Genomic DNA, 126,640 nt, shown 5'->3' with positions numbered 1-126,640 from the left:
CTTCTGTGGAACACAAAATAAAATATTTTAATGAATGTTTCATCAGTTTTTTATCCGCACAAAGAAAGTCAAAGGCACCAAATGTTGATTCAAATGTCTGGACAAAAAACACTGAGAAATTTTTTTTAAGTATTTCTGTCTATGTGGGGAAATGTTTACTCAGAAATAAAACAGTACGGGAAAAAAGAGTAAATTAGTTGTTTTTTGTTCTAGAAATGAAAGAGAGAAATGTTAATGACACAGCAACAACTTCCACAACACCTCTATTAACTTTTATTTTTCACAGTTCTTTATGCATGTATTACTTCTTCTTTTATAAATTTTAGTCAAACCTGCAAACATTTTCATAGAAATTCTGAGTTTATCTGATTTACTCACCTGTTGAACAAATAGTTATAAGCTATACGTTCAGACTGCTGGCAAATCAGATCTTTTCAGGCAGACTGTCCACACTATAAATCACAAGTGATCAAATAAGATTTGTGTGTCCTCCAGACATAAGCTAACCAACCTATATGCATGGGTTGATTTGGCAACAATAGGAACACCCATGTGACAAGGCTTTCAAAATGGATGCAGGGAAAATGGTAGTGCATCATATTGCTCTCCAAATAAACGCCCTGTCGAGTCGCACAACAAAAACTCAGCGATAGAAGAGAAACTGGTATATATGTTATCATTGTGTGTGGCATTAAGAGTGACGCAAAAGGCAAATTTGAAATCCGATTTGAGCAGGCAGAGTGTCCAGACTGAGACGTTTTTGTAAAAATCTGATTGGAATCAAATTTCTAACCACCTCCAAATGGGTTTTGAATCAAATTTGAAAAAAATATGATTTCATGAGGATGTTTTTTTTGCTGTGCAGACATTCAAAAACCAATATGGATAGAATCTAGAATAGAAGGAAAGAATCTGAGATCAAGTGCTAATATGTACCCACCAATGTAGATCCAATAGAAACCTTGTTTGCTTCAACTGGGAATAGGTTTCCTTTGGGAAATAAAATGACAGAATGGTGAATCAATCGACTAAATGAAAAAGTAGATGTGGCACAGACTGGAGCAGCTACACGTTTGTGACTTATCCATCACTCAGCCTAAAGAAAAAAACAAAGCCAACTACTCCTTAAGGCAATGCACGAAATCAAAGTTAAGTCGAACTGAAAACGGCAAGGTTTTTTTTGTTGTAGGTGGAACAGGGAATATTCAGAACAATTGTATGTGACAAAAACATAACATGTGAATTTTTAAAAATCTGCATGTACATAAAAAGTGTCTAAAATCGTCAAATCACTTGAAACTTTTGAGATCTTTTTGTTTGGTCATGTCTTATCTCGCCTAAGGCACTAAGAGGACCATGACTGTTGCCCCCCAGAAGAGAAAAAATAAAAATAAATAGGTGCATGACTACATGGGAAAGTTTCAACACTTTTCTTGGAACCAGCTGGTTTGACATATGGTAGCTGAAATTGTATGCATAAAATTAATTTAATGCATATTTTCCTCCATGCAGTCTGCTAATTAAAAAAAAAAAAAAGTGAACATGATATTGCATTTGAAGCATTTTTAAGCATAACACTCTGTCATTCATGCAGCATGAAATTTTGTTTTCTCACTCCATCTGAGCTTGTCATGTTTAATGAAATATTCATCAATAGATGTTTATTTTGGTCTTTCTTGAATTGTCACATCAGGAAATCTTCCCAAGACTCACACCTGAAATGTCTGACCTAGGTTTGAACCCACAGCACAACAGAAATAGGCTTGTGTTCCACTTTGAAAACATGAACTGGGACTGTGTGTACAGTAAAAGGACAGAGGGAATGCTCTGAGGGAGCAAGAATGTTGTGCTCCACCCTCAGATGTCCATGTTCCCAGGTCTGATTAATTATTTACATAAGCACAAAAAAAAAAAAAACCCCAGCTGCTGTGGAGACTTAATTGATTGATCGCTGGCCATATACATATGCACTCAGATTAATAGAATTCCTGTCAAGTGCAATGTTTGTGTACTGCTCGAGTCAATAACCCCCCTAATAATAAGCATTTGACTCAATTTTGAATTGATTTTGGATGTCGGTAGAATTAGCTATGTCAGATATTATTTCCACCTTTCGCTTATTCCAGATATATAGTTTCCAGATTCAGGGTAGAAAAAGAAATGTTTTAGCTGACCTTGTTTGAGGGTAGAAGCAGGACAACGACTGAACTCATCCCAAGGCGTCATATACTGACGCTTTTGACATTTCGTCTACATCGATCGCACATGGCACCCTTTAGCGTCAATATGAGACGCAGATAGATATGGGCCAGAAGGCGCCTCCTAGCGGTCTAACCTAACCCTACCCCAGACCTAAACCTACCCATAACCGAACAAAGCTCTGTGCGTGTCATATTGACGCTAAAGGGTGCCATGTGCGTTCGATGTAGACGAAATGTCAAAAGCGTCAGTATATGACGCCCTAGGATGAGAATGCGTTGACAAACCTCTAGTACAAGACTATTTCAAATGCATAACTGAAATACCATCCTTGCTGCTAAACTACTGCACCTGCCTGAAAAAAAGTGAATGCCTACTACAGTGGAGCTTTAATTGGTGCCATAAGTGTCCCGTAACCAAATACTAAAAATATTTATAACAAATGATATTATATTATATCATTAATTATATTATTATGATAAATAAATATATAATGAAGAATATTGGGCCATGTTCCAATTTAATTTCTTTTATACAATTTCTGGAGAAACACATCTCACTTGCAACTACACCCTGAAAAGGCAAGCTCTGCCATGCAACCAAAGCGAGTAATTGAGCATGTTCTATGTTAGGAAGAGACTGATTCAAACTGACCTTTGAAGTTGTGACAATAGTTGACGTAACATGGTTGCCAAGAAACTGTTTTGCTAGGTAAGCTGCCGTTAGAAAGCTGTTGGAGTCCCATTACTAGAGCACAAAATGTCTAAAGACAGTGACTCTGGTAAGCAATGAGAGATTACGAAAAACCCTGCAGTGGAACATCTCAGGTCAGCATTTTAAAATCTAGACCTTGGAATATATGCAGCTTCAAACAGATTTTTTTACTTGAGGACTGTTTTTTTTTTTTAAAGAAAAAATGTTAGGTAAAATTTTGTTTTAAATTAATAATCTTTTTCAAAACCAAACACATTTACTGCATTCCAAGATCAACTCATAAATCCCACAGGCACCTCAGAGCTTCATTAAACTGTTTTCGTGCACCATCACAAGCTGATAATGAGGATTTGGAGAGGGGCAGAGGTCACTTCATTAGATTTGACCTGATACAGCAGCTGACCTGAAACATCCCTCGAGCATTTGATAGCAGAAGGCAACATGATAAAACGTTTAAAGGAGCCTGATGCTAATAAACTAGAACTGTCACAGAAAACATGTCAATGTGGTATGATTTGGCTAGCCTGGGCTCTCATCTGTCAATGCAAATTTGATCAATATGTCATTAATGAAGAATATAAAAATTGTGTTTAATCAAAATTAATAAATTACACTAAAAAACGGTGTGAAAATGAGTGAGAACATTCAGCCTGTCAATCAAAAGATAACTGACCACTATACACTCACCTAAAGGATTATTAGGAACACCATACTAATACTGTGTTTGACCCCCTTTCGCCTTCAGAACTGCCTTAATTCTACGTGGCATTGATTCAACAAGGTGCTGAAAGCATTCTTTAGACATGTTGGCCCATATTGATAGGATAGCATCTTGCAGTTGATGGAGATTTGTGGGATGCACATCCAGGGCACGAAGCTCCCGTTCCACCACATCCCAAAGATGCTCTATTGGGTTGAGATCTGGTGACTGTGGGGACTGTGTGAGCTCGTGCAAATTGTAGCCTCTTTTTCCTATTTGTAGTGGAGATGAGTGGTACCCGGTGGGGTCTTCTGCTGTTGTAGCCCATCCGCATCAAGGTTGTGCGTGTTGTGGCTTCACAAATGCTTTGCTGCATACCTCGGTTGTAACGAGTGGTTATTTCAGTCAAAGTTGCTCTTCTATCAGCTTGAATCAGTCGGCCCATTCTCCTCTGACCTCTAGCATCAACAAGGCATTTTCGCCCACAGGACTGCCGCATACTAGATGTTTTTCCCTTTTCACACCATTCTTTGTAAACCCTAGAAATGGTTGTGCGTGAAAATCCCAGTAACTGAGCAGATTGTGAAATACTCAGAACGGCCCGTCTGGCACCAACAACATGCTCAAAATTACTTAAATCACCTTTCTTTCCCATTCTGACATTCAGTTTGGAGTTCAGGAGATTGTCTTGACCAGGACCACACCCCTAAATGCATTGAAGCAACTGCCATGTGATTGGTTGATTAGATAATTGCATTAATGAGAAATTGAACAGGTGTTCCTAATAATACTTTAGGTGAGTGTATATCACACTAAAAAAGGTATCATTTCAAAAACAAAAACAGGGGCTAGTGGTAAACTGTAACATTTTAGTAAATATACATATCTCTGGGTAAATCAGTAAAAGTCAAATTATTTAATTTTTGGTTTAAAAAAAACACACATATTTTCACAATATTCACCAGGGGAATGCAAGTTTGCATTTCAACACACTTTTTTTTTGTCATAGTGGGGCATGTTGTCACAGTGGCAATCTGGCATATTCTATTATTAAAGAAATTGAAAAATTGAAATAGAAATTTGTAAAACAACAATTCACAAATAATCAAAAATATAAAAAGCATTGTTTTGGTCAACAGATATTTAGATATAGTCATAAATAAAAATACTTTTTTTTTTTTTAATAATTGTATTTACAATGTCAAAAAATTACAACTTACATTATTATGACAATTATGAAAAAAATACCTTTGTCCTAATTTTGTCCTATACAATCCCTCTTTACACTTTCCTGAGCGTATGCCAGTGTGGTTTAAAAAAATTATATTCACTTGTTTTACTAACTGCTGTTTTTTTTGTTTTTTTTTAAATGGTATTGAAAATTTCAAAAACATGTATACACATGTATGCTGTATACACTGCTTAGACTTAGCCATCTAATATATTTCATACTGGTTATAACTTTTTATGTCACTTACATTAACAAAGTAGATTGGTATAATTTGAATCAGAAAAGTAAGACTGATTACCCCTTGATTAACTGCCAGTTGATCAGACTAAAACACAGTCTCAAAAATGGCTACGTTTATGCAACTAGAAAATAATACCAATTTGAACCAGCACACAAAACCACTGCTAGAGAAACAAGCATTTGTGTAACTGATTTTTTTACTCAAAAGACAATTTAGCTATTCACTATTGAACCATCCAGAGCACCGCATCACAGGGATCACCACTGTCTGTGCTGCGTAAAAGCGCACGCCATCCAATCCATTGACACTAGGCTCTATAAAAACGCAGCGAGCTGTCAGTGCGCGTGAAGCTACGAACAGACAACATAATTGTCCGATAAACATCTCTAAAATGCGGTTAAATGCCCCCATATTTACATCGATTTTAGATCCCCATGGTCTTAAATATCACCGCTGCAATGAGTGCGCAAAGACGTTGTCTACGGAAAACCATAAGACAGTGGAGAGAGGAGAAGTTGGAATGGTAAGATTCAGGGATCAGTAACTCGAACAGGATGGAAAAAGTACACTAAACAACAGCAATGCAGAAAACTCCCGAGATGCAAGACGAGCGCACAGAGTACGCGTCTGGAAGTCTCCCGTTAAGTGAATACAACGCGAGCTTCGTGGTCAACAGGACTAATCTTTCGTGGAGTGACTTTCAGGATCTCACCGATTTGGATAAACCCGACTATATGGGAGATGGATCTGCGGTCCTTAGAATAATGATCTCTGTCATTTACTCGGTTGTGTGCGCACTGGGTTTAATCGGAAACATCCTTGTCCTCTATCTCATGAAATCAAAACAAGCATGGAAGAAGTCCTGCATCAACCTCTTTGTGACCAGTTTGGCGGTCACTGACTTTCAGTTTGTTTTGACGCTTCCCTTTTGGGCTGTGGAGAACGCCATGGATTTCACATGGCTGTTTGGGAAGGCTATGTGTAAGATAGTGTCTTATGTCACGGCTACGAACATGTACGCCAGCGTGTTTTTCCTCACGGCTATGAGCGTCGCGAGATACTGCTCCGTGGCTTCGGCGTTAAAAAGTAGGAGGCGTCGGTTGCGTTTCTCCGCGCAATGGATGACTATCATCATCTGGATAGCAGCGGTCGGTGCCGCTCTGCCAAACGCGATATTTTCAACGACCGCCACGGTATCCAACGAGGAACTGTGTCTGGTGAAATTTCCCGACAGGAGCGGAGACGCGCAATTTTGGCTAGGTTTATACCACGCGCAAAAAGTACTTCTGGGGTTCCTCATTCCGCTCGGAATAATCACTATCTGTTACCTGCTCCTCTTGCGCTTCATAACTAACAAAAATGTGAACACCTCCAGCGCTAAGAGGCGATCCAAAGTGACCAAATCTGTGACTATTGTCGTTTTGTCTTTTTTCCTGTGCTGGCTGCCGAATCAGGCGTTAACCGCGTGGGGTATCTTAATAAAACTCAATGTAGTGCACTTCAGTTACGAGTATTACACCACACAGGTGTATATCTTTCCAGTCACAGTCTGTTTGGCACATTCAAACAGCTGTCTCAATCCTATTCTGTACTGTTTGATGAGAAGGGAATTCAGAAAGGCGTTGAAAAAGCTGTTTTGGCAAATTACATCGCCTTCAGTGACGAACATGAGACCGTTTACCGCCACCACAAAGCCCGAGCAGGACGAACACGGTCCCGCGCTGGTTCCTCGCAGTCCCGCGGAGCCAGCTCTTATTTTCTATCCCCCAGGAACGGCCATCTATAACGGCAGAAACGACCTTCTGCCTAACAGCACATAAGGAGAAATTACTCGGATTGGATTTAGAGCCTGTAATTAAGGACCATTTTAAATTACAGGACCTGTAATTAAGGACCTGAATGGTCCTTAATCCGAGTTTTATTTCACACTCCCCTCTCACTATTAAGAGAAGAGAAAACCTTTCCTTTCCTTTTCAACTTCCTCTAAGCACTGCTTACAGATTTATTCTGGAACTGTGAAAACAATCAAATTAGAGAGCAAAAGTGTTGTAAAAAAGAATTAGTCTATCTACAGAGCACACTATGTGAATCCATATACTTTAATAATGTATCAGTTGGTTTACAAAGAAATATGAATTTGCATTGTTTTTCACCATGAATGTGTCAACAATTTCCGATTTATATTTACCTAACAGTATGGCACAATATGTACTTTTGGACAACAAACAAACCATTACCCTGCTGATAATCATCTTAATGTGTTGAGTTTGGTAAGAAAAAAAATCCTCTGAACAAACATCCATAACCAGCCAATATACCAGCCTGACCAGGTTAGAAGACTGCTGAGACCAGCTAACTATCTTAGGCTGGTTGATGTTTTTTAGCAGAGTAAAGATCCAGTGAATGCTGTGTTATCATTATAACTGTGACTGTAAATCTGGTCAGTTATTTGCATTTGATTTTATTGATTTGTCCAACTTTGTCATCAGATTAAAAATGACACCACATGCATAAAGATGTTTGTCCTAATTAAATCTATATAAAAAGGCATACATAAAATAATTACAATCTGAAACAGCTCAACTCTCTGCCAACAGTAAATTGATTATCACAGAAATAAAGTCAATTGATAATCTAAAATGTTAGCATTTCTTAAACCAGTTATTGTTTTGCATAAAACGTGAATATTTATTGGGGTTTGACAATGGACATGATAATGCTCATTGGTTTTTTAAGGTGAAAACATTTCACCTTAAACGAATAATGAAATTGCATAAGACATCAAAATCTTCCAATTTTGTCAACTCTTATTCAAGTACATCTAAACTTTCTTTCAACTTCACTGATGAAGGCTGTTATTTGAGAGTGTGGCATGTAAATTGGAGTGCAAAGAGAAAGACTTGACTTGAGTCTGGCTCAGTTCCCAGTATCCTGCTCGTTCTCAGTGATTAAAGGAGACGGACCATGACATAGAGAAAGGTTATTTATTTGAGGCTTATACATCACATAAAGAGCGCAATAAAGAGGCAGCCAATTAGGGATACCGTTGAGGCAGAGATCACCACCACAATCACACTGCCTGCTAGATTGACCAGGGCTCCCAGTCCAGCTCCCACTATGACCTGAGCCAGCTGCACCATGCAGGTAAGAGCTGCGCAGTCCATGCCAGTCCCACGGCTCTCAAGAGCTGGTTCATCACTGATCAATTTTCTTCGCTCCTATGACAAGAGAGAGGCTTTGCATGAGAGAAGGGCTATTGTTAACGAAATATTACACACAGACATTAAAGATCAGAAAAAGTCTATACAGCATTCCAAAAAGGATGAAGATCATAAAGATCTGAAGTCATTTATGAGCAGAACACTGTGGATCTACAGATCATGTAGCCTTGCAGAGAGCATTGTGTTTGCTTTATGACGGTTCTAAGAAAGCATGTTCATATGCACAATTCCGAGCTCTGTGAACAAACACAGAACAATTCAAGTGGAAGAAACATCCAAGAAACAAAATCAAAGTTGCATTTTAGCAGGGTTTAATCATTATCTTGATTATAATTCAGTCTGAGTTCCAGGAAGGGATTTGATTTTCCTTGTGACTTCATTAATGCTTCAGACATCTCAGGGATTTTAGATAGAGGCTAAACAAATCCATATTTGGAAAGTGAAAATCAATGTTTTAAACTAAGAACTCGATCTTGAATTTAGAAATGTTTTTAGATACAAAACAGTTTGGTGTGTGCTAGTGACAGATAAAGTCTGCCTTACGTTAACATTTACTGAACAATGTATTGATTCTTATTGGTCAAATCGCAGCATCTGTTCTAGGGCACGGCTGTGTATAGTAACTGACTGCTCATCTTATGTTTAATCTAATAAAATAATTTCAATTTGAGTCAATATTTATCAATATCAATTAAGTCATTACAGTTTTATGTATTTACTTGTTTGTAGCCATGTAATAAGGAGAATAATGTCCAGTAAGATGGTTTTTAATCACAAAATAAAGCACTGGAGGATAATAAATTACCCACCCTCTTCACATAAGTGTCCTGATTACAATCAGGTTTATTTTGTGATAATGACTGTCTGAGTTTACACTAGCCCTTACTGACAGGCCTTTACAAGTCTTTGCATTAGATGGAATTACAAAAAAAAAAGAAAAAAAAAAGACACAACCACAAATGTATTACAATGTAAAATAACTATTGTCTATTTAAATATATTTTAAACTGTACAGTAATGTATCCCTGTAATAGCTTTTCAGCAGCCATTACTCCATTCTTCAGTGTCACATTTGATCCTTATTCTGCTGATATGAAAAATTGGGTACATTTAGCAATATAGCAGGTGAATTATGTATATAATGTACACACACCTAAAGGATTATTAGGAACACCAGTTCAATTTCTCATTAATGCAATTATCTAATCAACCAATCACATGGCAGTTGCTTCAATGCATTTAGGGGTGTGGTCCTGGTCAAGACAATCTCCTGAACTCCAAACTGAATGTCAGAATGGGAAAGAAAGGTGATTTAAGCAATTTTGAGTGTGGCATGGTTGTTGGTGCCAGACGGGCCGGTCTGAGTATTTCACAATCTGCTCAGTTACTGGGATTTTCACGCACAACCATTTCTAGGGTTTACAAAGAATAGTGTGAAAAGGGAAAAACATCCAGTATGCGGCAGTCCTGTGGGCGAAAATGCCTTGTTGATGTTAGAGGTCAGAGGAGAATGGGCCGACTGATTCAAGCTGATAGAAGAGCAACTTTGACTGAAATAACCACTCGTTACAACCGAGGTATGCAGCAAAGCATTTGTGAAGCCACAACACGCACAACCTTGATGCGGATGGGCTACAACAGCAGAAGACCCCACTGGGTACCACTCATCTCCACTACAAATAGGAAAAAGAGGCTACAATTTGCACAAGCTCACCAAAATTGGACAGTTGAAGACTAGGGGTGCACGATTCAGAAAATGTCACGATTCGATTCGATATCGATTTTTAGGCTCAAGATTCGATTCAAAATCGATTTTCGATTCAAAAACGATTCTCGATTCAAAAAAACGATTCACAGTATAAATGTTAGGGGTGGGAATCTTTAGTCACCTCACGATCCAATCCAATTCCAGAATGATTCTTTTTTTACTTTATCAAAGACTGCGAGAGATCTATTAAGCTGCATTCACGCACGGATCTCTTTTGAAATATAAGAAGTAAAGTGGTTTGTCCTGTCCGTTTAATCCATAACTGGCTGTGTTTACGTTAATTTTGCACAAGTATATTAAACCACTTCAAGGAGTCGCACAGCCGCATGCGCGAGCAGTCTACACAAACAAAGCGCGCGTCAGCATTTGAAATTGAAAGCAGCCTTCTGTTAGTGAGGTTCATATTTTAAATATACAAGTCCACTGCATTCCAAACCACATAAATGATGACTTCGTAGAGCATTTGTAAGGAAAATACCGAAAGGCGAGACAGCACGCTTCAAGCGCGCGTCTCTCACAGCGCATCCTGTGCAATGAGGCCTGTGAATGTCCTAGTAATTCGCTTCAACCTTTCCGAACTTATGAAAGATTATTTTACGGAAAGTTTGATTGGTGTATGTATGTGTGTGAGGAATTGTAAGAAAGCAGATTACGGGTGTTTCTAAAGCAAACTCAGCGTCATCGCATATCTGGTTAAAAACTAGAGAATCGCGATGCATCGATGGATCGATTTTTTCTCCCACCCCTATTGAAGACTGGAAAAATGTTGCCTGGTCTGATGAGTCTTGATTTCTGTTGAGTCATTCAGATGGTAGAGTCAGAATTTGGCGTAAACAGAATGAGAACATGGATCCATCATGCCTTGTTACCACTGTGCAGGCTGGTGGTGGTGGTGTAATGGTGTGGGGGATGTTTTCTTGGCACACTTTAGGCCCCTTAGTGCCAATTGGGCATCGTTTAAATGCCACGGCCTACCTGAGCATTGTTTCTGACCATGTCCATCCCTTTATGACCACCATGTACCCATCCTCTGATGGCTACTTCCAGCAGGATAATGCACCATGTCACAAAGCTCGAATCATTTCAAATTGGTTTCTTGAACATGACAATGAGTTCACTGTACTAAAATGGCCCCCACAGTCACCAGATCTCAACCCAATAGAGCATCTTTGGGATGTGGTGGAACGGGAGCTTCGTGCCCTGGATGTGCATCCCACAAATCTCCATCAACTGCAAGATGCTATCCTATCAATATGGGTCAACATGTCTAAAGAATGCTTTCAGCACCTTGTTGAATCAATGCCACGTAGAATTAAGGCAGTTCTGAAGGCGAAAGGGGGTCAAACACAGTATTAGTATGGTGTTCCTAATAATCCTTTAGGTGAGTGTATATTACAATGTTATGACGGAGAATATGACTTTCTTGTTCTAAGCTGTTCAAAGCGTTTCTAAAGATACTGATTTTTATAAGGCAGCTGTACAACTCTGAGGTGGCGAACGGGAACATGGTTTGTGTAACATTAGCAACACGTTAGCTTTTTGATTACATAGTCAAGCAAAAGGCTAATAATATCAATTACTGTCAGACAGAGAGCAAAACATAAAACTCATTAACATTCCGATACATCGACTTGTAGACAAACCTGTATAATTCACTCTAATATGAACTAATATGCATATTCATGGATGCGCGTATACTAAATAAAGCATGAAAAATTATTTTCACAGTATTTTTCTTTTTAAATATATGTTATTTTAGTGATCAAAGATGTGTTTAAAATGATAAAATCTTTGACTACAAGGGAAACATTAATTGTCTTAACCACAAATTATTGGTCAGAAAACTAACAAAAATTTAAGCAAATGCAATACTTAAAAAGCCATTGCGGTCTCAGAAAAACGTCAAATACAGAATGAAGTAGAAAGAATATGAAAAGTTGTGTGTGGAGTGATGAATCACAATAAAACACAAGTTGCATGGTGATGCTCCAGAGCGGTGAGCTCATGAGTGGGATTTCTAGTGAGAAATATAATAATAAATACATCTCTACCACAGTGAAGTCTTTTTAGACAGCTTGAGAACAAGTCCATCAGGCTCATGTTTTGATAGTCAGAGTCCAGATTTGAACCCTAAAGTGAATATTTGGTCTCACATTAAACACAAACGAACTGGGAGACATTTTTCAACTACTCATGAATTGTTTGAAGCCATTAACATTGAGTGGAACAACACTGACTCTTAACAAAGTTACTTTATCTACAGCATTTGAGCAATTCTTGCTGACTTCTTGACCCATGCTCGGTTAAGACCATTAAAAGACCACCAAATATTTTGGGATTTGGGCCCATTTTGTTTTCCCCCGGAGTGAATATTTTCTTGTTTATGAATTTATAAAACTGCTGATTTGTTCGTTTTTGACCTGATGTAACACTCTGAAACTGACCTCTTCCGCCTTGTGGTACTCTGAGATGAGGTTGAATGGGATGGTGTAGAGAGTGCTGGACATTACTCCAAACACACTACACAGCGTCAGCGTGGCTACAATGTTTGGAAATAGGCCGATCAAACCAGTTCCCAAACCAAACACAAAGTAGCCTAGGAAGTACAGTCCCTTCAGGCCAATATATGGCAGGAGCAGCCGCTGCACATCTGGATGGACACATATGGAAATCATTTAAAAAAGGCTGCAACAATGGCCTTTAATATAGAACAAATGGTGAATCGGATGAATAGCAAAAACAGATTAACTGACCAGACTCTTTCATATCACTGATAAATTGTCTTAACTGATAAATCCCTCTGAAATGGCCTTTTCAATAGCATGACTTCCAGCACTAATTAGAATGACCGGATGTTGAAAGAGACTGTGATTCTCTCATCAAATATTCTCTCATACACTCTGAAAAAGTGTATTGTACAATTTCAATCCCAGACTGACTTGGTAGGGCCATGTATTATTTGAATGTAATTGAACAGTCTTCTTTTGTCTGGATGCATTAAGAGACTGCAGGTCTAATAAAGTCAAGAAGAATGAACAGTTGAGATATGGTTTAATATTACTCACATGAATAGAGTGCAGAGGAGACAGCGTTGATGCACAGGCCCCAGCAGCCCACTTCAACCCCTCTCTCATACGTCGCATAAGAGGTGGAATTGTGTTCGGCATATGGGTTCCCCTTATATACAATCTAAAGATGGATACACAGATCCCAGGGATGTTACATAAGATAAAGCATGTGACACCATCACATCTTAAGCGATCCATCAGCCATTGGTCAAATGCAAAAACACTTAAATCCAGAGCTAGAGAACCTTTCCAAAGGTGTCTCTTTTTTCATAATGATACCTAAGTGAACAAGCACACCACAAGGCTTTTTCCATTTAGACATGACATGGCAAATAAAAGGGACTCAATAAAAAAGCATCATCCTCTGCTCTGCTGTGATCTGTGTGGGTTAGTTAATGCTACTGAAAGAGTTCTACTGCTCACCTTAAAATTTTCTTTCAAACTCATTCATTCATGTGATAGATTTCATCTAGTTCCTTAAATTACCATAACCTCTCAAAGATAGAGGCAATTAATCCATTTTATCAAGCTTTGTGTTAACGCTATTGCCCTGAACATTATCCACTTTGTCAAGGTCAACAGCTTTCTGGACACTTCAGCCGCCTACAAGGAGATTTACTCATTTATCTCAATTCAACACTGATAAAGCTACAGTAGCTGTGCGAGGGAAAATAAGAAAAATAAACTGCTACCTTTTAACTACAATTCAAAGCATCATTGATCTATTTTTTAGTGTGGGGGCGCTACTCTTCCAGGAGTGCTAAACTGAAATCTAATGGCTTGGTAAATAAATAAAGATGAATGTTAGAGACATGGCCGTAGAATACTTTTTTCGGGAAAATATGTTCACATGGGCCAATGTGAATAAATCTAGGTGGTTTAAATTCAAAGAGACAAGATAGTTTATGCATGACCTGAAGTTTTATTCTTATCCAAAAGGTGATGTGAACATTATGGAGCGTTAAATGCTCTCATGTAATATTTTTGATTCAAACTTAAAGCCGGATATAGCCCTCGCACAGAAAGTCCAAGATGGACTCATAGCGGTATTTATACTCATAGCAGACACGTTTTGACTGATGAAACGTGAAGACAATAAACACAAAGTTTATTACGTTACAGAAACTATAAAATATATTTTCTGCCTTATTCCACGATAAAAATAAATTATTTTACTTAAAATCCATGATGACTTAATGCATAAGTGTTTGTAGTACACAAACCAATCATAAAATTGTCATTAGGACAATATAGGAAAAATAAAATAAAAAAATAAATATATATATTATAGAATAAAAGATATTGGTTATTGTTCAGCCGTGTATTTGATTTCTTATCCAGTTAAAAGTAAGAGATAAGAAAAAATAAAACCTGTCAATTAGACAAAGGTCAAACTGGTATTATACTTGACATTTCTGTCCCCCTCACACCTGAAATGATGGCTATGCACTTGGTTAGAGATTTGATGATAACGCTCAGGAAATATGAGATTTTTGTTGTTGTTGTTGTTTTTTTTTTTGCTAAGCTATACTTTTGACAACCTACTTAGCTACTTAATTTTAGTAGCATTTAATATAGTCCTATTCGCCAAAACAATTTAAAAGAACCAATATCTATTAATAAAATAACTGTCAGATTATTTCCAGCATTTCTTTTCATAAACTGAATAATTTTAGTGAATTAATTCATTCGGACACACATTCCAACACACTTTTGGTTATTCCTCAGCACACTCAGCTATAAAACATTACAAAAGATTTCTATTTCAAATTAATGCCGTTCTTTTATCTATTTCACAAAGAATCCTGAAGAAAAATGTATCATGGTTTCCACAAACATTTGAAACAACAGTTTTCAACATTGATAATTATTAGAAATATGTCTTGAGTGGCAGATCAGTGTATTAAAATGATTTCTGAATAATCATGTGACACTGAAGACTGGAGAAATGATGCTGAAAATTCAGCTTTGTCTAACACGTCATGAATACATTACATAACTAAAGTTATTAAGTTGTAATAATATTTCACAATATTACTGTTTTTACTGTACTTTTACTCAAATAAATGCAGCCTGGGTGAACATAAGATATTTCTTTTAAAAACATTACAAACATCTTACCAATCCCAAACCATTGAACTAGTATAATGTAGCTACTCTTTAAATTGTGAAAACAAACAAAAAATTCAAGAATATCAGTGATTTTAAAACAAAATCAAAATAACTTTACATCCAAGAATGTATCAAGCGGTGGTAGTTTTACCAGAGCCAATGATTTTGACTGAGCTATGAATCTACTTTTGTTTTTTAAATAATACAATTCATATTTTCTCATTTGTCATTATTATTTTAGCGTAGAATGAGTAAAGCTGTTTGTTTTTAGGATGACAATTTTTTTCTCTTTTGTTTTTATACAATTTTTAGGCTGAGTACATTTTAGGCTGCTCTACCTCAGTAGTCTAACAGCACTCGTCAATGTCAAAATCGAGATCGAGATGGCCAATCAAATCAAAGAAGGCGGGCCTTACTGTCACAACGCAATGAGTGTTCGTGGAAAGATGTAAGTGGATGCAAGTAGTAAACAACTGTTTTATGATAGAAATATCAAGCGGCCTACAGTAATAGTGATGCAAACTACTCAACTTTATATGAAATGTTGCTGTTTTTTAATTGAAAATATGCATGTAATTCATAAATAAATGTGACAAGACAAGAAACGTTTGCGTTTTCGACATATTAGACATAGCCTACGGATAAAAGTGAATGTGTGCACATTTTAAAATAAAATATTATTTGCAAATAGATTAAATTGATTATTTCATAACCACAATTAGACAAAGAACTTCTTTAACCATTCTTATTTATTCCCAATCCCCCCTCCCCCTCCCCCTCTGCCGGTAGGTGCCTGTGTGTCTAGCAGTTTTATGCTTGACTGCATTCAGTAGGTCAGGGATTTCATTGGAGTGTTAACATTAGGAGTGTCAGCATATGTATTTTATGGCTGTTCTGATTCCTCTCTTTAAAGATAGGGATGTGCAAAATTAAAGTCAAATTCCATCAAAAAAAAAGAAAAGAAAAGAAGAAAAAAAAGCCTTATTCCCTCACCTGCCCCATAAAGTCAGTGAAGAAAAGCATATTGCACAGGAAGGCTGTCCATCCCAACAGATGAGTCACACATAAACAGCGGTAATGGCTGGGCATGCTGATCATAGCTGACAGCAGAGATTTCAGGCTCAACCTCTTCTGTCCCTGAAACACAGTTATGCACAAAGGTCAATAATGTCTTCTGAAAGGTTCAAAAGCTCAAAGCCATGAACACTTACCAGACAACATTTAAGAAACATATCAACTTTATGCAGTACGGAGATCTTATATTCATTTCTGCACATTATACTGGGATAAGAATGTACTTTAATACTAAAAGAATTAAATTGACACACTTTGAAAGATAATCTAACCAATTATTTGACAACATGGGCTGAAGAAACCATTATATCAATGTGACTTGCTCAAGACAATGTTATTAAGAATGTAGTAAAGATTTCCATTACCACAAAGGGTTGCTCATTAATGTGATATCTCTAGTCATGACATATTCCTTTTGATGGAAAAATATATTGGTTGGGCAATGGGGTGAAACAACTAAATGATTCCTCATATGAATAGAGTTGTTGATTTGGTCTATAATGAATATGAAGACTGAGGGGCTAAAATCAGCTAAAATCAGCAACTCATCACTATTCACATGCATGGAATACATTATTATTATTATTATGAACACACACACACACACACACACACACACACACACACACACACACACACACACACACACACACACGTGTATATTTTAACATTTAAATTACAGGACATTTTTAGGCATGGACATTATGTGAGGTTTGTAGCAGGTTAATGATTGCAAGACTCTGAGTTGGAGTCTAGAATAACAGGATTAGTGAGATTTACAGCTCCTTTTACCTTAGTGTCATTAATAATTTGATATGAACATTAACCCTATAGGGTCTGAGGTGTTTTAAAAGTAAAGTAAAGAGCTTTGCTGTTATGGGAATAAAACTACAACACACAATGTAAATATTTTTTACTCTATTCTGATTATACAGACATATACCATTAGTAAAGCATAAATTTGGGTGGTAAAGTGCATAGTAGAAATCTGGGGAAGCATTTTACAGATGTAAAAATTAGCTGCATTAAAGCATCACTTGGTGTTAGTGTGACTCACTGGCATGACAAATTTCAGTCTAGGTTAAGTTTCACATGCGGAGGTTGTACAAAGAGCATGCCCAATTTTTATGATTCAGAATGAGCATTCTAATGATGATCTGAAACAGGATTTAAGATGATCATCCAAAATCTGTGGTCCAAAAGCCTGAGACCAAACAAAAAATATGTGGTTTACCATCCATAACTAAAGTTTACGGATAAAAATAAATGTAAAGAGACAAGCGTCATTAGATAAAATAAACAAGAAATATTTAAGATTCTGCACTATTTTAGATGATTAAACATTTTGCTGAAATTATTATGCTCAAAATATATTTTTACTAATACAAATGCAAAAAAGAAGCATCATCTTTTACTTGTATTAGCATTGTGTACTAGCTTGTACTAGTGGTCTCATGATTTTGGACCTCATCGTATAATGAGACTCAGATGTTTAAAATCCCTGCTATATTATGTAACTATTTTAAATGGTAAACCTGAGACTGGTTTAACACTTAATGAACTAATAAAATGTAGTGAGAACTTTGAAAAGTGTGTACATTTTTGGAACAATTTTTGGCCTTCACAATCAAGTCACACATATGGCCATAATGAATACAAAACATCAACACAAAGACCTCTGAATAAGCCATTATTAGTTGTATTTTTAATAAACTAAAAAAAGCATGTGCTGATTTTCATTATCAACTAAACGAGGAACTGTTTCTGTGAGGCGCATGAACAATACCCAACCTAATTACAGCTCACATAGGCTGTTGCTCCGAGGTCTGAAACAGGTCATTAAAATGTGATGGGAAATTGGGTGCAGACTAAGCCAAGAATAAAAAGCCACATGAAAAGGATTCAAAGTAAAACAAATCACCAACCTCACTGTTAGGCTGCTTGGCACTGGGCGTGACTGCATTGGCTTCACTCAGGGCAGAGAACGAGCGCTGCCTCATTTCAGGCAGAGGTGGCAGTTCTTTGGAGACTGCGCCATAGCCATTATGACGCGGGCCTTCCAGGACTAGTGAGGTGGTTGGACAAGAGTCCGAACTGTGATCTTTAATCAATGGTTTCTCTGGGATGCTGAAAAGGTGCATGGTGAGAAAAATGCCCCAGGTTAGAGATGAGAAAAAATAGATAACTTGGTACTCTGAACCCAGCGCAAATCCAAGAGCAGAGTGACCCCAGTCCATGGCTCCAATCAGGTATCCAAAGGCTCCACCTAGACCTGCAAGGAAGCAGAGCATATTGCATTGGAAAAAAAAACAATAATAAAAAAAAAATAAAAAAAAATCACATTTGATTTTCTGAGCAACTAAGCAACTAAAAGCTTTGTTTTCAATCAACAGGGAATCTGACCATGTTTCTAAAATAACCATTTGCACAAACAAGAGCCATTGTGTTGTTCTGGTGGGGCTGCTAGAAGCATCTATGGGGTGACAGGGTTGATATGAGACGTTGTTTAGCAGGTGAAACATGCAAGGAAAACCATCACAATAAAGACTGACTTTGAAATGCCCTTATTTTAGAAATATCTGATGATACTAACAAAAAAATACACAGATGTAAATCGTTTAAAGTATGTTTATTTTTCAAAATTAACCTCTTCCTTGTGCCAGGACATAGCAGTAATTTTCTTTTAAAAGATACACTACCAAACGTTACACTGGCTACTCAAATTTTGGGGGTCTTTTATGCTCACCATGGCTGCATTTATTTGATCAAAAATACAGTAAAAACAGTAATATTGTGCAATACTTTTACAGTTTAATGCATATGATGGCAAAGCTTAATTTTTAGCATCGTTACTCCAATCTTCAGTCACATGATCCTTCAGAGATCATTCTAATTTGCTGCTCAAGACACATTTCTATTATCAATGTAAAAAATGATTGTGCTGCTTGATGTTTTTGAGGAAAGCATGACATTTTTTTGAGGATTCTCTGATGAATAGAAAGTTCAAAAGGACACATTTACGGTATTTGGATTTTTATGTACTATATAACTGTGAAGGGTGTCTGAGACTGGGATTGAACTCTGGTCTTTAAGTCAACTGAACTGCTTCTTTACCACTGAGATATTGTGGATGACAAACAGCAGATGGACCCAAGGGCAGAAGAATAACTTGCAGATTTAGATGACTGAACAAAAGGTGTTTTTACTGAAGAGTGCAAGTTTAAAAGTACAACAAAAAGGATGCCGTGCTTCCAGAGAAAAAAAATCAAAAGGTGAGCAAAAGGCAAATCCAAAAATTGGCTTTCTTGGCAAGGAAAATACAAGCATAGTAGGCTCAAGACCGAACACAACTGAAAGAAAGAGGCATGCTTAAAAACACAGACATAATAAATACATAGACGCCCTATTGGGCGCTTTGGAACATTGCTGCGTTACGTCAACGCGTCCGCCATATTGCTGAGGGCAAGACTGCGCTGTAAATAAATGCAAGTAAACAGGTGAGCTGTGGTTTTTCTAGATAAAAACAAAAAAAAACCTTTACATTTATCAACCGATTTCAGTGGTTTGTACGTGGTGTACAAAAAGTTCCATCTCTAGTTATTTAAAATCTTGATAGTTAGACTTATATATATATATTTTTTTTTAATAAGGAATTGTCAAAGCTCATGCTTGTCATGTATTTGGCTTTTTATTCTTGGATAAGAATTGTGAAGACCCCCATACTGAGATATAATTTAATTTTCACATAAAATGAAATGTGAATGAAATGTTCTCCCAAGTAGAACACGAAGCAGGCATTTTTCTCAATTCCCGTTATGAAAGTTATGGGTAAGTTGCCCTCCGCAATATGGCGGCGCCGTTGACGTACAATACAGCGGCCAATAGGGCGTCTATGTATTTATTATGTCTATGCTTAAACAGGCCAGCACAAACAAGCTAATGAACCCCTCAGGTGGGAGAAATCAAATACTAATGAGTGGTAACAATGAATTTTACAGAAGTTGGGGCCACCTAGTGGCTGGGAGAGTCATTGCAGCTCAGCGCCAACTAGAGGCAGGGAGAGTCATTACAAGCTGGAGCCTTACAATAACAAAATATGAATAGATATAATAGATAATTCAACTTAACATAAATCTCTGATGAATAGTGTGGAAGAAATTTAATGTTCTATTATGTTTGCACTTAATTATATTCATAGAATCTTAGAAATATGATGGTAATTAGATTAATGTGGTGTCGATACATATTCTTATTAATATATGTATGTGTATGTCCTTGTATATGACCGGACAAAAGTTAATGTGACTGAATGTATGACCGAGACAGAGAGTCTCCATTTAAGGGTGTAATATGATTAAGTAAACAATATGTTAGTTATGCCTAAGATGTATCTTGATGTAGCCTCGGGAAAACAACCTTGGGGGAGGAACAACTATAAAGAATGAAGGATACCCCCCACTCGTTGTCACACTCTGCAGGCACTTTGTAATGACTGTATGACTGCTGACCTTTCCTTGCAAGGGAATAAATAATTGTTAAACACAATTGATCCATGTTTGTCTCTTATTCAGTATTAGAAAATTGTTTGCCACCACAATTTGGCGTTGTCGGCAGGATTAATTGGATGTGCCTCTTGGACCCGAGAGCGGACAGTGACTGATCATCGTGGACTGCAGGTCTAGCCCTACCTCGCAAACTTGAGAGAGAGGGGTCGACCGCAGGGGCCCAAGAGGGACACCACTGGAATCAAAAGAACTGAAGTGGCGTAAACTGAGACTGGTAAGAGACAGAGTACCTCTTTGTCTCTTATTCAGTATTAGAAAATTGTTTGCCACCACAATAGAAAGTTCAAAAGGACAGCATTTACAGTATTTGGACGTGAAGTATTGAGTTATAGACTGAAGGCAGGTGGTTTTAGTGGTAATTAGTGATAATGAAATGACACAATTTTGGTAAAATACAGAGAAAAGCAAATTAAGTATTGCATTTAAAAGAGCATTCTAGTGATTTAAAACAAATAGCAAAGTTCCATTTTGTAATCAAAGTCATGTTACATTGCAGGTCATATTTTGTGCCATTTTGTCTCCAAAATCAGTAAAAGCAGACCACAAAGAAAGAAAGAAAAAAAAAAAAAACACCCAGGGTTATGCGCAATTACACACAAACACCCAAGCCCAAGAAACGACCCAGTCATGTGGCTCTGAAGCTCTCAGCTCCATCCCATGATCTGAGCACATGACTGAGCCTGTTTGGATTAGGCTACCCTGAGTGCGCACAGACCCCTCGGAGCCTGACCGACACAACCAGGCTTTACTATAACTGGATAACAGACCTCATGACGTCTGAGCATTTGATTTATTTTTGCAGTGCAATTTTTCTGTGATGGTTTAGTGTATAAGAACACATAAAATCGATTATATAGACAACAGCATCTGGGTAATTAAATAACTTTGTGTGATTCATTATTTAGTGTGCACTAAATTCCACACTTCCTAAACAAATCAGTGAGTGAAAATATCTTTTGTCTTGTAGATGTACTCCACACAAGACTGAAAGCACACGTGTCTCTAGTAGCCTGACTAATATGTTGTTTTCCTTTTTTTTTTTCTGAAGAGATTTGTAGTGTTATCTAAGAAGGCTTTTTCCTTTTCAGATTTTACTGAGAGTTTAGAAGACACATACAGCGTTTTCTTACGTGTTTACTGCTGCCATACAGTAAACAAGTTGTCTAGTTATATCAGTAATGCGGCACCAAAGCACCCAATCGACCATGTTGAAGATGATGAAAGAGGAAACAGGCTGTTGCCATATAGTGCTAGCCAATTTCACACAAGTACCTACTTGGAAAAGCACGCACATCTTAATTTCTCATCAAGAAAATAATGTTTTTCTTGAACTGACAGGATCAAAATGGTATAGAGCAAAAATATGTTTCAGATGCACAGTGGCCATAGCCTAGAAATCTAGATGCACCCTAGCGGCAGCAAAATGTATTTTGCAGCCAGGGTAGTCTAGCAACTCTCCATAGAGCTGGTAAGTCCCGCCCCTTCCGCTAACCCCACTGGACCTCTAGGTTGAAAAATGGTCAATGCAAGTGAATGGGAGAAAATAATTATTTTCTGGTCCCGTTTGAATTGTGCCATGAATGTGAACATATGTTGTCTGTGAATTTTTAATATAATTTTTCGTGTAAAGAATGCTACAATTTAGCGGGTAGAAGTTTGATACAGTTAGACTTTGTGCGAGAGCACTTTGTGGACTACAACTCTTCACTGCTTTCGACGCGTTTGAAACGTCACCACCACTCACTCACGGATCCCGCTAAACATGGCTGTGTCTTTGGTGCACTTCACCGCCTTCTTTCAGGGAGAGGACAAAATCGTTGAGGTTGGCGAAAACCATGGGTAAGTCAACTTTATGGGGTGACGTCACATAGGCGACATGTAGTCTTTCTCGTTATGTCTTTTCCACAACTGCTAGCCGAAGAATCATACCATATTCTGTCAAACTCGTAACATGAAAAATTATATAAAAAATTCACAGACAACATATGTTAACATTCATGGCACAATTCAAACGGGACCAGAAAATAATAATTTTCTCCCATTCACTTGCATTGACGATTTTTCAAAATCCCTCTGCAACCGTTTATCCCGCCCCTCGGATTGAGCCCTGTCTATGGAGAGTTGCCAGACCTAACATCTTGATGTAGGTCTGGCTTGCCAGGCTACAGCGGCCATAAAAAGTACTTGGAAATGTATGTATGAGCACACTTAAAAATGTATGAATGCCATTGCAGTGGATGACACCATATTACTGCAATCTATATGAAAATAACCATGGCACCAAGGGAAGTCACAAATGAAAGTCAACCTACAAATAAACGCAGTAGTCCTTCACAACAGCACTCGCTTAATTAAAAAAAGTGCTATAGTACTTCAAACTGGCATAATGTCATGATTCATAATGCTTCAGAACATCTCAACAGAAGAGTAAGGTATATTGCAATGTTTTTTTATGGAATTGTTATAACTAGACAACCAGCTTTTAATGAGACAAATATATTTTTCTTGTGCAAAAAAAACACAAAAAAACTCATGCTAATTCATTGCACCTATCAATTAAGTTTAAGATATATTTTTATCATACAAAGCAAGGCCAAGCAAACCATTTATTGTCACTCTTTACCTGTGAGTAAAGCATGATAATGAAGACCTCGCTCCTTATCCCGATGAGAACACACATCAAACAAATAGGCTTTAATGGGTCCGTCAATGAAGTCCGCAGCAAAGTCAAACATCACCACACCAAACATAACCACCACGATGGCCCATGTCCTTTTAACATTTCTATCAAGTACAGCTGGAGGAGAGAAAAAAACATCAAGCTTAGTTTTATCAAAAGCTCGTTAAACATTCAATGGTAATGAATTGAATATGACTTATACATTTTGAAACTTAAGGTCAGGACATAGATCAGAAGGTAAAAACGAGTTAACGTATTATTAAAAAATGATGACGCTTAAGAAATCAATAAAAAAAGAGCTGATTTTTTCCAGTCATGTTCCTATTCTTTTAGTCTTTTGCAGTGCATGAATAAATAAAATAAATAAATAAAAAGTGTGAATCTGTTTTATTTTTTTTCATACAGCTAAAGGACACCTAATTGCAGTAATGAAAACGGGTGTTTTCTTCATAATTTTAAATGTGTGTGCTTGGTAAATTAAACAAGTGCACTTTACTGCAAATGATTAGAACTCTAGATTTGTATTATTTAATAGGTGAAAACAGGCTCCCTGAACGCTGTACTAAATTTCCATGCAATGTCCAGCTGTGTTATTTTCTTGCATCTAATTTCTGGATGGACTAATTTTGAGTCACATTTAAAAAAAAAAAAAAGCATTTCCTATATCTGCTTCTCTTCTGTCCTTGTTCATTCTCATCTTTTTAAATCCCAACCTAACAACATATTCAACGGTCAAGCGAAAACAGATAAACTTTGCTTACCGTTTTTAAAATTACATAGCCACTTTGTATAATATTACAGCAAATTGTAACTACCAGCCTAGACACAAGTAGCTCCCAATTTGATAATCTAGACAGATCCATCACGTTTACTTCAGTAACACCTACCTGATGTAACAGCATCTCCATTTAGAAATAAAGTCAGACCCACTAACATCATAATCCCCAGTAAGAGTATGTAAGGTCGCCTTCGGCCCCATGGGGACCTACAGTAGTCGCTTGCCGAGCCAATGACAGGCTGTAGGATAAAACCCAAAATAGGGCTGATGAACCACACCAGGCTGTACAAGCGTTTGGGAAGTCCAACGCTCAGCAACACTGGCGTGACAAACGCCGCCTCAACAGCGTAACAGAATTCCCTTCCGAACATGACCATGCCATGCATGATAAGCCTTCCTCTTGAGCGCCTCGGAGGCTCCACCGCTCCAAACACAGCCGGTTCCATACTGTCCAAATAGTCCTCTTTCTGTCCCGAGTCCACCGGGTAGTGCTCCATTGATGTGGACGGGCTTTCTGGTGCAGAGAACCGGCAAGGCTGGTCCTCGGTTAGGAGAGTCATGGTTCTCTGTGTTGAAAATCTTAATTCCTACTGCATAGCTGAGCGATAAAGCTCAAGACTAGTATTCACAACGTGAGCTGAGCTGAGAAGAAAAGAAGGTGGTGGTTTGTTGGGATGAAGGAAGTATGGCTTGCTTTTTTTCCCCCAGTCTCTGTAGCCAAAGGCCACTGGTGGAGTCGGTTGTAAGCACGAAAGTTGAAGTCGGTTGTGGTGCAAGACAGAACCAACAAAACATAGTTAACGTAATAGCAAATCAGATAAAGGGAACATTAGAGTGTTTGTGGAAATATTAAGGTTATGAAAAATATAGTTTTAACAATAATTTTTGTGGTCTTGCATGCTGAGATTGCCCAGTAGGTAAATCAAGTGACATACCATGTGATTGCTCTGCAGACGGCTTCAATGGGGTTGGAAAAAGAAGGCAGTGTATTTATAGTCAACGAGCTTACCACCCTATGCAATGTTCCCTCTCCATTCACACGACTAACCTCTGTTGCTGACTCAAATCTGTCATGAGACATTCACAGAGTCTGTTCAACAATCATGTGAGCTTCTCACGGAATATCCTCCATTCTCTCTTGGACTTAATCTATAGAGGTCGAGCTGTGGATCACAAGCAACCGGTCAGATGGTGCCACATGCAGTAAAATGCCACATTCCACACATATCTCGATGTGAATGAGAATCGATTTCAGGCTAGAGTAGTTAGGAAAGATTTTTATGTAACTCATTCCTCTGGTTTACTAATAGGATTTGCCTCGAGAAAAGATGATGCAGAATGTTATCAAGAGAATATGCTTTGTTTGAAGCCAGACACTGTTTTAAAGTTTTAATGGGAGACATTTCAGCCAAAAACAGTTTTTTTCATGCATCTGTTAATTTTGAGATTTTGGGCTTTTTGGCTTCTCGGAAAGTGTTTTTTCAGACTAGTGGACAGAAAACATCCAAAATACACTTTTAACTATATATTTTAGAGCACTTTATCTATTTGCATCTGTAGATTTCAATTAAAGTGGCCGTTTTCTCAAAATGAGTTTTTCCTCCTACATTGAGCCATTAATCTCCACTTCAGTAACATTTACATACACCAAACTTTACAGTTTTATTCTTATCTATATTTTGAAGGTTTTTACAAAGGGGTTTGTTCATATATAATTTTCCTAATTTTATACATTTTATTCCTAAAAAAATTGCGAAAATTTGGCTGTTGACTAGCCTGGTTAAAACCAGACCATTCTCAGTAGTAACTGAGTTATGGTCTGGCAAAGCTCCATAGACAAATCATTTCTAAAGGGGCGTCACCAACGGACATCGCTCAAATGCCTCTGGGCGCAGTTGGATAGACCTAAAACCAATCAGAGCGATCGTCATCGCGTAAAGCCATATGCTGCGTCCCAATTAGCCTAAGTTACACTACGCCATAAAAGTATGTACTCTTTTTGTGAAGAAAAGGTATTTACTTTTGAATGTGTAGCAAAAAAGTAGGCAAGCTTTGGGACATACTACTTCGTCATCTTTATCGGACGGATCTGTCGCGTGCATCCTGTCACGTAAACTGTCAATCATCTTGTCACAGTTAAAATCCTCTATTAAATCTAATTTAATTTCCTACCGTTTCGGAGAGAAATGTAGTAGCACGTTCATCTGCCAGTGGGTCTTTCATGGAGACTGTCCTCATGTGTTTGCAATTTGAATATAATAATGCATTTAAAAGTTGAACGGACGTCGCTCAAATGCCTCTGGGCGCAATTGGATAGACCTAAAACCAATCAGAGCGATCGGCATCGTGTAAAGCCCGCCTCAACGTTTCTGATTGGTGCCGCGATTTCTAGGCCATGGAAATGGGCTTGAATGAGCTCTTTGCCAGACTACTTCTCGAGCAAATCTGAATTTGCCGGAAGTTGTCTGGGTTTTCCCAGGCTAGCTGTTGACAGTATTTTCTGATTTGTGATAAATAGAGATATCCAAAATCCCCTCTGTAAAAACCTTTGGCTCTAATATATCAAATAAATGAAACAATATTTTTTAACTTCATCCATTGTTCAGATTTTTGTTCTAGAAATGTATGCAAATTAGTGCATATTTAATTAGACAACGCCTCTTTAGCATATTTAAACATTAAATTTCAGAAAACTTGTAATACAACAAATGTTTGCTATTATTAATGTAACCAATCAACTGGTGAAGTATGGTGATATTTATTAGTTGTTGTTTTTTACCCTATTCACCGGGGGTGTCTCGCCTTAATAATTGTTTTACACATTGTAGACGGTCAATTTTCACAAAATCAGAACCCCGAAGGCATTTTGTGATTATTTATATTATACAACATTTCTAGGGGTATTAAGGGGTGCTGAATCCAAATCTGCTGTATATGAAGCAACTATTTTTGCAATATCTAAGCAGTTTCTTCACATTACATCTCAAATCTGAATATGGCATTGAATTGCCCATGTAGGAAAATGTACACAAGCACATTTATTTCATGTTTGTACCTTGTTTAGTCAAAAAGATATACTGAAAAATAGATTTCAGCCTGGCGGTGGCGGCCATTTTGAATTTCTCAATTTTGAGGCATTTTGGGACATTTTTGAGCTTCATATACAGCAGATTTGGATTCAGCACCCCTTAATACCCCTAGAAATGTTGTATAATATAAATTATCACAAAATGCCTCCAGCACTTTAAATAAGCACATTTTCAGAAATTCTGCCTAGACTATTGATTATGATTTAATTAATCTTCAAGCATAAGAAAACATTCCTTAATCTGTAAGATTTATGTTTCTGGTTTTGAAAATACACAACCATTCAAAAGTTTGGGGTCAGGAAGATTTTTTTTTAAAAGAAATCAATACTTTTATTCAGCAAGGATGCATTAAATGGATCGAAAGTGAGAGTAAAGACTTTTATAATTGTACAAAAGACTGCTATATCAAATAAATGCTGTTGTTTTGAACTTTCTATTCATCAAAGAATCCTGAAAAAAAATGCATCATGGTTTCCACAAAAACATTAAGCAGCACAATTGTTTTCAGCATTGATAATAATCAGAAATGTTTCTGGAACACCAAAATCATCATATCAGAATAATTTCTGAAAAATCATGTGACACTGAAGACTGGAGTAATGTTGCTGAAAATTCAACTTTACCATCACAGAAATAAATTACATTGTAAAATGTTCTACAATAGAATACGGTTCACAATATTATTGTTTTTACAGTCTTGCAGCCTTGGTGAACAAAAATATTTATTTCAAAAACATTTTAAATATCTATCCCAAATTTTTATACAAGTAACGTAATAGTAGTAATGTAATAATGACAACAGATACTTTTCATCTTAAACCAAGTCATTCATTGTTTTTTTCTCAATACCATTATCTTAGGTCACCAACAATGCCTAACATTTTGATAACGGAAGATTCAAAGGCAAATATTTCAGTCAGTTAAGTAGTCTATGAAACACTCAGCTATTCTTACTAAAGGCACTTATTAGTCAAGGATTTCAATTACCAAAAGTGGTACACTTTAAATCAACTACAACTAAAATGCCCTCACCAATACTTGAGTTAATATTTCAAAACAGTCTTAAAAAAATAAGTCTTTAATGCAATAGACATTAATTAAATCCCACTTGACTTTCCCTGCAGCAATTACAAATGAGAGTTGAATGTCTTGGACATATCAACTTAAAAGCCTTGTGATTCACAAGGGAGAGGGTAATTTTTTTCTGAAAAGCCCCCCACACTCACTCAATAAGACAGAAATGGAGTTCAAGTGCTCAGATTCCCGCGCTGCATCATTGGCCACAAAGTTTAATGATTCTCCAGTCAGACTCTTTGGTTTATAGGCGTGCTTTAGCTTCGTTACACTCTATGATACCGCCAGACAGGAGCTGTTCTATTTGCGCTTGCTCAAACCCGTACTCCTTCAGCACAGTGCGAGTGTGCTCTCCGATAAAGGGGTCACGGGTGCGGCAGGCCTCCGCAGGGGAGCGGGACAGAAAGGGTGCAGGTCGGGGACTAATTTCCCCCTGAGAGTCCTTGAAGAACGATCCCCTTGCTTGGTTGTGGGGGTGAGAGAGTACCTCATCCAGTGACAGCACAGGGGTGACACAGGCATCTGTCCCATCGAAGATCCGACCCCACTCAGCCTGCGTTTTGGTGGCAAACACCTGGGTGAACGTCTGCCTGAGCTGCGGCCAATCAGATACACTCATTTGTGAGGGCAGGTCAGCATCGTCCAAGCCCAAACCTGTAGTGAAAGAGAATTAAGGAGATAAAAAGGAGATTAAAAAAGAGGAAAGAAATCAATAAAGGAGTTTAGAGGACAAGGACCAAAGACATCATGAAGGACTATGAATCCAGAATCCATTAAAAACAACACTGGCCACAGTAGGTGACTTATAAAGAAATGTTCTTCTTTTGAGGGTCAACATGAATAGCAATAGAATCATTGTGGTTTCAAAGCAAGATTGAGTACGCTGCATTTGCACTTGGGTCATCAGGATGTAGGGTGAATCCCTGTGCACATACTAATAAAGCATCCTGTGGCTTCTCCCTAATCTTTGTATGCCTGGGCAAAATTGACAACAACGTAGCCAGACCAATGTGACCCTGGGAATCTTGTGGTTAAACATGTGTCAATTGTACTCAGACATCCTTCAGGTTACAGATTTATTTCAGGTGAATTGAAAGCAGCTAGAGGAAAAAAAAAGAAAAAGAAAAAAAAGAAAATGATCAAATGCAAAAAATTAAGAACAGAAATAGGAAAAAAGAATTTATACAAATTAAAAAATGCATTAAAATGCATAAAATGCAATAGAGATATACAGAGATAATAGAAATAATAAGACCATAAAATGCAAAAATAACAGAATATTTCTAATTGAAAATAAAATGCAAAAACAAGATAAAATAATATAAGTATTAAATGAAAATAGAATAAATAAAATTGAAAAGAATATGAAATAAAATCTAACATAATAATAATTTATAACATTAAAAATAATTAATAAAAATAAGTAGAATAAGTAGTAACAAAAATAAATAAAAATGCTAAACTAATGCCTGGGGAAAATATCTTAATTAGATCTATTTGCACATAATTATTATGATGAACATAATTTGTTTACTGTAAATTAAATATAGTTTAATCTTTGTTAAAGCTGTATTTTATTGTTTTATTTATATCAATGACACAGAAAACAGTATATATATACTATATACAGTAGCCTATATAATATTAAGTGTGTGCTGTCACTTTAAAACCGACTGCACGGACCAAAAAAAAACTGACAAACATCCGTTTCTTTCTCAGCTGTTCACAAACGAGAGAATACTTGTCCATACGGTCATTTAGTCAATTGTGTGTTTATGTGTCTGTTCAACGGCAAGGAAACGTGAAAGAGGAATCAATTCTGCCGATCTGCCTGTCTGACAGGCGCGCCTCTCTCTCTCTCTCCCTCTCTCTCTCTCTGCGCTTAGAGTGTGTGTGGCTGGGGGCTGTGCACAGCGAGTCGAGGTTTTCGGCTCTTCTTCCGCGATTAAAATGGTTTGAATGTGTAAATTGGCAAGACAATATTATGGCAGTAAAATAATTTCAAATGTTTTTGAAATAAAAAAGCCTGTTGAATTGCACTACTACTTGAAAAAAAGAGGCATTGCATTAACCATGCTTGCATTTTAATGCATTGTATTTTTAGGGCTTGCATTTTTATGGGCTGAAATTCAACATGGTTGAATATTTAAGCTATGAATATTTCAATCAAAAACATTTCAAACACATTTTCATTATTAAAAATTCAATAATCCATATTCACCTTTCATATTTCACTTCCAAAATATTCAAACTGTTTAAAAATACAACCTAGAATATTCAACAGTCAATTTTCGGTCCATTTTATTTCGCTTTGCAAATTCGCTTCCACAAATTCAGTGGTTCAAATTCGACAGTAAATTCAACATTGACATCCAGGAACTGCAGGAAAAGCAATAGATTGCCGAGCATACTCTCCATCTGCTGTTAGTCAACCTCACCAGCAGGGGGTGCAAAAGCGCGTGTTGTTGACGAAGACCAGCAACAGTTAGATGATAAACACAAAAAAGCTGTGTTTATGTTTCATTCAATAACTTCATTGTTACTTTCCCTGTGTAGCCTACATGTTATCAGCTTTCTCTATGATCGGTTTCCCTCAATACCTCATACTCAAGGATTCCCCTTCCGTTGGGACAAAACGCTTAACGTAGCTTAATGGACTAATACAGTGATATAATAGACCAAACTCGCAACTTATTTGGGAAGTAGGCTGTAGGCTACAGGCAAGCAGATGGACTCAGAATATGAACTTAACGCACAAAGTTTCATGCTGAGCATTTCGTGATATACTGGCATAAAATCAACACTTGATCAATTAATACTAACACTTTTTCTTCTATTCTATTCTATTTTCTCTCTCTCTCTCTCTCTCTCTCTCTCTCTCTCTCTCTATATATATATATATAGTATGCCTACGTGTATTGCATTAGCTTAAACTGGGAAGAGTCATAGCACTTGCATATAGTTGTCCTCCTATTGTTAGTTTAATTGTAAATCGCTTTGGATAAAAGTGTCTGCTAAATGACTAAATGTAAAATTGGCTTGACATTGGACATTCGCACATTTAGGGACCGTCTTTAAAGCTGCATAAAACATTTTCATACACGTTTCTAACTTCAATAGCAAACTTAAAATTTATTTGAATAAATTTCAAAAATCCAAAGGGTGCGCATTATGCCTGACACTACATGAACACTTTACAGTTGGTTTTATGACTGTAAGTCGTTCTATTCAAATGCTATCGAAGTTAGAAACGTGTATACCAAAGTCGTATACACTTTAGAGACGGTCCCTAAATGTGCGAATGTCCAACGTCAAGCCAACTTTATGCCAGTCGGAAACGCTCAGCATTAAGCTTTGCGCGTTATTCTGAGTCCATCTGCTTGCCTGCGAGTTTGGTCTTTTATATCACTGTAATTAGTCCATTAAGCTACGTTAAGCGTTTTATATGTTCAGCAGGGGAATCCTTAAGTATTGAGGGAAACCCTAATAGCCTGCATGCAGCACATCACCACAATATAAAGTTAAGGCAACTAAACAACCAAGAGAAATATATGTCAACCTCAAAAATGTAACATTGGAAGATGCATGTAGGCTACACAAGAAAAGTAACCGCGAAGACACTGAATTTAACATAAAAACGCCGTCATAATAATCACAAATACACTTACATTGCTATAAATGAGTTTTATGAATGAATGGCTTGCTCTGTTACTGGTCTTCAACAACACGCGCTTTTGCACCCCCTGCTGGTGAGGTTGACTAACAGTAGATGGAGATTATGCTCGGCAATCTACTGCTTTTCCTGCAGTTCCTAGATGTCAATGTTGAATTTACTGTCGAATTTGAACCACTGAATTTATGGAAGCGAATTTGCAAAGTGAAATAAAATGGACCGAAAATTGCCTGTTGAATATTATAGGTTGTATTTTTAAACAGTTTGAATATTTTGGAAGTGAAATATGAAAGGTGAATATGGATTATTGAATTTTTAATAATGAAAATGTGTTTGAAATGTTTTTAATTGAAATATTCACAGCTTAAATATTCAACCATGTTGAATTTCAGCCCATAAAAATACAATGCATTAAAATGCAAGCATGGTTAATGCAATGCCTCTTTTTTTCAAGTAGTGCAATTCAACAGGCTTTTTTATTTCAAAAACATTTGACATTATTTTACTTCCATACAATATACACGTCCAAATTATAAACTTTCACTCTATGATGGTTAAATTTAGCAGTTAATCCGCGAATCACATGCGTGCCGAACCGAATCTAGAGCGATCCGTTCCACCCCAGCTTCTTATCTCGTTGAATATCATTGGCAGAATCGTAGAAATGCAGGATTAAGATCGCGTGGGTGGTTGAATCGAGATCGCGATCTTTTAACGATTAATCGTGCAGCTCTTTTTTTTTTTTACAGTCAATGGCTCTACCCAAAAGACATTTCTGAATGAAAAAAAGAGTGCTAGATTATTTAGCAAGTTTAGATGCCAGCAGTCTTACATGGTTAATCCTTAGTTTTTTTTCAATGAACAAAACTACTAAAATTACATTCTGAATTAGACAGCATGCATTTACATCGCATTTCAGAGCATGAGAACATCAATCATATCCAGAAAATGACAGTAGGCCTATAGGACCATACTGAGAGGAAATATAAGACACTAACCCAGAATAAGCTGTTCATAGAACTGAGGCTCAATCGCCCCCACTGCCACGAACTTTCCGTCAGAAGTACGGTACGTATCATAGAACGGAGCGCCACTATCCAGCATGTTTTCCCCACGAGGACGATTCCACAGGCCAAGGCTACGGGACTTCCACATGAAGGAGCCGACATAAGCTGCACCTTCCACCTGCACATAATCCCAGAGAGGTGTTTTCATAATTATTTGCCATAATTCTTTCATATTGAACAGAATGTTTGGCATTAAGCAAATAGGTCCTTGAGAAGGACACATTACAAAGGGCTACAGAATGCTGAGATGCAGGAGTTATTCATATTCATAAGGTTGCGTAATTTAGTTTACAATAAATTGATATGCAGAAATCTGTGTAGATAATCACATATTTACATCCATGAATGCAAGATGGAAATATGATTCGACAGGGGAAGATTTAAACAGCTTGGTAACAAGCATGCCACAGTGAAGGCCTACCATTCTATAGAGGTTTTCAGTAGTTTGAGTTCCACATTATTGCACAGCAGGAGTCTAAAGGGGCCATATCATCAGTAATAAAATGGTATTTGACCTTTTATGCATAATAAAGCTTGACGTCCAATTAAAACAATGTAACATTCAGATATTTCCCTCTCAGTCCAAAAATAGCATTTACAAAAATGTAGTTAATTTTGTGACACTATACAGAATTCATCAAACACGACTATCAACGATTAGGGAAAAAAAAAAGATTATTTTTAACAAGGTCCCTGAGCTTTTCAGTCTGATTTAAAGAGTTAGTGTGGCACATTTCAGCACTGAATTTGTGAGGCAGTTACAATGCAGTACAGTCTTCACAAAGGCTGTTATTAAAGGATGGAGCAGGTAAACATATATCTGACACAACAATAAACAAAAAAGGGTTGTGCGAACAATGGCAAAGAAAGAAAATCAAGCTGTTAATAATTTCACATGCAATGGCCTTTCTCATAGGGGCAGCAGTAAAAAAAAGCAGGCTGTTTACTTCAAGAGAAAGGGTGAAAATGGCCATGAAAAACTAGAATATGGCTGTCTGACAAATAATAATAAGTTAAATATGTATGATATGACCCCTTTAAAGAATTTTAGCACTCAGATCTTAAAATAAATTACTTCTGATCGACAAAGTTGGCATCCAGGCTGAAGTTAAAGGGTGTGTAGCAAGTATTCTAAAAAAAAAAAACACTTTTACAGATGAAAAGGAACGTTTTTATAGGTCAAATCCTCCCAATTGATGCATAAAATATACATTCATGCATTTCAAAGACTGTGACCTTGCAAGATTGACTTCAATATGGATATACTTCATATATTTCCCAGTGAACCCAGCCTTCAAAGAGATGTTGACAATCTGGGTTTCTATTTGAGCACATTATTGGCCTGACCAGCAAAAAGTCACACTCCCAGAAGATCACTGCCGCATGGCCTAGTACTGATGTTATGACTCAAAAAGCGATTTCTTCACACCTCTTCCTTTCATATAGTTCAGAGAAATATTAATGTGGAATATGTAGCTCTGGTTTTGTAAAACAATAATGAGTTAATGTGTTCTCATTCTTCGACTCACTTGTTTACTGGATGTCAATGAAAAGATTATAGTGGTCAAACACTTTTTGGGATACACCGTACAGTTCATAGCCCCAACCCAAATGCATACCACAATTCTGAAGTGCTAATGAAACACACAGGCTGCCTCTTAAATTTCCAATAAGTATTTAAATAAAAAAACGTTGAAAGTTTGCAGGGTATAATACATCCAAACTGGCAAGTAAGTCTCTAAGAAACACTATTTGCTTGCCTTACAGGTTAATAACACTAACGTGGCCAAAAGCTGCTGTCAGTATCAAACGGCAGGTCTTATCAAAGAGTGGCAAGGTGACACTCACGGAAGCATGAGATATCTTTACTGCCTAACAGGCAAACATCTAATCATCATTACCACAGCTCCCCCATTGACATGCACGCCGCACACACGGCTAACCATGAGAACCTCTTCACTAGCTCTGCAGCTTTGCTCCAGGTCTGAATGTCTAATGCGAAATGTTCTTTAATATTGGATTGTTAGATATTAAGCTTTATATTTACACTGTTTATTTCCTTAAGGGCTTAAAGTGGCAGAGATCAGACTGTCAGAGCAAATTACATAACCTCAGACGAATCAGAGCCCCATTGTCTAGTTGAGGTCTTCTAATGCATAAAAATGTACTCAGGGCTAAGTGAAATGTCATATTTAATTAACGAGAAGAGTAGCAGTTGCTAATTGTCATTATCTTCCAGCAGAGAAAACCTAGTACAGCGTGAACAAAATGGGACACTTTAATGAACAATGTGCCAACAAACCTTAAAATATTTTTGGTCCAACTGCTCCAACAAACACCAACTGGTCCAAACTAGACTATTCAACACGAAAAACCAAGACAGGTGATAATATGAGAACACACCTTTATTATTATTATTAATATATTATTGTTATAGAGTAACTATTAATAAATATTAATAAAATATTGTAGTATTACAGCCCTTCTGATTAAACAGTAGAGCATGGCGGTAGCAACACCAAGTTCATGGGTTTGATAAAATTGATACAATTGTATACCTTGAATGCAATAAGTCACTTTGGAAAATGTCTGCTAATAAAATGTAAATGTAAAGTGGAATGTAATAAATATTACAATACTCCTTTATTATTTTGCTTGCGAAGTGATTCTGCAAAGGATTCAGAACCAACTTTGGATTGACAAACAAAACAGTCTTATATTGTAATATTATCCTTATATTGTAGTCATAAGAGCACAATTTGTAATTGCTGCCGAACACATTCATTGTGTCTGCTAAACTGATACATGACATTAACTAACCACATAACTTTATATTGACCCAATAAATGTTTTTTAGCATTATCAGTGAATAAGTACCTAGAAAATTATATTTATTTACAGTACACAGATTTGGAGGAACATTTAGGCTCTCAAGCACCTAATGGAGAATGGGTAAGTCCACGATATCCTTACTTACTGGGTCCTTACTTGGAAAATAACCACTCTTAAGGTGATGATACACAGGGCAACTTTTTGAGCAATGTTGCTGGGCAATGTTGCCATCAATGGGCAACCAGATGAGACACAGGGCCCACGACCAATCTAAATTATCCAGATAGAAATGTATTGCCCATTTTCAATGGGAAAGTGCCCAAGCAACAATCGCTCAGCAAGATTGCCCAGCAACATTGCTCGAAAAGTTACCCTGTGTTTACAGTATTCACACATAGCTGTGTTAATGAAAACAGATAGTGCCAGTATAAGCAACTTGAAAAGAAAACCAAGCAATTATTGGAAATTCCAGATTGCAGAAAACTATTGACAGGCTGGTCAGAAAATGGGTTGATCGTGCTAAGATAAGCAAGGTTTAGAAATGGCCTCATTCCATGTAGTGATTGGTCAAAACAGGTAGAGGAAAATGTAAAGGAAAAAACAATACACGACTGAAATGAAAGCAAGCCAGCACAAGTGCTTCTTTTTCCAATAGTTAGTTAGCTTTAAAATGAGTAGCACACATCTTATTTAGCCGGCCCTGGAAACAATCACATTCAAAAGAGATTGTAGGAAACAGGAAATTATTCTACTGTTTTTTTTTTAAGAGAAGTTAATTTAAAAAAAAAATCAGTAGAAACCAATTTTAAGATGAGGTGCAGTATCTCACCATGCTGGCATCAATGATCTGGCCTTGTCCCGACCGGCTCCTCTCCAGGAGAGCCAGCACAATCCCAAATGCACAAATGAGACCTCCTCCAGCAAAGTCTGCGACTAAATTCAATGGAGCGTATGGTTTCTCTGAGCTACGGCCCAGCATGGACAGTAACCCTATTACAGAGAGAGAAGGACAGAGACATGCTGAGAATAGAAGAATGGCTAAATAATTACTGTAAAAGTTATTTTTAAATCACAGTTGAAGGTCAGCTAAAAATATCACCAATTAAGCCTCTTGCATCACAAGAAAGCATTTGTTTCAGCCCCCTGAGCTTTCAAACTAGATTCATTATTTAAGCCTGTATAGTGTTGTTAAGAAAATTGTTATATAATAAAAGAACATTAGGCATTATTGTTCTTTAGGCATTAAGTGATAGCATGTTTTTAACACGCATACAATTACCGAAGGCCAGTCTCCAAGAAAAGCATTGTTACAGATAGCTTACAAATGTGTATTGTACTGTCTGTTAGCATAGTTAAGGTCACAGCACATAGACAGCCAAGGCCTGTAAAAATGCAATCAAGCATGTGCATTATGAAGTAAATAGGTCTTTGTGCTATACATCCGTCAATTGCATCATTCTCAACTTTCACAACCTATTAACAGCACCTCAATGAAAAGAACACAGCTGTGCCATGGCAATGTACAATGTTTGGTGTTGATAAAAAATGTGTTTCTAATTACTGTGTGGCAATGCTCAGATGTAAAAAAAAAATTTGCTGTTTGATCATCAATGGTTCAACACACCATCTAAATCTGGCACTGTTGTTTTGCATGAAAAAGACGCAACATTGAAATGCAGCTGCCAGGATGATATTACATTAATGCTTTAATGTAACATTTTATGCATTTGGCAGACACTTTGATACAAAGTGACTTGAATTAAATTCAATTAAATTTTATCAGTTCATGCATTCCCTGTGAAACAAATCCATGCCTTTGGTGTTGCTAGCGCCAAGCTCTAGTCTACAGTAATAATATACCAATTCAAGTGTCAAGAAAGATAGCATGAACAATTCACAAGAAATAAGTCCTGTAATAACGGGTTGGGGCGGGGGGGAGGAGGTTGGCATGAGGGAAGGACAACCGGTCACTCACATCAGAGCACATCAATAACAAACAACAACAACAAGAATCTAACCATCCAATCAATTCCAGATAGACAAAATCAAGTCCTGCCCTACATTTATCTTGTTCGAGAAGCCGTTTCTTCAGAAGGGAAAAAAAGAATATTGCTACTTCCGTTTCATGCCGACTTTAAATTCTAATGTCTTATTTAAATGTTAAAAGATTAAAAGCTGTGAATAGGTAAAAATCATAAATAAAATAATATAAAATATAAACATTTATATAAAATATTACTTTTTAAAATAATGAGTAAATCGTAAAATATTGAAAGGGAGAATTCATATAAAAAAAAAATCTTTAAAGATTCTTTTGACAATGACCCAAACCCTATGGTCTTCACTGGCCTTCCGCGGTCATCGTCTAATTTTTTGACCCGCCCTCAAACACTGTAAATCATTCACAACAGACTGGATCATCTGACCAATCAGAGTAGAGTAGGCTCGCGAAAGGGAGGGTTTTACAGAGACTAAATCTTCAAATGAACCATTTTAGACTCTTTGAGAAATTAGGTGATGTGACATGTACATTATTAGAAAAGATTAAAGCGTTTTTTGAACTTTAACTCATGAAAATCCATTGTAGGAAACCTCCAAAACCAAATTAGGAACCTTTAAAATAGCATAATTGGGGCACTTCAATGTAACAATAAGAGGGAGTGATTTCTTTTGAAAGGAAGTTGCCCCTTTTGACACCTGTGTGTTGCTGTAAGCCATTTCATCAAACCCTATTCAAGATGGACTTTGCTATAAAACCCCAATCATGAAATAGTTTCGAATTGGATCGCTAATGGGCCATTGGTGCTTAGACCCAGATAATTGCCGCTTGTGGCTACATTTTTCCTAATGTTTACTTGTCTTCAATAATTGTTTGAGGACTTTATTAGCCTAGTACAAGTTTTTGTTATGGTATTGAAATTGGTAATAAAAAAATTACATAAGATTTTGATCATATCACCCACTCCTAATTGTGTTAACAAGTACAATAGTACAAAAACAATTGTGATTATGATTTTTTCCATAGTATAGCAGCTCTACCCAAACTGTTCCATGGCTTCAGTCTGCAACCAGACAAGTGCTGGTTTGCAGCCATTCCTCAATGTGGAGGAAACAAAAGTTAAACTCTTCTTGTACAAGTTTCCAACTCAGACATTTTGGACTACACAAAGCTCCATCTCTCTAATCTCCTCAACTTCAAAACCACTGTGCCTAGGGCATTCTGGAAATGCTTATTAGCCAGACTCCTTTGCACCTGTTAAACAGTGATCTTTACCTGACAAGGCCAGGTAGTTGATATCATGCCCAGCAGCCTTGGCGTAGGATCCGCTCTGACCATAGCCGGTGAGTCGAGCGTAGATCAGGCGCGGATTCTCTTTAAGCAAGTCTTCAGGACCTAATCCCATCTTCTCCATAACTCCTTAATTATACCAAAGAGATTTAATAATGAGGCACGGAAGGAAAAAACACTGAAGATGTGGATTTAGAGAGCAAACTATTCTAGTTTGGATTTAAAATCAGGAAAGAAATGGCAATCACACACTTAAATCAAGAACATATTTTTTCAACAATGCTTTCTTTAAAACAGCTGAAATTATTTAGACAAAGTTTATTTTTTGGATTTATTTTTAGATGTGTTTAAACATTATTGTTAAGTTTATTTTTGTAATTACAGTTTATCAGAGCTGTCATAATAATTTAGATTACAAAATTTACAAAAAATTAAAAGCTGCTAAATTATTTTTTAAAAAAGAAGAAAACTAAATAAATAAAAATATGCCTATTTTTTTAATAGTTTTTAATTTGTTATATTACATTATAGGAACATAGGTAAAGACATGCTCTATGCTATACATGCTCTCTATGCTATTATACATCTAGTTGTGTCAGGATCAGGAAGATACTACATTCAAGAAATAAAATACACACTACCAAACTGTCAAAGCGTCAAGAAATGTGGAACCATGTTTGCTTCTTTTAATTAAGGCACTGACCTTTACGGTAAGGCTCCAGAACCACATCTGACTGGACACACAGTCTTTTCAAAACAGCGACAGCTTTCGGACTCTTCAGATTCAAGGCTACTGATTGTTTGCCTCGTGCTTGAGTATCTACAGTCATTGACACCTTTGTCCGATCTACCCGGATCACCCTTGCGCCGAAGTCCGCAAGTATCATCCCGCAAAAGGGTGCAGGGGCTAGTCCTGCCAGCTCAATTACACGCAGTCCTGTCAGAGCCATAATGGATCCTGTTTATATATAAATAATATTAATAATAATAATGTTACTCGTGAAATAAATATATTCACATAATTATGCAGCCTGGGAGTGGTTGAAACACTCTATATGTACAATGTAATGCACAATATACCATGTACGAAAAAATAAATCATATCAAAAAGCACCGTGCAAATGACAGTTGTTATTTGGGTCACAGTTCACTCCAGTTGTCTATTCCCAACTTATCAAACTGCTAAACTGGCAATAGCGCTAAATAACAACATTTCATTATGTGTGTTTTCTGTCCAAACCACCTTTTCGTAAAAAGCATCAGACAAAACACTAGTAATTATAACTTTGAAATAAACTGTAGACAACATACCGTTTAAAATGTTCACTTGCTTCGAACCAAACTGCCCGGCGCGTCTTTATGACGAGTGCGTGCGCATAGGATTATGTACGTTGTAGTTGTTGAAGTCTCTCAATTTCAAAGGAGCTTTATTAGCATGACTGTGTATCACAATCTCTCTCTCTCTCTCTCTCTCTCTCTCTCTCTCTCTCTCTCTCTCTCTCTCTCTCTCTCTCTCTCTCTCTCTCTCTCTCTCTCTCTCTCTCTCTCTCTCTCTCTCTCTCTCTCTCTCTCTCTCTCTCTCTCTCTCTCTCTCTCTCTCTCTCTCTCTCTCTCTCTCTCTCTCTCTCTCTCTCTCTCTCTCAAATATAAAGCATAAGGGATGGCGTTATATAGGCTACTGATAAATATAGGTTCAAAATAAATCATTCAATACAATTTAAAAAAAAAATTCCATTGTGAAATTTGGTTAGGCTATATACTAGAGGAATATTATGAGGCATGTTCATCAGTGTTAAAATTATACCATTTACAGAGTCAGATAACCCACACATACATCCATACATCCATGTATACATACACACATGCTCAAACATTTGGCTTGCGCTGCGCATCGTGGCACCTTAAGCAACAGCCTCATTCCATCATTATATGCATTGAGTTTCTGCATGCTGCTTTTTCTGTAGCGACGCTACAATTGGGCAGTATACAGGGGTACAGAATGCTTTAATTTGACTCTGAAAATGATGGATTGGATCCCTCAAAAATATGTAATAATTGTGCCTTCCCAAATATTCTATAGTGCAGTCAAGGATGAATAATTCAAATTGGCTAAATATGTAACAAATGGGATCAGATTGAAGACACATTCAATATTTTATATATAAATGATACTTGTAAGACAGAAAAATGTTTGGAGATATCACTGCAAATTTGTGTCTCAACACTGCTACATTTATGCATTCAATATCAATTCAAGTATGTAGGAAATCAGGAACACATTCAGCACATATGTGACCCTGGATCACAAAACCAGTCACAAGTAGCACGTGTATATTTGTGGCAATAGCCAACAAAACATTGTATGGGTCAAAATGATTGATTTTTCTTTTATGTCAAAAATCATTAGGATATTAAGTAAAGATCATGTTCCATGAAGATATTTAGTAAATTTCCTGTATTTCCAATATTATTGAATAATAAGCTTTAGTTCAAGGATTACAATTGTAAAGATGTGACCGCTGTATTGTGGGTAAACATGCACTCAGCAGCAAGGTCAGTCTCAATTGACACGCTCAGTGGCACTTTCCTCAATGTTCATTTAGAAGACCTTGAGATACATAAATCCCTTTGACTTAGTTTAGGACTGCTTTCATTTTATTTTCCTTATAGTTATCAATTAGAGAGTCAATCGGCAGCATACAGTGAAATGCCACATTCAGACAACTCTGTAACGCTAGTTGGAAAACATTTGGAAAATGTTATTGGTCTAACATATTAAATAGATTTACAGGGCTTATTCTGTGATTAAAAGCCCTGTACAAAACCTACAAACATGAAAACACTTGGCTTTGTCTCTCAGCTAAACAGTCCAAATGTAGTCATGACACTTTCATAATAGTGATATGGCATATTGGCATTTAGTGTGTTTGCAATATCAAATTAGAGATGTTATTTGGATCATCCTGTCTGAAGTGTTTCTGCACTTTAATGATATCATCATGATTCAGAAAGCATTGTCTCAATTAACACCTCCCGTCTTCATGCATAAAGTTTCAAATCAACACAGCCAAAGCAACATGATAGTAACTTTGCAGAGTCATTTTGAATTCATTGTCAGACTCCCAACAGTGTCAAGGCAATTAAAATCTTCTTCTCACTGAGAAGTCTATAGTTTTGCTTATAATTTCTTGCCGGTTCATGAAAGAAATTTGATTGCTCTTCAGATGAAAGGGAGCTGACATGACTTGACGCTGCCTAATCATCTGATGAAAGCGAGAAGTGCCCTCTCTTTGAGGACAGAAGAGACTCCAGCAGTCATTTTACAGATGCAAGTCTTATTTGAGTTGGTAAATTCAATGACTTCGGCTTGGCGCCAAATGCATCTGTTTATGTTTGACATTTCTGATGTTTCATGGATAGAATGAATCCCGGCAAGCAATTTTGTGTTTAAAAGATGTCTAGCCATCCAAACACAGCCCTGACGTCTAGGCTAAAACAAGGAAAAATGTGGGCTGTCAGTGAAAATGTAATAGTCATCTAAACCATAGCCCAAAAAATAGACTAGTCATCATTTAGATAACATGTCAAAGAAATGAATCCAAACACCTTGTAATCACTGTTGACTTTGCTTACATGGTGGAATATAATACATCTCGCAAGTTATTTTGGCAAAAACGACATGTAACCAAATTCAAGGTTATTTTGGCTAGAAGAGGGTTACTCAACCGGACTATATCGAGTCTATAGTTAACCGAAACGATGAAATGACAGCTATTGCTTGCTGGGTTGCTTTACAAAGTATCTCATTCATTCGCTGAATGTTTTGGCTTTTTATCTTAATTCTCATAATGAAATCAGACATCTCAAATGCTCTCTTAATTTTCATATTCTTTGAGCAGTTGAGCTTAGAAACAGTTAGATTACCACAAAGATATAAAGCTTTATATTCAGTACAAGGCATTAATTCTTCCTCTATCATTGTAGACACTGTAGCAAATTAGCTTAAAATAAATAATAATAATTAATCAACTTGTTATAATTAATTATGAATATTTGGATCAGTTAATAGAATTAACTTAATGTAGTCAAATTAATATTACAGTCAATTTACCTGTTTGGCCCGTGAACACTAAGGGCCCTATCTTGCACCCAGCGCAATTGACTTTGTACACCGACGCATGTATCATTCCTATTTTGCACCCGCGCACAGCGGACTTTTCCCTCCACAGACGCACGTCGATTAACTAAGAAATACACTTGCGCTCCCCGGGGCGGTTCAGCGCAAAGAGGAGGCGTGTTCCGGCGCAAACGTTCCCTCATGCTATTTTGCAGGTTTAGAAAACAATTCCGCCACTGACCGAAAAAAAATAGTTTAAAGTCAGTGGCGCGTTGCGCATGTTATTCACATGCTATTTTAAGGGCCATGCTTGGCCATGAACAATGTAGAGTGTGCACAACACGCATACACTTTGATTCTCTCATCTACACAGAAGCAGCGGTTTTCATTTTTGCAAATCATACATTATTACGATAGATAGATAGATAGATAGATAGATAGATAGATAGATAGATAGATAGATAGATAGATAGATAGATAGATAGATAGATAGATAGATAGATAGATAGATAGATAGATAGATAGATAGATAGATAGATAGATAGACAGTTTATTATAAAAGCATACATCTAGCTTACACATTTACCCAAATTATCATACAACACCTGTTTAACCAAAGTTAATTTGGGTGTGTTTCTCCATCCCCAACTTCCCTGACGAGAACGTCGGTCTCCTCGGCTGTGAACTGCTCCTCGCGTGTGCCTGGCAAATCCGCCGTTGTAATAGGAATCCGCCATAGAACAAGCGCGCCTGCTCTTAACCGTATGCAAGTCTGAGACATTAATCCAAAAGAGTTTAAAAGAGAGAATGAATACATGAAAACCCCATAAAAGAAAATCATGGGAGGGGAAATATGGATTATCTCTGCAACTCCCTTTTGGGTCGTAAAAGTCTCATCATTCTTAATGTGTCCTGTAACAGGACACCTTAGCTTCATTTGGGATGTTAGTTGCTGTTTTAGGGGGAAGTTTCATAGACCTTTGTTGGGAGAGTGAGTTTGCTGGATTATTCATTAAATATAATGAATAATGTGTGTGTCTGATTTGTCCATAAGCTACAACACTAAGGTTTCCTTTTGAAATTAGCTGTTCCAAAACCTTGTGAGCTGCCTTGCTAGTAACTGCCTATAGATATCATCCTAATAATCATGTAACCTAATTTGGTATCCTCTAATGGTAGCAACTCCACAAGCAAGTCACACAAATCTTACAGCCTTCACATCAATTATGATGCCTTCCCATGCTGCCTCAGTTCTTACTCCATGTCAGGTATGAAAGCGAGGCTGAGAGGGATAGAATTACCATGTTTTCAAGGGTATACACTGTAAAAAGCTGTATAAAGCTCCTAGATCACTTATAATTTTCCACGGCTCATATTGTTTGGGTTTTTTTTGTTTACTGAAATTTCTTGGAAAGATATTTTTGCAGTCTTTCATCAGCAGACCAACCCAAAAAACATTAAATAACAGTATAACCTATTGAAGAGATGCATGTCTATTCACAGCCTCGCTTTCAATCATAAAAGATGGCACTGCTGTGAATTAGGTTTATAGTTTTTTTTTTGGAACAAAGCACTTGGTCACCTAATACAGCAAGGACAAAGAAAAACAATAAAAAGTGTTCTTTTCCACAATAAGGTGTGACATTTTCAATGTAATCCACTAAGATTCAAATACTGCATCGCCCCATCTTCAGTTTATTAAGTTTGACATTTAAATCTATAGCCTAGGTAGGCTATGTTTTCTCTGAATCCAGCTTCGCGTCACATATTCTGTCCAATTTAATGCACTCTAGAATCTGAAGCGTTCCGCCCCCTTTGCTATTTACCACCTGGCCAAGGCGACCCTGGCTGTATCTGACTGTAGCCTACGTTCGGCAGTAAAACACATGCTGCTCGTGCTCATCAGTTCCATCAGTTAACTGTCGAGATATTATTTCGAGTCGGAGTGACTGTCAGGCACGTCCGAAAGCGAGTAGGCTAACTTCAGAAAACTAGATCAGCGCTGATTCTGTTTTGAACGATTCAGTTCGATTTGGTGAACTGGTTCGACCGGTTCACAAAAAAATAACCGGTTCAATAGAACGATTTGTTCACGGACATCACTACCGTTGTCACTAAACTTGTCACGTCACGGCCCAATGGGTTGGAGATGTGTGTTCGGTTGCTCAAACGCTTGAGTTTTATTCCGTTTTCAGAATGAAATGGCTAGAATTTATTCACACCTCAAACGTTACTATTGAATCCAACGTATCAGCGCTCGGATTCGTTTCCATGGTGCTGTCAAGTACGACTCGTAAGGCTTGTTCGACTTGAACCGGCGCTGCACAGACCGATCGGTGAATGACATCAAAGTACCGCAAGAGCGAATAGAAAGTAGCCTACTCCTTATGCTTTTGTATTGCTCTCGCGGTACTTTGATGTCATAAACCGATCGGTCAGCGCCGGTTCAAGTCGAACAAGCCTGTAGTCTGTGAGGTAAACTAAACGCTATTGGTTATTTGAAAAGGCGGAGGAGCCATTCAATATGTCCTGCCTTAGCGTTCTGTTTCAGTAGAAATTACGTCAACGCATCATACAAAGCTAGGCTACATGTTAGGGCTAGGCACTTCAGTGGGCCTTTAAAGCTACACTGTAACTTTTTAAGTTGATTCTTCTTTCTTAGCAAAAAACACTTTGTTCTATCAAAAGTATATGTGCTCATTCATGTGTAATTACTTCCACCAACTAATAAAGTATTCTCATAAGCGTAAAATCTGCCTTTTATAATAGATACGAGTCGCTTGAATGGTGGCAGCCATGTTGCGCCTCCATCTTGAAAATACATTCGCCAAAGAGGGACATACCTGGAAATTCAAGCTTCGCCTTTCGCGTTTTACACTCAGTGACACCGTGATCCGTGACGAATGCGAGGGGGAGATTACTCGCGACTGCCGGCAGATATGAAATAATACGGCCACCGTAGGAGTTAAAACGCCCTCGGAATCGAAAGGAACAGAAACTAATAGTCACTGGGTAGTCATATTGTCAGGATACAGGCACGGAGACAGAGGTAAGTGAATCCAAACACAGCTTTATTCAAGTTGACAAGAGTGCAAGGTGAGTATTCAGTGAGTTCAAGTGCAGATTCAATGACGATCACTTCTCTTTCAGATGCAGTCGATAGCAAGCAAGCAAGCTCGGAGGAAACACGGGAATCTCGAGAGGAAGCAGGATCACAGGTAACAGGGAACAGAACAGGATTTCTGGAGACAGCAGAACAATGATACAGAGGTTAGTGTTTCACAGGTGAGTATACATTACTTCTTGGACTCTTGATGCATCAGCGACTCAGGAGACAATGGATCATGGTCTGTTCCTGTTGGAAGCTTGACAATGAACTGGGGCTATGGTGAGTGTTTTATAGTGCTTGATGACGAGGTTGCTGATGGTGAACAGGTGCAGGTGATTAGTAATCTGGAGAGAGTGAATTCAGGTGTGCCAAAGAGGATCCTGGGTAATGTAGTGCAGAGACAGACGGTGAACGTGACACATATACAATTTCAACGCTAGATAGGGGAAAATATCACACAGTGTAGCTTTAAGGTTGGATCAATTACAGTTTGACCACCTATAGCCTGGAAATTTACTGTTGCATATTTACAGTCGTTTACAGTTAAAATTACAATATGAACACACTTGAAATAAGAATATTTTGCAATCATCTGGAGATCGGCATCTGCCAGTGTTGTAATTCAGAAACAGTGTATAGCTGACATTAATAAATTCAGTCTGGTTGTCTTGAGTTAATGTGGAATCGGTAAAGCAGACGCTCCAGAAGACCTGTGAGGAGGGGTAGGCTATACTTTCATAAACCGTAACCATTCCCTGATGGAATCGGAACATTTTTATTGAGCTGTTTAATTTACTCAAAAGAAACTTTATTTGAGCAGAGGGCCCTTGAGGCTTTATGTTCGTTTTATCTTCCCAGATCATGCTCAAATATCAGAGAGCTTTTAGCTGAAAATATGCTGCATAATAGAACTTCCTCCCAGCAGCAGCAGGATTTCAGCAACTATTCTGGAAGTCTGCTGTATAAATAACCTCTGGCCTTTCTCATTTATGTATTTTCCTTCAAAAGTTGCACAGTTCCTTCGACTGATTTTAAAGTTGCAGGAGATGCATGAGTTTGAGCTTACTTTGCATGAGCTTACTTTGCATGAGTTGCGTTAATTATATGAAAGAAATTTACATTAGTGGCTTAAGAGAAAATGCCACAGAATATTATTTAGGCTTTGATGAATTAATTCACTCACGTTGTGCACCTGCCGTTTGATGTGTAATACTGTACTGACTTTATAAAGAATAAAGTGGAAGCATTCACATACTGGTAGCATATTGAGACAATGAGTCACTATTACATTTCATAACTACTGAACAGCAAAATCCACATGATGCCTTAAAATGGACAAATCTGCATTTTATTCACACCAAATTTGTCCATTTTAATCCACATGATGCCTTAAAATGGACAAATTTGGTGTGAAAAAAATGCAAATTTAATGGATATGCTGTAATATATGAAAATATGTTTTCAAATATTTGACATTATTTTTCTATATTTTTTCTAGGCGGATCATCAAGACTATTGGTCCTCCTAGTCCTAAGTGTCAATCGTTCTGGTGATATGTTTACGTAAGGCCGTCGTACGTGCTTGTGCACACGATTCACACGATGGCGTGCGCTCAAAACACAGGTTGGGCTTCCCACTGATGCCTCAGTCGCGAAGTTTCTACTTGACAGGTAAAGTTTGGCATGCTATTTGGAGAAATCCATTTAAAATCACTGCTAGTAAAAGTTAATGTAAGCTATGATTAGCTCGTGCACACGTTTAATAGGCGTTCCCTCTCGGGAGCAGGTAGAGTGTTGCGCATGTGCATTTTTTCAAAAAGTGGAGAGGGCGGTTCTTTTCTAAAATTCGGGAAATTCCTCCGCTATACCTTTAAGTATACACTCATGCTGTTTTTATCAATTTGCATATGAAGATAGGATGGTGTTTTATGCATAGCTTAATTTGAGATTGACCCGCCTGTCATTACATTCTCCCCAGGTTCAAAGAGATGCCAACATCAATATCATTCTTTCTTCCGGATGTAAGGCAAATGTTCAAGTGAGTTTGGTATTTGTGATGTTTCATGCAGTCCACTGTTCAGAAATTATGCAAGAGTGTTTAATATTCTTCAAGATCTTGTCTGTACAGTTAACAAGACATTACGCAGGGATCAAAGATTGTGCCAATTCACAGTCCCGCTCTTGATTTCAATTTATTTCAGTCCTTTATTTCAAGTGTTTCTATAGAATTTGCTTTGATTATGTTTTTCTAATTAAGAAAGTTTTTGAAAAGGGGGGTAGAAACTGTAAATGTGGTTCATAAATTTGTATAAATAATGTAAATTCACTATCTTTTAAAGATTTTTGTTATCATTGGAGAAAAATTCAGTCTGTTTTGACACTATACCCCAGTAAACACCAAAACACAATACAATAGTGTTTACTGGTGTCTGTTGGGTCGGTGCTTATGTGACCCAGCCAACAAAGGACAGTTCAATGGGTCAGTGTAGACCACTGAAGACATTTTAAACAGCACCTGATTACTTTAAATGCTTGTCACATTACAAGAAAAAAAAATGTTGTTTTAAAAAATAAAAAACTTAAAATTCAGATCACACTGCCTCTGTCTTACTGAACACATTTTGGCTTTAGTGATACTGCTGCATAATGTTCTATCTGTGCATCGTCTGGCGTGAGCAGTGCATATAAAAGCAACATAAAATCAAATAATCACATGAAAGAACCTGGACAAATGCAGTGCAGTATTTAAAAAAAAAATATTATTTCATGTATTTGTCTGGGCTGGGTTTAAATTCGTAATGATGATTCTGGTTGGAAAAGAAAGCTTGTTAAAAATGAAAGACAACAATAAAAATGACTATTGAGAGTCTTATAGAGAATTTTGGAGCAGGTCTTGTTAGGGAACATCTTCCCTACTGTTATTTACATCCAGGTGAGCTGCAGGTTCAGGATGGTGAATAAACCACTGCCTTTGATCTGTAGGGAAGAATACATAATCCATTCTGGACAAAAAGACAAAGAAGTCAAAAAACAAATGTGTCTGAAATAGGTTAGAATGAAGAAAAGAAACAAAATCCATGTAACTTAGAGACACACAACCCCCCCACACATCCATAATGAAAAGAAAGATCCTACCTTTTCCGTCAACAGGATAATTAGTATTTGCACCTACAGAGCTGAGATCAAAGCATTTGTGAGGATGCTGGAGAGAATGTTCATTTGCTGGTGAGGTTTTTTTTTTTTTTTTTTTTTTTTTTTTTTTTGCAATAATGCGTGATAGATGTGGGTTGTTGGGTCAGTGAGTGCTTAGTGGCCCATGGTGACCACAGCACATGGCTTTCTTCTACTTGCTCTATGTGATTTTATATCTATCTTTGCCCATCCTTGGGCACTGAGTGGGCTTTCAATGTGTGTGTGGTTCAGGTATAGGCCTGACAAAATGTCCCTACAAAGATGGTAACCCTCACAAAAATAAAAAAGAAGTTTATTCAAGTGTGCTATTAGTATACTTCTTTTAAACTAAAAATAAGAAAGTATTTTCAGTCTACTTTTTATACTTCTCAGAAATATAGGCCTTAAAATCGCACTTAAAGTAGGTTAGTTCACCCAAAAATTACAATTTCTGTCATTGATTACTCACCTTCATGTAAATCCAAACCCATGAGACCTTTGTTCATCTTCGGAACACAAATTAAGATATTTTTGTTAAAATCAGAGAGCTTTCTGACCCCCCTATAGACCGCAATGTCATAACCACTTTCAAGGCCCAGAAAGATAGTAAAGACATTGATAAAATAGTCCATGTGCAGTGGTTCAACCGTAATGTTATGAAACGACGAGAATGCTTTTTGTGAGCAAAAAACTAACAAAAACAACAACTTTATTTAACAATTTTTTTCTCTTCCATGTCAGTCTCTGACGCTGTTAACCTTGTAAACACAGTGCAGCGCTTCCTGGTTCTACGTCAAAACGGCAGCTCAGTATTGGCCGGCTCATGCGTCAGCATCACACGCATTCGCTTCAGAAGGCCTTTATTAACCCCCTGGAGCCATATGGATTACTTTTATGATGGATGGATGTGCTTTTTTGGGCTTCTAAATCTCAGGTACTATTCACTCCCATTATAAAGCTTGGAAGAGCCAGGATATTTTTTTAAATAACTCATATTGTGTTTGGATGAAAGAAGAAAGTCATATACACCTAGGATGGCTTGAAGGTGAGTAAATTATGGGATCTTTTTTTTTTTTTGGAAGAAAACTTACTGTCGAATTTGAACCATTGAATTTGTGGAAGCGAATTTGCAAAGCAAAATAAAATGGACCGAAAATTGCCTGTTGAATATTATAGGTTGTATTTTTAAACAGTTTGAATATTTTGGAAGTGAAATATGAAAGGTGAATATGGATTATTGAATTTTTAATAATGAAAATGTGTTTGAAGTGTTTTTAATTGAAATATTCACAGCTTAAATATTCAACCATGTTGAATTTCAGCCCATAAAAATACAAGCCCTAAAAATACAATGCATTAAAATGCAAGCAATGCAATGGCTATTTTTTTTCAAGTAGTGCAATTCAACAGGCTTTTTGTTTCAAAAACATTTGACATTATTTTACTTCCATACGTAAGCTAGATTTATGCCTATTTTTTCACATCTTCATGGACACAACAATGATTTCCCTCGTGTGTTAATATTTTTCCTTGTAATAATGTATGGTTTTCTAAAAATGAGAACTGCGTCTGTGTGTAGATGAGATAAGCAAAGTGCATGCGCGTCATTGATTATGGCCAAGCATACGCCCTTAAAATAGCATATTTAACATGCGCAACGCACCACTGACTTTAGACTAGGTGGAATTGTTTTCTAAACCTGCAAAATAGCACCAGGGAACATTTGCGCCGGAACTCTTTTTGTGCTGAACCGCCCCCGGGAGCGCAAGTTCATTTCCTAATTTACCGACGTGCGTCTGTGGAGGGAAAGTCCGCTGTGCGCGCGGGTGCAAAATAGGAATGATATACGTCGGTTTACAAAGTCAATTGCGCTGGGTGCAAGATAGGGCACTATGCCTCAAGGCAAACAACCATGTAATCTCATATATTTCAGCATACAACATTTACACACTGAGAAAAATAAATGGTGTAAGTTTAAGATAACAGACTATTGACATTTAAACTAAAGAGGGGCAATAAATTTCTACGTCTTCATACAGGCCAACTGTGACATGTAAGAAATCTCACTCAGATGCCAATTGCTCCTCCTCACGCTGTGTCAGCATGATATCTGAGCCAATTAAGAATAATGAGCAACACCTATCTCACATTGCACCACATGATGCCTGTGTTCGTTAAATACAACACAATGCAATATTAGCACAACACTCTTTCCTCAAAAAATTGAAATGCTACTTTATTCGAGCAGTCAATGTTTGGACATAGCAGATGTCTTCTTGTTGTTTTTTTCTAATATTAAATTGTGCTTGATCCCTTGTTGCTCCACAAGTTCTGTTCACCTTCCATTGTACAGTTCACCAGCAAAAAATGTGAATCAGATTTTGGTATTACTATATAAGTTAGTTGTAGTTATACAAGTTATAAATTGACTACGTGAATTTCAGACCAAAGAGAACATTCAGTCCCAGTGCTTTCAGCAAACAAGTCATCTCAAAATAACCAAATTAAAGCAACAATGAATCTCACCCTGGATGAAGTAAGTATAGCTTGATGTGAATTGTGAATGCTTGCAAAGTGTCAGTGTGACAAAGTTCCCATGTGAATATGAGGGCTATAAAGGCTTTTATGAGAAGCAAACTAAATACATCCCCATCTGTTCCGATACAAAGTCAACTCTGCAGCTGACATCCTTGTAATTAAGTGATAGTGTGACGGATGTGTTTGAAAATGCACTCTGATGGTTCACTACACAAAACATATTCCCCTTGTTCCCTGTGCTTAGCAATTTTCAGAATGAATGACCCTGCTAGTGATTACTGTCCTTTGACAAGTCAAACATAAACAGATCTATAAAAAACAACTAAATTGTATGCATGTATATAACAATTGCTTGTGATTTGCAAATTACTTCTAATGAATCAGAATAGATTATTATTTTTATCATATTAAACAAGCCACATGTAACTCAATTATTTTTATTATTTACAAGTTATTTGTGAAGTTATCAAAGAACTGGTAAATATTAAATCTCTAAAATTGTTTTTCCAAACTTTTGTAATACTAGATCAATCAATTAAAATAATTATACCAAATATGGTGTAACCAGAAGGTTCAAAAACTGCATGTTTTTAATTAAAATAAGTAATATGGTATCTACATTTTGTACACTTCGATGTTTATCTATTTGAATTACATTCAATTATTGTAATATTTTAATAATTCAATATTTAAGTCATCTTTTGGCCCTCTTTGGATGGCCCAGACCACTGGTTGAGAAACATTGCTTTAAATCTCCCCTTTTTCTCAGGTTTCCGACTAAAAAATTACAATTACTAATTGTGAACGAACAGGATATTTAGTCTGTCTCTGAGACAAACAGCATTTCTGACTGTGTTCATTCTGTGCAGGATAACATTTAGCTGTTGCCATGACAATTTAAAGAGGCAGTAGTGCTGTAGACCTCAAAACTATTTATAACTGTGCATCTATATGAGCTCACAATATTTAACCTACAAGAAGAGCTAAAAATGATATGTATTTTAAATGCTTATTTATTTATTTATAAGACAGCATCATCACTTGATGGATCCTGATTAAATTATTTCTCATTTATCTTTTTTCAATATTAAATCATCCTTAAACACACTCAATTGGTTCACATCATTGCCTAAAAATAACAACAATTTCAAATAACCTTAACATCCACTGACTTTTTTTATTTAACCCTCCATTACCGTATTGATCACTTGTTATTGTAGAAGGGCAGTCACCTCTTGAAGGTCTATCTTTGCCCTTTATATAAAATGTGTAAGTCATGCTGACAATCCCATGTATAATTTTACACGCTAGAAGGAATGAAACATCATTCACTTTTAAGACCATGTCAAGATCAGTTCAAAAGACCTTGAGAATAATATAAAGAACCAGGTTTAAACCACACAATTTAGAGTCTGCCAAATGGACCAAATCTCTATTCACTGGGTCAAAGCATGGTCAATTACTCAAAGCCACCTGCTACAAGAGCAATCTTGAGTTCTGGTCAAGCTCTTCTCACCTCTCTGACATAAAGCAAATGGACTTCCAGCTGTCCCACGATTATGCTGTCCATTGGCTAGCGATGCACAATAACTTCTCATGTCGTCCTGTAGGTGGCAGTGTATCTTTTTTTTTAAATGATAAGGCTGCCTCCAAAATCGCATACTTCCCTATACTATATAGTAGGCAAAAACCAGTATGTGACGAAAGAAGTATGTCCGAATTCACGGTACCCGTAAATGAGTAGGCAGAAGTACCCGGATGACCTACTACGTCCAGAGAGATTCTGAAGTGTGCATGCGATGGACACTTTACTATCCCATGATGCCACGGGAGAGGATTTGAACTGATTCTGGTAGGTCATCTGATAATGACAGCATAGTGAATGTAGTACGTCCAGATTACATTCATACTACACACATTCATATAGAACATACTTTTTTAGTGGCAATGAAGTAATTAGTTATTCAAAATAAGTACCTAATCAAGAGAGTATGCGATTTAGGACACAGCCAAGTTTTAACATTTAAAGCAATGGTTCACCCAAAAATTTAAATTCGGTCATTTTTTTCATTTTCTTTTTACCTTCATGCCATTCCAAACCTTTATGACTATTTCTTCTGTGGAACACAAAAGGCGAATTTCCAGCAGTCTGTCTAATAGAGTGCTGCAGTGTATAAGTCAGCCTGGAAGTTAATATCACCATGGCTCCTTTGACAAAAAACCCAATATAATGTTCCACTGGCTTTTGGATTATTGCAGAAAATAAGCTCTGTGAAAAAGATTATGTAAGTAAAAAGATTACTTTTCTCCAACAAAAGACATTTTATTAATCAATAATCACAAATGAACACAACTTTTATGAATTTTGAAGCCTAAATACAATCGGCAGAAGTAACAAGCTAAACGAACACCACGGTCGCATGACTTAAACATTTTACCCAAAAGTTTGAGGAATAATTTGGAAAAGCGTGATCATGAACACAATGCGGTAATTGGACTAGTGAGTATGAGGTGACCTGTTCGGTGTAATGACATTTATGTTCCTGATAACCTCTGTAGTCGTAGACTGGGTAAACCCAGCCCGATCTGCCGGCGATTTGATTTCGCCCTGCAGCTCAGGCTGGAAACCTGTACATTCTTCTATCCTATCCTATTCTTCCTTTGTATTCCGTTACAAATTTGCGGGGACCAATCACAAACTGGCTTAGCCACCGGGAGTGCTTTTGGCGGGTTTAATCCAATCCAATTCCAAAGTACGTCACCTGGATTGTTGGTCTGATTGGTTGAAGGACTATCCAATTGCGTATAGTGTAATTTGAACTATGCCCATTGATCACACCTCTTGTGCAGTAGAAAATACAGAGCAGACTCTCTAGACTAATGCTCAATCTTAAAAGATTGAGCTTGGTCTGGTGATAGCCAGACTACTGTAGTCCCATTTAGCCACTTGTTAGCAAACGCCCTTTTCAACACTAGCAAAAGCTTTAAAAAAAAAAAAAAAATCACAAGGGGGTATTACTTGTCAGGATTTTGTTTTGTCTTTGTTTTCATTGTGTTAACTTTCTGTTTGCTAGTTTTCCATTGACCCAGTTTTCCCAAGTGTTTCATTGATTCATCTCATTCACCTGTTCCTTGTTAATTAACCCGTTAGCTCCTCTGTACTTAAGATCTCAGTTTCAGTCGGTTCCTTGTCCTGGATTGTTTTATGTCTATGTTGAAGTGGTTGTTCTATTCTGTGTCTTCAAGTTTATCTCCAGTGTGTTTCCATTTACAATTAAAAGACTATTTAATTTACTACATTGTCATGCACCTTCATTACAGCCACCCACCGTGACAGAATCCAGGACCCGACAAATACCTTATTCGGACAGGACTAGTTTTTTAAAGGACGTTTGAGTTACAATTATCACTCGACGTCTGTGACATTTCATGTACTGATTCAGGCAGGACTAACATCTCCGTGTTTATTACAGAGGTGAATGTTTTCTCTATATATGGGTGTTACAGAAGGTCATCTGCTGTGCTTGTGTGAATATGACGTATATGTCTTTTCATTTATTATTTGTTCATATAACATTTCTCTGAAAATAATTGCATGTGTGTCAACCAATCCAATTCAAGCATTCAACTGCTCCTTTGTATAGGCCTATTTAAGTCAATTTCACGAGTTCATAGAAGTGGCTGTTTATAATAAACCCACATAAGCAAGCAGAGAAATCTAGACAAGTATCTTACTCTTACCTGACACTAATATTAAAATGGGTAGTCTTTGCAGTTTCCACGATTTGACTCTAGTTATTAATTTTATAATGTTTTTTTTTTTTTTTTTCATCTGATAGCATCCATATTGAAACTAAATGAAAGCATGCTAAAGATTGGTGCACAAACAGTAGGTCAAAAACGCATGAGGAGAAGCGTTAGAATAATACAACATCAGCAATCACAGACATTCGCTTTCAGACAGGATTAGATTTCTCAGAGGACCGTTGAGTTTGCCAAAAAACAGTAGGTAATTTGCTCTGGAATTTTTACAGAGGTTGTGTGAGGAAAAACACAGAGTTGGCAGATTCAGGTGGGATTAAAATCGCAAAGTACATCTGTGAAACATGAATTTCTCTAACAACCCCCTGGAAAACAAGTCCTGTCTGAATAGGGCTAAAAACTCAAGCATGGATCTTACTGAGGCTAGAAAGAGGGCTGAGGACCATCTCCTGTACACCATCTGCCAGAACGGTCAGCCTCTAGAGCGGTATGTGGAGGACTTTTTGGAGTATTCCCATCTGGTGAGCTGGAGCAATTCTACGCTCAAGGCTTGCTTTCGGATGGGACTGGATGATTTATTTCAGTTTCTTGCTCCAGCTAAATGTTATCTACCCTTAGTTAATTATATTAACTACATCCTTGGGCAAAATGGTTCTGATTTCGTGATTAAGTTAAAGATGACACTACACACGCTCAATGCAGTCCCATCCTGACAGCATACAAATTAATAAATAATAAATTCCTGAGTCCGTTCCAGTGAGTGAAATCTCAGAGATGGTTTCAATGAAGGAAATCCCTGAGTCCGTTCCAGAAACTGAAAGTCCAGAGCCTGCTCCAGAGTCCGCTCTGGTTCACAACCCCATAGATCCTCCCAAGAAAATTTTGGAGGGCGCGCCCCTCTGGCTCCTTGAGCTACCGGCACCTCTCTGGCTCCTGTATCGCCGGTATCACCCTGGAGGCTTCCTAGCCTGCCGGAACAAACCTGGACACCTGCCTGTTACCTTCCATCACTCCAGGGTGCCCGTCCTTCCTCCCCAGTTTTACTCTTTTTGGCGTGGGAAAAAAACTATATTTTAAGTCTTCTGAAGCAACTGAATTGCTTAATTTAAGTAATTATTCACAAAAAAATCTAGTTCTTCTAAAAACTATTTTAATTGTTTTTTGAGTTTGTCTTGTCAATGAATCAGTTGATTCAGTTCACAAAAGCAGTCTGAGTGATTCTCACAAATCTGACTGATTCTCGAGTTCAACTTACTGTCTCACTGATGAAGATATCATATAGCTTTAAGAAGAGAATTTTTTTTTTGAGAAAAAAGGTGAGTGATCTCTTTACTCTTTCAGAAAGAGTGTTGTATCGGTTACCCATTTCATTCACTTTGAGACACGCCTTACATTTTCGTTTCCTGCTGCTTTAGTTCAGGGGAAATTCAGTCGAATGAGACATTCAACACAGGTCATTGCTACAGGTGGAACAAAAGTTTAAATGGGCCTTAGATCATATGATCTATCACAGGCTTTACATCTTGCAACAAAAAATACTTTTGAAAATATCAAAAACTCAGGCTTGAAATCAGTGCATACTGTTGTCTGGTTAAGTGATGTTCTGTTACATTTGACACAGCTCTGATAAATATCATGGAAAAACTTCTGCCTCACAAGGCCTCACCAACTAAGGTGCTGGATTCCTGTCCTTCTCCAATCACTGACATCAAGCCAAGAAGAGCTATTTATGGCTGTGTTGAAACACGAGGTCTGCCCGTGCTGGTCACACCAGCCAGTTTCTATTGGCATCAGCACAGACCGAAGCTTCAAAAACTTATGAGTAATAAAAGTTCTTACGACTTCTTCAAAGCTTTATCTATAATGATAACGGTTAAATAATCCCACAGACTGGATGTTTGAGGGCAGTTGAAACTAGGGCAAAAAACAATTAAGCAGATGGAACATTTCTTGGAAGCAGGGTTGGATGACAGTTTATTCTAACCAAGCATCTTTGCACATTCCATGGACATTTTCCACCTTGGCGTGAAGAAATGATCAGTTTATGTGCCACATTCACCTTGTTTACAGAAAATAATGCAAGCATTTACATTTTACAAAAAAAAAAAAAAAACTCCATCTCTTAAAACCACTGGAGCACCCACTGAAAATCAGACTTTCTTGTGTAACAATACTCACATGAATTACTTTATAACGACATTTTATGGTATGAAGTAAATATATCTTTGCATTTAAAGAAAATCTCAAATGTTTAGTGCTTTCAATAGAAATCTGAAACATACATCTAACTTTACATCACCAGCAAATAACATATTTCCAAACTGTACTGTATCTAACAGAACACAAATATATACAATTATTCTTTTTCATTAAAAAAGTTTATCACTAAATATTTTTGAACAAATTGCAAATATTTTTATTATACTTTTCTGTCAAAAAGCTCAATAAAGAAAACAAAAATACTTTGTCACATATATACATGGCAATTTTCCTCCACAATTTACTTAATATATTCTTTTAAAATCAAACAAAGCAAAACGATTTGTATTTACATGTTAATAAATAAATCAAAGTTAATAGAAGATTTTGGTCCGTTACTGTCAGGAGAACTACTTCCAGAAACTGTTTAAACTGTTATAATTTAATTTTCAATTTAACATTATATGGAAACTTCTTTCAATATTCTGTGCTTCGTATGTAATAGAAATAGGGTGATATCTAAACCAACATGGATAGGCTTTGTTTGCATTCAGTATATTGAACGGCACCACTTTGTCATTACAGCCACTCTGAAGGCATATTTGTTCAGTTCATCGACACTTTGTTTCTGACAAGTATACAAATCTTTTGTGGCATGAAAAATGAGGTAAACAGTAGCACACAAAATGGCAAAGGTTGCCTGACACATCATATCTCCCAAATTCATTTAAAGTCCACTCAGGATTATACTGTAAAGCACTGCATTCATCACTTGGCAGGACAAGTCCACATTTCCAGGCCATTCCCAACCCTGGCAGGATCACTTCACTATTTTTACTGAAACAAAAAAGATAATTAGACCCAATTTGAACTAAAATTTGACCTGACTTCCTAGAAACCAAGGTCTGAACAGCGTCACAATATATCCACACGTCAAACAAGCATTTCGGTTATTGTGTCCATACTTTCCTTTACAGAGCTGTGCCACATCTAAAATGCTTTTGGCATGAACTAAGTGAGTATGACTAGTCAAGGTCCTTGTATGGTATGGAAAAATGGTCATGCAGTTTTATAGAGCTTGGTACAGAATACAGATCAATTTCTGATTAGAGCAAATATTTAATGTTATAATAAGATGGACATTTTGTTTAATAAGAATCAGAGAACAAGTGGTTATGATAGTGGATCAAGCAGTAAAAAAACAAAACAAAAAAAAAATACATAAAAATATATATTCTGTAATTAAAAGGAGAAAACTGGTGTCAACACTTGTGCATCCAAATAAAATGCTCAAACTCATCGTTTTGGACTGACATAAGGGAGACTAAATGATTATAGAATTAAAAATGTTTTGGGTGCACTATCCCTTAATAAAGGCTAGACAAATTCATCAGATGCCAATATAGACATCCTAAGGGACCATTTACACGACACCATTTTCAACTGAAAATGGGACACTTTTTATGCGTTTTGGCTGTTAATTTATACAACGATGTTTTGGTGGCCTGAAATCTGAAAACTTTTGAAATCGTGATGCGATTTTGAGAAACAGGTGATGTCATGCGCATGCGTATTATCTGTGCAGTCTATAGGCATGTAGTGTTTCTTTACAAAGTGACATCGCCAACTACTGGCCTAGCATGCAGAATACAGCGTTTTTAGCCATTTTTGCGGATCCTTGTGAACGGTGATCGTTTTGACAACGTTTTCGTCTGTACGCAAAAAAGCAAAGGAAAAACTTTTCTGTTTTTAGTACATCGTTGTCGTATAAACATACCCTATAAAAAAATGTAACAAAACTATGTCAGATAAAATAAAATATGACACCGATTTCATTAAATACAGTGTAGGAGCCATTTGTTGGATGGTAAAGTTTTTGTCCACTGGGTAGTGCTGTGTATAATTAGAGCACCTGAGCAACAAGTGTGTGCGTTGGTAATTGGGAAGCACACAGTTTTTTGTCCACAGGACAGAGTAGCTTGCAAGGTGGATTTTTAGTTTTATGCTGTCTATAAGGAATGGCTTTCTCTGCATCGCAAGTTATAACAGATAATCAAAGGAAAGGATGGAGAAATCAACAAATATTCCACACAGCTCAACAATCTGATTTCCATTATTCTGCTCAAGTGCAACAAGGCAATACGGGAGTCGATCAAATGCCACATGTTCTTCCTCCTCATGGTGATCCCCTGCTTGAAGTCTTAAAAAGATAAGATCTTATCTTATTTAACAGCATGGAAATCCTCGTATCTTACCAAAAAGAGAGATCCCAGTCTTTGATGGTGACCCATTGCAGTATATTGCATTTATCAGAGTGTTTGAACATGGCATTGAAGAGAAAACTAGTAATGAAAAGGATTGTTTGTATTTTCTCAAGCAGTTTACTAGGGGGCAGCCTAAAGACCTAGTCTGAAGTTGCCAACATATGGCCCCAGACAGAGGCTATGCATTGGCCAAAAGATTATTAAAAGAAAATTTTGGTAATGAATTCAAGGTAACTACTGCCTATCTGGAGAAAGCCTTGGGCTGGCCCGCTTTAAAGGCTGAGGATGTGCAGGGATTACAGGCTTATGCTTTGTTTTTGCGTACATGTTGCAATACCATCGATGAACTTTCATACATGCAAGAACTTAACATGCCTAGCAACATGAAGATTGTTGTAACAAAGTTACCTTACAAGCTGAGAGAGCAATGGAGTGCTCAGGCTTGTGAGATTATGGAGTCCAGTCAAGGCAGAGCAAAGTTCTCACACATCGTTGAGTTTGTTGAAAAACAGGTTAAGGTGGCATCTGATCCTGTGTTTGGAGATATCCAGGACAAACAAGGCACAGGTAAATTCAAAATCCAAGTGCGCAAGACATTTAGAGGGAATAGTTTCGCCACTGATGTTGCTGTTTCAGTTCCATCTAAGAAAACTGACATTGTGTCATCACAGCAAGAATACGGCTCTGTATCTAAGTCTAATGGAAACCGTTTGTTCTGTGCAAATCAACATCCATTGGAAAGATGTTTTGCTTTGAAGAAGACTCAACGAGACAAGATTGAATTCTTGAAAGCCAAGGGAATTTGTTTTGGTTGTCTAAAGACAGGACATACGAGTTAGGAATGTGACAATCGTTTGTGTTTGTGGAGAAGCACATCCGATTAACCTGCACATATATCGCAAGGAGGTAACTGAATGAGTTAGAGGAAAGGCGTAAAGTAGTGTCTGCTCAAACTTGTGGTCATACAGGGGCTGGTAACGAGAGGAGTTTAATGCCAATCATACTGGTTCAAGTGAAAGCTATTACAGGTAACAACCTGATGCAGACCTATGCTTTTCTGGACCCGGGAAGCTCAGCTACTTTTTGTTCAGAACATCTAATAAACGAGCTGAATCTGAGGGTCAACATTCTTCTTTGTACCATGGGTCAGGAACAATCAGTGTCTGCAACGTTATTGATGGACTGGAAATCAGTGGGCATTCTGCGGTTACTGTTAACAGAATTTCTGTTGTTAAATAGAAGGAGCTGCTCAACAATTATTTCAATCATGATTTCAGCGAAAGGACTGCTGATGAAAGAGAAATGTCAAGGGAAGATCTTCGGTTTGTGGACATAATGACCCGTACAGTCATGCTCCAAGATGGACATTATAGCCTAAAACTGCCATTCAAGACAGATAATGTCATGTTACCTGACCACTTCTGTGTTGCTAGGCAACGATTAAATGGCCTGAAAAGGAAACTGGAAACAAACAAAGGGTTTCATGAGAAGTACTCTCATTTTCTTGCTGATGTTGTACTTAAAGGTTATGCAGAGAAGGTACCATCTCACCAACTAGATCGTTTGAATGGCAAAGTTTGGTACATTGCTCATCACGGGGTGTTTCATCCTAAGAGCTTAGAGTTGTGTTCGACTGTGGAGCAACATATAAAGGAACATCACTTAATAGTCAATTGTTGCAAGGCCCTAACCTTAACAATTCTTTGGTAGGTGTGCTGATGAGATTCAGGCAAGAACCAGTAGCCTTCATGGCTGACATTGAAGCAATGTTCTATCAAGTTAAAGTGGCTGAAGAAGAGGTTGATTTTCTTAGGTTCTTGTGGTGGCCTGATGGAGAATTGACAAGAGAGCCCATTACATTTAGGATGACAGTTCATCTTTTCGGAGCTGTGTCTTCTCCAAGGCGCTTGTTATGCCTTGAAACAGACCGCAAAGGACAATCAAGCAGACTTTCCAGCTGAGGTAATTGAAACCATCAACAATAACTTGTATGTAGATGACTGTCTGAAGAGCGTCTCTTCTGAGGAAGTGGCCATCTCTATGGTTAAAAATCTCACTGTTCTCTGTCAAAAAGGAGGTGAGATGATGCCATACCATCGATCCTCCAGAAGAAATGGAACCATTGGATTTTTGAATTGGACAGAATTGCAGAATTCCAGGTGAACATGTTTTAAACCCATGGAATTTGAACTACCCTCTCATGCTTTTTTACATCACTTTGTTGATGCTTGCAAAGATGGATAAGGCACGGTTTCCTATATTGAGATGCAGAACAGTACAAACAAGGTACATGCGGCTTTCTTGCTAGGCAAGGCTAGAGTAACACCACTGAAACCAGTGACCATACCTCGTTTGGAACTTAAAGCGGCTGTCCTGGCTGTCAAGGTTGACATCATGCTAAAGAGGGAGCTGCAACTTTCATTGGAAGATTCTGTCTTTTGGACTGACAAGCATGACTGTCCTTAATTACATCAAGAATGAGGACAAACAGTTTCATACATTCGTCGCTAATAGAGTGTCTAACATAAGAGACAACACAACCTCAACAGTGGAGATACGTGCTCACTAAAGAAAATCCAGCAGATGATGCATCTCGTGGATTGAAAGCGAAAGATTTTCTGAGCAATAAGCGATGGATTGATGGTCCCAGCTTTCTCTGGAAGCCGAGTGAGACACAGTTTCCAACAAGTGATCTGATATTGACTGATGACCCAGAGATTAAAAAGTTGAAAGTCAATGCTGTGGTCTTACAGAATGGACAGAATGCCACAAGTCAACTTATTAATTTCTTCTCATAATGGAAACGTCTGAAAGTTGCAGTTGCTAGGTATTTGAAACTGCAGAAACTTCTGATGGAGCTGAGTCGTAAACGAAAGGAGCTATCTTTGGAGCAGATTGACAGTGTTGCTGTAAATTTAAAATTACAGGAATTTAGAGAGAGCATCTCTGGGCAGACAAAGTTTGACTGAAAGATCTGTCTATGGCTGAGAATGGCATAATAATAATGGCATGTAAACTAAAACAGAAGATGGCAGACCTTCCAGTGGAAAGGATCACCCCTGACCTGCCACCTTTTATTAACGTTGGAGTGGATTTTTTTGGGCCCGTTGAAGTGAAAAGGGGACGAAGTAAAGTGAAATGCTATGGAATGATTTTTTACTTGTATGGCAAGTAGAGCTGTTCATTTGGAAATGGCATGCAGACTCCTGCATTAATGCCTTACGCAGATTTGTCTGTTGTCGTGGACAGGTCATTCACATGAGGTCTGATAACGGGACGAACTTCATCAGAGCTGAGCGGGAGTAAAAGGAGGCTCTCAATGCATTAAACAATGAAAGGGTTCAAAGGGCCTTACTGCAGAAGGGAGTTCAGTGGAGCTTCAATCCTCCTACAGGCTCTCATTTCGGTGGAGTATGGGAGTGCATAGTTCGAATGGTGAGAAATTCTTTGTGCAGTCCTTCGACAACAAACATTGGATGACGAAGCCCTGCAGACTGTTTTGTGTGAAGCAGAAGCTATTTTGAACGATCGACCTCTCTCTAAACTATCCAATGATCCTAATGATTTGGAAGCCCTCATACCAAATCACATTCTGCTTATGAGAGAAAATCCTGCATTGCCGCCTGGGTTGTTTGAAAGATCTGATCTGTATGCCAATAAGAGATGGAGACAGGTGCAATATATTTCCAATCTCTTTTGGAAACGATGGGTACAGGAATACTTACCCTTGTTGCAAAAGCGACAAAAGTGGAACAAAGAACGAAGACCCCCAGAGACATCATGATTATTGCTGATTCTACAGCACCACGTGGTTCATGGCTACTTGGAAGAGTCGTGGAGACCTACCCTGACAACAAGGGTTTGGTACGTTTAGCAAAAGTTCAAACTAAAAGTAACATCTTAGAACATCCAATTAGCAAGCTTTGCCTTTTATTAGAAGCAGACTAAAATAGGGCATTCAACAGTGTTTAAGTGTTTGAATTTACTGTCCCCTACATTGTACAAAACTTGAATTGGTATCTATGGCTCCATTTTGTATGTATTTGTAATTATGTCAATATGTCAATCAATTAAGGGGCCAGTGTGTAGGAGCCATTCGTTGGATGGTAAAGTTTTTGTCCACTGGGTGGTGCTGTAGCTGTGTATAATTAGAGCACCTGAGCAACAAGTGTGTGTGTTGGTAATTGGGAAGCACACAGTTTTAGCTCAGAGTAGCTCGCAAGTTGGATTTTTAGTTTTATGCTGTCTATAAGTAATGGCTTTGTGTGTACGTGTGAACAAGGAAAGGCCACAAGAAGTTTTGAGATCATGTTTAATGGAGCACAAGTAATAAAGAAAGACATTTGTTTGTATCTACATCCGTCTGCATGGACTCTGTTTGTACGAGTTCTAAACTTGCTTACTCCTATTATCAACGGCAACTGCATTGGAAAGCCATTACAAACAGGTTCATTTAAAAACAAAGATAAATGTGGTTTGTACTGAGAGTGGGATTCAGAGGGTACCTCACGATAGGATACGATACACGATACACGGCTCACGATACCGATATCACGATACAGCAATTCTGCGATAATCAATATATTGCTAGACAATCCTATAATGATACATTACCATATCTGTCCAACTATGAAAACAAAATGCTTGTGTGAAAAGGTTAAGTGCAGGTTTTCTCTCTTTATTCAAGTCCAAACTGTTAGAAAACAACAAAAAGTTTTTCAGTCTGTAAATTAAATTAAACGTTTTAAGTAAATTAAACATTTTCGATGAGATCAGGGTAATGGAGTTGCAAGTGGCTTTGCATGTTCATGGTATTACCAGTGCACTTTACTTTTACCAGGCAGTTCTTGTTTATTGCGTACTCTGTTGATTTTGTTTGTCCCATCAATGGTGTAAAAGCCAAAGTGCGTCCAGACTTTGAACTTAAACGTGGCTGAGGCATCTATTATTTTACTCACACTGCCGTCTGCCATCCCGTTAAAAACCTCTTTTTCTTAGGCTAGTTAATTTATGTTCACGCTTCATTCATTTATGTGTTGAGCGCCACCTTGAGGAGCCATAAAGTAGTGATTCTAGGAGCAGGGAAATCTATTTAGAGCACCTTATTTTATTAATATTAATATTGATATTATATTAATATTAATATTAATATTTGATATTTGATATTAATATTGATATTTGGCGCCAGTGTAATGATTCTCGTATCACACGGAGAAGGACAACGATATATCGCCCTGTCAATATTTTGTCCCACCCCTAGTTTTTGTACTGAACACAATGTGTTTTATGCAGTGAAATATTAGTTGCAAACAGCATGAAGAGACATTCAGAAACCAACAATAAATCAATTAATTAAAATATTTTGTTTTGTATGATAAACAATTTTGGTATTGCATTGGGTTGTCACTTGATATGCGATTTAAAATCAGATTCCTAAACTATAAGAACCACTGTTTTACATGATCTGAACAGAGAGTGGCCCTAATGCAATACTCGGTTAATGCAAAATGAATGAGGCAAGAGAAGAATAAATACTCACTTCATACAGCATTAGTGTCACATGTGTCGACTGGAGCAGCTAAAGCTTCATGTGTGTTTAGTGAATTGAGCTTCTCATCTTCATCATTTGTTTCCTTTTTTCTCTTCTTCTTTCTACATGGTTTATATCGTTTACTGTGAAACAAAGTAGGAAGACGGTAAAAAGAACAACATTAAATATTAAATAAACACTGAAGACCGACGACACTTGAAGTGCTCTTAATAGTGTAATGCTCTTAACACTGCTCTTAATAGTGACAATGCTCTTAATAGTGTAACACGTCACTCACTGTGTACAGACGCATATGAAGACGATGAGCAAAATCAGAAAGACCAATCCTGCGACCACACATGCGATGACTATTTTTCTTCGTTCTCCCACATGGTAATTAAGATCAAAATATTCGCACCTAGAGCCAATATATCCCATTTCACATCTGTGCAAAAGTATAAAAAAAATTATACAACTTTTACTTGAGCTCTGATTGGTTGAGTGATAGACAGGTCAAAGTCTCACCTGCATGAAGGAGTGTTCTGCTCCTCCACAAAACGGCAAACACCATGGATACAGTAATGCTTATATTCCTTTGGACACACAGAGAAGTGACCACTCCATTTGTGGTCATCTTTTGAATCTGTATAGATTTAAAGCAGGGATACATATCACCATCAAACATGTAAACTAATATTCAAAAGCGCAAGATCAATCATTTCTTGATGTTTTTGAAATCTGTCTGTCTATGCTCAACAAGACTGCATTTATTTGTTCAAAATACAGAAATACTGTTAAATTTGATTACAATTTAAAACAACTGTTTTCTATTTTCATTTTCTATAAGCTGAATTGTCAGCATCATTACTCTCCAGTGTCAGATGAACCTTCAGAAATCATTCTAATATGATTTCTATCAGTGTTGACAACAGTTGTGCTGCTTAATGTTTTGTGGAAACTTATACTTTTTTCTGGATTCTTTGATCAATAGAAAGTTCGAAAGAACAGCATTTATTTGAAACAGAAATTTAAAAAAAGCAATTAAAAGTAGTGTAATAGAAACAAAAATTCTGTCCAATAATTATTTTCATGTCATTATGGCAGATATTAAAATGTTATACTATTTAGCTTGATTAAATTAAAAATTAACACCAAAAACTAAAATCAATCAAGTGAATTTAGGGATTCATGAAAAAAACATTTGTTAAAGATTACATTTAACATAGTTATTTGTGTTTTTAAAGGTAAACTTTACATAAGAGTTAGCTAATGGCAAAGGTAATCTAAATGTAAAAATAATCAATCAATAACAAACAATCTCAATGTAAGGCTTGTGCTTGGTTGGGCTCTTTGTTGTCACGATTCCCAGTTTCTCTTGTGTTCATCCCATGTGCTTTTGTTTTAATTTGTTACGTTTTCATTTGTTACGTTTTCATTGCGTTCAGGTGTTTATTATTTGCTCATCGGTAGTCTATGTATTTATATGTGTTTTAGTCTAGCCTTGTCATCATTTGATGCTGTAGTCCACTGCTGTGAGTTTCATGTCCATGCCATACTTAGTCAAGTTAATGTTTAAGCTATGTTTATTTTCAAGTTATTGCTTTGTTTGTGCACTTTTTGAATTATGGAATAAACTGCATTTGGGCTCAGAAAACTGACTCGACTTCAGTGGATCCGTTACAGTCTATATATTGTGCATCCTTAAAATACAGAGTAATGTAATTAAGGTTGTCCGTTTACTCATTTACAGTATTTTGTGTGCGTCGTTATACAAGGCACTGTAAAAGCCAAACTCAGTTCAAAGGACTGAGCTAGAAAAGAGACCGCTCTACAGAAACTGAAACTTGAGCTCTGACTTCAGAATGAACTAAAAGTTGAATGGGAAAGGGTCTAATTACAACCTCTGGCCACATGTAACATGATCTGATGATTACCTGCTATACAGAGAAGCTAAACTTGAGCTTGAGAGTATTATCAATTCTTAAATAAAATTACAAGGTTTGAAGGGGACTAAGAAGATGAATTATTATTATTATAACAGTCCAATTGTCCTCAGTGAACAGATTATAATATCATTCATGATAAGCAAATGCTTTGATAGAATTTTGTGATCAAATAACACCAGCTTTTTCATGCTATAAAAATATATTTTAATCTAATACCCTATTTATCTCCTCAGCTGGTGGTCAAGCTATCAAGACTTTTATGTCGAACCCCAGCACAGCTTCAAAATACGCTTTCTGCATGAGGTGGAATCTTGAAAGCGGAGCAAATGGAAAATCTCTCAAACTTGGCTAACCCATTATTTGAGAAGAACAGGTTGGGGTGCCATTGATATTTACCAGTGCAGTTGCTGCTGTTGTCATGGGGATTGCAGGACACAGTCCCATTCGCCTGTGCATTTGTGATATTCCATTCAGCCTGGGAGTATTTGCATAGGACAACAGCTGAGGGCAGACAACAAACAAATCACAGGTGGCTCCATGCATGGCTCCAGAACTGTGGCATTAGATTGCTTTGCAGGATTCCAGGCAAATGTTACACTGGGTTATATAGGCCTCTTAATCGTGGTTAAACTTTAAAATCCCTCCCTCTATGATTAACCAATAGAAGGTCTTCTAATGTGATAAACTGGATTCCAGTGCTAAAAATAGAAACTGGCATAACAGTGTTAAATAAGTTAGACCCTCAACTCTTGATGTCACGAGCACATTAATAAATACAAGTAAATAAAGAGCTATTTAAAGAAGGAAAAGTTGGCAAACGGGTACTTCTACAATCTATAGCTGCTTTGTAGACAAACAGAGCACAGTTAAAGGCGTTGAATACAAAGCAACAATGGTGAATCGTACCTGTGATTATTCCCCAAATCAACATGCGCGTCCTGTCCATTTGTATTTCGCGTTGCGCGTCAAACTGAAGACTTCGATCCCCGTGTTGCTTCAGATTCAGTTGTCATGTCGTTCATTTTAGAGCGATTATTTTATTGAGTCGCTAATAACTTTTCAGCAGTCTTCCCAAAGTTTCCTTTCGGGTTTCCTCAAGCTTCGAGGAGAGACTAGATTGACTAGCGATTATTAAGGCGTGCGTGGGAGGTGCTAGTGAGTTTTCCCCGCCTTTATGTGTGTGAATGACTTTGGGATTTTATTATTATTATATGCCTTTTATTAGGCAAAGGATTCATATTGATATTGCATAAAATTGAGCATTCCCTATAATGACATACAGATACCATATATCAATACTGTGTTATGATGCTTACATTGCAATTTGTAATTGCTAAGATTACAAATAAGGCTACATGTTTTCTTTTACTTTTTTTTTTTTTTTTTACACAAGAAAAATAGTTTGATATAATAAAAAATTGACATCCCTTACAGTAGACCAAAACCCCTGGTCACAAAAAGTATAGCCATAGGCAAAGAATGGCAGCAAGGTTTAGAGAGAGAGAGGCCAAACACACATTCAATAAGGATTTTTATTGAGTGCTGAAAATTGAATGACCTATATCACATCATATGACCTTGAAGTGGAGTTCCCAACTCTGACAGCTTGTTGAAAAAAGATTAAATGTCTGAAGAAAAATTAAAAAGAAAGAAGTCAGAATGTTCATTTATTTTAAAGGCTAGTATGTTTATGATTTATTACAACCAACATGTTTACAAGAACAGGAAAAATTTAACACAGTTCATAATTGTGTGCCCTAGGCATCAAAAAATTTGAAACCCCCTGGTTCACTGAGTGTATACTTCAGTCAGGGCAGCCTAAGGGTAAGCCTGAGTCTCTGACATTGCCTAAATCCCCTCATGTTTCCAGACGGCACCTCTTAATGAAGCTGAGAGTCTGTGGACACACCACGCTGCTGGAGTGAGGACTTGTGTTCATTGGCCGTGGGATTTCTCGTGGGAGATGGAGAAGATGTGTGACTGGCAGGGGTCGCCAGAGTCTGCTCTCCCCGTCGTACACAAGCCGTGTTACCAAGCTCCACTGCAAACAACGAGCCCTTCAGCAAATGCCATGCCCAACTTAGCACAGACACCGCAGAGCTTACGACGCGCGTTCATGAGAGATGCATGTCAACCATATTTTCAGTAAAATGTGTTGGCCAGCTCGTATGGTACAGACTGATGGCATATTATTTATTTATTTATTTATGTATTGATTTATAATTTAGAACTGAACAAGTAATAGGCTACAATAGACTATAACAACAACAGAGATATCTTGAAAACAAAGATAAAACAATGAGAGGAATATATTTTCACCAGCTAATTATGTACTTTACTACTTTACCCAAACTTTAAAAGTAAAAATCAAAGGGTTTTATGTTTCCGTAAATCATAATTAGGACATTATATAAGATATTAAATCATAATTATTAAGAAAAGTCAAAATTGTGTGCTAAAAAGGTCATAATTATGACAAAAATTCAAAAAACAATTAGGACAAAAAAATTGTACATTTCGGGATGTTTTTTTTATTTTTTTATAAAACGGTCAATATTTATTTCAGAATTTTGACTTTTTATCTCATAAATTTGACTGTCATAATTTATGATTTACCAAAGCATGTTTCTTATTAAATGTTTTATTTAATCTTTGGAGCAAATGGTATGCCAAATAAAAGATAAAGGGTTTATCCCAAACTAAAACCTCAACATGACCAACAATGAATAATGCCTGAGGTCTCCATTCATACACGAAAGTAATGTGGCCTCCAAAATTATTCTTGACCAATTCAGGTTCTCAACTGTAGTAAACATCGCCACCAGGTGGGCAAAACCACCCACTGCAAGGTTTTGTCTTTATCCACTCATTTTCATTCACAAAATAAGCGTTTGAGTAATTTAACCTTTCCATATTTTTCTATAATTTGGAAATTCTCTGCAAAGAGATTTTTAAATCCCCTTGGCAAACTGACAGGTGGCTTGCGAATAAAACAGTATTACAAGAATAGCTTCCCTCTTTCGGACAACCAATGGTTTATTTTACATGAGGTTATGTTCTTTCAATACAATGCTCTTTAAAAAAAAAATTATGTTAAATGTACAAAAACTTACAATACAGTAACAATCCTCCTCGACTTCTTTCACAGATTTACACAAGCATCCAGAGTGTATATTTATCTGTACTTAACACCAGCTGTGTTCTCACTTAAGCCCAGATATTTCAATCCTCTAACAGACTCTCTGCTACAATCATCACCACACACAGAGTAAAAAGTGCTCTAAAGTCTGCCTTTGAGAGGATTCTCAAAATGTCTCAACCATTAAATTTAGCTGCATGTAGTGCTTTGCACACACAGACGTGAATCACACAGACAGAAAATGACTAAGAATCAAAAGGCTTGATTGCTATAGAGAAGTGGGCTGCCTGTCTGCACAGACACTCAATCACTATGACATGTCAAACAGCTCGATATTTATAATAAATATACATTTTCATAAATAGAACATGCTGATTTCATATTGAGACTGATTAATTTCATTCAATGTTGAAGTTCCCTCACATAAATAATCTCAAAGCAAAATATTTTGTCATCGCGCATTTTGTGTCCCTGATTCTCCAGTGAAAGCAGTCTTTATCTGCGCTCATTTGCATACTGGAGCTCGTGCTTCAGTCAGAACATAGAATGCAAATGAGAAGCCAGGGAGTTTGATGTGTGCTCCAGGTGGCAGCTCACGTCCCTCCAGTGGAGGAAGTGTTTGGTCATCCACCATCTTCAGCACTTGCCCATTCAATTTGACTGACCTAGACATGGACAAAAAGTGGGATTTAACAATCTTTAGGTTGTTACTATGATAGTTGATGCATAACATGTTCAAATGCTTTAATAATTTTCAACTCAAGTCACCTTTAATTATATAGTGCTTTATACAATACAGATCGTTTCAAAGCAGCTTTACAGTGAAAATTATGCATTTCAGCTGAAGTCAGTTCAGTGTTGATTCAATTCCATTGTAAAGATCATCAATTATTAAACATAAAAATGTCATTGTCCAGCTCAATTCAGTTCTCAAAGAATAGCATTGATACAGTCAGATCAATAATATTGAATATTAAGTGTTGAGTGTCAACTAAGCAGGTTCAATAAATGTTAGGTTTACATTTATATGAATAAATAAGAGAAATGTGTATATATTAGGTGCCGTAGCTGGTCACAATTTATTTTTATTTTTTTCAACCATTTTTAATCACATTTCTGACTTTAACCAGTCTTGAGGTGATATTAGAAATGACCTATTACAAGTAAAACAGTGGTTCTAATCTTCAGCTAGCAAACAGATTTATAGGAGTCCAGTGCAAACATTGTGAGATCATGAGACATTACCTGGAATAAAGGCTCTGTTCTCCGGCCTCAGCTGACTGTAGAACAAATTCTTCAATGGTGCTGTTGGCCATATGGGCGGGCAGACTAATTGTGGCTTCATTTTTGTTTAGGTTTAAAGCAAATAAGGTCACAGCACCTTGTCTGTAATGTGTACTGGAAAAGATATGATATGTCAAAAAGGATTAACCATTGTTTCTTTAATATATATATATATATATATATATATATATATATATATATATATATATATTGTGAGCAGGAGAATAAAAGTACCTTTTTCTGTTAGTGCAGTGAAGGTATACCCGTATTGGTTTCTTTTGTCCAGAATTCGTATGAACTTCTGCTTTTAAGACCTCTGGACCAACAAGCTTTTTGTATATCAATGATAGCCAGTAATCCTGCCATATGTATAAAATAGTTAAAAAAAAATAAAATAAATAAATAATTGAACAGTCCACATTCCTGGACTGATACAGACATTAACACATAAACACTTACTGGAAGGGGATCTAGGTTATCATCCACTAAATGGTACGTGCCGGAACCAATTAATACCTGTCTGATAACGACATCCAAACCAAGCTTAGCAGCAAGTCCCAGTTTGTCCAGCCACCTTTATTAAACGAAACAGATTTAAATATATTTTAATTTAAAATATGCATTTATTTAGCTAGGATGCATTACATGGATCAAAGGTGATCGTAAAGACATTTATAATTTTACAAAAGATGTACATTTCAAATAATAGCTGTTGTTTTTGTACTTTCTATTCATCAAAAAATCCTTAAATGTGGCATGGCTTCCACAAAAATATTAAGCAGCACAACAGTTTTCAAGATTTATAATAATAAGAGATGTTTAATGAGCACCACATCAGCATATGATTTCTGAAGGATCATGTGACACTGAAGACTGAATGGCAGCAAAAACAAAAAAATTGTTTTAAAATGCATTTAAAAAGAAAATGTTTATTTTAAATTGTAATAATATTTATTTAACAGTATTACTGTTTTACAATATTTTTGATCCAATTAATGCAGCATAAAAAAATTCTAGCGGTTGTGTCATTTTCTTAAATTTAAATTAACACATTAAATTACTATAACTTAAATGCAAAAGCATTTCATTTTTTAATTGAGTGATGGAAACTCATATATAAATAATAGAGAGAACTGCCATTTTTTTCCATTTTTATTGTCATTTGTATAAACTGATTTAAAAGTAAGAGAAAATGAGAAACACTTAATATTTAAAATCAACCCAAACAAACACACCCCTCCCTTCATTGCTCCGCCCCCAAAATGCACAAACACACAATGCAAGTGGATGTCTCTTTATCATAGTTGAAGCAAAGCAAAATAATGCGTCACAAAAAATAATGTGAAGATGACAGGCGAATGAACGACAAGAACAATAAATAAACATATCTCTGCGTCTGTTTTCAGGCCTCCCTGCTTATGTCTCTTCAGCGCTGGAAAGCTTTTCTAATATTGATGTGGGTCCTGAAGCTCTTGCCTGATCATAACCCTTCTGTTTCCAGTGATATTACTCTGCGCTTTTTGTAATGTTTCTCAGCCATTTCTCTCTCTACAGTCTTTCTTCAAATCTCGCTCACTCACTTACTCTCTCATCACGAGTGGACACGCCCCCTACTGCTGATTTGCTACGAGTGTGTTGTGGCACTCTGATCCACTTTCAACAGCGTTTCTCAGAAATTGCTTACTGCACCTTTAAATCCACATTAAAACATACTGGAAGCTTTAATGTACTGATGAACTTCAAACAGGTCTGAAGTGGAAAAAAATGGACTCACATGAAACCAGCTACAAATGTGTCTGATAGACCAAAGGCACCTCCACCATATGCCGAGCTTGTCTCTCCCAGCCAAACCTTCTTCCCAGGAGAAACAGATTCAGTGGTCTGAAGGCAGAGTGTTTATTAGTCCAGTTCAGTTCATTTATCTCTGATATTTCTTACTGTTGAATGTGAGAAATTCGGATACCACTAGAGAGTTCGTATTTTAATGTGTCATGCAGAATTACTCTGGTACCTCGAGGACCTCATTGATTTTTGTTGCCAGAGTATCAAGCACATGAGGGTCAAGGAAATCCTCTAAAGATGTGTCTCTGCCATTCACATAATAGCTGTCAAGGAGGAAAATGGAAAACAAATTCAGTACAAAGACTTAATTATTTGAGATTTTTGTGAAAGGAAATAAATCATAACTTACTGGTGCCAGGTGCATGCAGTAATGGCCTCGGCTCCAGACTCCAAAAACCTATGAAAGTAAATGTTCAACCATGTCACCTTTATTTGATACCCAAATCTATAAGACAAGAAGCTACTCTGAAAACATATTTAAAAAAAATAACTTTTCTCTGAACACTAACCCAGTTAACAAATCTTTGCGGTGATCTCGTGGCTGACTAATATCTGGTCCATATAGACCTGTTGAGTTGTAGACCGCGGATTTCTGAAGGATTTGATGCAAATGGACAAAATCCTGACCGAGCTGGTACCCATCCACTCTGATCCCAGCTTTTTTCTCATAGCTGTTGGGCTCTAAAGCAAGAGATTTAATGCTGAGAATTCAACTTAAATAATTCAAAATAAGAATGTCTAATCAAAAATAAATATCCCAAATCCTACCATTTCCCAGCTCCCAAGACATCACATACTCCCTGGACTCACAGTACTTCAACAGCAGTTCTGCATTCGCGCTGTCCCATGTGTTTTCACTGGTTCGAAGCAAAGCATTCAAACCAAAGATGAGGTCCAAACCAGAGCAGTTTGCAAAGGCATACAGCAGGTCGACAGCATATTCTGGAAGAAAGACAGACACTTGACTTTCTCTTTGACAGTTTTGATTGTGATATCATTAAAAATATGAATACAGGGCTCAACAATAATGATGGCCCAGGGCCAGTCTGAGAGAGTTTCGGATCAGTTGATGGACTCACAAATGTTTTTGTGATGTATTGATCAGGTTGTTGAATTAAATATGTTACTAAAGCAACTTTACAACTGATCATGGAAACATAATATATAGATTTTTAAAAATACATTTTATTAAAAATATAACTATCCCCCTGTTTCACAGAAGATTTAAGCCTAGTCCCACACTAAAAAGCATGTCTGAGCTGTTCTAACTGAAAGCAGCTTGCACCAAGTAAAGTATTTTTTTTCTAAGGCATGCTTATAAAAGCCACTTAAATGCCCTAATTGAACTAAGGCATAATCCTGGCTTTATCTAAGCCCTGTCTGTGAAACCAGGCCTATGTATTTTTGACACATACAAAATATGGGCCAGAAGGAAGGCCTGACATTTATGTGGTGCTAGTGTACATTGTTTTGCTGTACTGACTCATGATAAAATCCCCATTAGGTAATTATTTAACAGAAGTGGAATTAAACTTACCAGAGAATTTTGTCTTTTTGTATTTTCCCTCTAGTTCCTCTTGAAGTAAAGTCTTTGAGTGTAGGACCCATTCTTGCTTTAACCTATTTTCCAGCAATGGAGGCAATTCAAGTCTCTTACATACATTTCCTGTAGGAATGTCATCAGATGTGCGTATTAAATAAATCATATAATAATAATAATAATAATAATAATAATAATATAAAAAACACAAAATGAGTAAATTATATGTAATGTCTACAGTGGCCATAAAAAAGTTGTATTTTATCGCTTTATCATTAAATTAACTTATAATTGTATTGGTCAAAACCTTGATAAAAGAGTGGAACAGTATTAAACCTGTGGTTACTTAGCGAAGAAGACAGTGTGAATGAACTGACTTGCACTAAAACCAGCAGTTTAAAAGCCCAAAGCGAAGGTTTAAAGTGTCCAAATAAATTTGAGGCTATAAACAGGCTATTTAGGGACATTATAGTACATAAGGAACAGTATATTTAGTGTGAGTCAGTTTACTGTCCCCTCATTAAGCAAAACTGGAATCATGCTGTTAAAGTCAGATGACAACACACCGCAGTCAGCTTTCTGACTGGAGGATGTGGTTTACTAACTCATGTATTGACGATAAGTGAAAGAGTTTACCTAGAACAGGGGTGCTGCTGTTTTCTCTTGCTTGAAAATATCTTCCGCGTGGGTTGAATTTCATAAAATCTTGTTTGGTACCTCCAAATCGCAGAAATGCTGGAGTCAAGGCTTTGGCGAGGGTTCTTAACTTCGGTGAACTACATAAACATCATATCACGTCTTTTAAAGTTACATCACAACTTTCTTTATTTGAGGTCTGCTTTAAGAGAACTTTTGAAGGACTTACTTCAGTAGGTTCATGAACTTCTCCTCGGCTATTAAACTCGCATCTATAGCCACTGAGAGAAACCTTTCGTCCACCCTTCGGACAACATTGGACAGATCCAGATCAACACGTATGGACTGAACATCTTCGACTGATATCACTGTTTTGGCCTCGGCACACAATGCGCGAAACAAAACAAGAGCGACAATCGTGGAAACTGCTGTGGATGCAGGCTTCATCTGTTCAATCTGCCGGTGTCCTCACTCAGTAGTTGACTGCATCTGCTTCACGCGCTCATCCAAAATACATATGCGCAATACATATATTTTTGGCACCGTCAAACACCAACTTCCTTCTTTCTTTCTTTCTTGTTTGACTGTAGGAACCAGTTTATAACAAACATTGTTTGAATGACTCATGGGCGTGGCTTCAGCTCATTTATTTATTTGCATACCTTACCTGATTGGCTGAAACTCACAACATGAGGCAGTGCTGGAATGGTAACACGCTGTTTGTGACTGACTGGTGGTTGTAAAATCGTTAAGATATAAAATAACACATGCTCGTGGTAATGAGTAATAGAGATGTTACAAAAATCTAGGTTACTTCCATTTTTATTGCAGCCAGACATAAAGGTACAAAATAGTTTACATAATGCCATATATATATGAACTTATATACAGACTATTTACAGCATATAAATAAAAAAATAAAAATCAGATTTTACAAAGATGGGAGATCAGATGGCAGCATAAGCAGGTCATCCACCTCCTCCTGCAAGGCCTCTGCTTTCTCTTTTATTAACATCTGAAAATGAACATCAAGAAAGTTAACATGAATATACACAAGGGTGTTTTCTTTTATACACCACCTAAAAATGAAATTCCTTTACACACCCTGGATGTTGTTTCAAACCTGTATAAATTCTGTCTGATGTAGAAGGAGAAATTTCCTGAATGTTCTGGGCTGCGTTTCTCAAAAGCATTGTGTGAGCTACGATGAACGTAGAGACAATTGGCATCAATGATTCTACGATTTACTTAGGCGATTTACTTAAACGGAGCCCTGGTCAGTATCTTGCATGCAATGACAGTAAATAAGGACTGAATATGTCAAGCCTCAAAAAGAATTCAAAAATCACAAAAAAATCCCCATGAAAGCAGTCTTCTTGAGCCACATGATTGCGAATATGTGAGGAAATACTCTGATGATGCCTTTTTGATGATTTTGCATCTTTTTGAATACTGACAACAACATTTGATGCCAATGCATGGGGGGAAAAAATCAACCAAAACATCCTTCATTATTTATTTTTTGGTGAGTTCCAAAGAAGAAATAAAGTAATGTAGGTTTGGCTTGGGGATGAATAAATGATGACTTTTTTTTGGATAAATTTGTAAACTTTTACATGTAAAAAGCTAATATGGAAATATTATGTTGCTATTTAGTGGAATATTGTACTTACTTTTGCTGATGCAATAATTTGATTGGCTTGTCTCTTGAAGAGGTTTTCAATAGTTTGGACCAGAATTTGTGGATCTGCGTTGGCAAGATGCGCCAGTGTCTTGTAACCAGCGTTATATAGCTGTTTAGCACGATGCTGAATCAAAAGAGAATGAAGAAGAATAAAATAAAAACACAAACTTTTAAGCAAATGTTCTGGTCATAACTATTCTAGAGAAACTGAGATGCAAGAACACACACCTCCATTACTCCAGCCACCTCCATGAGTGGAATGAGCTCAGCCTGCACACAGTAAGTCAATCTACGGGTCAGCTCTAAGAGAAGAGACTTATAGGCCCAAAACTCCTCCAGCTCCTGAAATGGACAGACAAATCTCACAGTATTCTAATCAATTATTGACTGCAAGATAGGAGCAGATGTAGATATGTAGGATTATATGTCTTAGGGCGTTTTCACACCTGGCTTGTTTAGAGCCTTTGTTTTGAAACCTGGAATTTTTACCCGCCTTATTTTGATTCATTTAGGTGTATATGAACAGAAATCATGTTCAGATCTGCACCAAAAAAAAAAAAAAAAAATCGGTCCGAGATCGCCTGAACGAGGTTTGCCTTGTCATTTGAAAGCGAACCGAACTAAGAAGAAATTGCAACACTGTAGGAATTTAAGTCTCTGTTTTAAAACAAAGCAAACAATTTACAGGTCTGAAAACGCCCTTAAAGGAGAACTCCGGTCAATTTTAACATTGAGCTCATTTTATTGTACATTTGGAGTGCTGTCAATACAGAGAACAACTACAAAAATCGGTGTTGCCTACACCGAGTTATTCTATTTTTAAAATTTGCACCCTGTTGACTTCAATAGGGCAAGTACTAAACCTGCTTTTAGGCTCTTAACATCCTTGATGTGTCATTACAAGTGCACAGAAAATGTGAGTGATTCCTTCTGAGTGAACACGAGTGGATCTGACTGCAGTAGATGTGAAAGATATGTATAAAAATGATGTTATTTAAGCCAGCGCAAATACCTGTTTACATCCTGTTTTTCGGTTGAAGTCCAAAGTAGTCGATTGCCGAGTTCACGCGCGTGATCATAGGTAACTAAACCTATGCGCGTGAACTCGGCAATCGACTACTTTGGACTTCAACCGAAAAACAGGATGTAAACAGGTATTTGCGCTGGCTTAAATAACATCATTTTTATACATATCTTTCACATCTACTGCAGTCAGATCCACTCGTGTTCACTCAGAAGGAATCACTCACATTTTCTGTGCACTTGTAATGACACATCAAGGATGTTAAGAGCCTAAAAGCAGGTTTAGTACTTGCCCCATTGAAGTCAACAGGGTGCAAATTTTAAAAATAGAATAACTCGGTGTAGGCAACACCGATTTTTGTCGTTGTTCTCTGTATTGACAGCACTCCAAATGTACAAAAAAATTAGCTCAATGTTAAAATTGACCGGAGTTCTCCTTTAAATGCTGCTTAGATGTGCCCCAAACCTCAGTGAAGTGCAGCACGGAGGACCCAAAGGCAGAAGCTGAGCTGAGGAGCGTCTGAACAAAGCCTCTAGTCAGCTGGTACCTATCAGACACGTTCCACAGGTTTGTCTCCTTCAGTAGGGAGTACAGCACTAGGGCCAGATACAACCTATTCACTACCACAATGTCCACAGACTGAGACACAGGTAGAAGAACACAGAAACAAAATCCATCATTGCGAAATCAAATATAACTTAGGTCACAAAAAAAATGTTTTACCCTCAGAAACTTAAGTAGGGTTAAATGATTAACACTGCAAATCTTTTGAGAGAATTAGGATTTAAGTAATGCTATCTTCAATTCTCAGCTAATGGTATCTTTCTACTGTACTTCTACTGTGGCTCTTTAATCCCAAACAAAAAAAAGGTAATGAATCACTTGTATGGTATTCTAAAGCATGAGAGGAATGTTGTTTTTACTAACCTTCCTCACGCTCTGTCCCGCCGCCTTTCTAGCCACAAAACTTTCAGGCACTCCAACTGCAGTGGCCATCTTCTGCTCAGCAGCCGACAAATTTGTAAACTGGTACAATGAAAAATTCAGATTCAGAATGAATACACATCACTAAGGAATTTTTTTTTTTAAAGAAATTAATAATTATTAAAATCATTAGTGTTACAAAAACATTCTACTTTAAATAAATGCTGTTCTTCTGAACTTTCTATTCATTAAAGAATCCTGAAAAAATGCCTCACGGTTTCCAGAAGAATAGTAAGCGGCAGCAGCACAAGTGTTTTCAACATTGATAATATTAAGAAATGTTTCTTGCACACCAAATCAGAACATTAGAATAATTTCTGAAGGATCATGTGATCAAGACTGGAGTAATGATGCTGAAAATTCAGCTTTGCCATTCACTCACAAGAGTAAATTACATTTTACACTATATAAAAATGGATATAAAATTATAATTAAACAATATATAAAATTCTACGTTGTTTTTGATCAAATAAATGGAGCCTTGGTGAGCATAAGAGACTTCTTTCAAAAACATTAAAAATCATACCGACCCCAAACTTTCGAACAGTGTATAACTAAAAACCGATTTAACCTGATGAAAGCATCTTACCTGTCTGAAGTAGATCATCCAATCTGGCTTGCATTGATGCACCATGTCATATGGAGTAACCAGATACACTAAGTGAAGAAAACTATTGAGGAGTAAACCCTCCAGCCCCTTCGATAAGTCTCGGTACAGCAGATCGCAGTAGTTAAGGTCAACTGAACCTGAAATAGCAAGTAATAATTTAAATGGAAAACATTACATAAGGGAGGCTCTGAAAAAAAACAGTGATAAATAAAAAAAATAGACAGTGGAGATAAATTGACTGATCTCTAAACAAGGTCATATTGCCACCCTGTGGTAAATGAATACATGTACAGAATAATGAAACACTCCATTAATTAAATCCTTATGCCACACTGTTTTACCTTTGAATGTTGCTCTCCCAAGCCTGGTGATTTGGAGAATGGTTTCATTATGTACATCAGCAGAGGCTTCAATGAGGCTCTTCTGCTTCAATGTCTCTATGGACTCCACTGTAAGATCCCACAAACTCCTCTCTGGACTGACCTGAGCCTCTTGCACACTAAGCAGTGTGCCTTTCATGAAATCCCTCACTTGTTCTACAGTTGTAGTTATCTACAATCAAAGGAAACGGTTTAGTGTTTGCACTTGTAGTCCAGACAGAATTTCTCATTTATTATTACATCAAAACATTTCACATACTTTCAGGCCAATGAGTGACAGGACGAGACTGAGGAGGCCCCTCCCTCCATCGTGCAGCAGGTTACTATAACACTTCTCCATCGGTGCAGACAATAGTTCTTTGGCCTGGGGAGGCCAAATAAACATTTTTATAATATAATATAATATAATATAAAAGAGTTATATGTATATCTGTGTTCTTTACCATGTTTATATCTTTGTCCTGAAGGATAAGGATACTCTCACCCCTGGCATCAATACCCGCTCGTCCTGCTCTGCCCACCATCTGTTTGTACTGACTTCTCTTTAAAAACTCTGCAGCTACATATGGGGACCTTAAAATCACCCTGAGAATTGAAGTAAAGTGAAGTGAAGACCAAGTATGTTAACCCATACACACACTGCAAGCCGTAGACACACACATCCGGAGCAGTCGGCAGGCATTCACTGCAGCGCCCATAGAGCGATTGGGGGTTAGGTGCCTTGCTCAAGATTACAAGTCTGACTCTCTAACCATTAGGCCACAACTGCCCCCCAAAAACTGGCACATACACATGACTAAGAAACCCCGTTCAATACTTCAACAGTTTTTAAAATCTCTTTTAGTCCAGGTTTGATAACAATTTGATATGGGACCACTTGAGTTTGAGATCCATAGGCCTAAACAAACCTGCGTGCAGGGAGGTTGATGCCAGCAGCAAGAGTAGAGGTGCAGGTGAGGAGGCAGAGCACCCCTGAGGAATAGGCCTCTTCCACCAGCTTCCTCTCATCACTGGTCAGTCCACTGTGGTGGTAGGCCAGGCCAAAGGGCACAGTCTTCTGCAGCACAGGACACAAGGATCCATTCCCACTGCTCTTCAGTTCACCCAGAAGTGTGGCTTTCTCTGCCTGCTTGTGTTTCAGAAACTCCCTGAGAAAAAGGCAGAGGTTTCATTTCATATCAATGACAAAAAATATGTAAAAGCACTTTAAGGAATCTAAAGGTCTACGCACTTATTTAAATACTTGCAGATCATTCCAGCTAGATTCTCGCAGTTCTTCTTGGTAGCGCAGAAAATGAGGCAGGACAGTTGTGGGATGACTTCGGTGGCCAGGGCTATGATGTGGTCAGGGTCCATCTTCTGCAATCCACTGGAGTACTGGGAAAGTCAATCGCACAAAAGTTCAATGAGCTCAGCCGATCGATATCTTATTGAGTTAAAAAGAAAAAAAGGCTTTGAAGAATACCTTGAAATCCAGGAGTCGTGAGAAACTGAAGCATGTCTCTTCCTTTGGGTCAACTTCATATATGCTGTCCTTTATTTTTACATACTCTTTCAGCTCAACCTACAGAAACACCAGTTATTTATTTAAATCGAGTTTATCAAATTTAAAGACTTACTAAATCAGTCACACAGAGTTCATTCTTACAGGTCGAAAGTCATTGGTGTAGGTTTCAGCATTCAGAAAGGTCTGAAGATCTCCCACATTGCCTAGTGTTGCACTCATACCAATAATTTGAGTTGACTCTGTGGGAAAACAGCAATGGGGTAAGGAGTGTCCATTACAGAGGTGAAGTATACTGCATGTAAGAGTTTTAGAATACTCACTGCTCATGTACAGAATCTTTGACAAAGTCATTTCAAGAATTGCCCCCCTGCTCCCATCACCAAGCATATGGAGCTGAAATAAAAAGCATACATTAATTTAAAAAGCTTATCATATACACTACCATTCAAAAGTTTGAGGTCAGTAATTAAAATAATAATAATAATAATAATATTTTTATTCAGCAAGGATGCATTAAACAATGCAGTAAAGGTCTTTACATTGTTACAAAAATAAATGCTGCTATTATAAAAATAAATATTATGGTTTCCACAAAATTATTAAGCATCACAACTGTTTTTCAACATTGATTATAATAAGAAATGTATCTTGAGCAGCAAATTAGCAGATTAGAATGATTTCTGAAGGATCATGTGACACTGAAGGCTGGAGTAATGATGCTGAAAATTCAGCTTGGTCATTACAGGAATAAATTCCAATTAAAAACATATATATATTTTAAAACAACATCAAATACATGGAGCCTTGGGGAGAAAGTGCATTAAAAATCTTATCAAATCAAACTAAACCTGAATCAAAACTAAACCAAAACACTATAAAAATAATAAAAATACTTTAATAATAATATTTGTGATACACACCTCATCCACAACAACCAGGCCTATATTGTCGAGACGGTCATTTTCAATCAGTGAATTGACAAGACTGTGTCCTTTCTCAATGGTTGTGATGTACAGAGAGTTTTTATTTCTTCTCTTGACTGGAGGAAACTTCCCTTTACTGCCAGCATACTCCTCGACCATGAAGTCCAACTCAATTCCAAAGCCAGCCAACCCTCGAACCTAAAGGCAAATCAGTGCATCTATCATTCTATGATAAGTGGATTAATAATCCAGAAATAATTATCCAAAACTGCTTGCATTCTAATTGTCAAACTGCTTAGATAATGCTTAACTCATGCATAAATACATAAATGCATACCTTTTCCTGAACCAAGGATATGTATGGCAAAATAAGCAGGACATCTTTCTTTCTACACAAGAGCTCTTTAAATATGAGAATCTCTGCCACTAGAGTCTTTCCACCACTTGTTGGTAAAGAATAAATTAGATTTCTCCTTTGTTGCACCGAATCCAGGCTCAAACACGTTTTCTGCCACTCTGAAAGCAAAAGAGAATAGAAAATAATGATAGAGTTAAAACACTGATACCAGTTGCCAATAAGGAAAAAAAAAGAAATGAAAAGAATGAGAAATACTTACCATACAAGTCCTGGATTCCCTTGAACCTCAAAATAAGATCTTTAACTTTGGATGGGAGACCAAAAAAAGGGCCCAGGTCCCCCTCAGCTGATATGGACTCCATGGTCTGAATAGCAAAACTCATTTCTTCAGTCATCACAGCTTCCTTTTGTTGTACTGTCTTGGAGACTGTGCTGGATGTTGCTGCATTATCTATCAGTACTTTCTTAAGATGATCTTTCATACTTCTTCTGGCTTTTGAGGGTGGCTTGTTGACATTGAGATCTGCATGATTGACAGCTGGCCTGGGATTAATCAAATCAGGGGTAGAGGTGTTATGTGCACCCCTGGAAGGGCTTTTGTGTGGGGTTGTGACAGCTTTATGAAATTCAAGTTGAGAGCTAGGTAAAGCCCTCAGTGGTGAGTCTCTGAAATCCTCTAAGATAGAGTCTGAAAGATAATCCTCACAGAGGTTTGGAGTCTGCTGATCATGACACTGCCTCATTTGGAGCTCCACATCTTCAAGCTTAGCCAGAAAGGAGCTGTCACACACAATGCTGTCATAGCCCTCAAATAAGTCCTCATTGTCACTGCAGCACTGGGCAAGTACAGAAAAAACATCATTATGCTTGAAACCAACGTATATCTTTTAATGAAAAGAAATAAGAGGCTGCTTACCAGCTCTGTGCCTTTATTCTCAGTCATGTCTTGAGCACAATTGTGTTCTTCACCGGAAGTGCATTTTGTTGACGTGAAACTGGACCGTTTCTTGGCTGGAGTGATGTGACTTCTTATGCCATCCCTTGATCTTTTTCTTGAGGACGAAGGGTTGCGTTTTACCACAATTTCGTGTATGTAGTTGTCAGTATACATTACTACTGTAATGATACTCCACACGGAGATTACAGCATTCTGTGATATTACTGACGAAAGGTCAGTAACTGACAACAGCAACAAAGAGCCAAAGCTGTTTAATCATCTACTGTAAGTCTTTATAATAGCTAGGTAACTGACCTTAGTCAGTCCGTCAAAACCCTAAACAAATAACTAAATATCTATTATTGCACAAAATAACGGTGGAATAGCGAGCGGCGATACAGTAACTAATGTTTACCAAAAAAAAAGGACTTTCGAAATGATAAGTGATGGAGATGACCAATGGAACTTCGCCTTTGGACCACGTGACTGTTAAAGTGTCGAGACGGGAAAAAGTAGAACAAAAGTCCCTTTAGAATGCAAAATACTAAAAACTGTAAAAACACAAAAGCTATTTATATAAAAAGCATATTTTATTTTCCATTAATTCTTTATTGTTTAAATGTTATATCCACTTTTTAAAATGCATTAAAACGCCCTCTGTCTAAAAAAAAGTTTTATATCAAAACATTTTATATCAATTATATTTCAATAACTAAAATTGTCAAAGTTTTTCCAAATGTATTTAAACGACCTCTTTCCAAAAAAGTCTTTCAAGAATGCAAAACTACTAAATCTTTTTATACAAATGATATTCTGATATACATTTATAAAATATATTATTTTATAATTAGAATTACATTTTATTTTCCATTGTACAGTTATCATTTATATTGTATATCTGTTATGTTTCAATAATATGTAAAGGTCTTAATTATTTCAATATTTTATATATTTGTTAATTTCCATTATGAAACATATTTTGCTTACTCCGATCCTGTAGGTGGCGGTAGATCGCAACAAACCCATACATATAGCGGTAAGTGACTCTGCAGAAGAAGAAAGCAGAAACTGTCATGGTGGCCTCCTGAACGGACCGAAGAATGCTTGCCCTTTCTTTTAGTCGCCTGTTATTACAGGCTTTCCCGAAACAACCAGTCACCCCTAGGGCTACAGGTATCTTTGAAACATTTTTTTTCTTAATAATTGTATATGCAAAAGGTTTTCCAGCACAGCTAACGTTAGTTATTCTCTTCCTCAGAGGACAAGTACATTTTCGTAAGCTCTCTTATGAGAAGCACACCGCTTCTTTATCAGTAGACATTTAATAATGTGATAAACATAGACTTTAAAGCAAGATATAAGATGCTGTCCTGATCTGTTTAACAAAATTTGATGTATGGCAGCATGTATGAATATTTCATTTCATCTGTTCCAGCACAATGCATCAGAAGTCTGAAAACATCTCAACAAGATCCGCCTAAGAAAGATGATATGGCAAGTGTTTCTGTCGGAGAGTTGAATTGATGTTGTTTTCTAGAACCATCTGAATAATTATTTGCACTAACATTGCAAAATGATGTATTATCCAGCCTATCAAAATGGAAAACCCATACAAGCAACCCCCTAAAACTTGCATCCTCTGCAATATAACTGTAGACTTCAAAAACGTTCAGGTTGGTAAAATGAACAAGAATATGAATACTTGTTTTCTATATTTTTATTGTAATAATAATGAAAGCACTCTTTTGGAAATCTTTCTCCAGCTGTTGTCCCAGTTCATTTCACCACACACAGGCAGAGTATACGGCAGACACATAACAGGTGAGAGGTCTATGGGTTCAAATATTCACTTTAATATTTAAAATCATTGTGATCGAGTCATTTAGGACACCGGAACTCTCTTGCTCGCAGGCTTGTGCGGTCGAAAGCAGAAGGAGGTATCGAAAGCAATAAAGAAAGCTCGTTCAATGGGTAAGAATTTATAGCTGTAATTTTTTTTACTTTGACAATGACGGAAATATGCCTATGCTTCCAGTAAAATATCCATGTATATAGTCAAACCAGGATATTTGACTAACAAAGCTTTGTCCTATCCTCAGGTTTTATGTCAGTCACTCTGAAGAATCCACAGTTTATGAAAGACCCTGATATTTGTGGTATCAAACACTTTGAATAGGCTCTGTATGAAGACTGTGACTCTGAAGGCCATCTTTGTATTATTGTTTGTGTAAATCTGTAGTTTGTAAAAACATACCAAATGGTTTAAAAGAAATCTAAACAGTGAAACATAATTATGATAATTTGATAAACCAGAAATTCATGTACTACCAAAATGAGAACATTAATAAAACTGATCAATTAAATAATGTGGCTTCAACTTTTAATTTTCTAGGGAACATTTACAAACAAAGTTTAAAAAATGATATTAAAGAAAATATTCGCGTATCAAGATAAAAGTAACCTCCAGGTATAAAATGTGTAATGCTTTCCAGTCATGACTAGATTGATGTACAAATAAGAACAAGCTCAGTTTTACCCTTTAAAAGACAGGAGAGTTACTTCTGCTCTGTCCATTCATCTCGATCTCTGTATCTGACCCGCTCTCAGGGGCCGACTCGCTGATATCATTAGTCTTCCTTTTCCTTTTAAGTCTCAGAGGAAAACCAGCAGCGAGGCATTTTTTCCTAAGTCTGGGGGCTGCGTCCTTCCTCCTGGTGTGTTGATTCTCCAGAATCAGAGGCAGCTTGGTGGAAATATCAATGTTATGGTCAGAATTACAGCACAGTTCTAATATGGGGAAGCCCTGAACAGTGAGGGTCTGTGTCCGTAATGAGGGCGCATTGGGGAAGAGAGTTCTCAGAGCTGAGCATAGAGGGATGTTCTCTTTGGGTTCTTCTGGAGAGGCACATTTGTGGGCTGAAATACAATGTTATTCAGTTATTCATGGGATTACCATCTGTGATGACAAGCCTAAGTTCATAGTGTGCTAGCTGCAAATGATTGGTAGAAAAATCAGGATATTTATGGTATCAAACACTTTGAATGGGTTCTGTAGGAAGACTATAAGGGACTGTTTACACGACACTATTTTCAACTAAAAAACGGAAAACTTTTTTATGTGTTTTGGCCGGTCTTTTACTCCACAAGGTGTAAAAAAATAAAATAAAACACGAAAAAAAGAAGAAGGATTTCAAATCTCAAGTTTTTGAAAACAAAGTTTTCGTCTCCGTGGAAACATGTACAGTCTATAAGCGTGTAGTTTTTCTTTACAAAGTGACATTGCTAACTACTGGCCTGGCATGCCTCAGTTCATAGTGTGTGATTGGCCTTGGAGGCGTCAAGATAAAGTGCACTAGAAATAAATGATCTTACATTCATTGTTCTCTGAGTGTCTCTTCTGTTTCCCGATTGCCTCCTTTAGCTGTGTAATGTCGTCTTGAAGTTTCTCAACTGCTCTTTCACTCTTCTCCACTTCCTCGCACACTTTCTGTATAAAAAAAGATGGATATGAAAGTTCATGATTACATATATTCAAATCACAATGGAGAAACTTTCGCAACTAATGTGAAATGTAGTTACTAACCTGCATTTCTGCTAATAAAGCATCATTCATGTCGCTGACATTTCTGACCTCTTTTAAATCATCCCCTGTGCAGAAGAATTTGGTCCTGGCAGATAAAAAAAAAAATTCATTACTTCTAAAGAAAAGGCTAGATTTTTATATTTTCTGAAGAAAATGTTTGGTGCTTGCCAGGGCAAAACTTTTTGCTATGTTAGCTAAGTGTTTTAATTGTATTGCTATGTGGTTTCAAGGCTAGTAGCCCATGATCCTCCAGACCTATTTAATACGGCTCGCACCCCTCCTTAAGTCTATGGGATGTTTTTGCCATTTTATCATCTACCAGGCAAAAAAAATATATATATATTTTGAAACGTTTGGAAACAATACAATGTTTTAATGTTTTTGAAAGAAGACTCTTATGCTCACCAAAGCTAAATTTAATACAGTACAAATAGTAATATTGCTAAATATTTTAGCAAATTAAATAACTTTTCTATTTGAATATGTTTTAAAATGTAATTTATTACTGTGATGTCAAAGCTAAATTTTCAGCATCATTACCTCAGTCTTCAGTGTCACATGATCCTTCAGAAATCATTCTTTTTTTTTTTTTGTTAAAATAGAAAACAAATATTTTTCATAGTAATAATATTTCACAATTTTATTGTATTTTTGATTAAATAAATGCAGCATTGGTGTGCATTGGGGACTTCTATCAAAATTATTTAAAAATGAATGTTTCCACACTTTTGGCAGGTACTGTATGTCTTTGCCTTGGCAAGCACAACTTAAACAGCCTTTAATTGGATTAAAACTTATTTTCTGAATGTACCTGTGTTGATTAACAGCTTGACTCTGTCCTAAAGATGGACATGTGCCTGACACTCTCCAGTAGTCTTGTTGTTCAAGGTTTCCCAGGTTGCTCACCAAGATGGGGATATTGTTGTACTGGCTGCATGGAGATAATAAATACATTCAATTACCTTAGTTCTCTAAGCTTCAAAGGTCTGGTTTATGTCTGTGTGCCAGAGTTGAGAGGATCTCACCTGCTGTGCCATAAGAAAGCGGAGAACTCGAGGCGATGTGTGGAGCCTGAAGTCGTTGCCTGAGAGGGTGTGAGCAACATGAAAACAAGTTCCTGACTGGACAGAATCTTTCTCATATTCTGATGAATCACTTGTTCCATGAAGGTCATTTGCTGTCTGGTATTTCTTCGTTGTCTATACCACCCAATCACATTCTCCTTGACACGAGTAAATATGTGGCAAGAGAAACACAATTTGTTAATGCAAATCACGTTCGGATTTATTCAGCAGTGAAAAAACAAAAAATGTAGAAAGTGGAAAATACCTTTTTGTAATCTGACAAAATCTGTCTTATTTTCTGCTCACTCACATCGCCAACATTACCGTAGAAGCTTTAAAGAGGATTGAGGCAATGGTAAAAAAGAAGAAAAAAAGAAGTCAGTTTTTAAAACCTCTATATCAGTGGCCAGAAATAAATAAACTGCTAAATGTAGCCTAAAGCGTAAAACACTGTATACATTTTGCAGTTCAAAATATTTGATTATCAGTACATATTTAATCATTTCTGTATGATAAACAATTTTGTACTGTATTGGCTAACCATGTGATGTCCAAATGTACAATCCTAAAGTAAAACCAGTTGAGAACCACCTCTGTTTTATATGAAAAGAGGTTTGTGGGAAAATCCTAAACAATTCACTTACCTATGCAGTTTATGACAAGGGATGTGTTTTTGAATATCTGAAAAAGAGAAAACATCATGATGACACTAGGGTTTTGTTGATAAGGCTATCATTCGTCATGAGATATTGGTTCCTTCTGAACACACTTTGAGTTTCGGTTTGTAACTATTATCTGAAAATATGTAATAAGTAGAGTCAACTTACTTATAGTGTGCTCAAACTGTATGTGATCAATTTGAGAGTCTGTGATCCTACAGTTCTCCTCTCCTACACTCTCTCCAAGAATAAGACCTTCCTTTAAACATAGTACAAATGTAAAAAGGAGTTATGGGACTGAGGGAATGCTTAGCGGACGCATTTGACTTCTCAGTTTGCTATTTAATGCAAACCCAGTCATATGGTCACATTAGGACCTTTGCCACTTACCACATCCGCATCACTGTTCAAATGATGAAACATCAGTGAACTCAACACGAAACCCGATATACGGACAGTTGTGTTGAATTCCTCCATGCTTTTGGAATAAACCGTGAGTTAACTATCGCAACATCATAGTTTTAAGTTAGAGTTACTAGGCTACATGTATAACTTTCTGCGCTCGTAGTTTTCGTTTAGTTGTTCTCTGCTCTCGAGACGACAGTTTACAGCTAAACACTAGCTTGTGCTGCCACCACGTGGTGCGGAGAAATTCGAAACCACATAGACATTTATACGTAGATGCCACATTCGACCGAGCACACGTCGGCAGCTCGGCGCATAGAAATGTATACGTAGAAATCCACATTTCCCCGCTGAAGACACGTAGGCGCGCCCGCCATCTTGCAACGGTCAGCGTGTCGTCACCTACAGTAAGAATCCATTATGCCACAACATAGCGTAGCTTCTGGATGTCAAATCGCCGAGATTTAAATTCCCTAAGAAATGGGATAACCTTTCACAGGTGAGAATGTGTTGATTTGTTTTTTAACTCAACATTACATGTTTTATTGTAGTACTTTTTTATGTTTTTACTTTTAACTATGGGAACTTTTTAACGTTGTGTCAGCTGACGCCTTCGTCTTGTTGTATTGTGTTAGTTTACCAGAATCATCTGGTGGAGTTTATTTCATATTCATCATACATGCATGCATCTAACTAGGTTGCAGACGCTCGAGTTAACTTGCTCTCGAATGTTCACGGACCGCTCCAATATGGCGGACGGCTTACGGCGCCAATGAGGTATCTATTTCATATATATCTATTGCTCGACGCACCCACCATCTTGGAACGGTTCAGCGTGTCGTCACGCTCGTCACTCACAGTCATGATGCCACAACACTGCGCAGCTTCTGGTTGTGAAACCGCCGATAACTAAATTTCTAAAGAAATGGGGAAACCTTTCACAGGTGAGAATGTGTTTATTTGTGTTTTATACGTATTAACTCTTTTCACTATGGTGCGTTTTAATGTTTTTACTATGGTAACATTTTTAATGTCAGGTTAGCTGACGCCTTCGTCCTGTTGTATTGTGTTTAGCAAAATCATCTGCTGGAGTCTATTGCATATAGATATTCATACATGCTGCATCTAACTTCGGTTGCAGATGCGCAGTTAACTTGATCTCGAATGTTCACGGACCTGCTTTGACTGTTCCAATATGGCGGACGGCTTACGTATAGCGGCCCTTAGAAAATCTACTAATGAGGCATCTATGTGTACAAATCTATGAGAAACTAGCCTTGAAATGTATTTCTCTTTTTACTCTTTCTCTTGTGGTTTTTTTAGTATATTTTGTTTTGAAGAAAACATCGCTGGTGTTTGTACTTCCCAGTAAGGTAAAAGGATGAGTTGTTTGTGAGTTGTTAAAGTTGTTTATCTATTATTTACCGAAAATTTGTATATTTTATTAATATATTTTTGTATATTATTGTATATAATTTGTAATAATATAGATTATTCTAATAAGAGATAGAGTATGACTTTTTAAGAAAAATATTCTTGTTTGTTTAATATATTTTTTTATAGTTTATCACATACAAATTGGCAATTTTAGTGTATTTTTATGACCAATTAGATTAAACTTGTCATTTAACAAGAATTTTACCGTTTATTAGGGCTGTGTAAACAACACGATTAGGATAAAGCAGTTTGAAATGTGACACCTTTGTTTTTACCACAAGGAGGCGCTAGTGCATGATTTAACCATATTTTGTGTCCGAACTTTGTAACCGGTCACACGAGAACTTTTTCGGACATAGTTTCGGGATTTTGGACACAGTGCATAAAGCATCATCTCCAGACGTCGGGAATGAAGAATTGAATGTTATCCTGGTATTGTGAAGGTGTGTGTACTGATTCTTAACCCTTGTTTGGTTGCTGCTGTTTTTACTGTTCATCGTATGCCACGGGGGTTTCTAATAACGGAAAAGAAACAGACGGACAACTCAAGCCTTTAAATTTCTCGATGATAACTTCATTATGTGCCATTATAGTTCGTCAAACTAATCCAGCAGAATTGTAATTATATTATGGTCGTTTCAGGAGCAAGTTAAGGGGGGATTAATACATTACGGAGACCCTTACGTACAGAGTTTCCGCCTAAATACCATTGTTGTTCCTACAGCACAGCTGTGTTAGACATACATTTCAATAACAAGTAACAGTTAAATAATAATGTAAAAAAAATAAAATAAAAATACTACAGATAGAAATCATAAATGTCATAAAAAATAAAATACCATAATTATTCCAGCTAGCTACAAATATCATATCAAAACATAAAACAGCTGTTAGCCACAGATGTAAAATAATAATAATAATAAATACAAATAAATAAATAAATAACTAAAGATAGCCACAAAAAAAGTGACTACAGCTATTGTTACTCAAATAAACTAGTTGCCATATTAGCTGCCACTATAATAAAAACTTAAAAGAAAATTCTATGAAATAAAATGACAAAAATAGTTTTTTATAAGCTGTTTGATTTGACATAATAGTCTAGTTAAGTAAAATCAAAACGGATATCTGTGGGACCATTAATAACTTTAAAAAGTACAATGAACATATTAGGTAGGAATATTGGTTAGATTTGTTTCAGCAAATCAGCTGAGATTTTCCACTTGATTGTTTTAAAAACGATTACAGTGCATTTTGTTAAAGTGAACTTTGCAAAAATGGGTCAGGCACTGTACAGTAATACAGAAGCAGGCCAACCACATGAAAAAAAAAAAGAAAGAAAAAAAAAAAACAGACCAGAGACAGTATTAACACATTGATTACAACATGGCCTTTTAAATAAGCACCACCTCTGTTTTGGCTTTTACCTTCGCACATTTGAGCAGATGGCCTGAGCCCAGAGCCCAGTCCAATAGACTGACAGGAAGGAGAGCAGAGAGATGGAAGGTGCTTGGGACGTCGCACTTGTCCTCTTCCAGCTGTGGTTATCCATAGTAGTGGGGCTCATCATGTTACCTGCCATGTTTGGTGTCTCCCTGGGGTTCACAGATATCTACATCAAGGTTCTGGTTAAGATACTAGAGGTAAAGGCTATTAGTCATTTCTCATTTTCTTTAGACATGACAAAAGTTGATGATGCCAAGACAAACTTGCAAAAGAGGGTCAAAAGGCACGAAATTCAAATAAATGTAATTTTTGGGGGTTTTGTTTTTAGTATTTATTTCAGAGGAAGACATTGCACTTTGACGTCGAGTAGGAAGCATTGTGTCAAAGGTTTCCCATAAATAACTTCTGTACTGTTTAGTGGGCGACTCTCAGGATCCAAAGAGGACAGCGGGAACAGCCAACACTGCCATCACAGTCAGCCAACGGTGAGTGAGGGTGTCTGTCCAGGATAAATATTTATGACTATTAGACATCATGTGCAGAAAACACAAGCATTTGAATTCAAGGAAATGTCATGTGAAGCCACAGCTTCCTCTTTGATGTTTTTGATGCTGCATATTACACAATCATAAAAAAGTAAAAATGAAAATAAAAATGTTGTTTGTCTTATTGAATTATTCATTACTCGTATTTATAAGTATTAGTTTAAGTTAACTCTTTGTATAAGAAAATAATGTTTTAAATGCTTTTATTATTTATTGGCTTGATGCCTGTCAGGCATGGTGAGTCTGTTGAACACGCTGCATTTGGTATTGCAACAAGTGACGGATTTCATAATTTCAGTTGATCTTATTTATGAACTTTACCCGGTTTCAGGCTGGGTATTTTCGCTGGTGAACTGTATGAATCCTGATCTCAGGACACACATGAAATCATACTACTTACATTAGAAATCATACGTGCTCCAGAAAACAAAGAAAGTAAAGTATATAGTGGCAACTGTGTCACAAAAGCATTGTGTGCTCATGTGGGATCCTCAAGAAAATAACTCATTTCAAACTCACAATGTCTTCTCAGGGATAATCGAAAAAAAGGACGGTTCTATGGAGGAGGAGATCGAAGAACTGCGAAGGACCCATCCCAAAAATCTGGAGGGGGGAGACTTTACTCTGTGTGATGTCTTCTATTTCTGTAAGAATGGCATTGAGAACATTGTCGAGGACCAGGTGACTCAGCGCTTCACGTCAGAGGAACTGGCTTCCTGGAACCTTCTCACGCGAACCAACAACAACTTTCGCTACATCAGCGTGCGGCTCACCATCATATGGGGCCTGGGAGTTTTTATACGTTACTGTATTTTATTGCCTCTCAGGTGAGCCTGGACTGATATTTCACTCATTAAGTGACATAAATGAATCAAGGATGCATTATAATTATCAAAAGTGACAATAAAGACATTTACGTTATTACAAAAGGATATTTTTACTTTCATCGAAGGTTACTTTATTCATCAAATAATCCAGAAAAAAATGATTACAGTCCCACAAAAATATTAAGCAGCACAACAGTTTTCAGCAGAATTGTTGAAATGTTTGAACACCAAATCAGCATATCAGAATGATTTCTGTAGGACCATGTGACACTGAAGACCGGAGTAATGATGCCAAAAATTCAGCTTTGACATCACAGGAATAAACTACATTTTAAAATATATTAAAATGCTGGTGATCATTAAAGACTTCAAAACATAAAAAAACGTATATAAAGACGTCAAAACATCTTTATCTTTAACAGTATGTATATATATCATTACACTTAAGCACATTTCCCATTTTCTCATTCTCATTATTGTGACCTGGAAATGTGACCTGGCCATGTTTTTTTTGTGATTCATCCATATGTATATGAATCATATCTTTGCTCTGTCATAGGATCACTTTGGCTGCTATTGGATTGAGCTGGTTGGTGATAGGAACTACTCTTGTTGGACTGCTTCCTAACAGCAAGTAATTACTACTGCATGCCATAAATACAGTAATTATACCATATTATCTTGTCCTCCGTTTATGGACTGACTGAATAAGATATGTTCAACTTGAACAAAAGTGTTTTCAAATATGTTTGTTATATATGGATGGAATGATATTTTAATATTTTGACTGAGTTTGAAGAAGCATTTCTTAAAGCGAAGGGTTTGTGTCTCTTTCAGTGCGAAGAGCTGGCTCAGTGATTTGGTTCATATTACATGCTACAGAATTTGTGCCAGAGGCCTGTCTGCAACCATCCGCTATCATAATAAGTGAGTCACTGCTTCTTTTTTTATCCCAGTCGTTCCACTTAGATCATTGTCTCACTGTTTTCAGTTTCCCTCTGCTTCTCAAGTGTTTTTCTCCAGCATTCTCCCTAGCATAAAACACATACACAAACTGGTCACGAAAACAGTGGCGTACATCAAATACCATTTACTGTGGACTTTATTATATCTGTTTTTGCATTTTGCAACCATTGCAGTACTTTTAGAAAGTAAAAAAAGCTAAAGGACGACTGTTTCACAACAATTCAGCGACAATATAAGAGTTTTAGTTAGAATCTCTAGAAATTACGGTGGCTTACAATGTATTTGCTGAGATGGATAAGGGGGTCGTTATTATGTCTCATTGTCATTCTCGGCCATGCATACACATCTTTTTCTTTTTAACACTCCCTAATATAGTCAAATGACCATTGTTTCTTATATTTGTCTCATGGGATGCATAACAGAGAGAATCGTCCAAAAAAAGGAGGTATCTGTGTGGCCAACCACACCTCCCCGATTGACATTGTCATTCTGGCGAACGATGGATGTTATGCTATGGTGAGTCGTGCTGACTTTTTCAGATGTGTGACGTGTGTCTGTAGAAGGTCTCAGGTGTCTTTTACTCAGTTTTATTCTCCTCAGGTAGGTCAAGTTCACGGAGGCCTCTTGGGGGTCATTCAGAGGTCAATAGTGCGATCCTGTCCTCATGTTTGGTTCGAGAGATCCGAGATGAAAGATCGCAATGCGGTTGCCAAAAGGTGACAAAGTGTGTATTTATTAGTCTGTTGAAGTTGGTATGTCCTCGCTTAGAGCATAAAGCCTCAGTTTTGCTTTTTCCGCAGGTTGAAAGACCATATTGCTGATAAAACTAAGCTGCCAATCCTGATCTTCCCAGAGGGTACAAGTTATATTCATGTGTCCTCATGCATATAGTAAAGCATTAATTATGCAGTAAATCTGCTATAAAAGAAAGTATCAAAAATCAAGTATTCATATTTCATTTATAAATACATATTTCACATATTTATTTGAATATACAGTATCTCTATGCCATTTGTTATCCTATTCTCAAACTCCCTATGCTCTGTCTTTGTGTTCATTTTAGGAACTTGCATTAATAATACATCAGTCATGATGTTCAAGAAGGGAAGCTTTGAAATAGGTGGAACTATATACCCAGTTGCAATCAAGGTAAGCCAGTGCTTTCCTACGGCAGTATTACAGGCACCCACTGAAAGGGACGCACCTCATGTTCTTCTCTCTTTCAGTATGACCCTCAGTTTGGAGATGCCTTCTGGAACAGTGCCAAGTATAACATGGTGAGCTACATCCTCAGAATGATGACAAGCTGGGCCATTGTGTGCAACGTGTGGTACCTCCCGCCTATGACTCGACAGGTAAGCAGAAACATTTATCTGTCTGTCTGTACGTCCTATGTAAGGTTCCACGAATGCTGGAGGCTAAGCAGAAACATGAATTTACAATAACAATTATTTTATTCATTGATTTATATTTCGAAATAGTTTAAAAGCATCCCAGAATGCATCAGGTAGAGCTGCATGATTCTGGGTAAATTGAGAAATCACGATTTTTTCGTTTCAAACTAAGATCACAATTCTCCCACGATTCTGTACAGACAACTAAACAAAATAACATGTCATTTATTAGAGGTTCTGACAAAATGTTAATTGCTGCAATCTGTTTAAAATGTTTAATTAATTGAAATGAATTATTTTGATAAAATCGGTTTGAATGAATGATGTCTCATTGCTGGATTAATCAGCCTTTTTTGAACAAATCTCTTAAATGAATGAGTCAATGACAAATACATTTTTTAACAGTCACTTTTTTGACACCTAAGTGGTGTTACTATGTAATCGATACAGTCGTTATTTGAAGCGCCAAGTTACTTTCAGAAGGTGATTTGCTTTATTCAGTGTTTATATCTGACCTATAAACTTTTATCCCAGTTCTTATATGCTAATTTTAATATTTGCAACACAGAAACAACGATACTGTGTAGTTGAAAATACTGTCCGTTTCATGCCTATACATGACAACTGCTCTCTCTGGCTCAGCGGCAGCGCGAACAAAATGTCTTGTCAAATGTTTAATTGACACACACACAGGCGAATCGTTGTCATTTAGGAATGAGATTACGCGGGTGTTTGAATCGAGATTGCGATCTTTTAACGAGTAATCGTGAACTGTGGTATAAGCACAGGGTGACATAATTCCCCACTTTGATTATTTCTTGGTTTCAGTTACTTTTATGAGCATTTCCAGTGTATATAAACTTTTAACTGGTAGAGCCTTGGTTCCTTAATTTCATTGTATCTGAATATCTGAATATGTATTTTGTAGGATGGAGAGGATGCTGTTAATTTTGCTAACAGAGTAAAATCAGCAATAGCATATCAGGGAGGACTGGTGGATTTGTCCTGGTAAGAATATAAACTTATTGTGTTAATACATATATTTACACATTATTTTTTTATAAATTAAATATGCATATATCTAAGCATTTTTTATTATTCAATTTATTTTTGCTTTCTCTGGAGAAAACATGATTTATTCATAATATTTAAATGTCCATTAAAGTTTTTAGTACTAGTGTAAGGATGATTAATAAGAGTGGCAATATAATCTCAAATTGATCAACTGTTAGCCTGGCAAGTCACAAATTGCTATAGATTATATAGATTTGCTATAGATTACAGTATTATTATGTTGCAGGGATGGAGGACTGAAGAGAGCAAAGGTCAAGGAGTCATACAAGGAGGAGCAACAGAAGATGTACAGCAGTATGATCGTAGGCTCGGACTCTCACGAAGCCTTTGTTGATCCCATGTAAATTTCAGCTCACACTATTTATGAACTTGATCTGAAAGTGAGAAACACTTCTAGCTCAGCCACCGGGCACAATCGGCACAGTCCCGCTGCTGTGCAATGTTGCTCTTTTTGATTCAGCAACTTTTTATATTCTTGAGATCTGAACTTTTCCTTTTTTGTGTACATAAATCTTAAATCGTTGCTGCATAGCTACGATACTTGCTGAAACGCATTAGATTTTCACTTTGTTCTCAATCATTGTTGGGTTCTAGTTCCCTCCCACAATACAGTGTATAGATTTGCATGCTAAAATATTCACTTTGTGCATGTTCACATTTTATTCCTGTTACATGATTTCTTAAAGATACTAAAGCTCTTACAGAATGTAAGCTGCACACACTATTCTCAGGTCCAGTGGGCTGTTCATGTGTGGACACTAGAGGTCACTGTTACCAAACATTTGAGCCACATCGAACAACTCGCTATCATGATTGTCTTTCCTAATAAAATAATGAAATGAAACATTCATCTCTCAAAGCATTAATCATTTCATACGATATTTAGCAGTTAACCAGTGATATTCTCAAAGTACATAATGTGAGCAAAACCTGTGTAGAATGTAACAAGCACATAAGATATACAATAATTACATTAAGCCTGCGGGCACTTTTCAGGCCTCTGCGAAAAGGCAAATCTGTCTCCCTTGTGTCAATTAGTGATGGGTGATGCACAAAGCACCATTGAGCTTTAATTGCACAAGCACCAGCTCATTTTACTTGGAGCTCCATTGAAACGTCTGCCATTATAAAGTCATTAGGCGCTAACATTTTGCTACGGAAAGTCGACAAAGTTTCCCAGCACGGGGAAAAGGAGAGGTTGCAGTCACGGTAAATTCAAAGAGGAGACGGTGAGCAATATGTGCTTACTGCGATGGCAGTTTAATAAAGAAAGCATAGAGTGTGAAATAGAACATAGTTATTCTCTGGCACAGAGGGCTGAAGCAGGCTTAGCTCTCTCTCTCGCTCTCTCTCTCTCTCTCTCTGACCGACCGCACATCCCCAGACGATCCTCCAGCCCCTGTGAAAAGTAGAAGCGGGCTTTAATAACAGTCCTGCAACTTAAATTGCTTGAACAGAAATGTTTGTTCTCCCCTAACAGGATTGTAAATTATTAATCGGATCTGAAGCCGATTTTATAACCTGATTGTTGAGGTGGGATTCTCCACGAGCAGTGCTCTGGCACACCATTTACTGTGATGTATGTGTCTGCACATCTTTATATCCAATTTAATGTGATTCGGATAGATTTCAAAGCGACATCATAAAAAGCATGGAAGTGACCCCGGCAGAGCCTCGAATGTAGACTCCGTGCGACAGGCGGCCACGTCTCTGTATTTTGATTCGATTTTCCCGATTTCTGTTTTTACCCAGATGTGATCTATACAAATGTAATGCCAGTACACTCAGTAAATATGAATAAATCACTAAATTAGATCATTTTCCTGGAGAATGTAGTTCAAGCTGGACATCATTTTAAATCACAGTTTGCCTGGAACTGACTGGCTTACCTAATCAGAAGGGTAAATGACCTCGCTTTTGCCGAGGACCTGCCATTAGTTAGAGCCGAATGTTTTTTAAATACATTGTTCTACCATCGTTTCTGAGACTCGAGTGGACCTCCTACACTAATGCATGAGATCTTGAGGTACAATACGTCTCTGAGGGAAAAATCAATAGAGGAATACTGGAAGAAGTCTCTGCAGACTCTCTTTTCTCGAAAAGCTCGGCACCTCAGAAGGAGTTTTAGTGTTCGAATGTTCTCAAACACAACCCTATTAAATATAGTCAGTTTTATCAAACCTGGACAAATAAAACATTACTCAAGGTTTGAAAGCATCTGCTAATTTATAGTGGTTGCTTATGCCTTTCTTTACAGTTTAACTGCATAATTGACCTTATTTCGACATTATGTAGCATTTTTAATCCTGTTTGCATGCCGTATTTTTTGTTTATTTGAGCAGTGCACTTAACAATTGATGCTTCTTTGCTTGTTTCCAGCCAGACCTGACTGAAAAAATTGGATTACCAAAAACATATACGGTCGGTCCAAATGAAAAGGCTGGCTGAGGAGAGGAAAAATAATACAACGAAGGAAGTGTGCTCAGCTTTTGTCGTGGTCTTAGACATGTCCTCTCCTAGACCATAGCTGGAACCAAAGGATGTGCATGATGCTTTAACATGGCACACTGTGAATCTGGGGGGAAAAAATGCTTCCTGCATGTTGCTTTGATTTTATAACTTTATAACATAACTTTAGGTTCAAAGTAACGTGTGATTCAACAGGTGGGTTATGCACTTGATCCGTCCAACAGATGTCAATATGCTTGTATGTTTCATCAACACTGTCCTACTGTATATCGGCAGCGTACAAGAAGAAAAATCATAGGCCCAACTCATTTGCAATTCCACCTGATTAACATACCTTAATGAAATAGACTATAATTGGACCACATTGATTTTTTTCCCCCTTTTTGATTGAGCTAAAATGGAGTCGGAAGTTCTTTGAGCCTGAGAGCTGATTGATCTCCGGCGAGATTCAAGACTATTCAGTTTGAAAAATAATTAAGTTCTTATAATCAGCTGGAATTTTTATACAGCATCATTGCTTAAGTCAAATCTTTTATTTCAGGTCTATTCATAAGTTTCCAAAACAAAAGAGATAAACCAAGCAGATAAAAATGATGCAAGTTATGTAATCGGATTACTTTTTTTCAAGTAAGTAACTCAAGTTGACTTGTTTTCCCATTCATGACACTTCTCTTGTCCCCAGGTTGAGAGAAATCAGGCGTAAGATGCAGAGGCGTAAACATGGTAGTTAATGTAGTTCTACTAAATGTGAGCATGCATTTATCCAACCTGATCTCACGGCAAAACGTACAAATTCTACGAGGTGGCTAATTCGTACAAATTCATCCGACTTCACTTGTACGAATTAGTACGATTTTTGCTAAATCGTACATGTTTTACGAATTGCCCAATTCGTATGAATTCATACGAATGACCTACCCCTGACCCCGCCCCTAAACCTACCCATCACGTGGGTTTAGACAAATCGTACAAATTCGTACGAGTGAGGTTGTACGAATTAGCCACCTTTTTATCATTCGTACGAATTGGTCGCGAGATAGTGTTGATTTATCCTCATCGAACTTGGAACTTGAAAAAGTTGTTGCCTTAAATTTTTAAGTACAATCAACTTGGATGTTTAAGTAATTTCAAACTAAATTACATGAATCTTGTAGGCTTAACTTATTAAAAAAAATAAGTACTTATTTTGATGAGCAATGTTAAAACATTTGCTGTCATAAATTATTGATCATATAATTTTTAGTGTACTTTTTTAGGGTGTAACGCAATATTGTAATGCATTACTTTAAAAAGTAACTTTCCACAATACTGGAACCAAGGCTTAAGAATCAAACAAAACTTTAGATACCATACACTCTTTCACGTGAGGGGTTAAGTATTGAAAATAACTTTTAGGGCTTTCAAAGAAACCAGACAGGTTTGAAATGATTCAGCTCAAGTAACAAGATCATAAATTGTTTGCTTTCTGTGCGTATGCATGTTTATCTTTTTATGGAGAGGGAGGCAGAATTTCACCTTGAATGCGAGAGCTGTCGCGGTTCACCGTTCCAGGCGTTTTACCCTTTACTGTGATTGCTTTTGTTTTTCGGGTCAGCTCTCATCTATGCCTGCAACTTTTCCAATTTATCAGGACTTGTTATATGAAGACAAAAGCTACAGTCGGACGGCAGAGCAGGCAGATTGTGCACAGAGCCATTTAAGAAACAGCAACAAAGATCCGGAGTGGCACACGCTCATGCTTGGTGAGCAGTGCTTATAATCACACCTCCGTGAAACACACTGTGCAAGTTCATCAAATGAATAATGAAATAATGGTTGTGGTCCATTAATAGAAAATTATCCTGCCTCATGATTAATTGCATTAAACTTATGAAAGTGTGTTTTTTGTACAAATCAAAGGCGGGAAATGATGGATGATGAAGAGGCATGATGAATGAAGAAAGGCTGTGAACTAAATTGAAAGTGTACTCATCCGTTCTCCGCTCAAAACTAATGATGAATTGACCGTGTCAGATTGAACAATACACATTGAGCTTTAAACATAATCCCTGTTTGAAAGCAGACACGGCCACAGCAGGAACTGGTCTTGAATCACAGTTGTACTGGACAGCATGCAAAAGATTTTTCTTCTTTTTCTGATTATTGATGTTATTTCTCTTTAATTTAAAGTCAGCAGGACTGATTGAACATTTTAATGTGAATGATATATTGATATATCACTATAACAGATTATCAAGTAATTATATTTATGATTGCATTCAAAAGTATTGCGCAGGCCAAAGCTTGAAATGACCTGCATTATGGGGTCAAGCCAATAGTCCACGTAAACTGCTCAAAAACATACTAAATAATGTTTTAGGAAAGTCTAAAAACACAAAAAGAGTTTGTGTGAGAGTTAGAAAATAATATTTCAGTATAAAAAGGAAAGGAAATTATGTTTGGAAGGGGTTGCGAGTGGTTGATGATCACCTCGACTGGCCATTATTAGTTATGAAGTTACATAATTGAAAAACCTCTAAATTATAATTTTCTTTAAAATGGCCATTATGATATTAATAACCCTTGTTTAAAACTTTTTATATTATACTTATCTGTTTTGATTACCCTTTGTCTCGTTCCCTAAATCTGACTCTTTGTATCGCTTTACAAAGGAAGATGGGAAAGGCAAAAGAAAACAGATTGTTTTTTTCTTCATATTGCAAAAAAATAGACTAATTGACAAACTGCCAAAGTTACAGATGATCAAATCCATATCAAGACAGCATCTGGCCGGGCTCCAGGCAACATTGTGTATTGTAAATAATATTGCCATCTGTGAGGTGCCGACAGTTGGGAATTAAGAAATTACATGATTGTAATTAATGTTGAGAAGATAAAAGACGTAGAGTGTGCATAAAAGTTCCTCTCCTTGTTTGGTTGATTGCCTGCCCGTCATGTGACCAATCAAGAGCCATTCTCAAACTCTCAAACTAATCAATATGAAATTCAGTGCTTGACATTGAAGGAGTGCATTAAAGTGCAAATCAAGCATATGCACTATTGAATTAAATATGACATTGTAATAAAAGTTTATGTAGCCTATTTAAATATTAAATATTTCTTCAATACACTACCATTTCAAAGTTTGTGTTTGGTAAAATGTTTCTGATATGGTATCTTATACTCATCAAATATTGTGAAATATTATTACAATTTAAAATGTAATTTATTCCTGTGATGGCCAAACTGAATTTTCAGCATCAGTACGCCAGTCTTCAGTGTCACATGATCCTTCAGAAATCATTCAAATATGCTGATTTGGTGCTCTAGAAACATTTCTTATTATGATCAATGTTGAAAACAGTTGTTCTGCTTATTTATGTGAAAACCAGGATTCATAGATGATACTTTATTTAGCATGTATTCACACTGCAATGATGTGTTTTTCCATTTCACATCCAAACACAAAGGCCCTTGTTAGGTCACAGAGAGACAATGATGGCAGTCACACTATGTACTTCCTGCACCAGGCCCAACTGCCGATATTGAAATGCACCGCTTCAATTTCATCTCCAAAGAGAGAGAGAGAGAGAGAAAAAAAATGAAAACTATATCAGCTCAGTGAAGCTGCACACTGCAAGTTCACACAGAAATGAATATTCTCTTTAATTTGTCGGGCGGCGACGGGTTTGGAGCCCCCAAGACAATGTTGATGGATGATGTTTTAATGCTGCTGAATGTTATTTTTACCGAACAGGGAAAACGATGAATTTTTACTTCATTGGCAATGATCGTGCCCTACACATAAAAGTGTGGCAGGCGAGCGTCGCCCATGAATAAGCACCCCTCGCAGCAGATGTTACTTCGCTGAAAGCAATTCTTCAGATAAGATTTGCAGAAGATTAATTGTGTACAGCTGTTTCATGGCCCGGTGCAATCATAATACATTTATGATAAGTTTAAAAGCTCACTAGACGCAGCAGACGCTCCCAAGTGAGACTGCACGGAGAAAGGCGAGCTTTATTCCCACATCTGGATTCATATCCTCCATCATATTCATTATTGCCTTTGTGCCAGCCGACGACGGCAGCGCGGCTTATTATTGTGCAAAGTGCAACAGCGCTCGAGTCCTCTACCCGATTCCTTTATCGCCTCTTTCTTTCTCCTCGCCCCATATTTTCTATTTTTTCAAGGGGGCAAATTATTCAAATCTGTGCAAATGAGTTGTTTCCATTTCTCGCCCCTCTGGGTGGAAATTGAAAGTGACCCGGGTTGACCTTCCTCCATTAATCGTGGCAAATTGCGGCAAGTGCACAATCCGGATCATAGTAATGGTACAGGGGCCCCCAATGACTCATTAATGAGGGAGATATGACCCAGCTGGATTCTCTCACTCACACTAGTTAAGAACAATCGTGGTGTTATGACCCAAACCAGGGGTCTTATGAAGTAGCTTTTCATTTTTCCAAGGACGAATAATCGGCGTGCTCCGCCTGGTCTGTATGTCAAATGTTCCACGTAAGGAGCCAGTTATTCAAAAGAGGCTTTTGAGGTCCCCGAGTCAAAAGAACAGCGGTGAGAGGATGTGATCTGGCAAATGTTTAACCTGGAAAGATGGCAGATCCCCTGAGGATTGCAGGGATTTTATTTCACCTAGCATAATAAAGGCTGGAAAAACTAACTCAAATATATGGTAATAATGCCATTTTCTGTCAGTCTTCAAACAAATGTCAGCCAAAGCAAACCGCAAAAAAGTGAAACTGGATTCTATGTAGCCCTGCCACATAAATTCACTCATTTCAATTATTATTTACAATAATGGCGGACAGATTTATAATTAGGACATTTTCATATTATAACAGGTAAGTGAACTAAAACCATAAAAACCACTGTCATTACATAATAAAATACATGTTAACTGAAATAAAAAAAATAAATGCATATTTTTTTTTACTTATTTTATTTCAGCTAGTTGGCAATGCAACTTTTCTCATTTTCATTTAGTTTAACTTTATGCACTAGAATAACTAAAATAAAAATAAAAATTACCTTTTTTTAAAAATACTAATAAAAATGACTAATACAAACAACAAAATTACTAAGACCTTAACTCAAATTAAAATGAAAAACATAAAACTATCTATAATAGTATCTCTCATTAAGAAAAAGAATAATAAAAATACCATAGAATTATCTCAGCAATCAAGAAATTGCAAAAATAAAATGAAATAAAATTAAAAATAAATAAAAATTGTGGAAAATTATTTCATGACCCTGAGCTCTTTGAGAACCCAAAGTAACAGACCATAAATGTTAAAAATGTATTGTGCACAGCTCTAAGACTAATCAGTCTCAGATAGCATTGGCTCTGCCCTGCTGTCCAACACATCTGTGCCATCATCACCCTCATAACTGCGCTTCATATTATTACTTCCTTGCACATTAAAGTGCAATAAAAGCCAGTTGAGTATTAACTGACAGATACGTCATAAATAACACGGACTAACCTTGAGTAATGTCTCACTTCACGGCCACCTTGTGCATCGAACATGACTTAATATGGTGCAATAAAATGAAACCTTCACTTCATAAATTTGCATGATTTATATGAGAGGTATTAAATTAATTTAACGCTATGAATATGCAACAACATGAAACCGATGTAGCCGCATAATGTTCGTTTTTTCCCAATATGATGAGGGAGGACTTAATTAGTGATTGGTTGCTATTTCCTTCTCCTTTTTGCTCAGGAAAAAAATAATTAACTTAATGAACTTAATTACTCGCCTCCACCAATGCAGTTTGCATCTCATTTCACTTGCCGGGGCGAAACTTCATTTTATAAATATGTGGAATTATTCAGTCCCAGATGTATGTGACTTTATACGCTTTTATGGTGACCCAAGATGTATGAACAGGAAGCCGGAACACATTCAGCAAGATATTTGCGTTGTACATCTGGAAGAGGGTACCGAACCATTCTATGCGTCATCAATGTTAAATGATGATCCAGTTTAGGATGTAAAATGTGCCAGACTGCATTCCCAGCAACCAGCCACCAATAAATTCTCCTTCCTCTATAAATACACACGGACAGAGGAGCTGTGAGACTCTGCATCCACCGTCCCTAATCTGACATCATCATTCTGCTCCACCTCCCATCCCACCTGCACACCTTCACTCAGATAACTGTCACATATGAAAAATAGGATGCCTCCTTAGCAAATGCCTCATTCTCTGCAGATTATTTACTTTTAATGGGCGGGGAATGAGAAAAGCACTTAATATGTGGTCACTAAAGATGTGATTTATGGGGTCAGGGGAGCGATAGTGGCACCCACCGTTTTTGCTCTTTTGTTATAAATCTATCAAAGCCCAGGGATTTTTATAACAAATTGTGTTACAAACATTCCTTCTAGAGACAAATCGCTCAACAGAAAATTAGATTATCTATTTCTATTTCTACTGTTTTGTTGTACAGATAGTACAGAATAGACCTGCTTAATACAGGAATTTAAAATGAATGGGCGTCATTTACTGTATTAAAAGGAAATGCTCAGAAATCAAATATGTTTTTATATATGAAAGCGAGTCATCTGTTTGACATTGGAAAGCAAGCAACGTTTTCTTCAGAATTTTTACCTTGTTGTGAATGCGAAATAATGGTAAGAAACGTCTTTCTGTTGAGTTGTCCTCACAGTCGGCATGCAAACAAATATATGGACGTGACCAAATTCACGAATCTATGCTGGCTCTTTTTAGTGAATCAAATACATACATCGTAAGCAGTTTGAATCACAAACAAATGACTCTATAAATGAACTGCTTCTTTTTAGTGAATTCAAAACATTCAGCACAATAAGAGTAGTGTTTCTTCTAGAGTTGCTTGACTTGACTGGTTCTTTTTTAGTGAAGTCTGATTACCAAGCTGGTTGGTCTAAATAATATAGTTCAAATAAGACAAGTTGCCAGTTTCAGAATCCTTCACTAAACTGAATCTATCGGTGCTGTTAATGGATCAAATTGGGGCTTACTTACTGAACTACAAGTTATCATTATTTTCAAAGATGTCCATATCGATATAAAGCAAGTTGACAGTTTAGTTGCAGGCTGAGTTCAACATAGTTAAATATAGTTGTGACAGAGTTAATAAATAAATAAAAGTAGTGAACTGAACAGAATTCTGTGGTAGGGAACACTGACATTACCATAATTCTGCAGTACTGTCATTATACATTCAGATGTGTCTGACTGCTTTGAATTTATTCAGCTTTCAAATGATTGGATGATTGACTGTATGAGAATTCATAATTCTATTATTAATATCCTGTATAGTGATAAAAGAAATATTAGCTTATAAGTCCTATTTAAACACAGTGAGATGACAGTTCTATCGTTTGTCTTATTTAAATATCAAATAATATCACTTTATGAAATGATTAATTTTCTAGACTTTTCTAAGTGTTAAATAATCACAGCAATTTTGCAAAACCTTAATCAAAAATAGAAAAAAAAAGCCATCAATCTTCTTAAAAAAAGCTCTATAGGGTCATTTGAAATTTAAATTCATTCCCTTTGGATTACGACCCATATTTTAGATGGGAATAATTAATCACAGACAAGGAAGATCTAATTGCATTGTGCCATATCAAAGTTAAAGAGAAGTTCAATCAAATGCATGGTTTTGTATCTCCTCCCCATGTTTAATAGTCACTCGTGAAATCTCACTTTTTCTCCACATTTCTTGTGCAAAGCCTTGTAAAATTCCCTCTCGCCGGGCTATGTCCTGATAAGAGTCACTTTAGCAGAAAAGGACAGCTTGTAAACTGACACTCAGATCAAAGCTTTGATCAAGCCAAGGTCTAAATCATCTTCAGACAAGTGCCATCTGACAAGAGGAGGGACCTCACAAGATAGAGAGTGCTTTCAAAAGTCTTACTATTTGTGTGAGAGAGAATATTTGCTATATAGCTTGTCACAGATTGAATTTCTTCACATCTAGTTATAACCTTCATAAAGCCGATCAATTGAAATGCATCAGCGGTTGCTGTAGCGAGTACAGGATCCCTGTATAGTAAGTAGACTGAGAATGTGATGTGACTAATGTTTGTGTTTAGAAGGTGAAATGGACAGAGTAGCTCATTATTGGGGACTTGAGCCCACTGCCACTTGTTGATGGGCAGGGCGAAGATGAATCACTAGATTATCTCAAGGCCACGCTCTCAGAAGATGAGAAAAAGGGCATTTGCCTGCCCATGTGGCTGCATTCTCATCATCCTTTTAATAACCTGTAATATTATAGCGGGAGATTTTTCTCAGCATGAATGTGATTGATGGCCTTTAACCGTGAAACATCACAGCGGCAAGGTAAATTGACCAAACAGCTAAACATACAAATGATTAAAAAAGGCGGGGGGGTCCGCTTCAGACCTTTTATTTAAGATCACGCCATTCCAAAGAGCAATTTATAGTCTATTGACTCGAGACAGTTGCTTTTCAGGTGCGGAAATTGTGTTACATTGCAGATGAGATGCTGTCGCTGAAATCACGGGCACTGCAAGAGCAAACATCGCATTAAATATCCAGGAAGGGGAGAGATTATATCTGGCAAAAAAGTGTTGTTCGGGTCACGCCGTAGACCATTTTAGCCCCAGCGGCAAACAAACCCAGCACTTGATCCCCGCCTGACCACACCGAGTCAAATATTTAAGATGATCAGGAGAGAAAGAGAACAGCATGTTCCTCCCGAAGCCGATTCAGTTACCGCCAAGCGAGGAAAATTTTCAAGTGCCGTTTCTCATTATCTCCCAGCCGCTGATGTCTTGACAGGAGAAGATCCTTCTCTGCCACTCAAGTCTATCAATGTCAGAAGAAGGCTTAGGAACAGACTCATACATTTGGATTAAACAGTCAAAGTCATTATACAGAATGTAATTGACCTTTTAAGATACAGCAGTAATAGCTTTCCTCTCCTCTCGCCTTGTCGGCCTTAAATGGCAGTTTTCTTATGAAGTCCCTGCAGGATTTTCTCTCAAATTAGAATTAGATTTTTTCAGTGCACCATGAGAAAAACTATGAATTGTACAAACAATTAGGATTACAAGGAAGATCTCCAATTTTACGGCAGCTTGCTGTGCAGATCTGGTAGTTTACGCTACGCTAGCACGGCATAAGTGACGTGCTCATGTGGAAAATCAAAAAAGGAGATGCTACGACAGAACATTATTTACCTCACCATCGCTTTCAGTGATATTTTGCGGCACATACCAAATCGTGTTCGTATAAGTGAGTGGGTTTGTCAACATTTAGTATTTCCAAAGACCCTCAAAGACCTCTCTGCAGCAATATTCAGTACGATACTTTAAGTTTTGGGACTCGCGTGAGCGATCGGCAGAGACTCCCTCACCTGTCTGCTATCAAAGCCGAGCCAGTTATTCACCATCTCATCAGCACTTGCCTTTTTTCAATTTCAGGCCCAAGGAAGCTACAGCTCTTTGTACAAGCGGCTGGCGTAATTGAATTTGCCGCAGAAATGGCAGGCTCGAAAATTTCATTTTCTGCGCGTATGAGTGTCGGAGAGGACCGAGCAGACAGGCGGCCCCTCTCTCTAAACTTATCTCCCCTCTCGCCCATCCTCCCATTATGTTCTGCACTAGACTCAGTTCCACCGCTTGTGTTTTTCTCGCGTTCGCCCTCCCTCAATCCCTCTCTCTGTCTGCAGGGCACGTTACGCTGCCGAGGGACGGACTGGATCCCCCTTCTCTCATCCTTCTCTCTGTCTTTGTCCAAATCCTTGTCCTCTGATAATCTCTGCAAGCAAGGGGGCTTGTCAGTGTGGCAATTCCCCCTAAATGCCTTCCACAAATAATGGTTTTCAGAATGAGCATTAACAGGTTTGATTACACGGAATGGCCCTTTTAATTTACAGCGGGATTCTATTGATCAGAGGAGTGCAGATTAAAGCGTTCAATGAAGCCAGTGATGAGGTATTAAGCACCTGAAGCCCCTCAGGGGAGCCGCGAGGAGCAGGAGGCAGGCGCGCGGCCCGGGCTGTGTACAGTTATTCCCCTGTAATGAAGTGCCTCTATGCGGCGGCATGAAGCACAGGAGGGAAAAATAGATTGGAGATGATGAGCTCTTCAAAGTCATTTCTCGCTCTCTCATTCCAACGCATGCTCCCATTCTCCCGGCGCCACTCCTTCGGCGAAATGCCCCGGATTTACTCAGCTGGACCAATGCAAGTTTTATGACCTTATTGCTTTTTTACCATGGTAATAGTTTTGAATCAATTTATCAATCTGCAGGAACCATCAGGCATGTTGACCTCAAAGATCAAGTCCAGGTCATTCCATCAATTCACTGAGGAGGACATAGATGGAAAGTGAAAAAATGTGGAAAAAAAATTCCCTTCCCCTCCCACAAGCACAGTCTGCTATAAAAGAAGGTGTTCAGAAAACATGCTACTCTCATCTCTGACCTGCGATGAAGAAAAAACTATAATTGTGGTTTAATAGGAGTAACACACCATAAAACGTTGATGTGCATGAGTTTAGCGAGGGTTGGGCCCTTTATGTCTTTGAATTATAAATGTAATCCTCGCTGCATGCACTTTCACGAACCACTTATTTTAAAAACATTTTCTAGTGTGTTTGGTCATTTTTCGAGGCCGTGTTAGTCCTTGAAGATTTATTCTCTGCGTTTGAAAGTCTTTTAATTTGGTAATATTCCCTTGGTGTCCTTTGTTTGGCTTGAACAAATGCCAATTAATGTTCCATTTCCCCCAGTCAAATGGGATCTGAGCTCCCTAATGCAATTCAATTGAATTATCTGAACTGGCTACTGTACACCGAGTAATGGTAATGCAATAATGTGATAATGACAAAATAGCTTTTAAGACCTGCCTTTCAAAACGAGCTGCATTTATCAGTAATTACAAAAGCATGCATTGTTATTGGCCTGTTTTTAAATCACATTTCATAAACATAATTTCATTCTCTCTGATCATTTTAATATACAGATAATGGCCTAGGTTTAATCATTCAGAACTGGTTCCATAAAAAAATAAAAATAAATACCGGAACCAAAGGGCTTTCACACGTGCAGACTTTCGCTGAGAGAATATGTAGGGAGATACTCTGACAGAGTATGACAGGCTACTTAATTTATGGTGTCGCAATAATGCTACTGAATCCACAGCACGAAACAGACAGCGTGAGCAGTAGTTCGAGTCTCGAATGAGCCATTTCTTTTTAGTCAATCAAAAACATTCTAATGAGTTGGTTCTTTATAGCGTATCAGCAACATCCAACGATGTCCGACTCCAGAATGAATGACGATTCACCAAAGAATGACTTTGTGAAATGAAATTTACAACAAAAATTAAGTTTTAAATTAATTTTTTTAAACTGATCTAATAATTTGGCAATGGAAAGCATTAATGGATCCATTAAAGAACTAGAATCGTTAAATTATTTACAATTCCCATCCCTAAATAATTTATAACACATGAAAGACAGGAGGATTAAATCACAGAGAATGACATAGGCCTATCGTACTACATTTGTTTGCACACACACAGACACCATCTTCAATTTCATTCCTCTTATTTTTATAGCTCAACCATGTGAACAAATTGTCCATTGTGAGGATCTACCCCTCACTGTCTCCAGTGGCCTTTTCTCCTTCTCCACAATGGGGCAATAAGTCTCTGTGAGCCCCAGCAAATCAGATCCTAATGAGCCTCTTTAAGGCTGTTTGAATTTCTAATGAATAACTCAGTGCACAAAAATAAACACGTTGCTATTGATCATGCCATGAAGATTTACACTAATCTAATAACTGTGGTCAGTATTTGGCCGATGTCTACGAGCTCTGTGTTTTATCCATGGGGAGCTGTTGTCTCTGCCCTGTTATTACTGTACGGATCATCTGACTAGATCAAAACCCAGATTTGATATTCAAAACCCCTCTCTACATGAAACGGCCTCAGTGGAATATTTATTTGCCGTCAGTATGTTCCATTAGCCAGTGCTGGGAAAAGTGGGATCCACTGAATGGGGTTGGAATAGTGTGTGTGCGTCGTACATACATATTTTTGGAGATTACGTCGCTCAAGTATATTCATGTTTCTTTAGTGAGAGAAAATAAATAAGTCTTAGAAATTAAACAAATACTTTGTTTGGGGTCAGTCAGTACCTGATGGAATGCAAAAGAAGACTCTGTGAGATTCTGACAGCGCTTTCCCTATAGAAATATACATTCGAATATTTCTCTTGGCAGAGATTCAAGACAAGATGTGAACAAAAATAAAGGAAATTGTTATTCAGTAGGTGTAGCAGCAAAAGAATCTTTTGGTGCCGTTTTTCCCTTATGTATTTACATTCAAAGGTAAAATGTTAATGGCAAAAAGGTTATAGAATTACACTTCTGCGTGGTCATTCACAAATAATATATGGACTCCTCAAGCATGCACTGAATTCTAGTAGTGATTCTAGTAGTATATAGTAAGTATATAGACCAGAGTTGGTTGGCACAATATTCATTCTTTGTTGAACAAACATAAAGATAGCCCAACTATAAATGAAAAGCTTAAGTTCTTGGGTATAAACATACATATTCATAAAATATTTTCTACACTTTTTTAGTTTTTAACTAAAGTTATGTGCAACTGAGGGCTTTTAAAGGCCAATTCACACTACACCAACAGACACAGACCAACACGACAATCATCAGATTACAGAATGTCACTTCTCAGACATTTCACGACCTGACAAATGCCGGTTCAACATGTTCAATCGGCGAAAACGAGAGCCGACCAACGCAGACAGATCCAAAAAAAACCAGATGAAATATCAGTTGCCATCTGTCGGCGTCTGTTTGGTCAGTGTGAATTGGCCTTAAAAAAACAACAAACAGAACATTTTTACATTTAAACCAAACCAACACTGCTTAACACAAATGTGTCTGAAATAATGTCTCATAATTAATTTATTAAATACATATATTTCAACTAGCATGCATGTCACCCTTAATATAATGCATGTAGATAAATGATTCTTAATCATTATACTTTACACAGGATGTGCCAACCATCCTCACTCATGCTTTTATAAATGGTGCTAGCCAGATATAATTTATAGAGTCTGTGACTGAATTAATTTTCATGTCAATAAATAAACAAATAAAAAACTACAAAAACAAATTAATTGTGTGGAGAAAAACTTAATGAAGCAGGATGCTTTGATGCCTGATCCTTTTGTTAATTCTGACTTAATGTATTGAAATGTTATGCAACATGTTAAAGTAATAAATGATTGCAATCATGGGCAAGTTCCATGATTGATTATTGGACGAGGCTATACGGTAGTTTTTAACTTGTCCCTGTGCAGCAGTGCTGCTTCATCCCTGGGGTACGGGATGACGATGGGTCTTTAGGGCCTGCTGTAATGAATATTTAAAATCTATCTTACATGCAACTGTGTCAAGGGCACTCAGTGGAATACAGTTTTAGAGCCACTCATGAAACCATTAGAGATGAAAACTGTGTAAATGCTCTCTTTTCTCTTCGGTCTGTGAGCATACGTTTGTTTGCATGCTAAATAACAACCAAATCTAATCTAAAATGATGAGAACAGATTCTGGATACAGTATGTTGCATTTAGATCTACAGTGATGAAAATGTACATGCTTTGTCACCATGCAACCATCCTCAAGGAATTGCATTCAGTCGGGAATAAATTCCCAGCCAGGGATCTCCGGAACATCAGATCAGCTCCGGCAGTGCCTCCATGTTTACTGTGATGCATTCCGAATTCCATAGGTGGAAAATCAATCTCTCGGTGTGATGGCCGTGCACTGATGCTCTTTTAAAGCACAGGGAGTTTGTGTACTCTGATAGAGAGGTCACTGTGATGGGCACTATATTCAGAGAATCCAGAGACCTCTCCCTGCCCTGACCTACAGCATTCCCAGAAAGAGGTTCAGTGTACAATGACTATTATTAGACTAATACAGCTATCTCTCTCCCCTTAGAGGTCAGCATTAAATTGAGCATTAAGCAAATAGCTAATGGAATTTAGAGGTATAATAATACAGGGATATGGTGAGACAATTCTATTAACAAGATATAAATCATGTTGAGTGTGAGGTAAGTGTTTTTTAATTGATTGATGGAAAAGACGATCCATTGGTTTTCTGAAGACTAACAGCCATTTACCGTTTCCTCCGCAGTAAAAGAGGCAAAAAAGGAAAGATAAGGAAATTACTCTGTGCAAGGGGATAAATTATTCAGAGAAGATAATCATTTTGTGCTGACATTACTAATGTGAAGAAGCATTTAATCTCCACTCCGTTGGGACAGAGGACTTTGGGTGAAGGTTTTTATAAAGATTAAAGCTGTGTCTCCCAGATGGTCTACGGCTACTTTAGTTTACCTGTGTTCAAATCAAAAGACCACACTGGGTGTAGTGGGAACATGACAGAAATGTGTAAAAAGTGCTGAGAGCTACTATGACTAATCTAAAAAATAAAATAAAAAAAACATGATTTTACAAAAGGGGAAAATAGAGATGGTTTACATAATAAAACTTTTTTTTTTTAAAGTTTTTATAATTTTATATAAAACAATAATTTTAAACATTAATATATGTTTTTAAAAATATAAAATGTTATATTATTAGTAGAAGTAGTAGTATTTATATATTTATAATATTATTTCATTTTAAAAATGTAAAAAAAAAAAAAAATCCTATAAAAATAACAAAAATTATTTTAAATAATTTAAAAACAAAAACATAAAAAGAAGTGTGCCAAAAAGTTAAAATCTCCTATGACTAAATCTAAAAACAAATCTACTATTGCATTACCACAACTTGTAAAAAGATGGGAAAATTTTTTAAATGGTTCACATTATAAAAAAATTATAAATAAAAATATAAATACAATAATGAATAATTAAATAATTTTAAACATCAATAAATAAATACAAATATTTTATATAAAATAACAAAAGTAATAATTTTATATATAAAAATAATTTAATATATAATAAAAAATAAAATGTTTTCCAGATTTAAGATGATTTAATTAAAGCAGATATGCATCATCAGTCTGTGAAAAGGGTCCATATTTACTTTGAATTATAAATGGATGACTTTTATTTTGGCATCACCTGGCCATAATGTCAACCATCTTTTTCTGTAACCAAAGAAAGAAAACCTATCAAAATATGCCCAAACAAAATAAAGTTTGGACAACAAAGTGACCCCATGTCAAGACAAACACTCACTTATCTGTTTTGAGGAATGGCCAATATGTTCTGCCCAATATTAACTGAAGAAACAAGAGATTTCTCTGTCCTCGGTGTAAACATCCTGTATCTCCTGAATCAACAGATGTCTCCATCTGACCTCGCCGTCCTCCGATCGCTCATATGTGCTCGCATGTGTACGCAAATCCCCTCACAGTATACACACATTGATTTGGGCATAGATCCGTCGTGTCAGGATGATGTACATTATTTACAAGTGGCTGTTCTCCTCCTGTGCTATTTTCCCCTCACCTCTCCTCAGGGGGCAAATTAGAGGCAAGGACAAAAAAAAAGGAAAAGAAAGGAGCTCTCCGATAGCCATCTAGCATGACGAATTATGAGTGTTACAAAATAAAATGACAAACGGAGCCAGCAAGACTGAAAGTTAACAAGGCACTGATCAGCTAGGACCAACGTTATCTTCTCTTCATGTTTATTGCAGTGAGGGGCTGTTATTGCCCCTGCCCTGACATTGATCGACAGCTTCTATTAAGCGTCCTTCCCCGAGCAGCTGCCAGGAGCAGATACATTAAATAAAACAGTTATTGCTTTTCATTGGCTGAGCTGTAAAATATCGCCGCTAAATAGCTCCTGCCATCAGACGCGGTTCGCTACAAGGTTTTAATTTGAGAGACTGCGCATAACGCAGGCGCAATTGACACCAGCCTTTGTTTCCTCGCTGTAATGATTGTGTACATATTGTTGAATTGATGGTCTGTCGCCTTTGTCCGGCTTTAATGTGTGGCCCGTTTGTCAGGCAGAGACCGATGCCTGAACACGGATTTTTATCTCTCCTTCTCCTCCTCCCTCTGCGTCTGATGTTTCCTCCCTTTCCCTTGTCGCACCGTGTCTGTCCCTTATCAGGGAGCCGGTGCGCTGTGTGGCGGCCTTAAGCTCTTGTCTAGTGACAAGATAAGACGCTTTTTGCTGGGAGGAGACAACAAAAGCACGGGCCATTACAACTCTTTCTGTGCGCGGACAATCTATATACATGCCCAAGATGAATTATGGACGTGAAATGGGCTTCAGATATTTGTGTAACACAGATATATTTGAATCCGGACCACCCCCCCCCCCCCCTCCCGCCACCTATCCAATGTTATCGTAGCGGCGGCAGGGCAGCTGCGCTCTGAACGTGGATGTCATGTCTCTGTTTTGTGCGCTGCATATTAAAAGCTTTATGGAAGCAATTAAATGCATACTTAATGGCGAGGAGTTGGCAGAATGAATGTACAATTGAATTAGCAGTTATGATGGGGCACAATCCAAGACAAAGTAAATGGAATTACCTCACACATTTCTCTTGTCCCCATCAGGTTTGGCAGCGTGACACCACTTAATTACCCCTTTGTCACATATATTCTCTCATTGATCTAATTTTCACACAGCCTGTTTGGAGGCCGAAAGCGAGTGCTCTGGATATCCACTGATATTCTTCATGGATCTTTTAAAGGGATGCGATGTATTGGAGCTGACTCATCCCAATAATAATTAGCCCGCTAAGTGGCTTCAGAAGAAAGAGAGGGAGATCAAAACTGGTTGACCAAATTCAATTATGTGGATACTCTCACACAGGCCTGTCTGATCACACATACAGCAGCTGTTCTGTGTTTGCTGCGTGTCACAAACACGGCAACGGCAACTAATGGTTGTTTTTGAAAATTATACTGTTATCGTCTCTGTGTAAACTACAAAAAAAGCCATTTTTGAAAACAGTGATGTCATGTGTATATTATGTGTTCAGTCTATAAGCGCGTAGTGTTTCTTTACAAAGTGACATCACCAACTACTGGCCTGACATGCAGAAAACAACGTTTTTTGTCGTTTCTGCGGATCCGTGTGAATAGGGATCGTTTTGACGACGTTGACGTCTGTACACAAAAAACGCAAAGGAAAAACGTTTCCGTTTTTAGTACATCGCTGTCGTGTAAACATTCCCAAATGAAAAAGAAAAGGTCAAGATTAATTCACATAATCTACTAAGTGATTTTAAAAAACACTAAAAATACTGTGCAAATCGTAAACCTCACTGATCATTCTGTACTGTTTTGTTTTCTTTCCAAAAAATTACTAATTAGAACATTTTTAATTTTTCCTCATACTGGTAACTGTGGTAAACAGGAAGTGTTCAGAAAACATTTCACAAAACAATGATATGTAAGAATAATATATAATATATAATAATATTTTTTTTACACAACCCATTATAATAATTTAAAGTATTATTAAATCATGAAGCTTTGTTCACATAAGTTATCTCAAAATGTAAGATTTTTAATATATTTTAAAATGTAACTTATCAATGTAATTTATTTATTAATTATCAATGTTAAAAACAGCTGTGCTTCTGTTTTTAAGTTTTGTGAAAACTGGATTATTTTCTTTTTAAAAATGTACAAGAGAACATATGGAACCTTTGAAATAGATTTTTTCTGTAACGTTATAAATCAAATTTGTCTATCAAATTTGATCAAATTATACTTGCTAAATAAAAGTATTAATTTCTTAAAAAACAAAAACAAATTCAGGGATACAGAATGCTGAAATATAATACTTGACAGCACAAACTCCAAGGTTTATAAATGAGAGGAAGATGTTGTCATTTGTCCTCCAGTGGTCACTCTCAGATGAGGAAGAGTATTGAAATCATGCATCATGGCAGCTCACCTCTGTCAAGCCATGGACAGTGAAAAGTGCCGTGTACATTCATACTCTCCTTCAACTGAAAAGAGTTTTGAAACATTCTGTTCAAAAACATTTTAAACTCATTTGTCGAATAAATCACTCTTTCTGTAAAACCTTAAACAAGTTAGACACCACTTGCAAATCGAATGAATTCTTTTTACAAAACTCTAAACACATTCTGACTCACTAAAACAAATTTTTAACTGTGATGCACATTTTATATTTTTTATATGAGCAGACTATTTAGAAAATATATTTATTAAGCATCTCCCTGCATTTTTATCATAAGTGTATTTCTTAAAAAAAAAAAGAGTTCATAATTATTTTATCAGTTAGCGTGCACCCGGATGAGACCCGGAAGTGGAAGCCTCAGCCTCTTCCCTTGATGATTCTCAAGCCTGGTCATCCCCCAGAGAGCAGACTGCTGCTGAATATGACGTCCTTGCAGATTAAGTGGTCACTTGTTCAACTTTCGCCATTAACCTGAGTGCACCGGGCAGTTTGCACTCCCCACTGGGCTGCATTGGCACATTTATTGTCTGGGGACAGACTAATGGATCCCAGTTAAGGTGTGTTAACAATTTTTCTATCGATTAATGAAGGGAAATCATAGCCAGACGAACTTAGCCCACAAGATTTAGTGGCTTTTAAGGTAGTAGGGACGAATATAATGCTTTAGAAAGAGCTACTGTACATTATATATAGGACACCTGCTACATTAAGTTACATTAAGGTTTAATACGTCTTCATTACTGGCAGGGCGCCCAACCCCTTCAAGGTTGAAATAGAGATCCACCTTTCATTATGCCACTTCTCATTGCTCTGCGGAGAGATATCAAATAATAATGGAACTATTGAGACAGTTCTGCTCGAGCTGTTAATGCTAATCGATGTATTAAATATTGAGCATTTCCATAGCAGAACTTTGAACAGCTGCCACGCCATTTGCCCAAGATGATTTAGGATGCTGCCACGGGCCTTACTTTTCATTTTTGCTTAATTAAACAAAGTAGACCATGATAACAGCCCTATGATCTCTGAACTACGACCTCTGGTGAAAAATCTACGTATACTCTGATGTGATTTATGATACGTGTAGAGATTATAAAACTATAAAACGTTTTTGTTCTTACAGTGTACGGCTGCTTTAGTTTGCAAGAGAAATAATACATTGCCTTTTCTGATAAATATTGTTGTTTTTGCAGATAGAAATGATGCATCACATTCAAAACTTTGAGGTCATTAAGACATTTTTTTGAAAGAAGTTGCTCACTAAGATATATTTATTTATTTATTTGGTCAAAATATGTAAAAACAGTAATACTGTAAAAATTATAATTACAAATTTAAATAATTAATAATTTTTCTCTTAATAGCCTACTAATAATATATTTTAATATGTAATTTCTTCCTGTGATGGCAAGACTGAATTGTCATCAGACATTACTCCAGTCTAAAGTGTCACATGATCCTTCAGAAACCATAAAATTAGGCTGATTTGGTGCTCAAGAAACATTTCATATTATTGGTTTCTGCTCAGTTTTTTTTTTGTGGAAACTGTAATGCATTTTTTCAGGATTCTTTAATCCTGGCTGGATCGCTTCTAATGAGTAGAAAGTTCAAAAGAGCAACATTTATTTGAAATTGAAGTTTTAGTTACAATGTAAACGTATTTACTGTCACTTTTGATCAATTTAATGCATCCTTGCTGAATAAAAGTATTAATTTCTTTAAAAAACAACAGCTTTTGAACGGTATAGTGTTTCACTCATAATATATTAATTTCTGGTGTGATATCATGCAGTTTCGTCTGTCTTATCCCACACAATCTCTTCTCCACGTCTTTTCAGAGACACCCAAATCCAAACCCCTCACATCCTCCATTTACATAAATGCACAAACACATGACAAACGTCAAACAAACACTCAGGAGGCGCGCTCAGAAAGCAAAGATCTCACGGCAGAGCTTAAACAGAGTGTCTCGGGCCGACCGTGAGCAGGGGTGGCCATGTTAGATTCCTGCGTGCCGCACACGACGCAGCTCAAATAAACCCAGCACAGTGAGCCGGGGTCAGGCCGCCTCTGCTCAGGGATGCACTGCAGTGCCAGTTGTATAGAAAGAAAACAGGGTGCCCAGCAGGACGTCGCGCACAGGGCCCAGCCAGCCAGATATTCAAGCCTGCTCCCTGTTTCTCTTTCCTTCGGAGTGTCCAAAGCATTAGTCATGTTTGCCTTGCTGCTCTTTGATGGGAGTAAATATCTTTTGCTCTCAGACACTTTTATTCTGTCAAAAAAGCAGCAAATCAACAATAATTTTCAGTCCAAAAAAATGTAACGTTCTAAAGACAGAGATTTCATTCAACACAGCTTCTAAAGAGTAGCCATGTGCAATACATCGGTATCAGTCATCATCGCCTTTTAATGTATTGTACTGGCCGTTATTGGATATTTAATTGTGCATGTTCTACTTTTTCCTCTTTTTAAAATTTAGATACCTTTGCCATCATCGAAAACGCATGTAAAGTTAATCTAAAAAAAAAAAAAAACGAATAATTGAATAACACTGTTAAATGTAATCTTTAGCAAATCTCAAAATAAATATTACATTTTCACACTATACATTGTAATGTTGTGATGCCTAAATAAAGAAATGGTTTTAGTGTTTTTTTTATTTTTATTTAGAGAAAATATATTTAGAAATGTTTTATTAAATTAATATTTTATAATATATGATATCTAAAATGTCATCATACATATTTCATAAATAGATAAATTCATATTGTCCAAAATATGAAAATAATTATCAGCTTACCTGTACTGGCCAGAATTTTAATAATGGTGCATTTTGGTGCATTAAACTGACATTTTAAAAACAATTAATTATTATTGTTTATTTTCTTTAAATTTAAACTTGATTTTATGAAACACCATTTTAAAGCACAAGGCTGTTGACAAAAAAATGCTGAAAACGAAAAGATTTCTTGTTCTGTGGCACATTTGCAATCTGTGCCATTGTGGAATTGTTGCCAGCATGTTGTACAGGGCAGATGGGCGAGCCAGAGAGATGGATCGGATGCCTCATAAATTTCTGTTTGCCACCAAAACTAAGGAGAGATACAGCTATCCATGCTTTATTGCCGGGGCACAGGGTGGGCCTGCCAAATGCAACAGTTTAAGTCGTTCATATTATAAAATTATTCTCGATTCAGCACAGTGAGTGTAACTGACTCATATCCCATCTTTTCCACGAGTGCCATTTTCTATACCTAAAAAAATGTTTATCACAGTGCATAACCCTATAGTTCAGTGTCATAAGTGGCTTTTATGTTCACTAAATATTGTTTTCACTGTATTCTCATATTTCCACTCTATTCTACTGCCCCAAAAACCACATTCTTTTCTCTAACTGCTATAAACAGCAATTGAGTCGTAAATGCTTAAAATAGCTGCAGTTCAAGGTGAAATTTGAATGTTTGTATTTCTATGTCATTTATGTACATAAATGGTTGATAGAGTCCTGGAGTTTTATATGGCAAACAGATGTCGGGCAGAGTACAGAGCATTTCGTAGCACCTGCTTGAGTAAACAGAGGCCTGCTGTAGCCTGGAGCTCGCCTGTTCCCTTTCTATACGGTTTACTTCGTATTCCGTCAGATAATCTTCTCTGATCGCTATGGGGGAACACCATTTTCTCTGAAACCTGATTGGTTCACATCTGTGAATTTCACAGAAAAGTTTGATTAGATTTAAGTCAGATTTATTCTCCTTCAGCGCGAATATTCATCTCCTCACTGACTCTGAAGAAGCCTCTACTCGCCGCCGAGAACAGCCTCTGCAGCAGATCAAAACAGCGGAGCCACGGGGCGGAGCAATATGGTTGCAGCGAGCTCACGTCGGCCCAGTGTCCCCATGCCTTCGCCAGTGCTCTTTACCTAAGAGGGACCAACGTCCCTCTTCTGGCGTGAATGGCATGGTTTCATTCGGTGGCTCCGAGGGCAATTGTGAGGACTTGATGTGTCTGGTAGCATCTGAAGCAGAGGACTGGGCGAACTCCGGTGATGACTGGAAAGCTTCTCATCCGTCCAAGCCGTTCAAGACAACATCTGTACTCGCGGCTAGGGTGTACGCCGCAAGCGGCCAGGCTGGCTCCACCCTCCACACGATGTCGATCCTACAAGTGTACCAGGCCAAACTTCTCTGCGACATGGATGAGAGCAGCCCTGACCCGGCGGCCTTTAGGGAGCTGCGCAGCGCAACCGACCTCGCCCTGCGTGCCACCAAAACCACAGCCCAGGCGATCGGGTGCACCTTGGCTCAACTTGACAACTTGACGCTGACAAGACAGCTTTCCTTGACTCCCCGTTTTCCCCCTCGGGCTTGTTCGCTCCAGCAGTGGACGGCTACTTGGAGTGTTTCACGGCAGCTCAGAAGACATCCCAAGTCATGCGACATTTTCTGCCTAAAAGAGCGAGCTCCTCAGCTGCTTCTAAGACAGCGGCGACTTAGCAGCATGCCAAGCCGGCATCCACCCACGCTCAGCCCCAGCAGAAGGCAGAACCCGAGGTGAAACAGCACTTCCGCCCAGGTGAAATGCTGCCCATTTCCAAAGTGCCAGGGTCCCCGTCCTATGCTAGTGTTGGACCCTGAGCCGCCTAAGCAGTCCTGATGTCTTGGGCATAAGGAGTAGAAGGCTAAGTACCACAGATGCCGGACCGCCACCGAAAAAACAGTGTGTTCAAATAAAATAAAATAAAAAACAAACACCTTCACTCCTCTGTTTCATGGTGCTGCAAGCATCAGCCCCCCGTCACAGTACAATGGGCTGCCATCTCCGGCTCTCCAACCCTTCTCCGCCCGAAGTCAGGCTTGGGAAGCCATTCCGGGCATGTCAAACTGGGTTTTAGAGACAATAAAATGGGGTTACTCGCTCAAATTCACTCACAGACCTCCAACCCCCGTACTTTTACAAAATGCGTGGTTTCGGCTCTCTCCCCAGTGAAACAGAGGGGAATTCTGCTCCTCAACCACTAAGAATGCTTGGGGTTTAGAATCAATCCAAGCAGTAGATTGCTGTCACCCAGCAAACACATTACGTTCCTGGGGGCAGTACTCGACTCGTCCAACATGCGGCCTTGGATCTCGCCGGATCGCTCCCTGAAAATTCGGCAGCTAGCGACAGCTTTTAAACCCGGGGAGCAACCTCCCTTTAAAGGGTTAGTTTATCCAAAAATGAAAATTCTGTCAGTAATTACTCACCCTCATGTTGTTCCAACCCCGTAAGACTTTCGTTCATCTTCGCAACACAAATTAAGATATTTTTGATGAAATCTGAGTGCTGGATCACTCCTCCACAGGCTTATGGACACTATAACTTGTATTACACCTGGCCCAGAAAATGTATTAAAGACATTGTTAATATAGTCCAAGTGACTCCAGTGGCTCAATCTTAAATTTATAAAGCGACGAGAATACTTTTTGTGCGCAAAAACAAACAAAAATAACGACTTCATTCCACTTTTCATTTCCTTCTCTCTGGGCCTCGAGTCTTTTCACGTAGTTTAATAGCGTAGCTCGTCTCAATCATCCTATGTAGGATACTATGCAGGACTTTTAAGCAACACATAAACACATGCCATGTATTATATAAATAAATGTCACTGGATTAAATAAAACATCAAACTATATGGATTTTATTTAAAAGAAATATATTTTTCAAGCTAAATAATTCACAAAAGATTATATATATATATAGTTCAATACTAATTAAAAATATTTTATTTTATTTGGAGGTCAAAATTGACTGTGAAAATGGTTCTGGAAAAAAAAATGTCTAGCATCATTTGTTCGCAAATGTCTCTTGATTTCAAATTTAATTTAACTAGTTTCATAAATTTTTAGTGTCAAAAGACTTTTTTTGGGGGTCATATAAGTGAGGTAACCAATATAACACTATCTCGCTACATTGTAGTTTTGATTGGACATTTGGCAACAGCACTTAAAAGTGTATCTCCTGCAAGCAGACATCTGCCTGATCACTGCTTTATTCTGTGTCCTCCTTTACCACAATTGACTTGTCATGTATTTCACAGCTAATTAGGCCTTTACAAATGAGGCCAATGCTCACTGATAAGGACGCTGCTAAATTGACCGTAAATGCTACCATTCAATCAGGCACAATGACCACCCCTGCAGCAATAATCAGGATTAATTAATTCTGCTGTATTGTTCACAGATGCATAGGGAAAACATCTACAGCTTTGAAAACAGCAATGTAAAATTGTGAAGCCAAAGGTGAGTATTCATTTACAAAGGGTTTCATCGTCTTTTCAGGATTTTCAGTCACACATCTAATGCATTTAGTTGTCTGAACATACAATGAAACAAGAATCACATATTTTCTGCATCTCGTGTTAGAATTCAGCTCGCTTCTCATAGCATGCTGGTAGAGAATTGGGGTCCGTCTGAATGCCCCAAACTGTCTCTTCCCTTTAGTACTCTCCTCACAATCTGCTTTGAGTACATAGGCACCAAGATTACTTGTGGCTCGACTATTTTTTTGGGATTAAGATCCTTTCTTCCTAATCAAGTCAAGCTCTTGCGCACCATCCGAGGACAGTCGGGCGAGATGGTGTGGAATCTCTCCTGAGGGAACCGGCCAAGCTCCTCTGTAGCCCCTCTTCCACAGCTATCACAGTGTTTGTCTCTGTGAATTGTTAAGACACTGCGTTGATGCCTACCTGGCAGCACTGCCTGACTGAAACGGCCATCTTAGCTCTAGCATTATCAGTTCAGCCTGACGGCTTTAATTCAGCGGTTATCGGGATGGTTATTTGTCATTGTTCTTCCTCTTAAACAACTGACAGTGTATATTTAAGGCCTATACTGGATAACAGTAAAGGAGTGCTGATGTGTTAGTTTAATTCCCAGGTAAACGAGTTGTAGCCACAGATCTGAAAGTAGAGATGTAACGTCATTAGCTAGTGACTTCTTCTGCTGTCTCTGTCATATCTTTTCTTGGATATTACAGTGCATTATCTTCCATTGTACTACAATGGATTGCACTTTTAAAATTGCAGCTCTGAAAATGGGGGTCAAACGCATGAAAACAATGTTAGTAAGTTTTCTGCCATTAAATAAATCCTCTAAATGGAACAAAATATGTTTACCCATGGTCAATCAAAACAAAATGGACTGAGAATCGAGAAAGGGCTGAGTCAGCAGTTCGCGAAGATAGCCATTATCCATGTCCTCCGCCTCCTCTGGAACAATGCAATCACTAATAATAATCATTACAAAAATTATTGTAAACTGTAGACATTAGGCACGAAGAATAATATATAAATATGTATATAAAATATTACCTTAGTACATAATGCTTTTAAATAATCAAATACATTTTTATATACAGTATACAGTACCGGTCAAAAGTTTGGAAACATTACTATTTTTAATGTTTTTTGATTCCACTTTGTGGAAGCTAAAGGGGATCCGAATAAAGAAAGAATAAAGAACTTGATTAAAAATGCAGAAAAAAATGTAATATTGTGAAATATTATTACAATTTAAAATAATGGTTTTCTTTTTTAATATACTTTAAAATATAATTTATTTCTGTGATGCAATAACCTGTGACACTTTTTTCAGAATTCTTTGATGAATAAAAAGTAAAAAAAAGAACAGCATTTATTTAAAATAGAAATCTTTTGTAACAGTATACACTAGTACTGTTCAAAAGTTTGGGGGCAGTAATTTTTTTCCCCCACTTTTTTGAAAGAAATTAATTATTTTATTCAGCAAGGATGTGTTAAATTGATTAAAAAAAGGTGGTAAAGATTAATATTGTTAGAAAAGATTTCTATTTTGAATAAATGCTGTTCTTTTTAACGTTTTATTCATCAAAGAATCCTGAAATACTACTGTTTCCAACATTGATAATAAATCAG

The 126,640-nt window shown here is 37.3% G+C and overlaps 9 protein-coding genes across 22 annotated transcripts; 3 read left to right on the top strand and 6 right to left on the bottom strand.

Moving 5' to 3' along the window:
• The first annotated feature begins 5,444 nt into the window (after window positions 1-5,444).
• On the top strand, window positions 5,445-7,589 carry rxfp3 (relaxin family peptide receptor 3). The gene has a single exon (XM_079846661.1). The coding sequence runs from the start codon at window positions 5,667-5,669 to the stop codon at window positions 6,903-6,905; it is 1,239 nt and encodes a 412-aa protein (XP_079702787.1). The 5' UTR covers window positions 5,445-5,666; the 3' UTR covers window positions 6,906-7,589.
• Window positions 7,590-8,046: 457 nt separating this feature from the next.
• Window positions 8,047-25,591, bottom strand: slc45a2 (solute carrier family 45 member 2). 2 transcript variants are annotated; one of them, XM_079847910.1, is made up of 8 exons: window positions 25,287-25,491; window positions 24,461-25,078; window positions 23,517-23,690; window positions 18,254-18,600; window positions 16,248-16,391; window positions 13,140-13,263; window positions 12,519-12,724; window positions 8,047-8,303 (listed from the first exon to the last, which is right to left on the bottom strand). In XM_079847910.1, exons 2-8 carry the CDS (start codon window positions 24,909-24,911, stop codon window positions 8,088-8,090), a joined length of 1,662 nt encoding a protein of 553 aa, XP_079704036.1. In that variant the 5' UTR covers window positions 24,912-25,078; window positions 25,287-25,491; the 3' UTR covers window positions 8,047-8,087. The 2 variants fall into 2 exon arrangements, with proteins under 2 accessions (XP_079704036.1, XP_079704035.1); XM_079847909.1 differs by having other exon boundaries at window positions 24,461-25,591.
• Window positions 25,592-28,144: 2,553 nt separating this feature from the next.
• Window positions 28,145-40,881, bottom strand: amacr (alpha-methylacyl-CoA racemase). Its single transcript, XM_079846495.1, has 6 exons — window positions 40,687-40,881; window positions 40,079-40,333; window positions 39,361-39,504; window positions 36,916-37,076; window positions 33,186-33,372; window positions 28,145-29,168 (listed from the first exon to the last, which is right to left on the bottom strand). The coding sequence occupies exons 2-6, from the start codon at window positions 40,323-40,325 to the stop codon at window positions 28,759-28,761; spliced, it is 1,149 nt and encodes a 382-aa protein (XP_079702621.1). The 5' UTR covers window positions 40,326-40,333; window positions 40,687-40,881; the 3' UTR covers window positions 28,145-28,758.
• Window positions 40,882-48,184: 7,303 nt separating this feature from the next.
• On the top strand, window positions 48,185-87,632 carry mrps18c (mitochondrial ribosomal protein S18C). Of its 4 annotated transcripts, XM_079848057.1 has the most exons (9): window positions 48,185-48,271; window positions 48,579-48,638; window positions 50,548-50,705; window positions 85,859-86,031; window positions 86,294-86,352; window positions 86,448-86,531; window positions 86,622-86,679; window positions 86,770-86,829; window positions 86,958-87,632. In XM_079848057.1, exons 4-9 carry the CDS (start codon window positions 85,959-85,961, stop codon window positions 87,032-87,034), a joined length of 411 nt encoding a protein of 136 aa, XP_079704183.1. In that variant the 5' UTR covers window positions 48,185-48,271; window positions 48,579-48,638; window positions 50,548-50,705; window positions 85,859-85,958; the 3' UTR covers window positions 87,035-87,632. The 4 variants fall into 4 exon arrangements, with proteins under 4 accessions (XP_079704183.1, XP_079704182.1, XP_079704181.1 ...); XM_079848056.1 differs by lacking the exons at window positions 48,185-48,271; window positions 48,579-48,638; window positions 50,548-50,705 and adding an exon at window positions 84,685-84,761; XM_079848055.1 differs by lacking the exons at window positions 48,185-48,271; window positions 48,579-48,638; window positions 50,548-50,705 and adding an exon at window positions 84,885-85,010.
• Window positions 57,912-69,155, bottom strand: btc (betacellulin, epidermal growth factor family member). 2 transcript variants are annotated; one of them, XM_079847824.1, is made up of 6 exons: window positions 68,917-69,155; window positions 68,407-68,511; window positions 66,590-66,707; window positions 66,363-66,509; window positions 66,074-66,207; window positions 57,912-59,107 (listed from the first exon to the last, which is right to left on the bottom strand). In XM_079847824.1, exons 1-5 carry the CDS (start codon window positions 68,954-68,956, stop codon window positions 66,075-66,077), a joined length of 543 nt encoding a protein of 180 aa, XP_079703950.1. In that variant the 5' UTR covers window positions 68,957-69,155; the 3' UTR covers window positions 57,912-59,107; window position 66,074. The 2 variants fall into 2 exon arrangements, with proteins under 2 accessions (XP_079703950.1, XP_079703951.1); XM_079847825.1 differs by lacking the exon at window positions 57,912-59,107 and adding an exon at window positions 64,260-64,381.
• Window positions 70,552-77,071, bottom strand: hpse (heparanase). Its single transcript, XM_079848043.1, has 12 exons — window positions 76,681-77,071; window positions 76,452-76,591; window positions 75,813-75,941; window positions 75,044-75,217; window positions 74,785-74,956; window positions 74,625-74,672; window positions 74,445-74,538; window positions 74,208-74,314; window positions 72,893-73,007; window positions 72,668-72,792; window positions 72,395-72,547; window positions 70,552-71,814 (listed from the first exon to the last, which is right to left on the bottom strand). Exons 1-12 carry the CDS (start codon window positions 76,896-76,898, stop codon window positions 71,655-71,657), a joined length of 1,635 nt encoding a protein of 544 aa, XP_079704169.1. The 5' UTR covers window positions 76,899-77,071; the 3' UTR covers window positions 70,552-71,654.
• Window positions 77,258-85,032, bottom strand: helq (helicase, POLQ like; the record flags this gene model as incomplete). Its single annotated transcript, XM_079848042.1, has 18 exons — window positions 77,258-77,466; window positions 78,125-78,259; window positions 78,364-78,477; window positions 79,625-79,798; window positions 80,087-80,185; window positions 80,733-80,890; window positions 81,095-81,305; window positions 81,393-81,497; window positions 81,577-81,718; window positions 82,042-82,281; window positions 82,365-82,510; window positions 82,599-82,697; window positions 82,782-82,879; window positions 82,961-83,033; window positions 83,561-83,761; window positions 83,901-84,079; window positions 84,181-84,757; window positions 84,838-85,032. The coding sequence occupies 18 exons, from the start codon at window positions 85,030-85,032 to the stop codon at window positions 77,383-77,385; spliced, it is 3,030 nt and encodes a 1,009-aa protein (XP_079704168.1). The 3' UTR covers window positions 77,258-77,382.
• Window positions 87,398-90,809, bottom strand: abraxas1 (abraxas 1, BRCA1 A complex subunit; the record flags this gene model as incomplete). Its single annotated transcript, XM_079848053.1, has 9 exons — window positions 90,555-90,809; window positions 90,333-90,423; window positions 90,150-90,186; window positions 89,771-89,837; window positions 89,467-89,663; window positions 89,253-89,372; window positions 88,442-88,526; window positions 88,231-88,345; window positions 87,398-87,774 (listed from the first exon to the last, which is right to left on the bottom strand). The coding sequence occupies exons 1-9, from the start codon at window positions 90,639-90,641 to the stop codon at window positions 87,398-87,400; spliced, it is 1,176 nt and encodes a 391-aa protein (XP_079704179.1). The 5' UTR covers window positions 90,642-90,809.
• Window positions 90,810-91,396: 587 nt separating this feature from the next.
• On the top strand, window positions 91,397-98,854 carry gpat3 (glycerol-3-phosphate acyltransferase 3). Of its 9 annotated transcripts, none has more exons than XM_079848049.1 (15): window positions 91,397-91,513; window positions 91,893-91,942; window positions 92,366-92,449; window positions 93,452-93,649; window positions 93,871-93,937; window positions 94,530-94,824; window positions 95,384-95,458; window positions 95,662-95,751; window positions 96,213-96,306; window positions 96,391-96,506; window positions 96,591-96,646; window positions 96,854-96,939; window positions 97,017-97,145; window positions 98,113-98,192; window positions 98,485-98,854. In XM_079848049.1, exons 4-15 carry the CDS (start codon window positions 93,506-93,508, stop codon window positions 98,600-98,602), a joined length of 1,350 nt encoding a protein of 449 aa, XP_079704175.1. In that variant the 5' UTR covers window positions 91,397-91,513; window positions 91,893-91,942; window positions 92,366-92,449; window positions 93,452-93,505; the 3' UTR covers window positions 98,603-98,854. The 9 variants fall into 9 exon arrangements, with proteins under 9 accessions (XP_079704175.1, XP_079704174.1, XP_079704177.1 ...); XM_079848051.1 differs by having other exon boundaries at window positions 91,413-91,513; window positions 91,893-91,961; XM_079848050.1 differs by having other exon boundaries at window positions 91,422-91,513; window positions 91,711-91,942.
• Window positions 98,855-126,640: the final 27,786 nt, after the last annotated feature.

The sequence above is a fragment of the Squalius cephalus genome (assembly GCF_949319135.1).
Source record: "Squalius cephalus genome assembly, chromosome: 17".
Lineage (NCBI taxonomy): Eukaryota > Metazoa > Chordata > Actinopteri > Cypriniformes > Leuciscidae > Squalius > Squalius cephalus.
Note: the sequence above shows the minus strand (reverse complement) of the source record. Positions and strands in the feature narration are given on the sequence as shown.

What these genes read in the sequence shown, in the direction of transcription:
- rxfp3 (XM_079846661.1), top strand. Translation starts at nt 5,667, where the DNA reads ATGCAGAAAACTCCCGAGATGCAAGACGAGCGCACAGAGTACGCGTCT.
- slc45a2 (XM_079847909.1), bottom strand. Translation starts at nt 24,911, where the DNA reads ATGACTCTCCTAACCGAGGACCAGCCTTGCCGGTTCTCTGCACCAGAA. An exon ending in TGGAGATGCTGTTACATCAG is followed by an intron (nt 23,691 to 24,460) that starts GTAGGTGTTACT and finishes TCTCTCCTCCAG; the next exon opens with CTGTACTTGATAGAAATGTT. An exon ending in TTATCATGCTTTACTCACAG is followed by an intron (nt 18,601 to 23,516) that starts GTAAAGAGTGAC and finishes GCTTCCTTGCAG; the next exon opens with GTCTAGGTGGAGCCTTTGGA.
- amacr (XM_079846495.1), bottom strand. Translation starts at nt 40,325, where the DNA reads ATGGCTCTGACAGGACTGCGTGTAATTGAGCTGGCAGGACTAGCCCCT. An exon ending in TCTGGAGCCTTACCGTAAAG is followed by an intron (nt 39,505 to 40,078) that starts GTCAGTGCCTTA and finishes GGTATAATTAAG; the next exon opens with GAGTTATGGAGAAGATGGGA. An exon ending in CTATGAACAGCTTATTCTGG is followed by an intron (nt 29,169 to 33,185) that starts GTTAGTGTCTTA and finishes CTTTCACTACAG; the next exon opens with GTTTGGGCTTGGACGATGCT.
- btc (XM_079847824.1), bottom strand. Translation starts at nt 68,956, where the DNA reads ATGGACAGGACGCGCATGTTGATTTGGGGAATAATCACAG. An exon ending in GATTTGGGGAATAATCACAG is followed by an intron (nt 68,512 to 68,916) that starts GTACGATTCACC and finishes GTCTGCCCTCAG; the next exon opens with CTGTTGTCCTATGCAAATAC. An exon ending in CAGAACACTCCTTCATGCAG is followed by an intron (nt 66,510 to 66,589) that starts GTGAGACTTTGA and finishes ACTTTTGCACAG; the next exon opens with ATGTGAAATGGGATATATTG.
- hpse (XM_079848043.1), bottom strand. Translation starts at nt 76,898, where the DNA reads ATGAAGCCTGCATCCACAGCAGTTTCCACGATTGTCGCTCTTGTTTTG. An exon ending in CGCAAAGATTTGTTAACTGG is followed by an intron (nt 74,673 to 74,784) that starts GTTAGTGTTCAG and finishes TTACTTTCATAG; the next exon opens with GTTTTTGGAGTCTGGAGCCG. An exon ending in CACTGCACTAACAGAAAAAG is followed by an intron (nt 72,548 to 72,667) that starts GTACTTTTATTC and finishes TATCTTTTCCAG; the next exon opens with TACACATTACAGACAAGGTG.
- mrps18c (XM_079848057.1), top strand. Translation starts at nt 85,959, where the DNA reads ATGCTTGCCCTTTCTTTTAGTCGCCTGTTATTACAGGCTTTCCCGAAA. An exon ending in AGTCACCCCTAGGGCTACAG is followed by an intron (nt 86,032 to 86,293) that starts GTATCTTTGAAA and finishes CATCTGTTCCAG; the next exon opens with CACAATGCATCAGAAGTCTG. An exon ending in ATACGGCAGACACATAACAG is followed by an intron (nt 86,680 to 86,769) that starts GTGAGAGGTCTA and finishes TCTTGCTCGCAG; the next exon opens with GCTTGTGCGGTCGAAAGCAG.
- gpat3 (XM_079848048.1), top strand. Translation starts at nt 93,506, where the DNA reads ATGGAAGGTGCTTGGGACGTCGCACTTGTCCTCTTCCAGCTGTGGTTA. An exon ending in TGTATTTTATTGCCTCTCAG is followed by an intron (nt 94,825 to 95,383) that starts GTGAGCCTGGAC and finishes GCTCTGTCATAG; the next exon opens with GATCACTTTGGCTGCTATTG. An exon ending in GGACTGGTGGATTTGTCCTG is followed by an intron (nt 98,193 to 98,484) that starts GTAAGAATATAA and finishes ATTATGTTGCAG; the next exon opens with GGATGGAGGACTGAAGAGAG.